The 109648-nt window shown below is 41.2% G+C and overlaps 1 protein-coding gene across 3 annotated transcripts; it reads left to right on the forward strand.

Annotated features, from left to right (window-relative positions):
- The first annotated feature begins 16647 nt into the window (after positions 1 to 16647).
- Positions 16648 to 102757, forward strand: ISM1 (isthmin 1). 3 transcript variants are annotated; one of them, XM_055131503.1, is made up of 6 exons: positions 16648 to 16900; positions 72004 to 72240; positions 80834 to 81098; positions 91288 to 91431; positions 95857 to 95946; positions 101081 to 102757. In XM_055131503.1, exons 1-6 carry the CDS (start codon positions 16763 to 16765, stop codon positions 101596 to 101598), a joined length of 1392 nt encoding a protein of 463 aa, XP_054987478.1. In that variant the 5' UTR covers positions 16648 to 16762; the 3' UTR covers positions 101599 to 102757. The 3 variants fall into 3 exon arrangements, with proteins under 3 accessions (XP_054987478.1, XP_054987477.1, XP_054987479.1); XM_055131502.1 differs by having other exon boundaries at positions 16649 to 16900; positions 72001 to 72240; XM_055131504.1 differs by lacking the exon at positions 72004 to 72240 and having other exon boundaries at positions 16649 to 16900.
- Positions 102758 to 109648: the final 6891 nt, after the last annotated feature.

The following is a 109648-nucleotide window of genomic DNA, read 5'->3' on the forward strand; positions in this document are numbered from 1 at the left end:
ATTAAACCTGTGCTGTTCAAAATTGAAACTTAGCTTGCTCTTCAAGCCCATATGTATTTTAACTTAAACCATCTCACTTGCTTGCCTCTATGTGTCTTTGCTTACATTTTCTACCCTAGAGAAGCCTGTGTTTTCTCTTGAACACATTTCTCTTTGTCTCCCCTTGAATCTTTCTAAATAGTTTAAATAAAAAGTCAGGGCTGGAGTGATAGAATAGCAGGTAGAGTGCTTGCCTTGCACACAGCTGAACCTGATTCAATCCTGGCATCCCATATGGCCCCCTCACCTACCTCATCATGAGTCATTCCTGAATGCAGAGCCAGGAGTAACCCTTGAGCACCACTGCTTTGTATCCCCTTCCCCCTCAAAAGACAAAAAAAAAATCTTGCTTCACACACACACAAATTGAACTATAGTTCTGCAATAATGCTACATAATGCAGTGACTTAAAACATTAACAATGCATGCCATATCTGCAGAGATGGTGCAGTTCGATGACTTCATGTGGGTTCTGCTGATCCTGACCCCAGTTTACATGTTGGGTTCAGGTCTGTTGCACATGGTCTCTCATCCTCTTTAGAACATTGGCTAGGGCCGGAGTGATAGCACAGTGGGTAGAGTATCTGCCTTGCACACAGCTGACCCAGGTTCGATCCCCCACATCCCATATGGTACCCCAAGCACCACCAGGAGTAATTCCTAAGTATAGAGCCAACCACCTGGCGTGACTGCCCCCCCCTTCAAAAAACACTGGATATCCCAGGACAAAAGCAGAAGAGAGGGAGAAGAAAACATATTTAGTCTCTAAAGGTCAAGCCTCAAAATAGAAACACCATTACTTTGATTCATAGGCCACCAACCATGAACAAGGAATGAGAAGGAGGAATGAGACCTATAAGAGAGGGGGAAAAAATGAGGGGAATAAAATAAAACACATTCTATGTATGCAATTTTATTTATTACCAAAATTTATTCTAGTATTAGTTCTTGCAGTTTTGTACCACAGTTACTTGAATGATGAATATTGAAAATAGAGAGACATTAGGAAAAAAATGTTACATGTAGACTTCCTCTGCTGTCATGCGTGCCTTAAAACAAATTCCTCCAGGTTTCAGTATAAGTTTAAGTTATTAAGTGGTCAAAGAATCATCCTTGGGTTATCAATTGCTGGTTCTGCATAGGAGGATTCTACACAGTAGGATCCTAAGGTAACATAGTAGGACCCTAAGGTAAGAAACCAGTTTAGTCCCCTCACAACACAACACACGCACAGAGAGAGAGAGAGAGAGAGAGAGAGAGAGAGAGAGAGAGAGAGAGAGAGAGAGAGAGTATCTCTGTCCTGGAAAATTGAAACTGAATTAACTAAGCTAAATATTGTTGCTACTTCTTAAAATCCAGATGTTCCTTTCCTCTCTCACACTTCCCAAACTCCACTGTGGTCATTATGGTGGATTATAAATCTGGCCACAATTCCCTGATCTTCCTTTTATCTGTGCCCTCTGTGATGTGGCTTTGTGGCTTCCTATTAGGCAATGAAGTCTATTTCCTCACACTTTGAAGCAGGGACAGTCTTTGTCATCTTAGACGACAGAATACAACAGAAGTGATACTGTACAGGTTCCAAGCCTACGCTCAAGTTCTTAGCAAATGTTCATGTTTTCTTGGGCCTTGTCACCATGACAAGAACAAGTCCAGCCCAGCCTGCTGAGAAGTAAGATCACACGTGGAGCAGAGCTATGCTCTCCCGGCTGGAGCAGCCATGTGTGAGCCAGCCCCCGGTCCACTGACCACCTGAAAAAGATACAGGAGGAAGACCAGTTCAGATTAGCAAGTCATTCCAAACAACCCACAGTCTTTCAAGAAATAATAAAATATCATTATTTTAAGACACGAAGTGCTTTGTCTTGCTTTATTTTTACAAAGGAAAACAAAACCTGAAGTATGTACAGATACAGAGGACATACACTTATCAAAGTTTTCTACCTCACTCTTGTTGGGTGTGGTTGTGGAACTTTGGCCAATGAATGTTAAGTGGATGTGACAGGAGCTGAAGCTTTAAGTGTGCTCATGTGGATGGGCCAGGTTTCTAGAAACTTCCATCCCCTTCTATCAGGAATCCCTAGACTGTTAAAATTTCTTTAGGCTGGGCTCTGGGATACAGACTTGGGAGAAAATTTGAAACTATCTTGCAACCTATAGACCATTCTAAAGGGAATAAGATCAGCCAAAGGACAGCTGAACCACTGATTTGTGAGTATGAGTTGAAATGTTAGGGGGTCCGCTGAAATTAGGTACTTTTGATAAATAGCATTATCAAAGCAAAGACATTTAAAGTTAGTGTATGATGTGATGCTTATTATATTAATAAACTAGTAGCATCCTTAAAAATAGAAAGCAAGTGATTTTGTCATAATTTAATTATACTAGGAAATGTTACTTTTGGTAAAATATAGTTTGTGCAACATAGTTTTATTCTACTGACTTTTTTTTTCTTTTTAGCTTTTTGGGTCACATCTGGCGATACACAGGGATTACTCCTGGCTCTACACACAGGAATTACTCCTGGCAGTGTTCAGGGGACCCTATGGGATGCTGGGAATTGAACCCAGGTCAGCCACGTGCAAGGCAAACGCCCTACCTGCTGTGCTACAGCTCCAGCCCCCCTACTGACTTTTGAGATCAGATTTTATATATTAAGTGTTGGATTCAATTAAAACTTAAATGAAGTGCAATAAAGAATACGATTTTTTTTAATTTTTATTTTATTGAATTACCGTGACAAAAGTTACAAAGCTTTCAGGTTTAAGTCTCAGTCATATAATGATCAAACCTTCACCAGTGCACCTGTTTCCCCACCAAGAACCCCAATATACTCCCCTTCCACAGCCCCCCCGCACCTGGGTGGCTAATGATCTTCACTTTATTCTCTCTATACTTTGGATACATTCAATTTTTCAACAGAGAACTGACTATTATTATTTGGAATTTTCCCCCAACAATCAAATCTGCTGAAAAGGCATAATTTGATAGTTTGTTTTCCATTGCTGAGAATGAAGATTACAGGAGCTTGCATGGCCACAACAGCGGTCTCGCAGTTTTGGATTTCTGTTGTTTTAGCTCACTTTACAGTCTAGATGAATTTCTATAAGTCTCTGGGTGCGAAAATGGGTTAGTAGATCTCCTGGATCATAGTCTTTAAGGAGCAGAGGGGCCATGTTGTGCACGGATGCTCCGGATCTCATCTGGGTGGAGAGCGTGCCGGTAACACCCCCATCCCATGATTCTTGTGCACCATGTCACTGCAAGCTTGTACCTCTGGGTTGCGAGTTCTAGAGAATGGCGGACGCCACGTGGGCACTGCTACTGCTGCCGCTGCCATCTTCCCTGTAGAAAGAAAGTGCTGGGAGAGAAAATCCTTCCCCCTCCCCGGGCGGCATGGGGTTGTAGCTCAGCTCACAGTCTAGATGCATTTCTATAAGTCTCTGGGTGCCAACATGGGTTAGTAGACCTCCAGGATAATAGTCTTCAAGGAGCAGAGGGGCCCTGTCGTGTGCGGCTGCTCCAGATCCAGATTCTTTTTTAATATTCACTGCCTAACTGATGCTATCCTTTTGGCCAGTCTAAATACTACTAGAAATATCTGGAAATTAACATCTATTTTTTATTGAACTTATAAAAACACTTTAACAGAAATGAGAACATAAACTTTTAGGGAAAATACGTTACTTATTTTACAGTAGCATAATTCTTAAAAGAACACAAAACATATAGGAGGTGTAGTAAAATGTGATAAAATCCTGTGTTCAAAGATTTATCACAGTTTTTAATTCCTATATCTGGTTTTTAACACATTTTACAGAAAGTGCAGAAATTTGAACATTTGAAACTTGAACAGAGGCTGTTTCCACTTGAGGCGTCCGGGGTGGGGTGGGGGGTGAGAGCCCTTTCGGCCCCAAGGGACCCAGATCCAGCAGCTGACCTCCACTACCCCACTATTTCCACTACCCCATACTCCAGGCCACTTTCCATATGCTCGAACGAGTGTCACGAATGAGCAAAGTCCCACGGGACCCAGGTAATGTGGAATTTTGTGATCTTGGACTCTGGGCTCAACCGGACCAGGAGCAGAGATCCTCTGTTTGCTCCCGGCAGTCTCCAGCCACCAGGGGGTCAAAGCCACCTCCTGCCAGCACCAGATAATCTCCTCGTTGGCCACCCTCCAGAACTCACAGCTGCTTCTCTTAGAAGGGAGTATAAATTGAGGCTCCCATAACCATGCCACCAAACCACCAGACTCCACGCAGATGCTGTTTCCACTTGGGGAGCCCCTGAGGGGGGTGGATGAGAGCCCTCCCTGCCCCAAGGGACCCAGCCAGGGCAGCTGACCTTCACTACCCAAGCCATGCTCTCCAGACTGCTTTCCACATGCTTTGGGCCAAGCCTCCGCATGAGTGAACATATTCCTGGACCACACGGACACTTTGCGACCGTGGACACATAGTAAGGCACTTGCTACCCATTTTCCATAAAATCATAGATGGAAATATATATATATATACATATATATATATATATGCCTCTCGGGGAGCCTGGCAAGTTACTGAGAGTATCCCGCCCTCACAGCAGAGCCTGGCAAGCTCCCCGTGGTGTATTTGATATGCCAAATACAGTAACAATAACATATCTCATTCTCCTGACCCTGAAAGAGCCTCCAGTTGTTGGGAACGACGAGTAAGGAGAGGCGGTTAAAATCTCAGGGCTGGGATGAATGCAGACGTTATTTGTGCCCGCTCAAGTAAATCCATGAACAACGGGATGACAGTGATACAGAGATTTCTGGTTTTTAACACATCTTACATAAAGTGCAGAAATTTGAACATTTCACCTCAGTTCATTTCTATGTGTTTTTATACAAGCACCCAGATTAAAATAGAGAATATTTCCAGTACTCAGGTTTTCTTAGACCCCATCACAGTACTTATCTCCTAAGACTTTACCCTATCTTTCATCACCTTAGATTCATTGTGCCTGATTTTGAACTCATATGCATGAGATGATAAATAATTGTTAAAACACCCCTTCCTGATGAATACTTATTAAACATTATATCTATGACAATCATCACAGAGAGCATATAGCAGTTTTTCAGCTATTTTCTATTAATTATTCAATTATATGTGGGATTATTATTCCATTATACATGGAATTAATACATGTCACTATCCATTCTATCAAGTATTCTATTATACAGAAATATTAAAATTTTAGTCATCCTAATATTGATATACATTTATTTAGATTACTTCCATCTGTAGACCATTAAGAGTAAGTCCATTATGACTATTCTTACACATGTCTTTTTGTTGATGTAAGCATTCATTTTGTTGGATATTTATCTTTTAATAGTATTTTAACTAAGGACGGTTTGTATAACATAAGGGTCCAAAAATAGAGGTTGGGCTTAGTAAATTATGATATATACATACAAGTTGGTATGCTGAAGCAATTAACGATTTTCTTTCAGAAGATTTTTAATGACCATATGCAATATGGTTTCAATTATAAACCCAAACTATTTAAAAATATCTAAAATAGTATGCAGACTCTGTATATTTATGTGTCGACATCTATGTGTGTATTTGGAGAGTGTGTATGGGTATGTGTGTGTGTAAACAGGATAGAAGTAGACCAGAACACTAATAATTGTCTTTAGGTAGTAAAAAATATGTATCAGTTTGATTTTCCTTTAATTTTTTAATTAAAATATTAATAAAATAATTCTAAATGCTTAAAAATAAAAGCAGAAATTTATAAATTTTTCCCCACAAAATTGACAATGGTTTACTAATTAGCCTTATATAAAACAATAAAAATAAGCTGACCAGCACTCAACCACCCAAGAAACAACAAATTTTTATTCACATAACTGTAAAAATAAATGCTATTTTGTCAGAAATAATTATTGTGGGCAACCTCTGTGAATTTAACAAACCTGCTTTGTCTTCCTCCTACACATATTGGAATTCTATTTCCTAGTTATCCTTGCAGATGGATAAGATTGTAACTGAGATCAAGCCAATAGCCTGTGGGCTAGTCCCTAAAACTTCCTGAGTTTGTCCTCCAGATCTTGTTCTCTCTTCCCTTGCCTAATAGATAATGCTCTAGAAAAGGCAGATTCTAAATAGAAAGAGGGTAAGCCTTTGATCAAAGGAAGTTGCCCTTTGAATACCAAATTATTTAAAATACTGAAGCATAAGCAAACAACAAGTTTTTATTGTTTTGTCATTGAACTTTGATGGTGGGGGGTGGGGGGATGTATTTGTTATAACAACAAATGCCACTTTCCCTAACAAAAATACTTAATTTTTTTTTCAATATTACTGTGCCTGTTATCATGGTCACATTTTACTTACTCACACATACACACATCAAAGTATGAACACAGTTTATCCTTTAATTTTTGTGAGTAACCAAAACATCCCTTTAAAGCATTACTTGGTTTTCAACAAATAAAATCTTCATTCCAAAACACTCCCTTTTTTAGTTTGTCGCTAATGGATAAAATTAAACTAAAATTTCAGAACCAAGTTAAACCAGGTAAATAAAGGAAAATCTCGACCTTTGTAAAATAACAACCACTCCCAATTGGAGCTCAAAAAATGTGTAAACAGCTCTTTCATGCTTATTCCTCCACGAGGCTATTTCTCATCTAACTTTCATCATTCTGTTTAGAGTTTTCCAAGTGAGAATCTTCAGATTTCAGTTGAGACACATCTGGCTCACAAATGAGGCTCCACAACCGCCTCCCCCAACCCAATCATTGTGAAATCCTTGCCACAAGCATTGGTGATGAGATCTTGTGTTTAGTAAAGATGTGAGAACCAGTCAATTGTGAAGCTATTTTGAGTGGAGACATCTCTGATGTGGCATCGTAGAGGTGTCAGTTTAATCTTTCTCCTTTTAGTAACCACTGTCATTAAATTCACTTCTAAGTGCAAATTTACCGCTTTTAGATTTTCTTCAGTTATAACTTCACCTGGAGCTGTCCAGATTATTTTAATTATTCTGAAGGTGCTTAAAAAGACTTAACATTTCCAATTTACTGTTTGATTTTTAACTTGCTGAGATTTTTAAACATCTTTTTAGGTATATTTAGGTATCTCGTACTTTTCTCAAAATGCATCATAAAGTTCATATATTTATTACTTTAAATTCACTAAGGCAATAGTAACTTTGTTAATTACCAATTTTTCCCCTTTGTCTTATATCAAGTTCAAATTGATATGAGAAAGAGAAGGATAGAAATTAAATTCTTAAGAAGGGACATAATTAGAACTAACAGAAACAGATAACTAATTTTTTTTTTTTTTTTTTTTTTTTTTTTTTTGCTTTTTGGGTCACACCTGGCGATGCACAGGGGTTACTCCTGGCTCTGCACTCAGGAATTACCCCTGGCCGTGCTCAGGGGACCATATGGGATGCTGGGATTTGAACCCGGGTCGGCCGCGTGCAAGGCAAACGCCCTACCCGCTGTGCTATCTCTCCAGCCCCAGATAACTAATTTATAGATGAAAGTCACTGGGAGGTCTTTGCCAAGGTTGACAACTTAGAACAAAATGCAGTAGGTGCCCAGAAGTTAGCTCAACACTTATTTCCATAATCACAAAATATATCTAACACACCAATATATTCTTATTCAAGAACATTTAGTCCCACAAATAAAACAACAAAAACCTCAGTATCTCTGCATCTTGAAAAAAATTCCATGACCCTATTACATGCTGCACTATGCTTTTACTATAGATATTTTAGTATACACAGTTTAGGTAGCATAATCCAACTTAATCCTAGAGATTAAGCACTGTTGTCCTGTTGTTCATCGATTTGTTTAAGCAGGCACCAGTAACATCTCCATTGTGAGACTTGTTACTGTTTTTGGCATTTTGGATATGCCATGGGTAGCTTGCCAGGCTCTGCCATGCAGGCAGCAAAATGTAGGGTGTTTGCCTTGCACATGGCCGAGCTGGGTTCGATTACTCCATCCCTCTCTGAGAGCCTGGCAAGCTACCGAGAGTATCCTGCCCGCACAGCAGAACCTGGCAAGCTACCCATGGCATATTCGATATGCCAAAAACAGTAAGAACAAGTCACAATGGAGACGTTACTGGTACCTAGAGAAGTAATACTGCAAAAATGAACTAAAGTCATTCTGCAAAATAAACTGTCCTATGCTTTAAAAAATACAAATGACAATGAAGGCCAAAAGAAAAGGGGAATGGAGATGGATGGGAATCCTTCAAGACAGAAGAGAAATTTCAATGACAATTAAATGCATAAAATGATTCTCACCTGAATCCCAGATTTAGGAGGGAGGCAGGGGGCAGGGGCAGGGAGGGGAGAGAGGGAATAGTGATAATGAACATTATAGAAACAATTAGAAATTTTTGAAAATTTATTGTTAATTATTAATGTTAATGTGTCAATGTTTAATGTCCTGGGCACAATTATATTGTAAAGACTAGGAGAATCTATTGTCTGTTGGTGATACTTGACAACTGAAGTATTTGAAGTTAAAGATTATATTGAGCGGCTTTAATATGTGACAAGTCCCTGCACAAGATGACCCTTTGTTTAGTTCTTTACTTATTTTTCGTGGTGGCTACATGATTGTGGCTCTATTCCCATACATTTGTATGATCAGCAACAGCTCAGCTGAGTGACTCTATTTCTGGAGATAGGTTGATTGTTGTCTGGTGGTTAGGACTCTATTCGTACATTAGGCTATCTTGACTTATTTGCACAGAAGCAGCCAAATTCCAAGGCAGACACAGGAAGAGAGCAAGGAAGCAGCACATGAGGCTTCTTGAAGCCAAACTGCAAGACTATCGTGGCATCATTTATTTTGCCTGTTGTGAAAGTCAGTCATTGAGCTAACAAAGTCAAAGTGTGGATGCTTTCATGTTGTGATGGGAAAAGTCCCAGAGTCATACTGCAAAGGGTCTTGGGTTCAACAGAGCAAAATCTGGGGATCATTTGTAGTCTGCCACAAACGTATGAGAGGGGTTATTCAGTCATACTTGCAACTTTGTATAGGTTTCAGTTTGTTTTGTCCCCCCTCACCCCACCCCACAGGGAGAGCGTCATCCAGGCAGTGCCAAGGAGGCTCAAGGTGACTCTTGGCCAACTATGTCATCAGTTGAATGCAAGGGCCTGAGGATGTGGTGGTACTGGGGCCCTGAAATGCGGGGAGCTATGGGGGACACCCAGTAGTACTCAGGGACCTCCAAGGCTGTGCTCTGTGATATTCATGGGACCATGCAGTAGTGGGAATGGAACCAGGGTTGATGGCTTGCAAGGCATGCACCTTGACTCCTGCGTTATATCTGAAGCTTTAAGGTTTTCTATATTTAAAAATAAAAACACATTACGGACACATAATGCGATTCAGGGACGACCACTGGACTAGAGCTGTTACTGACTGGATTCCACGGGAGGTCAAAAGACCACGTGACTGCCCACCAAACTTCTTCATCAAAACCCTGAATGAACAATTTGAGGCTCTTCCTGTTCCTGGAGCAAGCAGATATCATTGGGCCACATTTGCACGTGACAGGGACAAATGGAGACGTTACTATTGCCCGCTCGAGCAAATCAAAGATCAATGGGATGACAAGTGATACAAGTGAAAAATAAAAACTTGGGGTTTGGGGTAGGAAGATAGCTCAAAGTGGTGGGGCATATGCCTAGCAGATGCAAAGCCTGGCACTACATGGAGCTCAAGCATTTCTGGGTTTGGCTCTGATGTGCCTGAAATACTTCCCAGGCTGAGCACAGCTGGAGATGGTCCCTATAAAAAATATTAATAAACGAAAAGCTTGGGAAGGGGAAAGAAGATGGCCTAGGAGTCAGGTACTAAATTTACTGAACTGTAAATTTCTATTTATATTGATTTTGTAAAAGGCAAATCACAATGTGGTGACAGAAGTGTGTTATAACATTCAGGTAAGTTTTTCTTTTTTTAATCTCAGTTGTTTAAAAAAAACAACTTTGAGTTATCCTTATTGGATCTATTCTCTTTCCTATATGCATATTTAATTTTTTAAATTTTGTTTTGGAAAATGTCAAGTGTTTTGGTTTTGGAGCTGGGAAATTGGTGGGCGATGGCAAGTGGCCCTGTAAGTTTTAAGAATGTCTACTTAGCTCTCTCTGGCTTAGATTCCTGTGATAAAAGAAAACTAAATGGATTTGATGACCCCTTGGAACTGTTGAGATTCAATTCCTACTGAGTAGTTTGCTGTGGCCCTACCTGATAAGAGTTGCAGGAATTTATGCGATAAATAACACATAATGTTATGATAATGAAACACTTCCCTAATTCTGCTCTAACTTGTACTTGGGATTTTCATTCTATTTTTCTTTGCAGAATTGGTACAGAAATAAGTATAACAAAACAAAAACAGTAAAGAGGTCTTTTAAAAATTAAAGTTCCTTTTGCAAACGGCATTAGTCATATTTGGGGCAGACAGAGTGTTGGGCCACACAGGTGGTTTCCACGGGCTACTCCTCGCTCTGGACTCAAGAGCTGCCTTTGCAGTGCTCAGGGAAAACAAGTGTGGTGCCAAGTATTGGACCTGGATTGGACCTGGATTGGCCGCATACAAGGCAGGCATCTTAACTTCCGTATTCTTGCTCTGGTCTCAGTTACACTTTAATAGCATTCGGGAAGTGCAGTGAATAATCCTATCACAAAAGGAAGAACCATTGCAGACCCTTCAATCCCATTTCTTTCATATGCCAGTCTTTGCAAGGAAAGGCCAGTACCTCCTCAGGAAAAGTTTCTCATCCTCTGAAAGTCACACACTAAGCCCTCTCTCTTTGGACATTTAGGGGCTCTTAGGATGAACTGATGAGAGCTGCCAACGGCCCCTCTGTCTTCCCACGCTTTGTGTGTGCATTGCAGCATGGGGTCCAGGTGTCCCACAGGCCTTGCTGGTGCTTTAGGATGTGGATCCTCGGGGAGAGCCTCTGAGGTGGTGATTTTCTCACCTCTGAGCAGGACAACCCCCTCCTAGTTCAAAGTACTGGAATGAAGCAAAACTTTGAACTTTTGTTTGTTTGTATTTCCTCTCAAGGCTTTAGAGTTCACCTCTAAGGCTCCTTTCAGCTCTGCTTTTCAAAAGTTTCCTAAAAGTTGCTTTCCTCAAACAAGTATTCTTGGAACATCTACTATGAGAATTTTAAAGTGTGACAGACCAGTTTCCTGTTCTCATAGTCACAATATGAAGTTCTTCACCTATTAGATAAGAGACTGGAAGGAATCACCTATTCACTATTCCTACTGTAAGGAAGGGTAGGGGTGGGGCAGGGGGAGAGGGGGGCAGTAGTTGAACTTCACAATAGTTTGAGCATTTTGGCTCCAATTTCCAGATGAGAAAATTGAGACACAGAGAAGCAACATACTTGTCCAAGAGATTTCCTGCATGGCAAGTAGAATCCATCTGATGCCACTTTGTTATAATGCCTTATTCTATAGCACCTAAAATAATGTGGTGAGGTTTATCAGTTTCTAAGCAAAATGCCTGGCAAACTAAACTATGTGATTTAGCTATTTTTGTCTGCATGCACAAAGTGAAGTGAATAAATAAATTTATATTTGTGTATCACCAGATGTGAAAGGAGCCTTAGAGGTGAACTCTAAAGCCTTTTTTATTAAAGCTCTATCACTGTTATTTGAGCATATACTTTTTTATATGCTTTCCCACTGCAACACCAGAGGTGAGTTCAGACTTCATAGAACATAAGACAAATTAAAGTCTGACCCTCTAAAGAAAAGATCTGTCACTCTTTCTTCTTAGACTATTTCTGCCTATGTTTGTTGGGGGTAAGAATAAGCTTCTTTAACAAAAGCCAGCATTTTAGTAATATCACTGTATCACTGTTGTACTGTTGCTCATCAATTTGCTCAAGCGGGTGGCAGTAACATCTCCTTTCATTCCTGTTGCATTCAGGGTCAGGAGAATGAGGCCCATTATTGTTACTTTTTTGGCATATCAAATACACCATGAGTAGCTTGCTAGGCTCTACTGTGCGAGATTCTGCATCTCTATCTTCCAGGAGCTTTTTTATAGTCTCTGGATCTTGGTTGTTAAGATTACATGGCACCAGGGACAGTTTGTGGGTGTGACTGCCAAGCTACTGGAAAACTGGGGACCTGGGTGGAGGAGGCCCAGTCCTGATCTGAGCAGGCTTGGAGATTTCAGCCACAAGTCTCACATACCTGGGTTCCTCTATCAGTTCCTTCATGGGTGAAGCTTGTCCGAGCACGTGGAGAGTGGCCTTGAGCATGGCTGGAGGTTTTCAGCTGCTGGGGCTCTGCTTGGGACAGGGAGGGAAATTCAACCCACGCCACCTCCGAGGGGCCTGGTGAAGACAGCCTGGTGCGGGGTTTAGTAATACAGTAATTTTTAAAGTTTATTTCTGAATCACACCAGTCAATATTCTGTGCAATGGAAAAGGTAGGTTAAGGACTCTGATTTAAGGATTGAGGCTGATCACTGCTTTACGGTCACCCTGTGCAGAGACATGCAGATAAAGGAAAATACAAAAATATACAGGACATTTTTATGGACTAGATATGGAAGGGACGCACCTCCACCCAATTCTCAAGCACACTGCTATATCTAAATGCATAGAATATTGAAAAATGCAATCTACTAGTATGACCAAGTATAAAGGAAAACTTTTAGTGAATAGTTATAGCCTCCATCATCATTTGCAATTTTTCTGGATAATTTTTACACTAGAAAAAAGTTTCTAAATTAACTTCCCAGGCATTTTTTAAACAGAGTCCTTGTCTTTTTGAGATGCTGACTGAAATACATGTAAGTAAAATTGTGTCATGGATTTACTTCATAAACATGAGAGGATTAAAGTAAGTGAGGACATACATGAGACAAGAATGGCCTTGAGTTTAGATGAAGCTAGTTTCAGGGGGGAAAGAGGCATTACACTACTCTCTTTATATATCTGGATAAAAACACAAAATCAACATCCCTCCCCTTTTATCATCTCCCTACCCTTCAAAAAATTATGAAAGAAAAAAAGATATTGCATGTTCTGTATACAACTTATAATTTCATTTTAAAATTTATTAAAAAGATGCTGGATTTGAATAATGAAGTTCTTTCCAGTCCCAGAAAGAAAAGTAGATATAAGGGATGAAGGATATGGAAGAGGGGGATTGGAGATTTGCTCTGAAATTTTTTTAAATTTATTTTATAATGTCATTCACAATAATTTATTACATGCAATATTCCAACACCAATCCAACCACCATAACACCTTCCCACCACCATTATTTCAAATTTTCCCACCACTACTCCAGCCTGCCCCAAAAGCACATCTTAAATAATTTATTCTGTATGGCTTGTTATGAACAATGTGTTCAAAGTAATCCAAAAAAATTTCCCCAGAAGAAAATGTGTGAAGATTGTTGTATCTCACCTTAGGACCATTAAGCCCTTGTATAAGAGATGACCAACATGTAGTTACATGTTGAGCCTTGCATGCAAATATTTATTTATTTTTGAAATGTTTTACCACAAAGACCATCCACATCTGGTGATACACACATATAAACAGAAACATTCTACTAGGGTATAGTAAAAATGAATCACAAAGATGACTCTGCAAGACTGTTGAGGAAAGAGGCAGGATTCTTAAAACTTTTCGAGTTCCTGGTAGGGTTCATTAAGTGCTTACAACTTTGTTTAGGGTACGACATTTGTGATTTTTCTTTTAGGAAAAGATTCAGGCAGTTGTTTCCTAACTCTTCAAAACCATAATACCATTATCACCTTGTGTGACCATTTTAGTTGCAAAGCAAGAGCATTTGTCAGTATTAGCTGTGCGCACTCATGATTACATAAACTCACCTGGAATTTGGATCTCACAGCGTGAAAGGATTTTAATAGGATTCATTCATACATTTGTTCACCCTTTTATACAGACTTCAGTCCCAAAATTCAATTTACAATTTTACAACATTTTACCGAGACTTTGATCTTCAGATCAGCCTTTGCAAATTTACAAGAGTTTCACCCACTGCAAGAATTTCTGTCCAGTTTTTTTTTTCTTAGTAATTTTTCCTTAAGACTCCAAAATGTTCATTTTAGATTAGAGGAGAGGCAGTTGAGGTTCACATATGTAGACGCCTGCGAAGAAAACGCAGGGCTCAGCAGCCATTGAATTCTAATTTAGAACAGCTCGCCTGGGGCTAAAAGAAAGTCATTTGTCCCTGCGAGCCCACATCACAATCTGGCACTATTGGTGGTGGTGTGGGGGGCGGGGAGGGGAGAGGGGGGAGGGGTCGGGTCCTTTCTAAACTCTATAGTTCAAGTATTCTCGTTTGCCATCTTAGATTTTATATTTCATCCACGTGCTTCTTCTAAGCCTTTCCTTCTCTTTCTATTCTAATTAGAAAGCACACAAGAAGATCTCTCTGGGATTCCAAAGCTGCAGGGATCCTTCCCCCCACCCCTTTGATCTCCCATCTGAACATCTATTGTTTTAAACTCCCCCCCAGTGCTTCAGTTAACAATTATTAGCATGTAAGAGAGTGGAGATTGCTTTGAGATGTCAGAAAGGACCCAAACCAAGCACTCCTTCAGAATCTCTCCTCTTCCTTGTGTCCCCCACTAAAAGGAAAAAATGTATCATGCGTGCTCTATAAACAGCTGCCAATTGGTTAATAAGATGCTAGGACTGGATAGAATTTTAAAGATGCTCATGAAGTGTTCCGAGCTGCAACTAGCCCTTGCTTCTGACACAAAAAAATGCTCAACCGGCTCTACCTTGACCACTGTTATTCAATTATTCACGCTCTGCAAAATGCCTGGTGACTTGAGGAACTTTCGGAATGATGCAAGTGTTTCTGATACGCCAGGGCTGAGATGCCTTGCATCGAGATGTGAACTTTGAAAAGGAGCTGATTTCAGAATCTTCTGTTGGTGGGAAAGGAGGGCAGAAATGGGGCGGGAAGGGGGGTTTCCGACGGATTTATTTCTTTTTCAGTCACCAAGGGAGTATCTGAAGGATCGATCTCGATCTCGGGAGCCTTGGGGTCTGGGATGCAGAGAGCTTGGAAATTTGTGGAGTGGGAGCCTGCGCTCCTCTAGATGTCTACTAGGGAAGGCTCCGCAGAAGCGGAGGAAAGGGCTGGGCGGGTTCAGGGGAGGAGGGAAGGAGGGCAGCGGCGGGAGGCGGGGAAAGAGCAGTATAAAAGGTCCCCACCACTGCGCCTCCACCACTGCAAGCCCCTCGGGGGAAGACTGGAGTTGCAAGGACCTGAGGAAGAGGAAAACGCTTGGTGCCACCCCGCTGATCTAAGCCTACCATCGGAATCTAGCTCGCTTGGACTCCGAGCCCTGTGCTCACACCCCCTTAGCTGTTCCACTAGCCAGCAGCCCCCCGCAAAGCATGAGAGGCGTGCTGGAGCCCGGGACTGCAGCGCGGTGGTCATGAGGCGGTGGCCCTGGAGCGCCGGACGCGCAACCTCAACCCCGAGGTCCCCTCCGGGCGCCGCGCCCCCGGGATGAGCCCCCAGACCCGTGGTCGCGCCAGTTGAGATTTCCGTCCACGTCCTGCGCTCCCCAGCAGCCAGCCCCGGGCCCGCCGCTTCCCACCGCGACACCTGCGCCTGCGGACGGCACGGACGCCCCGCGAACCCCGAGAACCCCACTCGCCCGACGATGCCAACTAGAGGCTAGAGGGGCGCTGCGCGAGCACGATCCGCGGGGTGCGGGGGACCCCGGCAAGTGTCAGAGCCCATCGGGAGTGACGCTTCGCGGTCTCCCGCATGCACACTCACATCTGCTCCAGGCAGGGGCGCACAGTCGCGGGCTCCCGGCTGGCCCGACGCCCCCTTCGTTCTTCATCACCCCAATTCCAACTCCACTGGGTCAATAAAAGTTTCTAAACTCGCCCCGGCACCCCCTGCCACCCCCCGCCTCGGGGCGCCCCCCGGCAGCGGCGGGGCGCGCTTCGCACCTCCCGGACGACGGACGCGGACTCCCGAGGGGCGCCCGGGTCGCGTCCCGAGGCTGACAGCCCCCCGGATCGGCGGCGGGGCTGCGCGGGGAGGAGGGGAGGTGGCTCGGCGGGTGAGTGGCTCCGGGCGGCAAGGGCGGGGGAGCCGAGCGTGGAGGTAACTCCGGGCCGCCACTGAAGCCCTCCTCCTCCCTCTCCTCCTCCTCCTCCTCCTTCTCCTCCTCCTCCTCCTCCTCCCCGCGCTCCTCTGGCGGCCGCTCTCGCTCCAGCTGCGGCGCCGCGGCCACATCTGGGGCGCCCATGTGCGCTCGGGGGCTCGGCTGCGCCCGCCCCGCCGCCGTCCCCGCCGCCCCCCGCCCGCAGGGTGGTCCCCGGCCCGGCTCGGGGGCCCAGCCGCCCCCCGTCCCCGCCGCCGCCGTCGCCGGGGCGCGCCGGGGTGCGCTCCGCCGCCGGCTTGGACGTCCCGGGCCCCGCCGTGGCTCCGCCGTGGTGCGGCAGCGGCGGCGGCGGCGGCGGCGGCGGCGGCGGCTCCTGCTCCCCCGGCCCGGCGCGTGCGGCCGCGCACAGCGCCTGCCCCGCGGGCCCGGGGAGCGGGGCCCCGGCGGGGGCCGAGGCGGGAGCCGCGCCGCCGGGCTCGCGGGCTCCGACTCCTCCTCCCCCGCCGCCGCCGCCGCCGCCCGCCGCGCCGGGTCCTAAAGCCGCGCGCCTCAAGAGGATGGTGCGCCTGGCCGCCGAGCTGCTGCTGCTGCTGGGGCTGCTGCTGCTCACGCTGCACATCACCGTGCTGCGCGGCTCGGGAGCCGCCGACGGGCCCGGCGCGGCCGCCGCCAACGCCAGCCAGACGCCGCTGCAGGTGAGTGCGCAGGGGCCCCGGGGGCCCGGGGCCGAGCCTCGGGCACGTGGAGGGCTAGTCCCCGCCCCGCGACTGTGGGGGCTGCAGTTTGCAGGGTGACTGTAGTGGGAGGCTGGAGGGCGGGTTGCGGCTTCGAGATCTGCCGGACGCGAGCTCCTCCAGGTCTGACACCAGCCGCGCGCGCGCGCGTGCGTGCGTGCGTGTGTGTGTGTGTGTGTCGGAGCTCCTTCAGGTCTGTGTGTAGTGTCTGTCAATAGCCGTGTGTGTGTGTGGGGGGGGAGCTCCTCCAGGTCTCTGTGTATGTGTGGGACAAGAGCTCCTCCAGGTCTGTCACCAGACGTGTGTGTGTGTGTGTGTGTGTGTGTGTGGATCTGTCACCAGCGTGTGTGTGTCTCTGTGTGTGTGTCTGTGTGAGTGTGCGCGCGCGCCTTGAGGTGCCGCCCGTCTTTGGTTGGGGCCAGGAGGAGGCTAAGAGGACTTGAAACTGGAGAATAGCGGTAAACTGGAGTTTAGTCGGAAAAGAACTCTCTTAACTCTGCCTCTGCAGAAAACTGCCCAAGATCGGGAAAGAACAGCTGGAGGGGGGTCACAATCTCCCGCTTTCCAATCGGTGAACCCCCCCCCAGCGTCTCTTCAAAGGGAGGTGTCGGAGTCCAGGCACCTGTTCCCCTTTGGTGTGGGGCTACCTAGGCTCAGAAACTCACAGCACTCTTCTTCCTAGCGGCGTTCTCTATCTGTCGCCTTAAGAAATGCGATTCCGTGGACCTATTTCAGGTCTTAGGCAGGGAAGGGTGTAGCGGGTGTCACACACTTGGTGAGTTCTGGTTTGGGGAAGGGAGGTCTGTTCAGGTAAGGATTTCCTGCCTCTGTTCAGGAAAGCTTTTTTCCTTTCCTTGGTGTCTAGGGATTTGACAACTGTCAACCTGGAGCTTGGGTTGAATTCAGCAGGAGGTTTTCAGGAAGTAGCAGAATTATCTCCCTTCTAATAATCTCCTGCTCGAAGCAGTGCCTGTGTTGCATTGGGGAGAAAAGCGTGATTCATTGTGCCCCAATCTTGACAGTCTTTGCCCCCGCTTAATCATATTTCTAAGTCTTTATATAATAACTGGGCGAGGGGGGCGATGACTTTACTGTTAATGAAACCAATTCACTTAAACTTTTCCGTCGTGGTTACTTTGGCTGTTGTTTCAAGCATTTCACAGTATTTAACTGATTTAATGAATATACTATAGTGAACCTTCTTCTTTTACAGATGCAAAAAAAAAAAAAGTGATGTTCAACTGGGTTACGAACCTCAGTCTTGCTAGGGGCCATACATTTCAAAATCTTGATTAATTACACCAAATCTTCTTTCTGCCAGGGTATCTCTGGTCACAGACACCAGACCAGGCATGGAAAAGTACACTCGGAGGCAAACACTCTCTTGGGACATTTCAGTCATAGCCTACCTCGGTGTGGGCTTCTCATCTGCCATGCCATGGGCAGCAGATATAGTGAGTCTGACCCAGAATTCCTGTGGGCCAACTGAACATACTACTCTTCTACATACTGATACAACAGCCGGCCTGACATTGTAGGATTGATTCCTAATATCTTCAAAGTTCTGGAAGTCATGTTTTTTTTTTACATGATGTTCTCTTTCCTCATGGACTCATGAAAGACCATAAAAAAATGATGTTCTATGGAAAAGTAAATTTGGCAGATTTCTTTATGAGGTGTTTGCTGTCATTAGAATAACCTGGGGTTGGTCTTTTCTGCCTGAACAGTAAGGTAATGAGAGAAGCAGCTGGTACAAGTGGCAACAGCAAAAGAGGGAAGATTAAATTCTCAAAAGAGCCTTTGGCCGAAGAACTGCCCCAAGAGGGTAGAAGAAATAAAGGGTTTAGAAAGACTAAAGCTACTATGAATATCTTGGGTCTTGGGTCACAAATAGTTGCTAATCCACAAGCTTCGATTTATCTTATAATATTTGTTCTTCCCACTTCCTGTTCTTCTTTAAGGAGAATGATGAGTTAAACAGATTATTTCATAATTTTACTTTTAAAAAATAATTTGTTATTATAAAAGTTTTATATTCTTCCTGACTAAAGTTATTTCTTTGGCCTTCTGGCTTTACAGAAACATTATGATTCAAATGAAAAGAGTATGTCTTGCCAAGTACCGAGGTCTGCAAAAGACATTTAATTTGGTTTCTCTTAATTTTCAGACCCCAGAATGTGAATTTACCAGTAGCAGGTGTATTAAAAACAGAAGTGTAATACTGTATCCTTTCTATTTCCTGGACATTTATAAGCCCTCTTTAACTCCATTGGAAGTTATTGGCTGTGATATATTAAGTTGCTAAAATCATTCAGTGAATCCAGAAAGGTTACTTTTTATATCAAATTATTACATAAATGACTCTTCATGTTACATTTTTTGTTATTATCTCAGCTTAAAATGTTCAAAAATATGAGGTTAAAATTTGAAAAATTTTATTTCCCTTAGGTTTATTTCAACTTAGGTTTTCTAAGTTGATGAGAACTTAAAGGAGATACACCCTTATATACACTATTGTGATTTTGACATATTAAAGGCACCAAATAAAATAGCATGAATGACAACAATATTATAATAAAGATTTGTCAAATGCCTTTTCTGTTTCTGTAGTTCTGTAGCAGGCATTGTTGTTAACTCTTTATATACAAATTTAATTTCCATTTTATGCATATATAAATTTTTCAAATCTCCACAAAATCCCATTAATTAGATATTATTATTATAATTGCTTTAATTGAAGAACTGAAACTGGAAGCTGCTTGTATAAATTAAAGTGCTTACTTTATAGTATAAAAATCTTCAAAGACATATATTTTAAGTTCTTGGTAAAGGCATTGTGCTCACTACAAAATACAGAGATTGAACAATTCATATTTATAAGTCATAATGGTCTTAGGTCAAATAAGAATGTATGTATTTGCAGGCATGCATTCTTACAGACCTACACACATGAGCATGACCTAAATGACATTTTGGCAGTTTCAGCATACACAGAGATAGGTTTCATTGATTTTGTGTCTGTGGGCATGCTATTATGAGATCATTGTCACTGTCACTGTCACCCTGTTGCTCATCGATTTGCTCTAGTGGGCACCAGTAACGTCTCCATTTTTAGACTTGTTACTGTTTTTGGCATATTGGATACGCCACAGGTAGTTTGCCAGGCTCTGCCGTGCAGGTGAGATACTCTCAGTAGCTTGCCGGGCTCTCTGAGAGGGGCCGAGGAATCGAACCCAGGTCGGCTGCATGCAAGGCAAATGCCCTACCGCTGCGGAGAGACCCGAGAGACAATACAGTGACTAAGGAGTTTGCTTTGCACATAGCCAACCCAGGTTTGATCCCTGATACGCATATGGTCCCCTGAGCACCACCAGAAGTGATTCCTGGATACAGAACTTGGAGTAACTCCTGAGCATTGCTGGGTATGGCCCAAAAATAAATGAAGAATCACTGTATCACTGTCATCCCATTGCTCATAAATTTGCTTGAGTGGCCACCAGTAGTAACATCTCTAATACACTCAGCCCTGAGATTTTAGCAGCCTCTCCTTGCTTGTCTTTCCCAATGATTGGAGGCTCTTTCGGGGTCAGGAGAATAAGACCTAACGTTACTGTTTTTGGCATATAGAATACGCCACGGGTAGCTTGCCAGGCTCTGCCTTGCGGGCGGGATACTATAATATAATATAATATAATATAATATAATATAACATAATATATCATAATATAAAATATAATATAATATAAAATTTAATCTTCAAGTATAAAATTTGTTATCTGGCTCATGAAAATAGTTACATCAGTTTTTGCACTATTTCAATATTTTTTAAGTTGTACAGTTGTGTACAACTGCCACATAAAAATACCTAGAATCATCAACTGTTTTTTACTTTTGAATGAAATATCAGTAAAATGTTTTTCTTATGTGAAGCAAATACTCAGATTCTTTCTTATGACTTTTAACAATAACAAATGTATTTATAATTATTATTTTATATATTTAAGTGAAAGCAATTGGAATACACCATTCCCAAATATATAGTCCATAGACAATATTTTTTATTTTATTATTAATCTTTTATTTGAAATTCAAATGAATGCCTTTCTACTAAATTTCAATTTAATTTAAAACCATAAATTTCTGGGGCTGGAGTGATAGTACAGCAGGCAAGGCATTTGCCTTGCACGTGGCCAACCCCAGGTTTGATTCCCAGCATCCCATATGGTTCCCCAAGCACCGCCAGGAGTAATTCCTGAGTGCAGAGCCAGAAGTCAGCCCTGAGCATTGCTGGGTGTGACCCAAAAAGCTAAAAAAAAAAAGCACATAAATTTCTACAGATCAATAACAGAGCTAAAACTTATTATGGTAGTGAGAATGAGGCAAGCTTTCTAAAATTCCAAACTGATTGCTTTTATAATAACATTAAATCAAACCAAACTCTGAAATGAAATTAGATGTCTTTGTTCTGTCTTCTAATAGCCATCTCTATGAGTTCTTTTCAGCTTTTATCCCCTTATTTGCCCTCAGTAAAACAGCTTAGTTTCTTGTACTTACTGCTTCAAGCAACAAATTTGTTCATTAACAAAACAATTTTGTTCATTAGCAAGAGGTGTTAATCTTTATATTGTCAATAAATATTTTTTTAATTGTCAGTCTTTATACTAAGGTATATGACCCAATAGGATAATTAGCAAGTATACGCTTTTCATAGATGAGGAAACTGAGGTCTGAAAAGACTGGAGTAACTTACCTAAGACCATATTGCTGTGGTGTGGCAAAGCCAAGACCACAGTTGGTCTTGGAACCCAATTTCTTGTTCCTTTCCAGATTTTCTTCTGTTTGACACAAGTCAGTAGTTTTGATTCAGCAAGTTTCCAATTTGTGATTTGTCTGTCCCTTTGGGGTTTTGGTAACTGTTTTAGTTAGCTATTGCTACATACCTAAGCACTCTAAAGCATAGTGGCTTAAAACAACCACTTGGTCATTTGCTCTTAAATTTATGTGTCAGAAACTCACTGTAGTTCATCTGGGTGGTTCTTACACTGATTTTCCACAAGATTACCTTCTCTATTGATTTGCATAGACTAGAAGTTACCTAGGCCCTTTTTACATAATCTTTCACCATGAATGAGCATATTATGGCGGTCCACAACCTATACTCTAAGGATAGCAGAAGGAGAGTATAGCAAAGGGTAAGGCCTCTTGGTCAACTTGCATAGTCTAAACAAATCATTGAGTCAACTCAGATCCCAGGACACAGGAAATAGACTCCTCTTAACAGGAAGGCCCACCAAAGGAACATTGCCAAAAGCCACGTGGACAGGGATGGCAGGGGCTATCATGACTCTATCTTTGCAAAATTGCTACCATGTTGACCTGCTTTCTTCACTTTGTGCTTTGGAAATGTTTGGACCAATCTGCTCTGCTCTTGTCTTTCAACATGATTTCTGCTGCTTTTGGCCATGCAGAAACTTTCCATTTTAAGTGTAATCAACTTTGAATCTCTTCCCTTCCGACTTTTGGTTTCCTTTACTCAAGTAAAGTAAATCTTTATTTTGTTCTAAGAATTTTATTGTTTATTTTCTGTGTTGAACTACAATCTTTGTTTAAGTTATTTGTGGGTTTAAGGTTTTCAGATAAAATGTAACTTTGGTTTTGTTCAAGTGAATAGCCATTTGACCTATCATATTTATTTAGTTTTCCTTTCTACATTTACTGATGCAAAATGCCACTTTCATCACTTGCTAAAATTGTCATTTCTACCACACTATTTTGTCTAATATAGCTTCATAGTATTTTTAGTAGGGCAAAAGTCCTCTTATTAAAATAATTCAATTTAGAAATTCATTGAAAATGTGATTTTTCAAACAGAGGAATTATTAAGAATATTATCATTTTTAATTCTCCCATCTAAGATACTTATTTCTGAAGTAATATTTAAGTTATATTTTGTATTTTCCTTCACCCTTTTTCACATTTCTGTTTTACAAGCTATGTCCTAGGTTTCATTGCCATTGTAAATGGAATTTTATTTTTGATTATATCATCCAAATTGATAAGTCCTCAAATCAAGGAAAGCAATACCTCAGAATACTTGCTTACAGTTCTATTTTGTTTATCTGAGACTTGGCAGTATCCACTTTAATTATGATGTTATAGTTTTATGGCCGAGTTGAAAACTTTTTTATGTTTTCACAGTGGCACCTTAAATAATAAGAATTAACCATTTCTTTTTAAAATGTTATTTACTTATTTTTTAAAAATTTATTTATTTTTAATTAGTGAATCACCGTGAGGGTACAGTTACAGATTTATACACTTTTGTGCTTATGCTTCCCTCATACAATGTTCGGGAACCCATCCCTTCACCAGTGCCCATTCTCCACCACCAGTAAACCCAGCATCCCTCCCACCCTCCCCGATCCCATCTCCCCCTACCCCACCCTGCCACTGTGGCAGGGCATTCCCTTCTGTTCTCTCTCTCTAATTAGCTGTTGTGGTTTGCAATAAAGGTGTTGAGTGGCCACTGTGCTCAGTCTCTAGCCCTCATTCAGCCCGCAACACCCTTCCCCCACATGGCCTTCGACTACATTATAGTTGGTGATCCCTTCTCTGAGTTGCCCGTTCCCCAGAATGTGAGGCCAGCCTCCAAACCATGGAGTCAACCTCTTGGTACTTATTTCGTTATTTATTTATTTTTATTGATTCACCGTGACATACAGTTACAAAGCTCTCATGTTTGAGTTTCAGTGATACAATGATACAATGATAAATGATTCCTTTACCAGTGCACATCTTCCATCATCAGTGTCCCCGTATGCCTCCCCCTGCAACCAACTCCTCCCCCTCCCTCTATGGCAGACAATTTCCCTCTTATCTCTCTCTACTTTGGGGCATTATGGTTTGCAATACAGATACTGAGAGGCCATCATCTTTGGTCCTGTGTCTGCTTTCAGCACACATCTCTCATCCTGAGCGATCCCTTTTCTGATTTATGTAACTCTCTTGTTCATAACCAATTACTAATTTTTTATGAAATATACCAATGAATACAATTTATTTGTATTTATCGTGATGAGTTATATATTTAAAAATATTTTTCCATGTTTTACAAGTGGATCAACATGGAAAGTATCATGTTGAGTGAAATGAGTCAGAAAGAAAGAGACAGACATAGAAAGATTGCACTCATATGTGGAATATAATGTAACTGAGAAGTACAAGTTGGCAACGATGCAACTTCTGGCAGATATCTCTCTGGACTTAGTTACTAAAATACTAAATTACAGAAACCCAAAACTGAGAGGCCGCTAAGTGTGGTCACTCGACCTCATACTTCTTCATCCTCAGCAATGGAAAACAAATTATCTAATGCTTCCTTTTCAGCAGGTCTGACCTTAGGGGAGAGACTCTCCAAACAATAATAGTGAGTTTTGTTGAAATATTGTATGCAATCAAAGTGAAAGTAAAGTGAAATTTATTAGTTACACAGGCGGGGGGGGGGCTTAAGGTGGCAGGGCTAGGGGCGTGGGGGGGTTTGGGGTGTGAGGGGGCGGGTGGAGCTATACTGGGATTCTTGGTGGTGGAATATGAGCACTGGTGAAGGGATGGGTATTCAAGCATTGTATAACTGAGATTTAAACCTGAAAACTTTGTAACTTTGTAACTTTCCACAATAAAAAATTAAAAAATATATATATATATTTCCATGTTTTTATACTCTTAGTTTTCCAATTTTTTGTCCTTACATTTTATCTATGTAGCTAACAGAAATAGAAGTTACTTCTGATGTAAAATATTCTTATCTTGGGGTTGGAGAGGTAGTACAGCAGGGATGGCACTTGCCTTGCACATGGCTGACTGGGTTCTATATTTGGCTCCCCATACGGTCCCTAACCCCATCAAGAGTGATCACTGAGCACAGATCCAAGACTAGTCCCAAAGCACCACCAGATGTGACCCAACCTCTATCTTACCCTTCTACCAAATACTACTTTAACTAACCTGTTTCAACTTACATTTTTCTCTCCATGCTGGGAATCAATCAATAATTATAACAATCCCTCAAAGATGTCTGACATGCCTTTTTTTACATAGCTTTCAAATTTTAATCACATTATTTGAATATTTAACCCTAGATATTTTTCTTCTTTTTTCTATCATTCCAATCATAGAAGTAATTTCTTAGACTTCACACTATATGCCACTTGGTTGTTTCTTGGTTCTCATATTTTCATCTTTTATTCTGCCAAAATACACGCTCAAAATGTTCTTTTAGAAAGGTGATATCAGAGGGTAAACTCTCTGAGATAGTATGATTTTAATATAACTTTGTCTCGTATTCATATACTAATTTGACAGTTGATTATGTTCTACCTTGTTTCCTCTCAATTTGAAAATATAATCTGATTTTATTATACTATCTCATGTTTCAGTAAAAAGACTCATGCTATTTTTGTATGACTTTTGGACAGAGGCTTCTATTCATAATATTCTTTGTTCATAATATTCTGAGAATTCATCAGGCTGTGTTCAAGACATAGTTCTATGTTCTGCCTTAGTTGACTTCAAACAAACTTGAAGCCTCAAGTTTATCTTCCACGTGAGAAAATTTCTTTAGATATTTCTTTGATTCCAATATCCCTACCCTCTGGAAATCCAATTAGAGTATGAACCAGGAATGAAGTTTTAAAGTCGATCTTCCTTCCATATTTTAGGATTTGTCTCATGTTTTTATCTTTTTCTGTTTTTCTTACATGTATTTTGCCTTAGCTCAGCATTTTCTAAGTGTGGAACAGTTAGAATCAGTCCTGGATGCTACCTTATCCGATGTTCTGATTTTTGTGCCTTGGAGTCACACCCTGTGGTGCTTAGGGCCTGCTCCTTATTCTGTGCTCAGGGATCTCTCCTAGTGAAAATCTGGGGATATATACAGCACCTTGGATAGAATTGGAGTCAGCTGCATGCAAGGAAAGCTCCTGACCCCTGTACTATATCTCTGACCCCCTTCTCTACTCTTGTCTCATTTAATGTTTTTTTCTCAGTCACAGCTGGAGGGCTCTGTGCTCATGGACCATTCCTGGAGGTGGTCAAGGGACCAGATCGGGTGCCAGGAATTGAACTAGGGTCAGCTGCATGCAAGGCAAATGCCCTACCTGCTGTGATGTCTCTGCACTTTCTTCTCTACTCTTCCATCAGCTTTCTGTTCAGTTTCCTTTTCTTCCTCCCCTTTCTTCTCTTTGCCTTTGTAAAGTTTTAAAATTAGTAATTCAATATAATTAATGGCTATGAAAACTTCAGTTACCCTTTTTGTAATTTCATACCCATATAATTACACTAAAATTAGCTCCATCATCACCAACATGTACTTTCCTAGGCAACACACTACTCCCCGTTGCAAACAATGTCAGTCTCCTCAGAATCCTATAGATTAGTTTTACCTACTTAACATCTTTCTATAGAAGAAATCATGTCATATGTATTTTGGTAAGTGGCTGCTACTTCTATTCAACATGATTTTGAGATTCGTGTTGTGTGTCTGTTATTAAAAGGTTTCTCTTTTTTGAAGTCATTGTCTGATGTGCCATATATTATAATTTATTTATCCATTGTTTCTTCACTGATGGCATTTGGGTAGCTTCCAATACTCTGAGTATTATTAATAAGCCCATGTTAATATTCCTCTGTGAACCTTTTTGTGCACGTTTTCATTTCTAGTGAGAAATTACCCAGTAGTAAAATTGATGAGCCTCATTTTTTTAAATAATAGCGTGGGAATTCTAGGAAAACACTTTGTAAATTTTTTTATTTATTTATTTTAAATTTTTTATTTTATAAAGTAGTTCACAATATTTGATTCCATCCTGAACTCCAGTCCCTGCCCCAAAGCAGAACCGAAATAATATATTTTGTATTGTTAGTTATGAAAAAAACCACTGAAATTGCTACAAAAAAGTATCCTTAGAGGAAAGAGTGTGAATATTGTTGTATTTCACCCAGGGGCCATTAAGCCTTTCTATAAGAGATCACTAACATGTTGTTAAAGGTTGAGCCTTGTGTGCTTTTATATATATACATATACATGTATATGTATATATATATAAGCAGTGATATATATATATATATACAGTGCTATATATATATAGCACTGTAGCACTGTCATCTCATTGTTCATCGATTTGCTTGAACGGGCACCAGTAACGTCTCCATTGTGAGACTTGTTGGTACTGTTTTTTTGCATATCAAATATCGAATTCGCCACAGGTAGCTTTCCAGGCTCTGCCGTGCAGGCAGGATACTCTTGGTAGTTTGCCGGGCTCTCAGAGTCCTAGAGGGACGGAGGAATCGAACCCAGGTCAGCCGCATGCAAGGCAAATGCCCTACCCGCTGTGCTAAAAAATATATATTTTTCTCTAAGATTGACTGCCTCCTACTTTGAACCCCATCAAATATGGTGCAGTACTCTTGGAGTATGGGTAGGGTATGTAGTGTGAAGTGTCCAGAAATTGGTTCACTCATGGGTGAGGCTCGGCCCAAGCATGTGGAGAGCGGCCATGAGTGTGTCAGTGGTTGAGTTCTGGAGGTTTTCGGCTGCCGGGGTTGGGTCACTTGGAGCAGGGAGGGCTCTCACCCACACCCCACCAGGTTGCCTCAGAAAACACTTTTTAAGAAATTTTTGTTACATTTACTCAACTAAGCTTTATTTGTTTACTTTTTGTTCACATCTATCAGAAATCATTCCTTCTGTCAGTGATTCCCTGTCATCTTTCCATTCTATTGTGATTTGTTTTAATATTTTCTTCAACATTTCCTTGGCATTTGGAGAGGTGGGGGAAAGTGAGAATAATCAACCTATCACGTAGAACTAACTAGGTAACATTCTATTTCTTCTTTGTTTGGGGTCCATATCCGGCCGTGCTGGGAAGCTCCTCCTGGCTCTGTTGCTTGAAGGCCACTCAGCAGTGCTTGAGGGGACCATGTGCTGCTGGGAATCAAATCCACGAACCTACATGCAAAGCATGCACTCTCAGCCTATTATGGCACTAAAGTTTATTTAATTTTATTTTCCTTTTAAAAATCATAAGAATTTTTATTACATGTTAAATTCTTTCATTCATTCTCTTCCAGCCATGTTCTAAAAGGCACTGATTGATTCTTGAAATGGAAACTCAGATATTACAAGAACTACCTATTGACTAAAGAAGAATCTAGTTTGTTTTTCATAGCTTCTAATGTAAAGAAAGACTCTCACAGCTATCTTTTCTATGGCATACAAGGTGTTTTGTTTTTAGAAGCCTTCAATATCAGAGTGCTTTTACTCCGATGTTCTTTTAAATTTTTTCTACTACATCTTCATAACACTTTCCCTTTGTTCTTCCCAGACTATTGGGCAGGTGGCTGGCCTCTTTCCATAAAACATCTCATAAAAAACTTGAATATTCTTATTTAATAGTTTCTCTGTCTATCCTATATTCAATCATCTCTAGTCTTTTAGCTGGTCTTATTTCATAATGTTCTAATGATTTCACTGGTTCTGTTATTTCTCATCTTATGAGAACATCTTCTGTAGTCTCTGGCTCAAGATTATGTATGCTTCATCAAGAAAAGGATGACGGTAAAGACCCTCTTTCAGTGAAAGCTGAATAAAGATTTCAGTGAAAACTTTCCCCAGAAAATAAAAGATCGTTGAGGATATGCGATAGAGTGTCTGTTTAATACATAGGATTATATGAAACAAATTTAAAGGAACAGAGAGTATGTCACTGGAAGAAATAAAAAGCTTTTGTTTTCTTCTCAATTTCTTCTTTTGCAAATTAACTCATAAGATCATTCAAATCTTATCTGTTCCCTTCCCTTGGGAACTTCAGAAGAAGACCTGAGTGAACAGAAAATACAGCAGGATTTCTTTCCGTAGCCAATCAATCAACCCAAGATTTGATGGTGCTCAATCCTAATAAAGCCACGTGCTAGTATCCATGGCTTCTATTGGAGCCAAGCATTTACTGCCCATCATTCTCACTTTGTTATTCTATACCTTGCCTGCCTTCTCTCTCTTCCCCTACCAGAGCTGCCTGAACTCATATCCCTAAAATACTACTCCCTCTTTGTCTCAGATGTTGCCTCTGGGAAACCCTACCCAAAGCAACCTTAGTCCTGGAGCTGGCGACCTCTTCTCTTGAAAGTGAAGATATAGGAAGGCCCAAGAGCTTCCTAGAGGTGCCACTGCTTCCTGCTATCTTTGACACAACTGAAGTCTGCTAGTCTCTGAGAGGGATACTCCTGTGGACAGCAGTAGAATCAGGCTATTCTACTGTCTAGAGAGATAATTGGGTATTTTCTTCTGTGAGTCTGATCCCATGTTTTTTGTTTGTTTGTTTTTGAAGGGGGAGGTTGAGTGCAACAGGAAGTCCGGAAAGGTGTAGGGTTGTCCAAAATGACTGAAAAAGATGGGGGCCAAATTGATTTGATAACTAGAGCTTAGTATCAGTGCCTGAGCAATGACAGACCAGCCGTGTGTCACTAGAAAGTTGTTTTTGTAAATTGAATAGAAGTGAAAATAGAAAGTTAACTACCCCTTCTTCCTGTTGGCCTGACCCAGGCACATTTTAGTAAACTGAGTCATCTTGCATCTAGTGCTGTCTGAAAATGACACTAAGAAAGCAACAGTCTCCCCACCTTCTCCCTTCTCTCTAGAAGAGATATTGTTGCAGGGTTCATGTCATAGAATGTTCTGTCTTAAAATTTGGGGCCCTTAGTTGCCAGACTTGCATTTTCAGGCATGCTAATCCTCAGATGTTCCATAACAGTGACCTGGAAAATGGCAGGTAGACCGGAAATGGAATAGGCTGCTTCCTGCTGGCCACCACATCTCTATTTTCAAAAATAACAAAGAGTAAAGTATAAAGGATGCAGAAATGCTGAAAATGGTGCCATATGATACTCAATTTTTGACCTCAGTGTCCAATTAGCATACTTATTCCAATTCCAATGAACAATTTTTAACACTGCCTGAAATTCTAGTCACCTTTTGGAAATAATATGATTGAAAATGTGGGGGAAAGTGGAGTCTATATTTTTAAAATAGATTTTATTGAAGTATTATTGACAACAAATTGTACATATTTTAAGTGAACAGTCTGAAGTTTCAAACCTTTGAAGCCATCACTAACATCAAAATGGTGAGAAAAAAAAATACGGCCATCTCTAGTGTTTTTTACATCTCCTTGTTCCTATGCAATGTCTGACGAGAAATTAAGAAAACCAGAAATAGGTTTTATCTCTCCTGCCTGGGGACTCAATTACACTGTGACTTAAAATTCCAGTTTTGGTTATAAGCCTAAATGAGTTGTAAGCCAGGATTATGGAGGGGAAATTTCAAATTCCAGGAAATAAAAAGACTAAAAATATTTTTAAGTGGAGCTCTCAGTAGGTGTTTCTAATCCTTTGCCCAGGAAATGAGCTGACCTCCATGGCCATATGGGACGTTAGGAGAATGCAGATTACTAGAAACTCACACAGTTCTCAATGGGCTGCAAAGACTTTTCCCTTGTGCATAAGGTAGCTCATCACTGCCCTGGTATTCATTGGTTGCAGCAGTTGTCCAGAAATACTGGTGAGACACTTGGAGTACTTTATCAAGTCTTGGTACCCAGATTTTGGTCTGTGGAATAGCAGCAATGGCAGCAGAATCTCCTTGGAGCTTATTAGAAGATGAACATTATATATAAATATATACATATATTATATAGTTTTAGAGCTCTGGACTAGATGTATACTTTCTTATAAGAGTTAAGCCTCAGAAAGCACTGAGAATTTAATATTTAGCTATTTTTGCTATTACTTAGGTCTTATTTTGCTATTGCTCAATGTTTCTACATCACAATTTACCCCCAGATTTCAAAACCCGTAAAAATGTCATGTATTTTCATGCATCTGGGTCTAGGGATTATTACTTCTGGGCAGGCCTGGTGCCAAGCTCTAGCTGACTATGCTTTTAGTTCCATATGTCTCCCTATCTCCTGCAACCAGCAGACTATCTGTCATGCCTTTCTTCCATGCATATGGAAAAATGCAGGTAGGCAAAGGCAAACCCAAAGAGAAAAGCACACTGCAACTTTTACTTGGATTAAAGGCTTTTAATGTCCCATCAACCAAAAGAAATCACAGGGTAGAATGAGCAAAGTTAGGGGTCTAGATTTGTTATAACTCCAGTTTTGCTTTTAACTAATATGTAAAAACTTTTTCCTGAGGAAAAGTCTTACAATTCTCTATACTTCCATGCCCTGTTTAGTAAAATGAGGTAATAATAGCTAGATCATGTGAAGGTTATGGTATAAGGCCCATACTTGGTATACAAGCATGGTTTGGGTGATGGGTATTACAGAGAAGTACCACCGTGGGCAGGTCATATAAACTCTGTTCTTCATTTTTCTTGTTTATGAATAGTCATCTTAGTGGAACAATTTTAATTTTTGAGCTTCGTCTTCAAAACTGATGATGAAGATATAAAAGTGAACAATTGACCTTTGTTTTGTGACAGGCTCTGCTGTCAGGACTTTATATGATTTATTCCTTAAAATCTCATAATAGACCAGTGGGGTCATCTCCGATTTGCTACTGAAGAAACTTTGGCAGAACAATATCAAGAAATCAAGGCTGAACTTCTGATTTTTCTGAGTACTTCATGTAAAAGGAACTGCTTCAGGCCACGCTACATCTTTGTGACTGATACATTTTTGCCTCATGCATATCAAGAATGCTTATCAAGTGATTATTATTGGCATCTTCTCCCATGTTGGAAATGGCAAGGAAAGAGCAGAAATGAGTTCATAGAAGTGAGTGAAAGTAGCTGGCTTACTGGTTAAATTGAGCTGCTTCCCTTCACACTCATTATACAAAGTCATCTCAGGAAGCAGATGATCATGATGAACTTACCCAGTATTCTACAACCAACCACTTAGCACTGTGTCATGGAGCTGCTCATTCTACCTCTGGGCTGGGGTTGGGCTCCAGAGAAGGGTGAGGCCCAAATGAACCTGCCACTGCAAAATTAAGAGCTGGAAAAGGCTCTGGATTACTTTGCTGGCACAAGATTCCACCCACCAAAGGTTGTTTCTGAGTCAAGATACACACGTCCATCTCTTTCCATCTTCTTTTCTGAATGGTTTCCCTTGTGCAGTTTTACTGCTTGCAAAATTGTGTGCTGCATGGTAGGAATGGAACTGTGCCCGCAAATATGTTATTCATCACTCATAGAGCTTTAACAATTTAAGTCTGTAACCACTTTCCCTGATGAAGGGGCACCCTTTCTACCTTCCTCTCCCAGACATAACAAGAGAAACAGGACACGCCTGGGGACAGGAGTTCCACCAGCTCTATGAGTTGTATATTCTGCCTTTTAATTACAGTTGCTGGCCAGAAGAATTTCTTCATCGTGACTAATCAGATTTTCCTTTTCCTTAGTCTGTCACTAAAGCCATTTCCTCAAGGCCTTCTGAGGAACAAGTCAAGAGTTTTTAAATGTTTGCCATAATCGAGAGGAGAGTTATATATTTCTGTTTTTAGTACGGCACTGCATTGGTAATATCTACATCAACTTGTGGGTCACTCTGATTCTGGACCTTTCTCCATTAATCTTCCCAAGTCCTTGACTATTCTGTATCATTAGTGAATTCTATGTTTTGTGTTGTCTTTGATAGGCTGTGTCTCATACTCCAGGTATTTTCTAGAAACCTCTCTCTTCTCAATTTGTACTCTAACTATTAGTTTTAAACCTGTCCCATTTCAACTCAACTAGTAGTTTATACTCTGATTATTGTATCAGAATTGAGCACTGAGTAGGAGAAAGCTTTAAAAAAAACAATTTTTAAAATTGTTTTTTTAACTTTTTATTTATAACAATTTTTTAAATTATGACCATTTTTAATGTTGGACAAAATATTGTCCAACCAGAATTGTAAAATGGACACACACACATATACACACTGGGAAGACTTCCAAGTCTTGAAGAAGAAGATAGAATGCATATTGGCAATATAAGCAGATACTTTGGAAAGTTATTTTTCCGAAGTGACTACTGAAATAGAATATATACATACCTTCTCACCTTGTATCCTAATCTGAGTGTATAAAAAAACATATTTAGCAATGCACTAAAAGAAGTATAAAAGAAGGCTTACCATAGCTCCAATCTTGAAATGGTCTCAATCTTAAAATAACTCCAAACTTGAAAGGGCCAAAATGTCCATCAAAAGTAGAATGGAGAATAAGGCAATTAATGCTTTCAGTGGGAACTGGCCAACAATAATTGCACATAACAGTAGAACTTCACAAATGTAGTTGAATGGAAGAGGTACTTTTAAAGAATATATGCTACGGCACATGAAAAATACAAATCAGCAGTGCCTCAAGAAAATCCAAATTAAAATGGTAAATCTCACACCTCTGAGAAGGTCCTATGTCAAAAACAGCAGAAACAATTAGTGCTGCTGAGTGTGTAGAGGAAAAGAAAGCCTTACCACTTCTGGTGAAAATGTGAACTGGTTCAATCTCTGTGGAAAACATCATGTTTCTCTAAAACTTAAAAATAGATCAATGCTGGAATATGAATCCCAGCAATTTCATCTCTAGTTATCTATCCAAATGCACTAATTTGAAAATGCTAATTCAAAATGATATATGTATACCTGTGTTCATTGCAGCACTGTTTACATAGCCAAGATTTGGAAAAAACATAGGTGCTCAAAGATATATAAATGAGTTAAGAGGGTATAGTATATAAAGAAGCTGTGGTGTGTTTGTGTGATATATATTTTACAAATACATATATGTTTATAAATGCATGTTTACTAATATATGCACACAGAATAATCTTCAGTCATAAGAAAAAAAATCTTGCCTTTTGCAACAACGGATGGAACTGGAGGGTATTATGCTAGTAAAACAAACCAGAAGAGGAAAGGTAAATACCAGATCGTCTCATTTTATGCTGTGTATAAGGAGATAAGGAGGTGAACTAATGGACAGTGTCCAATAAAAACTAATAATTAGACTCTAACAACAGAACTAAGATTTTCTAGAGCATAGGGAGAGGGCTAAAACCATCTTTTAGACAATTAATGGTTATAGGTTGACACTCTGGTGGTGGGTGTGGTATAGTAACATTTTATGCATAAGCCTTCTAAATATTTACTCTCTTGTAAACCAATGTTATGTCTATGAAAGAGAGAAAGAGAAAAGAGTATATGCTGGATAATTCTGTTTATATGAAGTTCATCACTGTATCACTGTCATCACGTTGCTCTTTGATTTGCTTGAGCGGGCACCAGTAACGTCTCCATTGTGAGACTTGTTGTTACTGTTTTTGGCATATCGAATACGCCACTAATAGCTTACCACGCTCTTCTGTGTAGGCAAGATACTCTTGGTAGCTTGCCAGGCTCTCTGAGAGGGGCGGAGGAATCGAACCCCGGTATGCCGAGTACAAGGCGAACGCCCTACCCACTGCGCTATTGCTCCAGCCCAGTGAAGTTCATAACCAGAAAAAACTAATCTCTGTTGTTGGAAGGAAGGGTGAGTACTGGATTCCCTTTTCTGGGAATACAACTATCAGGGTACAAGCACGAGGGGGGAGTGTAAGGGGGCATCTGTGGCCATCTGTGGCACTGGTCAAGTTCTGTTTCCTAATCTGAGTATTGGTTGCACAGGGGTGTTCATTGGTGAAATTCCACAGAACTATCCAGTTATATATGTTCCACATTCTTTAATTTAAAATGCAATAATGAATACAGTAGGCAAGATAGATAGTGAGAGAAGAAAGTATCATTTTTCACTGGGAAAATCAGCTTTGAGCCAACCCTCTGTGCTCCCTGATGTGCGTTACCCTGCGGTCTGGTCTCTAAGTTGTAATAAATGTAGACTGGCTTCAGTGTTATGGTGATCCTCCTCTGCCTCCTGAGCCCAGGGTTATTGTTAGTACATCAAAGACCAACTGCTGGCTAAGATACAGTCCATATGAAAAGAGTGACCAGCAAATTTACTGCTTGACTTCATTCCCTTTAAATGGAACTGGCCCTGTGGTATTCTTTCAAAGCTCAATTGTGGACATATATCTTTTTTATAGGACACCATGTACAATACAGAGAAGCAATAACTTAACATTAAAAAAAATACTTTTGAGAGCAGTATGAGATGGACATTCCATCACTGTGGTTACATGTCTTCTATTGGTCCAGCCTTCTATTGGTCTAAGAGCCTTCTATTTGACATGGTGACTTTCTTGGACTACTCAGTTACATTTTTATGCTCCAACTCTTTCTCTAGATGCTACAAGGTCTTGGGAAAGTCATCAGTGAGAGCCAATCTACTTTAAACCAGAGGACAGCCTTGCAAAAATCAGACAAAATGGCAATATTCAGATCCCATTACTCATTAACTTATTTGGAGCTATATTTCAGTAGAGCAAACATTTACTAAGGACTGAGGCCAAACTAAACTTTTGAACCAATTGTATGCTGTTCCCCAATATCCGTGTGGGTACTATACCTTCCCATACCCTGGTGTGAAAATCTCGGTGGGCTGTGTAAAGAGACTAGAGCTGGGGGAGAAAGAAATAGAATTGTTTTTTATAAATATCAGAAAATTTAAATCATTATTGCTTCTTGAAGAGGAAAAAGTTCAGCAGCCTGTTAAGTTAGCAATAATATAAAGAATGTTTGACTTAATTGGAGTTGGAGCTATGTTGTGAATAAAGACACATATGCAATCAAAATCACCAGTATACTCAGAAATAAAATGATACAGACTGATTTTTTTAAAATGCATGATCACTTCTTACAGCAATATATCAGCCTAGAGGGGAAAAAATATTTTACAGACATTTCAAGGCATCCTGGTTCATAGCTTCCACTTTTCTTTTTTTTTATTTCTCCTGAAAAGGTACATACTTTACAATTGGCTGAAAAAAAGCTTGAGAGCTATTTAGTTTCTGTTCCTCTCACTGGAACATTACAAGAAGCTATACCTACTGTGTGAAATAACTGCAGTTTCTCTGCTGAGATTTTTATGGAAGCAAAACACTCCACTAGAACACCGATAAGATAAAGCTGGAGAATATACATCAATTGGAAAACACTGGAAATTTGGAGAGACCTTTGGAATTCCAAAAAGTGACTCTAAGTATCCAACAGCAGATGGTAGTAATAAGAGTCAGATTCTTTGAAGTTACCTATGGCAGACAGCTTTTTTTTCTTTTTGGGTCACACTCAGCGATGCACAGAGGTTACTCCTGGCTCTGTACTCCGGAATTACTCCTGGTGGTGCTCAGAGGATTATATGGGATGCTGGGAATCAAACCCGGGTCTGCCGTGTGCAAAGCAAATGCCCTACCCGCTCGCTGTACTGCTCCAGCAGACAGCTGTCCGGCAGACAGCTTTTTGATTCCACATTCTCCCAGTGACCTCAGTGCCCTGAAGCACACGGCCCAGTACAGACTCCTGTACCCATCATGGGTCTGCTCTGCTTTTCTTCAATCCTCAGCCAAGTGCTGAGCTCCCAGATAAACCGAAAATAAATGTTAATACCCAGGGTCTTAATTTTGCTCATAAATGGAGGAGGAAATGCAGGAAAGTAAATTCAAAGAGACCCAACAAACTCAATTATAAACTCAATGATATGCCCAAATAAGGAAAGAATTGTGTGCTGTGGGCCATGAAGAAGCATGGTTCTCACTTCGAATATGAACAAAGGACAGGGATGTGAAAAGGGGGGAAAACAGAAACGGAATCAGAACTTCAAAGAGTAACCCTCTCATTAATGAAGCGGCACCTTTTTTCTTGGCTCTGAATAGTTGCTCCAAGAGTGCTCAAACCCTTGACTCAATTTTACTTTAGTTGCAGAGCTCCTGTATGTGTCTGTTGTTCCTTTGCGTTGGAGTTTTTCATGGCACTTAGGAGGCGGTGTAAAATAGAAGTTCTGTGGGATCCTGCCAGTGACATGGAGCCAAACTGGATGGCAACAGCTACATATCAGCAACACCGATGCCCTTTAAAAGAAAAACTCAGCATCCATAAAACCCAAGTGCTCAGCCTGTGACTACATGAGGGACCATCTGTGGGCTCCTTTGAGAGCCAAGGAGAGCTTTTAACATGGCTACTTTATCTTAAGATAGGTGCTAGCAGGAGACTTGCTATAATTGTGTCCCAGGAAGGTTCTATGTCTTGATCTAGCAATCTAAGCGAGTACCTTTTGTATTACCGCTAAACATAGATATGTACTAAGTTCTTCTGTCCATAGGAGCCACTGCCCCTGGCTGCAAGCCTGGTCACAAATTGTACCCATGGTTGAACTTGAACTTAAGTTACACAGTCAAAACCCTAGAACTTATGTATGAGTCCAGCTTATATGAGACACTCTTCTTAGGAGGCAGATTTCAGACTCTCATCAAATCCTTGCATTTTGTTCTATTTCATCACTTCATTTCATGAAAGAGTAATTCAACATTTTGAAAATTATAAGGACTTACCCAGAATCATGCTAGTCATTCCAGGTTAACTGACTACCAGCCCAGTTTTATTTCATAAAGCTGCACAACCCTTCTTGTCTGAATATCTTTAAAACTTTTCATAGTTCTGTTTGGTTAACTAGCACTGTAAATTGAAGAAAATATGTGTCTATAAGACACAAAATCTGAAATGTTCAGTTGTTGTTAGGTTGTTACAGAAGTTAAAAGAATATTAAATGAAATGAAGGTGAATTTTTTTTAGATTTCAGAGATTAGTTTGGAGCCATACAAATGAAATACTGTTCACTAAAAAAAAAAATCACAATCTGCCCACATATAAGTATTCCACAAGTTCATTCATACATTCATTTAGCACTTACAAATTACATATGGGGATGTGCTAAGATGCTGGAGATTCACTAGAAAAGAACTTTTTTTTTTCTAGAGGGGTGGGGTTTTGGGATCACACCCAGTGGTGCTCAGGGCTTACTTTTGGTGGAGCTTGGGAGACTATGTGAGATACCAGGGGTCAAACTGGGTTGGTCACATGCAGCAGCATGCTGCCCAGTTATATCACTCCAAAACCTCAATAAAGGACAATTTCTAGGAGAGATGCAATAATTTATTACTAACATAATTATCATAGATTGTTATAAGTGCTTATCAGGATATAAAAAAGAACAAAGATAGGGTCTGTCTATAGGTAACTACCAAAAACTAGGAAAAACTTGGTGGAAAAGTGCCATTACTTCTGAGTTGAGGGATAAGAATTAGTTAACCATGCAAAGAATTGGAGGAGCAGCTCAGACATAAAATTGCAAACACCAACTCCTTAGAGGGTGAAGATTTGGGCCCAAATAAAGAGCAGAAAGGAAACCAGAGCAAAGTGTGTAAGATAAAGTGCTATATAGACTTGTGGAAGATGATATGATCATGAGAGAATCTGGCTGTTCTGAGATTAGCAGAAAAGGAGCCGTTAAAGAGATTTTGAATGGTGACTTTATTTTGTTTGTGGAGAACATACATATTTGGAAAGAACGATACATATTGGGAAGTTTTACAATAAAATAATCTAGACCAAAGATGAAGGAATGTATACAAGGGAGTGAACATATGGGTAGATGTAAGACACAGTGCTGAGACAGAGCCAACAGATATGCTCGTAAATCAGATTTCAGATTAAGAAGTGAAAAAATCAAATATAACTTTAAGTTGTAGGGGAAAAGATGGGGGGAGCAGTATATATACTATAGACCTGTAGTGGGTATAGAAAATTTGAGTTGTCCATGGGATACGTAAGTGAAGATGATGAACATCTAAGTTATCAAATGGACAGGGAACTAAGATTGAGTTGTCATGTGGATATCAAGGTAATAGGTGGAGACCATGAGTAGTGGTATTGTAAAAATGATGGAAGAAACTTCCTTAAGGAAAGAGTCTGTTGACATAAAAGTAAAGAACTTGAGGACAGATATATGTTCAGTTAACTGAGCAATAGGGTAGTTGTTGGAGATCTTGAAGAGAACAAATTCAGAGGTATTTGGGACATAGAAATGGGCAAACAGGAGGGAAATGGAGATAGAGCATTTACATAAGTCGTATCTAAATTTTACTATGAAAATACTATATTTAACATAGAACTGAGGAAAAGTTTTATATTACTCAATTAACTGAACATATATTTGTTCTCATCTTCTTTACTTTTCTATCAGTGGATAGACTTTTTCCTTAAGGAAGTTTCTTCTATTGCTTTTTATAAAACCAGAATTCTAGGTTTATTTTTTGTTTATATTTGATGGTTTTGTTTAGAGGTTCCAGGGATTGAACTCATATTTCTCATATGCATATTTCTCATATGATGAACTGCTTTCCTGCCCTGGTTCACTTGTTCTAAGATTAGGGATTTTAGGCTACCTTGGATGCCAAAGAGAAAGTAAGTTAAAAATGATGAACAATTGGCAGAAGACTAGTTAGAATTAGTTCCTCAGAGAGGCAAGAATAGGACTGGGCTGAATCATTCAGTAGTCAGGAGAGCCCATGCAAATGCTGGCACATGGTGGTACCTGAGTGAATCCCAGAACCACATGGCTTCTGAGCACTGCTAGCTAGAGCCCTGGTGGTCCCTGGCACCAAAGACCCAAGCAGCTCCACTTTTCAGGCCCAGCACTAAATTCTCTGGCCCAGTTGGTGAAATATGGCTATAAGTGGTTCCAGGACTCCCTGAGCATTGCTTGTAAAGCCCCCAAATAAATAAATAAATTCAAGAATCTTTGATAGAAGCTGAGATGATGGTCCTGGTTAACAAATGGAAAGGAGAGTGATGCGTCATGCAGACCTGAATATAGATAATACATAATAAAGATAATGAAGAAGAGTAGGAGATTTGGAGCAAGCGGATATAAAACTTTCGACACTGGAGAAGTCAATATCATGGAAAGGGTAAAAATAATGTTGAGTACCGTGGGGGCTGAGAATATGAATGTAAAAGGAGGCAAGTTTCCCAAGGTGTACAATGCTATTTTTGCAATGCTATCTATTGCTTCACTACTTAACTTGAAAAGTTGGATCATTGGGTTCAATCAGTATTTTCTCCCTATTTTATGGGAAGAAAAGGGCAAAAAGAGTTGAGGAGTGTTATAGGGGAAGCTATCATAAGGAAACATTACAGAATAAAAAAAGTAAAAGAAAAACTAGAGAAAACTGTGAAATACTGATGGTGGATTTCAGATTTTAGTGAGTATGAAAATTAGGGAAATGAACTAATAGAACAGAAAATATCTTTGTGAAGAAGCTTTGCCAACTAAGGTCTACAATAGAAGTTATCTGAGGTACAGTGGAGGAAAGGTTGATTTCAGAAAGTAGCGTTGAGTCTGGGACTGTCATCAATATGGTTCTAAAGTCACCAAACAAGATAACAGACTTGGGCTGGTGGAAAAGACTAAGATAGAAGCTTGAATATTTTATGAATGAGAGTGAACAGCTGGATTGCAGTTGTAGCATCTCATAATTCTGATGGAGTAGGATTTGTCTATTTTTTGTCTTGTTTTCAGGGTCAGGGGAATGAGACCCAGCTTGTTACTGGCTTTGGCATATGAATACACCATGGGATTCATATTCATACACCATGGGAAACATTTGGGAATTCCCCTGACCCTGAAAGAGCCTCCGATGTGACATCATTGGGAAAGCCGAGTAGAGAAAGGCTTCTAAAATCTCAGGGATAGGATGAACAGAGAGGTTGCTGAGACTGCTCAAGAAATTCGATGATCAATGGAATGATGATGATGATGATAATGTCTTGTTTTGTTTTTAGAAAAAAAGAGGGTAGTCAAGTAATATGCAATTGGAAATCCTGTTCAGGAAGGGAGATGCGTGCTGAAGGTAGACGAGAGACTGAACAGGATGACCACTCAATACCCCTATTTGGAACCACAACACCCAAAAGGAAAGAGAGATATCAAATTGGAATGCCCTGCTACAGAGGCGGGGTGGAGGGGAACGGGGCTAGGGGGGTAGGAGGGATACTGGGTTCATTGGTGGTGGAGAATGGACACTGGTGGAGGGATGGGCTCTTAAACATTGCATGAGGGAAAAACAAGCACAAAAATATGTGAATCTGTAACTGTACCCTCACTGTGGCTCACTAATTAAAAATAAATAAATTAAGAAAAAAGAGGGTAGAAATAGAAGCTGCTTGTGGGATTATGAAGACCAAGTAGGAGGTCAAAGGGACATTCACACAAGAGGTTGAAAATGACAAGAGGTTGCTAACCACAGAGTAAAAGAACAAAAGGTTTAATAGAAGGATTTTCAGAGGGTAGCAGAGACACAATGAACCTGATTGGGGTAGAGCAGTGTGGGTTGAGGTGCTATAGTCATAGATTTCTAGAAGTCATCTGTAGAATCTGTGCTGACGTGATCCTAATCTTTCCTAAAAATGGGAAGTGACACTCTTCCTCAATGAAACAGCAGCTCTGGACCCCTGGCTCTAAGATTATTTGTAATCTTGTGTTAGGTTAAACTGTGTCAGATGAAAGGTAGTTGTTTCTGAGGCCACAATTGAATGAGATTAGCATTGGCTAATCCAAAGCTATAAGGTAATTGGCACAATTATGATATAATGATACTGGAAAAGTGTATGGGATGATGGAAGTTGGTAGATTTGATTTAATTCACTTGCTTTTGTCAAACATTCCAATAGCATTTATTACTTGTCAGGCACTTCTCTGCACATTTGACTAACAGAAGCCTACTTAATGCTGGCAAAGGAATACGGTGGAGGGACACCACTGGGACAATGATAGAAGGAAATAGATATTGATAGACGGTGTGGTGCAGGAATGTTTTATGCTTGAAATACACATTCATAATTTTGTAAACCCTGGACTGGAGCGATAGCACAGCAGGTAGGGCATTTGCCTTGCACGCAGCTGACCCAGGTTTGATTCCTCCGTCCCTCTTGGAGAGCCCAGCAAGCTACCGAGAGTATCCCCCCTGCATGGCAGAGCCTGGCAAGCTCCCTGTGGCATTTCGATATGCCAAAAAACAGTAACAACAAGTCTCACAACAGAGATGTTACTGGTGCCCACTCGAGCAAATCAGTGAGCAACAGGATGACAGTGATAAAGTGATACAGTGCTGGTGCTTATAATAAAGTTTGAAAAACAACATAATTTAAAACTTTTAAATAAAAGTAACACCATAATTATCTCCATTTTATGAAATAAAATTAAGTAATTTGTGCAAGTCACATAGTAGAAGACAGAGGCAAGAGCTGACCCAGTTTCCTGAGACTAGGTCATGAATCACTATGGCCATAGTGGCTTGGGCAGAAGTTTCTTTCACATTGTCCAAATGAGATTTGCTTTTGAGAGTCAAAAGACATAATGTTGATATCCCCTCTGCCACTGACTGGCTGTGAACTTGGGAAGAACATTTAACTTGGACCACCTTGACCTTTTTTTAGTGATCAATTTCATGTGGTCATTCAGGAACTGATGGAAGTTCTAGTGTCATATTGGTCCCAGCTCAGAAGAGGCATATCACTTCGCTCATTTTGGTTAGACCTTGTTGCAGGCTATTAAATATATCATCTGGCTAGGGCAGACTCTAAAGTGAAGGTACATAATTTTAGTGGAGAGTCACTATCTGAGCTTATTGCTAAATGTGCTTATACTTTCATAAATCTGTGTCTGCCTTCTTGCAGTTGGCCATGTGCTCTTGGCTCCTTGTGTTTTGCTTCACTTTTAGGTATCTCTCATACATGACCAATAACTGACCTCATGAATGCCATTAACTGTCATGCAACCCATCACTTCTCAGAACATGAATCAAAAAACCTTAATCCTTTCCCAGTACCAACTCCCAAGGAATAAATTAAGAATGCCCCAAAGTTTCTAGTCATATTTTTCACCTGTTAGCATCTATTTGTACTGTGAGAACTTAGCACTAACTAGCGAACCCTAATTTGGGTGGAAGTCACTGTAACCCTTTTAAGGGAATATAAGACAAAGATTCACAGTATTTTTTCAATTAAAGTAACTGGTACATTCTCCTTGAAATCAGTATTTGAAGAAAAAATACAATTATTTCATCAATTAGTCTCATAAAGTTTTTGTTTTAGTAGAATGGAAAGAAGCCTCAATACTCTTTGTAATTGCAGAAAAGAATGTCCATCCACTCTTATAGATGCAATCCAAACAGTGTACTTGATTATGTTCTCTACTTCTAAAGCCAAATAATGAGTTCAAAAGCAGAGGACTTGAGCTGGAGAGATGACATTGCAGTTAGGGCACTTGCCTTGCTGGGTTCAATTCCCAGCATCCCAAGAGCCCCCCTTACCTACCCACACCCCCAGCCCACTGCACACTGCCAGAAGTAATTCCTCAGTACAGAGCCAGGAGTAACCCCTGAACATTGCCAGGTGTCACCCCAAACCAACCAATCAAACCAAAAATGAGCAGAAGACTTGATTGAGAACACCACAATCAGATAGATGACCATAAATCTCACTGAGGTGTCAAACTCGAGTTCAGAGGTTCTGTTTCCTGCAGCTCTGAAAGATATCCTATGAGAAACCCAACCTTAGTTAATAAAAACAGAGGAGTAGGGTTACTTACTGGGACATTATGTGCTCTTAAGTCTTACAAGTTATGTGGGAAGGCAGTTCTGTGCTTTGTTTTCCTCACAGCAAGAGTACTGGTGAAAAGAATTTAATTACAAGTAATCACATTTCCTATAAAAACATTTATAAGATTTAGGATGAAGGTTTAGACCATTATTCACAGACATGACAATAGCTTTGCTAGATACCTATACAAGTTCAAATATAAAAGAAGAGATAACACAGTTATTCTTTTTTTTCTTTCTTTTTGGGTCATACCCGGCGATGGTCAGGGGTTACTCTCCTGGCTCTTCACTCAGGAATTACCCCTGATGGTGCTCAGGGGACCATATGGGATGCTGGGAATTGAACCCGGGTCAGCTGCCTAGTGCAAGGCAAATGCCCTATTTACTGTGCTATCGCTCCAGCCCCAACACAGTTATTCTTGGTTTTTTTTTTTTGGCTTTTTGGGTCACACCCGGCAATGCATAGGGGTTACCTCCTGGCTTTACACTCAGGAATTACTCCTGGAAGTGCTCAGGGGACCATATGGGATTCAGGGAATCGAACCCGGGTCGGTCGCCTGCAAGGCAAACACCCTACCCGCTGTGCTATTGCTCCATCCCTGGCCAACACAATTATTCTTAAAAAATTCCCTGGTCAAGTTGTTTTGGTGAACTATCATTCAAGGATTTTGGTGGCCCTGATGCACTTGTGGAATGATTTGTTTTCTATGAGAAGTGATTTTCACCTCCCTAGACTCATTATAACAAAATACCAATGCAAAAGGTAAGAGGGAGCAAGATGAACAAAATGAAAAGGTGTGTTTCACCTACATATCAGATTCAGAGGCATCTGCCTGGCCTGGTGTGCATGGCTTTCATTTCCTGCCAGTTTTCTATTGGAATGCCCCCCTGAGTGGCTTGAAATTGAAAATCAAGTCATGTTTCTTTAATCAGCTCAAGGAAACAGTGAAAGAAAAGGGTAGTGGAAAGGCTTCATCTTATGAAACATTTCTAAAATCAACAAAGCCGTTGTGTTTGTTTTGAGTTTTTTTTTCTTTTTTTGAGGTGGGGAGGTGGGGTTGATATATGCACAGCTTTGTGCAAAGAGTCAGGGATTTTAATCTCATAGCGTGTTCATGTCCTGTCATCTCCATGTTACTTACAGATCTTCCTCTATGTATTAGTTATCTTTTGTTCCAAATTTAGAAGTTTGGAAAGCATACTGTTCTCAGAATTTCTCTGGGTCAGAAATTCAGGCCCAGAATAGCAAGGTACTGCTGGTCTGAGGTCTCGTAGAGGCTTTACTCAAGTTTTGTCAGACAGAGAAGACCAGCATCATTTCAGGGCATAACTGGTGCATAAAACTGGCTTCCAGGTTCACTTGCTTGAACACCGGTAGGATTTAGTGTCTCAGCACTTAACCAGTGGGTACCCCGAGCTTCTCATGCATCTCTCTCAATAGGGCAGATCAAATACAACTTCATCAGAGTAACAACATGAGTGAAGCTCATGAAAGAGTGAGCAAGGAAAATATTTGATGTCTTTGGAACCTAATCTCAGTGACATCTTATCACCTTTGTCACAGACACTTGTTAGAAACAACTTACTGCATCTAGCCCTAAGAGAGAGGGGATTACACAAAACTCTGAGTTTAAGGAGACTGGACCATTGAAGGTCATTTAGGAGATGCCTGCTGTGCTCCCTGCCATGTGTATGCAGGCCATCCTCTTCCCATTGGCAATTGCCCTTCACTCTCTGGTGTAATGACCTTGACCCATCCTCTCCAGGTTCTTCTTTATTTTTATCCCAGTTCCTCTTTTGTCACATTCATGCAAATGATATTGCTCATATTTGCCTTAAAAAAATCATTTTCCTCCCTACATAACTACTTCCAATAGTTTCTCTTTCTTTCTCCTCCCATTTCTCACCTCAAAAGAGTTATTGAACTGCATATCTGGAATTAATCAACTCTTTCTTGCCCTTTGCTTTATAGACTGTGTATGCAGCCAAATTGGACTCTTACAAGTCTTGTGCCCTTCCCATGCTCTTTTGCCTCCCTGCTCAGGCCATTCCCTTGGCTGATACCTTCCTCATTCTTTCTAGCTGCAGATGTTCTGTACAAGCCATAAAGGCTTTCCTGGGACCGATCAAGATGGAAATGGGCTCTTTACTGAAACCCCATAGTATTGTAGATCCATCCAGTGGTGATTACACTCTTCCTCATATATAATTATTTGGGAGTATGAAACATCCCTATACCCTATTCTGCATGTCAAAACAGACTAGAGTGTTAGAGCAAGAATTATAACTTGTTTTTCCCTTTTTCCTTACCATGCAGGATAGTCTATTGCATATAGCATATGCTCAGTAAAACCTTGCATATAAAATGTACTGTGCTTTTCAAAGTCTCTCGCCAGATTTGGAAATACATAGTGACTATTATTTCTATTTTACAGATGTGAAAAGAGAGACCTAGAAATTTTACCTGTGTGCTTCTAGCAGACAATAGCAGAACCCAGACTGTTTTCTCAGTCCCAAGGCAAGAAGAACCCCCAGTCTGTACTTTCTTGTTCCTTTTTGAATAGAGCTTTTCAACTTACCCAAAAGTGCAGTATGAGGGATTTTAAATATTGCATTTTGTATATCTCTTGCTTCTACAGACCATCCCACTCCCCCGACTCACTTCTGATCATGCATTGAAGTTATCATACAACTAGTATCACTGTATCACTGTCATCCCATTGTTCGTCGATTTATTCGAGCAGGCACCAGTAACGTCTCTATTACACTAAGCCCTGAGATTTTAGCAGCCTCTCTTTACTCATATTTCCCAACGATTGAAGGCTCTTTCAGGGTCAGGGGAATGAGACCTATCATTACTGTTTTTTGCATATTGAATATTCATTCATAGGGCTTGTAACCTACACAATTCAAGAGGGTTCTGGTGCCATGGGACACCTTACTTGAATCATAGTAATTTCTCCAGGAAGGAAATCTGTCTGTGGATGTCTTTGTGCTTGTGTGTGTGTGTATGTGTGTGTATGAGTGCATGTTTGTGAGAAAGAGAGAATGAATAGGACTATCTTAAAGGGAGACACAAATAAGGAAAAATATTTCACAGAACCCACCATCCAGAACTTGGTAGGCAAATTCTAAATTCAAAATGACTTTCAGAAGGCCAAAATGATAGTACAGCAGGTAAGGCATACTTGCATGCAAATGACCTGGATTTAATCCCTGGCATGTGGTTCCCCAATCCCGCCAGGAGTTATCTGTGAATGTAGAGCCAGGAGTAAGCCCTGAGCACAGCCAGGTGTGGTACACCCGCAAAAGAACCTTTCAGACCAAGTCATATTTTCCCTCAGGTTCTGTGAAAAATGTTGAAAGTTTCATAGAGGAGATTAAATTTGATCACAAAGAAAATAATTTGCAATCCAGTCCCAGAGGCTCAGATGCATTGACATAAAGCAGTAAAGTAGGAAATAATTATGGTTTTCAAATAGAAGTTGGAAGTTGGTTTCTCTTTTATCTCAGTATGTGTGTGTCCTAGAATAAAATACTCTAACCACAGTGCAAAAGTGACATTCATGCAACAGCATGGTCTGAATTTTTTGCTTTTTGGGGTCTAATCCAAGGAAAGTCAAAATTTCCTCTATGATTTATTCATCATGTGTCAAGATTGTGGTTTTCAAATACTGTGTAAACCTGATTTTCCAAGTTTCAGGTAGGCTATGGGTGATGGCAGCAACTAAGGTGCTGAGGGAATTAGAAAGATCCAGGAGTTACTAGGAGATTGAATCTTTACTATCCAGCTTATATTAGTATGGGTTTTTTTGCACATTTCTCCACTTGGTTCTCTTTTTAGAACTTTTATTGTTGCCCCATTTAAATTGGGGTAGTCTGATCTCTAACAGAAGATGAATATCCAAAAATGCCGAGGATGAACTGTATAGTGATTTGGTGAGACCACGTATACTGCAAAATTTTTGACAAGTCAGCTGACTCGTCATCTTAGCTGTGAGATGGTTCCATTCCATAGGAAGCCTTTTTTTAATGTAACATTTTACTCAACATACTGCTTCCAGGTCAAGCTCAAGAAGATCTGTTTAATGAAACCACAATTCATCATTTCCCAGCAGGTGACTTCATAGTAAATGAGACTATTGGACTACTCCTCTCTAGCCAAGTCCCATAACACTAATTGCTGCCAGTCTTATTCTTATGCCCCTGGGTGAGCTGCACTAAACTCCATTTCCCTTTTTGGCGACTTCTTTCCTCTCTTTCATTTCATTCCCAGTGTTGGAGTGACAACTCCAGATAGCTTGAAGGAATGTGACAGACTGTTTGATGCTATGGTTCCTTGTTTCTGCATTAGCAGCTATTTTGGAGGTAAAAACAGGAAATAAATATAGTTTTATGTATAAAGCACAGTGGTGCCTTGAATTTGATGTGGCGATTACAGATAAATGACAGGGTAACATACGTGATATAAGGAAGAAACTTGATAAACATGAAAATGGTGGAGAGGTTGCTATTTCTACAGCTTCTTGTAAAATAAAGTAAAAGAAGTTATACTTGGGTGAGATTGGCTAAACACGATGGGCCAAATTCTGGCCCCAAGTACATGTGGTCAGCCCATAAGCCTTGGAAAAAAGCTGGCTTTGCCTTTATCCAAATATTAGTCATTTCTGGGTGGATTTTTCTAGGATGAATTCTTTAAAAGATAAATAAAATAAGGACACACAGACCTGGAGGAAAAGCCAGGACTCGTGGGGAAGTACTCCTAAGGCTCTTCTGCTTGGCCCTATCACTTCAAGGAAGAAAAATGAACATGATTTGGGGGCCAGCTGTGAGCCTGCCCATTTCACAGATACACCAGAACTTGGACGTTGGTACAGCAAGTCTAATCTCACTATTTCTGCCTCCAACCTCTGCTTCTACCCACCAATGCTGCCAGATGTGAAGAAAGAGCAAGCCAACTTAAACCCCTCCATGCCCCGAGTGGAGGATGCAGCAGGACCACACGGGGTTCATTCTTCTCCAGCAAAGCAGTGATGTGTTCCAGGCAAAAACCCAATCTGGGATATTTTGGCCCAAAGGAAACATTTACAACCAAATTATACACCTCGGAAAATAAATGAGCTTTCATTTTGGGAGAAAACTCTGCCAGGCTCTTTATTATTTGCACCACAATCATAAAGTTGGTTTTAATCTCTGCAGTGGAATGCTGCTGGATTGGCCAACTGGCAGGCTCTGGTGGTTTGAGTGGGGACCACTTCACCCTTAAGAACACACAATGGAAGCAAGGGGAAGTGCTTCTTCGGAAACACTTTTCTCAGGATCCATTGATTTTTAGGAGCTGGGGTTTTTTATTTTGTTGTTGTTGTTGTTGTTGTTGTTTTTCATTGTTTTTCTTTTTCTTTCATTGGCATATTCATTGCAACTTCAAAGTGGAGTCTTTTTAGTTTAATGTAGTCCCATTTGTTGATCTCTGTTTTTACTAGATTGCTTAGTTCTGTGTCACCTTTGAAGATACCTTTATCTTCAATATCGTGGAGAGTTTTGCCGACCTTGTCTTCAATGTACCTTATGGTTTGTGGTCGAATGTTGAGGTCTTTAATCCATTTTGATCTGACTTTTGTGCATGGTGTCAGGTCAAGGTCTAAGCCCATTTTTTTGCATGTGGTTGTCCAGTTGTTCCAGCACCATTTGTTGAAGAGACTTTCCTTGTTCCACTTCACATCTCTTGCTCCCTTATCAAAGATTAGATGATCATACATTTGGGGTTGTGTGTAGGGATATTCCACCCTGTTCCATCGGTCTACGGCTCTGCCTTTGTTCCAGTACCATGCTGTTTTAATTGTTACTGCTTTGTAGTAGAGTTTGAGGTTGGGGAGGGTGATGCCTCCCATCATCTTTTTCCCAAGAATTGTTTTAGCTATCCGTGGGCGTTTGTTGTTCCATATGAATTTTAGGATTGCTTGATCCATTTCTTTGAAGAATGTCATGGGTATACTTATAGGGATCGCGTTGAATATGTATAATGCTTTGGGGAGTATTGTCATTTTGACAATATTGATTCTCCCTATCCATGAGCAAGGTATATGTTTCCATTTTCTCATGTCTTCTTTTATTTCATGGAGTAGCGTTTTATAGTTTTCTTTGTAGAGGTCTTTTACATCCTTGGTTAAGCTGATTCCGAGGTACTTGATTTTCTGGGGCACGATTGTGAATGGGATTGCTTTTTTCGTGTCCCTTTCCTCTGCCTCATTGTTTGTATATAGGAAAGCCATGGATTTTTGCGTATTGATTTTGTAGCCTGCAACTTTACTGTATAAGTCTATTGTTTCTAAGAGTTTCTTAGAGGCTTTGGGCTCCTCTAGATATAGTATCATATCATCTGCAAATAGTGAGAGTTTGATTTCTTCCTTTCCTATCTGGATGCCCTTGATCTCTTCTTCTTGTCTAACAGCTATCGCAAGTAATTCCAGTACTATATTGAAGAGAAGTGGTGAGAGTGGGCATCCTTGTCTTGTGCCTGATCTTAGAGGAAAGGCCCTTAGTTTTTCTCCATTGTGAATAATGCTTGCCATAGGCTTGTGGTAGATGGCTTCGACTATCTTGAGGAAAGTTCCTCCAAAACCCATTTTGGTGAGAGTTTTCATCATGAATGGATGTTGAATCTTGTCGAATGCTTTCTCTGCATCTATTGATATGATCATATGGTTTTTATCTTTACTTTTGTTGATATGATGGATTATGTTGATTGATTTCCGGATGTTAAACCATCCCTGCATCCCCGGGATGAATCCCACTTGGTCATGGTGTATGATCTTCTTGATGAGTTGTTTCTGCACTGCAAAAGATACAGTGACCAGAATCCAAAGACTATCCACAGAATGGGAAAGGATATTTACACAATACCCATCAGATAAGGGGTTGATATCAATGGTATATAAAGCATTGGTTGAACTCTACAAGAAGAAAACATCCAACCCCATCAAAAAATGGGGCAAAGAAATGAACAGAAACTTTACCAAGGAAGAAATACGAATGGCCAAAAGGCACATGAAAAAGTGCTCTACATCACTAATCATCAGAGAGATGCAGATCAAAACAACCACGAGATACCACCTCACACCACAGAGACTAGCACACATCCAAAAGAACAAAAGCAACCGCTGTTGGAGAGGATGTGGGGAGAAAGGGACCCTTCTACACTGCTGGTGGGAATGCCGACTGGTTCAGCCCTTCTGGAAAACAATATGGACGACTCTCAAAAAATTAGAGATTGAGCTCCCATTTGACCCAGCAGTACCACTGCTGGGAATATATCCCAGAGAGGCAAAAAAGTATAATCGAAACAACATCTGCACATGTATGTTCATCGCAGCACTATTTACAATAGCCAGAATCTGGAAAAAACCCGAATGCCCTAGAACGGATGACTGGTTAAGGAAACTTTGGTACATCTATACAATGGAATACTATGCAGCTGTCAGAAAAAAGGAGGTCATGAATTTTGTATTTAAGTGGATGGGCATGAAAAGATTCATGCTGAGTGAAATGAGTCAGAAATAGAGAGACAGACATACAAAGATTGCACTCATCTAGGGTATATAGAATAACAGAGTGGGAGACTAACACCCAAGAATTGTAGAAATAAGTACTAGGAGGTTGACTCCAGGCTTGGAGGCTGGCCTCACATTCTGGGGAAAGGGCAACTCAGAGAAGGGATCACCAACTATAATGTAGTCGAAGGCCATGTGGGGGAAGGGAGTTGCGGGCTGAATGAGGGCTAGAGACTGAGCACAGTGGCCACTCAACACCTTTATTGCAAACCACATCAGCTAATTAGAGAGAGAGAACAGAAGGGAATGCCCTGCCACAGTGGCAGGGCAGGGTGGGGGGAGATGGGATCGGGGAGGGTGGGAGGGATGCTGGGTTTACTGGTGGTTGAGAATGGGCACTGGTGAAGGGATGGGTTCCCGAACTTTGTATGAGGGAAGCATAAGCACAAAAGTGTATAAATCTGTAAATGTGCCCTCATGGTGATTCACGAATTAAAAATAAATAAATTAATTTTAAAAAAAAAGTGGAGTCTTTTTTTTTCTATTTTCTTCAATTCTCATTTTTTGAGATTTCCTGGGGCCTTCCAAAAAAAAAAAAACACTTAATGTAATGTTTCCTTTCTAAATAGATGAAAATCCAGGAGCAGGTCCAAGAAAGTCTATAATGGATTTCCATTGAATGCAGAAGGGGAATTGAATGTAAAAGCTGAGAGAGAATAGAGGCAAAGGGGCTTATCAAGCAAGTTCTCTTTTTTCCACTTTAACAAAGAAATCAGGTGATTGGAACCTATTGGAACCTATCCCAGCTTTCATTCTGGGACTCATGCCATGAAGTGACCTTGTAAATATGGCAGCCAGGAGGCTCAGTTAGGGTTTCTAGGATGACCTGCACTTAGAATATTTTAAAACATTATCAGATTAGATGCTGGGTAATGTGTCCTGATTTAATGTTTGAAATAAAGAGGTCATCTTAGCAACCTTTAAGCATATGACTGATACTTTTAATTGGGAAATTTCCTTGCAAGGACATGGAGAGGGTTAGGGAAATTTTGCACTTACACTGAAGACATTAGAATGAAGTTTTTGTGGGGACATGGAGTTTCAGAAATCAGAATAAGAGCTTCTAAAGTTAGAGATGTACCAGTCATCTTTGATCAAACCAAACATAGCAACACCAATCTAAGTAGTGTCGTTCTGCTAGTCCTAGTGGTCCACCTCCCGGAAACTAAGGAAGCGCAGCAGCACTGAGGGGTGGGCTGTCAGCGGGGGAGTGGGGACTCCCCCAGGTTTGCCCACCAGGTCCAAATTCCCCCTGCACATGAAGCACTCACTACGAGACTGCGCCTTTCTTCACTTCTCCATGACTCATATAATCATACAAAAACATCCTAGCTGTGACCACCTAGTCACACCAACACACACAAGAAATAAGAACTCTAAGTAGGGATCCAGGGAGATGTGTCAGTTGTCAAAGGCACGTGGCTTGCATGCACAGATCCTGAGTTTGATCCCAGCACCCATGATTCCCTAAGCTCTGCCAGGTGTGGCCCTGACAGCTACCAGGGCTGCTGGGTAAATCAATACAGCATTGCTGCATTCTAGCATTAAAACATGGAACTTTGTTGGCTAACTAGAACCAGGAATTATTCCTGAATCCCCCTTCCCCCACCCCTCAGCACTGCTTGGGAATCCCCTCTCACCAAAGAAGAGTCCTAAGTGCTTCCCAGAGTGTACTATGCATACCTGAAGATTTTTTCAAATTCCCGGCGCCTGTACCCTATCCCAGACACCATGTTTTCATTATTTGGGGTTATGACCTGAGAAGAAGGAGGAGCAGTGGCAAAGTCTGGGACATGCTACAGAAAACTATACACCCCTTAAAAGGAAGGACCATCTGTCTCCTCATGTATTCCCTATGCCTGGAGCCAAGATTAAACTCTCAATAATTGTATATGGGATAAGTACACAAATAAAGGTCCCAAAGCTTTTCTATCCACACACCATCAAAACAAATTTCAACTCCCTGGATGATTTAGCACTTAAACATTTTGGTTTAGGCTGTAGTGTGGCTTTAGTTGTTGGTCTCCTTGCCCTTAGTTCACCCTCTATGTCTACCCATGCAAAACCCCCTAGAGATGCTTTCATACACTTTTCATTGTCCATTTTTTGTTCTTCATGATCTGGTAACTTGTAGCCATTGATTGCTTTGTATTTCATAACTCAGGAATGAAGACCTGGGCCACTCTGCTACTTGGGGTTTTCCTGTCCCATCTACAACACCTTAATGATTTGAAGATAACTCAATCTGGTTCTTTGCCAACAATGCTGTTGGAAAAATCTGTCACCAGCAGATAAAGACACAGAACTTGTTCTCTTGTTCTAATGCTAGAGGTTTCTACTTTACACTCTTTATTGCACCTCTCCCCCATCTCCCAAAGACACAAAATTCTGTCACTGGATAAGTCAACTTTTGTTGTAAAAATGTTTATGGAGACTGTCCATTTTTAACCTTAAAACTGAACCATGCTGTTCGTATTTTTCCAAGTTATGGAGAGTGTGAAGGAGCAATGAAAAGGGAGTGTGAAGAGATCAAACATGCATTGTGGAATCTTTGTTCAAGACCTGGAACAGGAGAAATTCTACTTGGAGTAGTGGACAGGAATTCCAGAGAGGGGGATCCTCTATTCATCAGACTCAGGAACTGGTGTGGCAAGAGAGAACATGGGGACACAAAGGACTGAAGAAGCTGGCAGTGGCGTACTAAGGCAGAGAATAGGAATATATTTTGTATTTGAAAAGCTAGTTATTTTCTTTGGTAAAGAGTGAGGGAATGAAAGACAGGGAGAGAAAGAAAGAGAGTAAGAGAGGTGCAGTCCACTTGAAACAAGCTCAATCTTTTGAACTTCTTTAACCTGATTTCAAAAGTTAGAAACCTGAAAGAAACAATTCTAAGTTTACATTAACATGTCGAGTTGGAGAACTTTCAGCTGACTCTGTGCTTTTTCTGTAGATCATTGTGGAGCATGAGCAATTAGAGCTCTCACTGATTGAATACCTGGGGCTTTGTTTAAAAATGGTTTTGGTTTTGTTAAAAAAAAAAGGTATTTCTCTCTGCAGACTTTGGAAGTGAATGGGGTGTCCAAGATGAAAGAAATAAATGTCATTTTTTCAAAAAAGGGGTATAAATTTGCTGGAAGAAAAACTCTGCTTGCTGAGTCTTTCCAGTTAGGGCCTGTGTGGCTTGTTTGGAGAGAGCATTATCTTGGGTTGAATTCCTTCTAGCAATAAGCTCTGTCTCAGGTGCATAGGGATGAATGCAGTGATCAGGCTTCTGTGTTCCAGTTCTCTCAGGAAAATACGGTGCATGATGAGAGAGATCTTGATGAATGAAAGCTGCTCAGTCTTCGCCCAGTCGCTCTGGACTTGAGTCCATTTGGTCTTGATGGTGCCTGAAGTAGAACGCTGAGAAGCAAAAGATTTGGCTCTCTCTACTTTATACATTATTTTTATGCCCTGAAAAACATGCACCTGAGGTAGAGTCTGAGATTTATCCTTGCTAAAGAGTTTGCTGGTGGGCAGGGTAGCATTTAGGGCACCAGAGGAAGCATTTTCCAATTTTCTCCTGTAACTTCCACCTTCATTTCCCTAACTTCTCTCTGTATTTATTCTGATGGGCAATTTCTCCTCTCTCTGAGACCTGTCTGATAAGACCTTCTCAGGACTTTAATTCCCTACAATATTCTGAACTAGGAAAATTTTCCTGCTCATAACCAGTCATCTGCATTAGCATTTTGCAAGGTGTAAGAAATCCACTGGAGACACTTCTCCGCTTCATAAGGGGCACTTTCTACTTTTGCAAGCATGAAGAGAATAAGAGCTTCTTGAAGTTTGGGGCTGAGGGGAGTGAGCGGAAATCCAAGTCCTGTAGTTCAACCTTCATCTTCAGTGTTTTCGTTTTTCAACCTGAGTATTGGTGATGCCACTGAGCTCAGGTAGAGCTCCTTTCACCCAAGTAGGCTGAGGAACTGGTTCTTACCTCCTAATGTCAAATTGTGGGGGATTCCTAAAGAGTAGGTGACACTCACAGCACCTCCCCAGATTACACTGGAGGCCCGAGATAATTTACTGTTCACCTGATTACATTTTTCTAAGATCAATGATACCAACCATTTTCACCCCAAACTCATTCCCTTTCTTAACATGGCCTGAGAATTATACCTCCTCACCTACTACCCAACCACTGTGCCTCATCTTCTTGGAGATGGGCTGGGCAGAGTTTCTCAGATATTAGCCAACATCAGAGTCACTAGAAGGGCCAATTAACACACACAGACTGACGGATACCATCCCCAAAGACCCCAACTCTGCTGACAGTGAGGGGGCCTCAGAATCAACATTTTAGTGAACGTCCACATTATGCAGTTACTGCTCATCTGGAGACCATCTTTGAGCAAGGTCCAAGTGATAACAGCATTATGACTAGCTTTTCTGCTGCTAATATCAGGAACAAATAGCAAAGCTTTGATGTCTTAAAATTAAATAAAAAATGAAAACCAAAATTAAAGTACACACATCATGTATGCTCATAAATTCTCCAGTGTGTATTTGCCTACTGATAAATATGTACTGATAGATACAAATGTATTGACATTACTTATATATTTATACATTATTTATATATGTGAATATTATATATATATATGGGCTTAAAATATTTTCACTTGTATTTGACATTGAAGAAAACAAAGATGTTCAGAAAATGTTCAGAATCAAACAAGGATATTCAGAAACAAGAAAATAAGGATATTCAGAAAATGTTCAGAATCAAACACAAATTCAAGAGAGCCCAATCTCTGGGCCCCTCTTATTCGTCTCCTCCTGGGTCTTCTTTCTGTTCATTCCCCAGGCCCCTCTGCCCCTTGGTGCTCCAGAGCTTCTCCATACAGCACACTATGAGTACGGAATGCTAAGGGGTCCTGCACAGACACTGCTGCCATCCATACCTCCAATGCAGCCTCTGTATTTTCTCTCTGGGTAAAGGGAAGTGCCAGCACCACTTCTGATACCACTCAGAAGCAGCTGACTGTGACAACGTGTGTTTTTCCAAAACTTGAATTTATCAGACAAGAGGAGACCAAACCAGGACCTGAGCCAAGGAGACCATTCTCCCCTTCTTCCTCAACTCACCTTCATCCTCCCATCCCAGAACCCAAATGTGGATCCAGAAATGTGAGGAATTGGGATGGAGTGATAGTATAGCAATTATGGCACTTGCCTTATACATTGCTGCCCTGGGTTTGATCCCCAGAACCATATGTGGACCCTGATACCCACCAGGATTGGCCTCTGAGCTCAGAGACAGAAGTAGTAAGACTTGAGCAATACCAGGTGTGATGAAAAACAAAACCAAAGAGCAGAGATATGATTAACATTCTATATTAATGCCTTTGGGCATTGAAATCCTGACCATTTCTTCATTCATTTATCTATTCTCTATCCATTTATTCAGAGGGAATTTGACGACATGATATTATATGCCAAACTCTAAGGTTCAGAAGTGACAAAATAGACATAATCTCTGCTTCAAGTAGCTTACCCCATGGTTGGTCCAACAATTAAGAAAACCCATAAATAGAATCATTTCAGCCTTGTAATAACTATCATAAAAGAAATAAGTGAGTAATGGAGAAGAACTCCTGTTAGATAGAAGGGCCTGAGTCCTTCTCTGGATGTGATCTTTAAGCTGAGTTGATAAGATAAAAGAAAGAGTGATGACAGTAACTTGCAATAGGAGCATAGGGGATTTTTAGAAATGAGCAAAATATTTCTCTAGTTGTTAATAAGCATGAACCTGACGAATTTAGCTATGACTAAGTTGTCACTTGTATCACTTGTCATCCCTTTGATCTTCAATTTGCTCGAGTGGGCGCCAGTAAGATCTCCATTCGTCCCTGTTGCATGCTAGTGTAGCCCAATGATATCTACTCGATCCAGGAACAGAAAGAGACTCAAATTGTTCATTCAGGGTTTTGACAAAGAAGTCTGACCATCTCGTTGGTGGGCGGCTATGCGGTCTTTTGACGTCCCGTGGAATCCAGTAGATAACAGCTCTAGTCCAATGGTTGTCTCTGAATCGCATTACATGTCCGGCCCATCTGATTTTTGACGCCTTGGCAAATAAGACAGCATCCCTGATTCTTGACCATTGCATCGATGGAGGTCGGAACTCCGGATTCCTCCTCTCACTTGAGTGACACATGATACTCCAAGCATAGCTTTCTATTCCTCTTTGGGATACCCGAATGACTAAGCTAACCTCTGAAAATTGCAAAGCCTAAATATTTCTTCTTTATCTTTTTTTGTTTTAATCCTGCATGGGCAGAGCCTGGCAAGCTACCCATGGCGTATTCGATATGCCAAAAACAGTAACGATAGGTCTCATTACCCTTACCCTGAAAGAGCCTTCAATCATTGGGAAAAACATGTAAGGAGAGGCTGCTAAAATCTCAGGGCTGAGAAGAATAGAGACGTTACTGGTGCCCACTCGAGTAAATTGATGAACAACGGGATGATAGTGACAGTGATACAGTGAAAGTTGACCTAAATTTAATCTTTGTGAACTTGAACTTATGGCTCAGTCACTTTGCGTGTGTGTTCTTTATTAACTAGGAACTATATCATTATTAATCAAGTTTTAATACAGTGTGTAAATATAAAAAAGATGCATAAAATATGTAACTAATGCAGAGTAAGAAGAAATTAATTCTGCAACAGAATAGGTGTCACAGAGGAAAACAATCTAAGGATGCATAGAATTTTCTTTGCTGAAAAGAAAAGCTGTATAGAATTGTTTAGATTTTTAATTTTTTTAATTTTAGGCATAATGATTTACAACACTAGGGTCCAGAGCAATAGAACAGTGGGGAGGACATTTGCCTTGCATGAGACCAACCTGGGTTCGATCCTCAGCATCCCATGGAGTCCCCCAAGCACTACAAGGCATAATTCCTGAGTAGTGCAGAGCCAGAATACAAGTGAGCAAATGAAGTCACATACAAAAACCAAACACTATGTTCTAGTTATATCAAGTTCAAAGACAGCCAAATCTAAAAAATCTAAAGATCACACCCTGAGCATCGCCGGGTGTGACCCCAAAAGAAAATTGTTTAAAAAGAATTTACAGTACTATTAATGGCAGGGTTTCCTGCATAAAACATTCCAGTACTCACCCATCAAGAGATGTCTGTTTCCCTTCACTACTGTCGTGGTGCCCCCCATCCTCTTTCCACTGATCCCCTCTGCCATGGTAAGCTTCCTACTGGAGATCAGTTCTCAGTTTCCGTTGACTTTGCCATTTGTTATCTCCTTACTCCATCACTTTGAGGAAGAAATAAAAGAGGACTACAAGAAAATAGAGAAGCATTCTTTAGATTCGGCTGTCTTTGAACTTGATGTAACTAGAACATAGTGTCTTGGTTTTTTGTATGTGACTTTGTTTGCTCGCTTATATTTGTGAAACTCATTGATGTTGTTGGGTGTAGTTGTACTTTAGTATTTCTCCTTGCTCCATAGTTTTTCATTCTATGACTGCTTATCTTATGCAGACACTTTATCAATGGTCATTTGGGCTGGAGCCATAGTACAGCGGGTAGGGCGCTTGTCTTGCACATGGCCGACCCGGGTTCAATTCCCAGCATCCCATATGGACCTCCAAGCACTGCCAGGAATAATTCCTGAGTTCAGAGCCAGGAGTAACCCCTGAGCATCACTGGGTGTGACCCAAAAAGTAAAAAAAAAAAAAGAAAGAACTGCCCTTCTACAAAAGTCCTTTAGACTGTCAGTGGAAGAAGCATATAATATACAAACACATGTGCATTGTTTACGAAGTAAAATAAAATGGGTTATGGAACTACAATGTGCAATCTAAGTTCATGTGGGCTCATCATGTAGGTGGTCAAGAAAAGTGTCTCTGGGAGGCCAGAGCAATGAAAAGCAGGTAGGGTGTTGGCCATGCATGTGACAAACATGGGTTCAATCCCAGAGCCTGCCTGGAGTGACCTCACTGGGTGTGACCCAAAATAAACCAAAAGAAATAAAAAGGAAAAAAAAAACGCTCTGGAAAGTGACTTGAACTAAAACCTAACTAAGAAGAGACCAGTGATATGTGATCTATATCAGGAAAAGAATCACTATGAGTTTATAATAAGGCCCCAGCTTAATTGGAAAACCAGGAAAGGAACCAATGTAACTGCAATAGTAAACTTTGGAGAATTGTAGGGGATAAGAGACAGGCATAAGTATGAACTAACAAATGTGTAATTATTCTTTTGCTTTTTCTTCAAGTTTCAAATAGTTTGTCCTAATGATCCCCATGCTCTTCTGCTGTCTCACCCCAGCAGCACTAGCACAAAATAGATGCTCGCAGTGTTTGTTGAGTGAATCTATGAATAAAACAAACACCCCGACCATTTATAGAGAAAGGTGAGCCAAGCTAAGTCAAGGGCTTATGGTGGTATCTACTGCTTATTTTCTAAGTATGGATCAAAAGGTTTCCCTGGAGGAGAACAGAACCTGTTAGTGCAAATAAGAACAATCTGTACCGGCAGGTGAGAAAGGGAACAGACCCTGTTAGATTATGGCTTTCTCTTCACCTCAGGCTGTCATTGGTCTCTGATAGTGCTATAATTGTTTATAGTGTCAGTAGGGGTCCCCCTAATAAATGAGAATTACTTGTTTCTGGCAGCCCACCGAGCTATACAGGTGCATCATGAAAGTGAATGGAAGAACCATTAAGTCTCAGTTCCAAATCTTTCAAGAAGTGGCAATGGAGCAGTTACAAAGTGGTGTATGAAAATGATGAAGCAAGGGGTGGGGGAGATATTCTTTCCAGCAGTTTTGGCTGAGTTTTCAGTTAGTAAAAGCAAGCTAAGAGAATGAAGGTAGCATTTCTTTTATGTGCTTTATGCATTTTATTTATTTTATGCATTTAGAATCATTAGGGTTTGGTTTTATTTTTTTTAATCTTCCTAATCCTCAAGTTAATGTTTCTAGGATTTGGGCCAAGGTTTTCATTGCTGATGGAAAGTATTTTCTCCAGAAAAAGAAATAACTGAAGTCTGGTGTCAGTTAGCTTTTACTGTGTAACAAACATTCTGAATTCTTTATCTTTAAAGTCATTAATAGTCTTTTCTCCTGACTCTATGGCTTAGCTGGGGAGAAATGACCTAGAAGGATCCCCATTGTAGAGAGTGCTTGGACTGGTCATTGGGCAGCCACTCGATCTGAGAGACTGTCTTTGCTCTGTTAGATGACCTCCCTAGTCCTCTGACAGACTGTGTTAGACCTCGAAACACAGGTGTCACAGGACCGCAGAATTCCAAAGAGAAACAAAAATGGGTTTGGTGCACAAGCATTTAATTTTTTGGCTTACTATTCTACCATTGGGCAAAGCAAGTTGTGTGGCCAAATTCAAAGATTGGTTAGGGGAAAACATCAAGGCTGAATATTTAACAAAATGTGGATGTTAATTTAAACCAATATTATATTATTATAAACCGCAAGGGGCAGTGGTACAGTAAATTACCTAATCTTACAAAACTAATCAAAGACAATGGTGGGACCCAAACCTTGGACTTTGGACCTCATGGCCCAATTCTCTTCCATATTTCTATGAACAGTTTTCCAGAGTTCAAGATTTAGGTCCAGTTCCTGTGAAAACCTAGCTTAGTAGTTTATAATAGGTTTCCTTGAAGGACATTAACTTTGGATGCTGAGCAAAATAATCTCTTAATTAAAACAATAAGTGGAACGAGGATTCCTGGCTCCTGCCACCCCATACCAACCTCTGAAATGTGCTGTCTCATCCTTTCGTTGCCTAACAGGCTCTGCCTCCTCAGAGCATAGTGGGAGCCTTGACCTAGGATCTGGGCCTCACCCTTCCATGGGGAGAGGGACGCACAGAATCACTTCCTGGGTGTTCATTTTGCAGCTCTACTCATCCTATTCCACACTATTTTCCTCAGCTTGAGGGATGGCTTGGATATTTGGGCCCCTTAGTCACAGACTTAACAGTTAGGTGACTATTCAAATTGGGTCTTTTGAAATGGACCTGAATGTGTTTAGTTGTCACTGTTTGTTTGCCAGAAATTGCAAAGGCACAACATGAACAATACTTAACAATTCATACTTTTATTAAATATTTGCACACTTAGAGTCTGAGTTCCACAAGCTGAAGAGTGGGGACTGGCACCCCCTGGTGGCCATTTAGGGCCTGTTCTTTATAGCCTAAGCAAGTTGGCTCAGGCCTCAATTTCTTCCTATACCTTTTCAGGACAAAGTCTTACCTCACACCCTAAGAGATTTATCAGTGTCATTTCTAAGCAGACTCGCCACTTCTCTGGGGGAAAAAAAAGGTTCTGGAAAATAAAGTTTCTTCATCTTCAATTTGTGAAGATATTTTGATGACAGGCAAATGTTTCTTTGACCAAATTGGCTTTCTACCCCTTCCTCTACTTCTTACATGTCTTCTTAGACTTGAAAGCATAATTCATGTTGTATTTCTGTTCATTATTTACCCTAACAGGACATAAAGGAAATGGGTCGTGGATAGTTCCCACTCTGTTTTCTTTGCCAGCGGTAGAGAAGCACAACTTAAAAAATCATCAATGCTCCACACATTTTCAAGATCAAAGCTGTTTACAGAAGGATCTAAGACGGGCCAGTGGGGTGTTGACTTCCATTTTGTCTGTGGTCCCCAAGAGTCTTCAATTAAGAGAAGCTCAGAGGTGGGTGGCCCACACTAGTGGCCCTATCCCCTGCAGAGCCAGCTCTGGCCCAAATGCAGTAAATTGACCATCTTTATTTCTTCTAAAGTATCGCCTGAAGTCATAAGCAAGGTCACTCTCAAAACCTAAAGTAAACATCCTCATGGGACATTCTTCCACCATAGTGAAAGATTCCTTAGCTGCTATTCAGACTTTCAACAGAAGGCTCTAATCTCAAACAAGATGCAGCAACCCCTGCATTCTTGAAACATCCTGTGTCTATACTACTCACTCCTCTAGAATGGTGTTCCTCAGCAGAGATCCCAGGTGAAAGTTGCACAACTGGGAGAGCCACAGCACGAAACTAAGAGGCCAAATGGTAAGATGGGGACAGGGAGGCAGAGGAAAGAAATTAAGTTAGAAGGAGGTCATAGTCAAAAAAAGGTTGGGGGGGTGGAAATCCTCTGGTCTATAGACTCCTTCCTACCCCCTGCCCAATTGATATTAGTTAGGTAAGAGATATTCATGCAGTTTCTGTCCATTTCTCCCTGCTAGAAATGATTCTGAGGGAATATTGCATTTCTATGCTTGCTCCAAAATAGAAGCAATGGTACTCACTGTTTCTTCCATGTGAGTGCAATGTTGCTATCATATCCAGGTAAAGTGAGAATTGAAGGCAGCCAGTCTCGCCATCTCTATTCTACTGTGCAGCTTCCCCACACCTGCCCCCAGAGCCCCCGCCCTCCCCACCATGGATCCTGGATACATCCCTCCAGCACTTCACAGAATTCTCCACCACTTCCTACTGCCACTCTTGTTTGTTTGTTTGTTTGTTTTAGTTTGTGTGGGGGCCACACTGACAGTGTTCAGGGTGTACTCCTGGGTTTACTACTTCTAGGAGTGATCCTAGAGGGAACTATATGATGATTGGGGATCCAACAGGAGTTGACCCCATGAAGTGCCCTGCTCATGGTGCTACAGCCCCTCCCTGCTGCCTCTCTTATGATGATAGTCTTTGCGCTGTCTTCCTGAGTCAAAACCATAAGTACACGCCCCCTAGAGAGCCTTTTTTTTCCCCTAATAGTCTGTTTGTTAGACCATCAACCACACCCGGCTGTGCCAGAGATTATTCCTTGCTCTGTGCTCAGGAATCACTCCTGGTAATGCTTAGAGGATCATGTTCAGTGCAGGATCACGTTCATGATCATGTTCAGAGGATTCATGTTCAGAATTGAACTGGGGCTGGCCATGTGCAAGGCAAACACCTTACCCCTTGCACTATCTCTCTGAAGCTCATTTTATTCATGCCCCTGGCTCCTTTCTCTCCCAAGGAATTCTTACACAAGGAATTCATGTGGAAAGATAATCACGGTGCCCCTTTATTCTTTTATCTTCCCCAATGAGGAAGCTTTTGCTCTTGCTTTGAAATCCCACCAATAGCATTCTTGAACTTATTTTTAGCTGTGTGGAAGTGTTCCAGACAAAAGTCGATGCCCAGGACAGATAAAGTCCTGGGTGTGTTTGCCATGGGTCGGAGAAAATGGAGTGTTTAAATGTGGAAGAAGCAGGCCATGTGCCTGGGTGCAGCATGGCTTCCTTTAATCTGGAAAAAGGAAACAAGCATTGTCGATAATAATATGCAGATGTCCAGCTCCAAATGAGGACATATTGCTAATTAGCTATATTGTTAGTATGTTTTAAGGAGAGAGGCTGCAGTGACGTTAATTACAATCTCTGTTGTTTGTTGTTCAAAGTCTATGAGACCAAAAGCATTGCTAATAATATCTTCTTTAATATCTTCAATGGAGGATTCCTGATTTTTTTTTCTTTAGAATCCCACATAAAAGCAACATTAGGGGTAATGAGGCTTGTAGCCTGAGCCTAATTAAAACAAAATCTTACTAGGCCCGTAGCCATCATTATCATCAACTAGTACTTATTGGGTGCCCCCTGAGCTTGTGGAATTGGAGGGTGTGGGGTTTAGAGATTGCAGATATGGCCTGTTCTTTGCCCTCCAGAAATTTACCATCCTGTCTGCCTCCAAGAAGTCTGCCTGGTTGTGTTAATCTGGGAATAGTTACCACAGCCTTTCTTTTCTTAAAAAAAGCACTAAAACTGTCCTAGCCAGCTACAATTTGTTACTTATTTGGGCCTCTGCTGGGGCCTCTGGCAGTCATTGAACCAGCCCTGTTCTCATGGACTAACCATTTGTCGATATTTGTGGAATCGGGCGAGTGACTCTATGCAGATGGGAACTACAATGCTTACTACTCTTTTCCCAAAGATGGTCCCATCAGCCATTACTGTACCTTGTTCAACCTCCCCCTTGGGTTAATTGCCTGATTTGTGCTGGGGTTTAGTTCTCTGGAGAACCATTTCTTCTCCAACCCCGCCTGCCCGATGACTGCTGGGGAACTGAGCGCTGTCACCGCTTTGACCATGAGATGGCTGGCTGGTCCCTTTGGTCATGAGGATAACCAAAATTAGCAGTTCCCGTGATTGGGCATCCTTGGTCTTAGGCCTGTGATGTACTATTGAGAAAGGACACATGTAATAAAACATCAGAACTTGTCATCTTAGAAATAATTCCATGTCTACAGATGAAATATTCTCTTCTGGGTTCATTTTGGCAGTACTTTGTCAGAAATATCAAGGCCAGTAGATGAAAACAAAGAAGGAGGAGGAGACCCCAGCAGCACCATATAGCTTCAGCAATCCTCCAAATGACCCAGAAAACGCCACTAGGGACATGGTGGCCTAGTGGACAAGTTCACAGTATGATGAAAACTCTCAGGCCAAACTCGGCCCTAAGTAACGATGAAATCTTGCCACTGATTACAGTGTGAATGGAGCTAGAAGGTGTCATTTGCTAAGCATAATAAGTCAGAAAGAGAAAGACAAACACCAGATCATCTCAACTTATATGTGTGTCAAAAAGAAATAAAGCAAGAGAATAGGCACGACCAGCCGTTGAGCTGAGACACAAGGAGCAGAGTACCTTCTTGCAAGGGTGCAGTTTAGGGTTCTGTCCCGCCCTGAACAGTCTAAGCACCATAAGGCGAAGTACTAAATGACTAAGTACCAAATGACTAAAATCACTACCTCTAATACCAAAATGACTACCCCAACCCCACTTGAATTCAGATGTGTGAAAAAACACTCCTAAAGATTGTGTTTGTTTAAACACAATCATATAAATTAATGGCATTACAATGAAAAAGAAAAAGAAAGCTTTCAGACCGAAGGCGAGTGGGCCCAACATCTGAGTCTCAGCTTGTGTTCCTATTATGCAGCAAATGATCTCTTACTCAGCAGCAGAGTGGCTCCAGTCCTTGTCCCCATTCCGTCCCGACTCTGCGCCTTGGCGTATGTCAGCCCGCAGGCCTGCTTCACGGCCTCCTTTGCTGGGACTGCAGTGTCTACTGGCCCCCCTTTTCTCTGTTCTCTTCTTCTGCTTAACGTCTCACACAGTATGTCTTCTGGGAAATCTCTTTTTATCCTTAACATCGGTGTTCAAAGCAATTGTTTTCATAATAGCTTTACAATTGAGTTTTGTAATAGCTACTTCAAAGGGTAAGATGTTTTTTCTGGCTTTCTTTTGTATCATCAAGATCTCATGAATTTGCATAGATTCTGTCAACTACAAGCATTTTATTTTCTTGTTTAATACCCAACTCATCTTGTGTTTGTGTAGTGCAGACTCTCCAAGTTGGCTCCTGTTTTCTTTTCAGAAAGGTAGAGCCAAAGCAATAGTGCAGCAGGTAGGGTGTTTGCCTTGTACACAACTGACCTGGATTCGATCTCCGGCATCCTATATAACCTCCTGAGCACTTCTAGGAGTAATTCCTGAGTGCAGAGCCAGCAGTAATACCTGCGTATCACCAGAAGCAACCCAAAGAGCCAAAATAAATAAATAAATAAAAGGGGGGGCTACACCTAGCAGTGCTCAAATGTCCTGACTTGGTGCTCAGGAGTCACTCCTGGCAGTCCTCAAGTCTCTGCTGTGTCAAAGACTGAACTGAATCCCCTTCATGCAAAGCATCTGCCATATTCCTTTGAACTATGTCCCTTGCCCCCCCCATACTCTTGTGTACTCTTCTGAGAGGACAATGCCAATAGCTTTGTTTCTTTGCTTTCTGTTAAAGCAAAGTATCCCAAACTTTCATCTCCTGTCAAGCTCTAAAATTAGCTATTTGTCATTTCTTTTAGTAAACTTCTTAATGCAATGATAGGGGCCAAGTATATAACTCAAAGAACCCCAAGTTTGATCTCTGGCACTACATGGTTAGATGTGGGCAACCCCCATCCAAATGTTATGATAGAAATTTAGAGAAAATTAAACTAAATACTACATGATCTAGTGAGTAATATATTTGAGAAATGTGATAGTCACCAGGACACTGAGAAGATTTTGTGAATGTCTTGGGAAGGGTATAGATGGCATATTTGGAATGAAATATTAAAAATGGAGCTCTGTTAGATAGAGCATCATTGTCTGATTGCCATCATGATGCTCTGTTGGAACCTCCTACAGCTGGGGATTGTGCTCCATTGCTAAGAACAAGATACTTTGAATCACGTAACTTTTTATTAGAAGGTACAGTTCTAAATTGGCATCATCACAAGGAACACTGGTACTGATATTACAGCATTTCTGATATTAATATAAATGTTTATGATCATGACAAAAGAAGTTCTGAGGTTACAATTCCAGAGCTAGTGTATTGTCTGACCATGCAAAAAGGGGGCCCATATTTATAGGATAGGGGTTAAAGTGTTTGCCTTGCATGAAGCCAAACCCAATGCAACCCCCAGCAGCCCTCCCCACGATCCTCTGTATACTGCCAGGAATGAGCTCTGAGCACAGATTCAGGAGTAAGCCCTGAACACTACCAAGTATGGCTCCCAAACAAAATGAACAACAAAAAAATTCAATGCAAAAAGGGACGCAGGCCCCTCTGTGTTTCCATTCAACTTTATTTTTTCCAGTTTAGTCTTAATTACCATCCACTATCTTCCACCTAAGTCCATCGAATAGAATTGAGTCACATGGTTCCCTGATATAAATGGGTGCTGGAAATGTTTTTTGTTAGCCGCATTGCTTTCTAAAACTAACAGGAAAAGAAAAATAGGGAATGAATGTTGCATAGAAATTAGAATGCCACATAGTGATAAAGTAAAATATAGCATAATGTTGTATGCGTATGGAACATATTTTCAATTGTTAATATTCTAGTACTACTTTATTCCCTTTTATTGTTTTTGGGCCTCTCCCAATGATGTCCAGGGGTTACTTCTGGCTCGGTACTCCTGGCAGTTCTGGGGGGAACCATATGTGATGCTGGGAATCAAAGTTGGCTCAGCCATGTGCAAGGCAACTCTTACTCACTGTATTACAACTCCTTACTCTGGCCCTACTTCATTCCCATTTCAGAAGAGTAAATTGTATAATAATAGAGGGCAGGAATTTTGAGCAAAGATGAGGAAAATTAAGCAGTAGCTGGACAATTTGGCCTATACCTCACCTGCCTTAGCAATTGAACAAGGCATATGTGGTAAACCATAGTTTTAGTTCTTCTGTTTTTAATCCCTTGGATAGTCATCGCTTCCAGAAAGAGAACATTACTGCTAGAACTGCAGTGTTGTCACAGATTGGAGATCAGCTCAATACACTGTGGGTAAAAAGGTATTTTCCCAAACTAAACTGGCTTCCTTGTGTCACATGGGTTTAGGTCCAGTGAAACCTACTGCTCCTTGGTAAGAATGATAATGTTTCTTTTCAATTTCTGAAATTTTCCCAAACTAACCTCTTTAGAGTGAGTGTGTGCTTTTCTAAATAAAGCACAACTATTTATTTCTGAGTTTTTGAGCTCTCTTTTTAAATATCTGTACTCAGCTAAAATAATTTATATGGTACCTTCAAAAGAGAGGTTGATGTATGTGGAGTGAAATGCACCAAGACTCTGATTAGGCATTTGCAAGGCTGGTGTGCAATGTTGCCTTTTCACAAAGGATAAAGAAAAGACTTTTCGTTCTATGATTACCAGCTCTTACCTTTGATCTAGATCACCAAAATAATAACTACTTCCAAATTTGACTGTTGATAAAATGAAATATAATTTTCTCTGAACCACTTGAAAATACCCTCCCATTATTCAACAACTCAGTTTCTGGACAGTTTGGGCAATATTGTTTCAGGGATCCAGGGAGCCTAGGTAAGTGTATTTAGATAGAGATGCAAACATAATTCAGATATTCAGAGATCGTATTAGCATTTCTTTATTACTGCCCATCTTCAAATGCTATAAAAACATTGAACTTATGAGGGATGAGGAAAATATTGAGAAATACCACAATTCTGTGTGTAACTCAAGCCAAAACATACTTTAACCTCAGTCCATTCCCGGCAGAGACACTAGTGGCCTGAACTATCCAAGCTATTGACCTAACACTGACACATTCCAAACTCTTGATCATCTTCTTGAGAGGGTGCAGGCTCTTCTTATTATCGGTTTTTGGTTGTTGTTTGTTCTGTTTTGTTTCTTTTTTTCACGTGCAGAACCCCTGAACCACAGGAGTTTAAGGACTTTTCTTGGTGTGTGGCGAAACCAGGGTCACTCTGCGGTGGTGTATTGCCTACCAGGAAACATTCCAGAGACAAATCGAAAAATCAATCAGACTCAGTTCTTGTTTCTTTCAGCTATCTAAGCAAAATGCCAAATAGCATTAAAATTGCATGGCCTACTTCTTCGGAAAAATATTTTTAGGAGTAAAAAAGTACTTCATTGTAGAGAAAATGAAAGAGACTTCCACTCATCAATATGTCTCAATTGCTACAATGAAGTTAGGATTTGATTTGCAGAAAGGATCCCCTGAGAGATTGGCCAGCAAAACCTGGACTCATTCTGAGAAGTTAGTTAGTTGTTCAGGAAGTTTTAGGGCTGGGCATCAAGGGAAAACAACCAGAGAACAATAACATTACATTATCTACCATTGGGCCATGATAGGTTTTCTTTAGGTATGGTTTATGTGTGTGTTTTGCAGATTTGGTTTCATATCTCCAAGTATATATTGCCAATCCACAGCCACTACTAAAGTCCCACAATTCACCACAGTCCCTTCCCTCTTCTAACCTCCTTCCCCTTCCTTTCTGGTAAACACTTTTACATTCATAGTTCAAGGATGCCTTCTTTCACTTTGCCTTTTTAACCTTGTTTATGTTTCTTTATATCCCACAGAAGTCAGATATTCTGGTACAACTCCTCCAGTTTCATCCATATTTTTGCAGAAGGCAATAATTCATCTTATAACTGAGATAATTCATCTGCTCATCTGTTGTTGGACATCTGAGTTGTCCCCATACCTTGGCTATTGTGAATAGTACCACAGCGAACACACCCATACATAGATCTTCTCAAACTCATGTTTTTGTGTTCTTGAGATAGATTTCTAGAAATGAAATTTATGGTCATGTGGTAGATCTATTTTTAATATTTTAAGAAATAACCATAATTCTTTCCATAGAGGGAGGACCAGTTCATATCCCCACCAACTGTGTGCTGGGGTTCCCTTTTTTCCACACCCTCTTTTTTTTTTTTTTTTGCAGGCAATTCTGACACATTCTTAGGTATAAAGTTGATAGGTTTTGTGACCTTGTATTCTCCCCTCCTCTCTTTTCCTTTCCTGTACTCTCCTTCCTGTCCTCTCTTCCCCCCGCCCCATTTCCTATTGTTCTCTTCCTCTCTCCCTCCTCTCTTCTTCTCCTCTCTCTCTTTCTTTCTCCTCTCCCCACTCTTCCTCTCCCTCTCCCCCTACTTGCTCTTCCTCTCTCCCTTCTTGCCTTCCCTCTCTCTTTCCTTGCTCTCCTTCTCTCCTTTCTTACTTGTCTTTTTCTCTCTCTCTCCCTCACCCCTCCTACTCAATCTCAGCATAATACATTTGGCTTCCACTGCATTGAGGAATGCCTGAGAATGCCAGGGTAACACCCTCCACCCTCTATGAGGATGTGCCAGAAGCCAAAACCATGGCAGAGAAGTGTCTGGAAAGGTGAACAAAGACATTACCCCTGGCCACATCTCCTGAGAGGGCAAGTAAAAACATGATGAGGAATATCCTGCATACCCTCTCTCTGACTGCACATTATAAGGGAAGACAGCAAACTTGCTGTCTATCCCAGTTTTCCTCTAAGCCTCTTGGAACATTCACAAAGCTTGTCTCTGTACCAGCGAATGTCTTCAGCCTTCATTTCTGTTTAAGGAGATCTAGCAAAGTCATCCCCTTGGGTTAACTCTCTAAGAAGATATTTATCTCCTGCATGTGTTTCATCCTCCGGCTGTTCTTGACCTTGGGTATATAGAGTCAGAGTGTTTTGATACCAGATGTAACCTTTTGGCTGGGGAAAAGGCACTGTGGAGAGAAGCAGGGAGGGCATGTGGAGACAGTATGCTGGAATATACACTTACAACCCCCCCAAACATACCCAAGAATAACAAGAACATTAACCACTGACCCAAACACTGGTGAAATTCTATCTCCACATCTCCCTTAACCCGTAAACATGAAAATGCCATCTCTAAAGGGATGGATGATACTTCCAATAAGAAGTCCAGGGAGGTGGAGGGAAAGGAAGCTGGTTTGGGAAAGAAGTCCAGCAACTTCTACACTCTGCAATCACTAGAAAATTTTCCCCAAGTGACAACTAAATAGAGACTTGTTTTTACTAGCTGAATTTTCCTTTTTGAATAAAAAGCATTAACTTTAAGAATGGTGTAGACACTTCTTCTTTAGCCAATCTTATCTCTTCATCCTTGCCTCATATCATTCTTCCTGCCTTTGCTCCATACCAGCCTCACTGTTTGTCTGTCTGTTCCATAAATAAAACAAGTTCATATTTACCATTTTATTTGCTGCTGCTCTTTCTAGAATGTTCTTCCCCAGATCATCGTTGTAGACTAACATTTTCTTATTCAGATCTATTATCAAAAGTGACTTTCTCAGAGAGGTTTTCCCTGTCTATTGTTGTTTCTTGCTGATCTCTATCATTTCCTTCTTTATTTTCTTCTTAGTAACATGACTTTCTGATCCTATTTTATTTATATATGTAATAAATTTTTAAAAATTTGTGTTGCCCCCCAACTTGATGTACACTGTGAGAGTATAGAGTCTATGTCTGTTTCATTCACTTCCTTGTCTCCTATTCCTGGCATATTCCTGGCATTTGTTGATTGGATGGATGGATGGATGGATGGATGGATGGATGGATGGATGGATGGATGGACGGATGGATGGATGGACGGATGGACAGAGTAATGGATGAATGAATGGGTGTATCAGTAGATGCATGGATTAATTAACATAATCAGTACTTTGGCTCAAGTTGGCCCGATATTTGACCTGTTACCTAAAACAGAAATTTCAGGGCCCCCGAGATATTACAGTAGTAGGACATTTGAGTAGCTCTCATCTAGCTCAGGTTCAATTTTAGGCACCATAAGATCCCCTGAGCATTGCCAGGTGCAGCTCTGGAAGCCCCAAGCACCTCCAGGTATGATCATTGAGGCCCCCAGCATCGCCAGGGTGGCCTGGGTATCCCCAGTGCCACAGAACCCAGCAGTATTGAATCCTCAGGCCTTTGCACTGAACTGTGTGCTGAGAATTGCCTGTGGGACCCCCAGATCTCCTGAGATAGCTTTCCTAGTGTCCTTACCCCATCAGAGACAAACTCTGAACAGTAGGGGCATATCAAAAGTGAGAGCCATTAGTCAGATGAAGCTGTGAGACTGATGTCATCACTTCATTGTACTTTTCAATGAGCTTTATACTCCTTTAGGATAACATTTTTGGGTTGGTTATGCTTTAGTGTTTCTGCAACAGTCCCTAATTCTTTAACCCCCAGATGTGTCTCAGTCAGCCGGCTAAGGAAAGTTTGCTGATGATTTGACCTTTAGAAGATGAGCAAACTAAGCCATAGAGAATTCACATAAGTTAGGATTACAATCCTGGCTCAAGGTCAACCACTGCAGTTGTTCTTGCTCTTGAGTTGAAAGTATTGTTTTGGAGAACATTCCTTAATCTTGTATCCCCTATTTATTTGTTTCCTTCCTTTTCTGTTTGTTTTAGAAGAATCTTAACGTGGAAAGTGACTCTTCATCAGAAACCAGCTTTCCTCTCCCTAGAGAAGTGCCAGGGGAGCCTCTGGATCGCCGGGCTCCACACCAGCCCTTCCCCAGAGACGGATTCCGACAGGAGGCTGGCCACCCTTCCTTGCAAAGAGACGGCCCCAGGTCCTTTCTTCTTGATCTTCCCAACTTTCCAGATCTTTCAAAAGCTGATATCAATGGGCAGAATCCAAATATCCAGGTAATGCATGTTAGCAGGAAGCTATTGTGGGTACCAAATCCTCATTTAGAATTTGGTGTCTCTCTTCTCTTTTTCTTCCCGAAGGAGATCTCTCTCCATGGTGGCTAGGACTCTCTCCCTCTTGGGCAACTTAAGCTTCTTGGCAGCCACTGTTCTCATTTGGCTGCTTCCATACTCTTCAGTTTTGTTCTCCATTCTTTTCATTTGTGGAAAGTCAACTTTTCCTATTCTTGCTCTCTGCAGCAACTTAGCTTACATGGCAAAAGTTCCTCAACCGGAGCTCCTGGCCCTTAATCAACAGTATCTGGAGATGAATGCTCTCTACATGCCACTGTTTGGGGTCAGATATCCATGACCTCTATTATTTTGCTTATAATGCTAGTGTCCTGGTGGCTGACAAACATCGCTACTAACACACCTCAACTAGAAAACATTGACCAGCCCTTACCTCATGTAAATGCCATGTTTGAAACTTTAGAAACCTGTGACCTCTGCCTTCCCCCAAAATGACCTAGGTATTTAGATCCCAGACACCTCTTGACAGTGAGTGCCAAAGGCTCCTAGAGATCTGTAAGAGGAGAAAAAACACTGAATTCCACAAAGGGCAGATCTACATGGACAAGCAGATAGGGCAGCACAGAAGTGCAAAGTGCTTTGGGGGTCTCTCCTTGACAACTCAGTGCAGAAATCACTGCATGCCCCAATTATTATATCTGATGAGTCTTATATTATTCCAACTGATTAATTAGAAAAATAGACTTGCTGCTTCGCTGCCCTCATGCCACGAACAGGCCACATGGATCTCTGATATAGTACAGAAGACCGCTTGGAGAGGTGCAGGTTGGGGGAGAAATTAACTGTTGCTTAGTATTGCTTCTTTATCCTCAGGAAGTGACTTGTCCCTGCTTATACATTTTATAGTTTCAGAATCAGCCTGCCCATACCCAAAAGGTGCTTAGAACATGCCCAGAGCAATTTAAGGCTTGTTGTGGCTCATGTTTTTCCCAGAAAAAGAAAAAAATGGTAGTGAGAATCAGTGTGGAGCTTAATGCTGAGGATTAAGCTATTAGCTGCTAGATTTTTAAGAATTACTCAGGTAGAGGGACATAGCGCTAGTTCAGTAGCTGGGGCCATGTACCTTAAATATCCAAGCACCTAAGTTTTATCCCCAGCACTGCATGCCTCATGCCACCACCCCAGGGTGGACTCTAGCTCTCAGGGTCCCCCTTTACTTCCCAGATATAACCATTCATTAGAAAATACCCAGACCCTATTAAGGCTACACTTGAACCTTTTTATTAAAATTTAATTTTATTTATTATAGTTTAGGAAGTTATAGTAGTATGAAATTTATGCTACACAACCTTACTATATTTTCAAAGCACTAAAGTATCCACAACCCTCCACCACTGTCTTTCTTTCTCTTCTAGTCTGATTTTTTCTCTCTCTACTCCCTCCTCTGTTTGGTAATTGATTCTGTGCTCCTATGTCAAGGCTTGGTCATTGCTCAGTGCTACCTATATTAATATTTTGCCACTCTGTCTTCTGTAGACAAGTGAGATCATCACTTGGGACTTTTTAAACTATTACTTAAATGTCAGAGAACAGTGGTGGTTATAAAGATAGTTGTTGTGCACAGAACTGGGAAACCCAGATCACCTTGTCAAAGAGAACCAGGAGCCCTAAATCCTCCCCAGCCCACGCAGTGCAAAGTTTGTGTCTAATGAAATCAGTAAAGCAGCCAGGGTTGCAATTCATTTTTCATCATAAGAAGCTGTGTTGTTTAGCTGGGTGGGTAGTAAAGAATGCTTTGGAGCAGTTCCACCTGACTTCCTGAGGGGTAAAGGGGCTGTTGGAGTTTGTGGGAGTGGAGGGCAAGTTGTGAGAAGGCTACACATGAGCTTCTCTTGGGCAGAGCCTCTGGGGGGTTATAAAATGCAGCTTTCCTATGTGCAGATTACAGCAGCAGAGATGGGGCTAATGGAAATTGTTTACCCATGTCCCCTTCTGAGACTACAAACCACCTGTTCATATAGACCTATAGAGTTGATAAGTAAAAACCAACACTGTTTTGCCTTTGTCCTGCATTTGTCCCGGCATAGGACTAAGCATAGCTCTAGGAGTTTCTTCCAAAAGGAACGCTTAGTATACAAGGTGGGAAGAGGAACAGGGGAAATGCCTATCATGTCCCCATATTCAAGGTAAACACCCTACCCATTGTGCTATTGCTCCAGCACCCCACCCCCCCATATTTTTCTTGAGTCACACTTTGGTTAGTGATCCTCGCAAAAGCCACCATAATTTCAATTACCAGGGCTAGTAGCAGAACAAATTAGAGATGAATGAACCTCCAATTCTGGATATTGTTTATGTCAGGTAACCCCCAAAGACAGTCAAGCCCATCTTTTCACCCACTGCCTAGTCAGGTTCTTTCATTTGGTTTTGTGTAGTTCCTCTGTATGAAATTTGTATGTGGGTTGTTGGGGGAGAGAGGGAGCCATCACATTCTATTGATCTGATGACATGTTGGCTCTAAAGGAAAAAAATAAATAAAGGCCTGTGTTTCTAGTCTTCTCTCTCTGGAAGACCACAAAAGGTTCATGCTGGTCATGCAGAAAGATGTTCAAATAAAGAGGAAGCAGCTGCTCCCCTCAAAGGCCTAGTGCTCCATCTGCATATAAATGTGTATGTGAGTGCATGTGGGTGCTTGAGTATGTGCTCACGCATGCACACACACACACACACACACACACACACACACACACACAGAGCTGTCCTCATGTAGTCCCATGCACCACTGCACTTGAGTAGACCAACTCCCCGGTGGTGCTTTTAAAGATGAGGTGCTTTCTAAAAAGGGGTGATGGTTTCCGTGTTGGCAGCCTTTACTCCTTCTGCTCCTTTGTTGAAACCCACTGGTTTGACACAGGCCGATTCAGCCTAGCAGACATCCCTGCTGCTAACTCGGGGCCCCATCAAAGCGTTTTCTCTCCCTGGGGGAAGTCGAGTGTGGACAGGTGAAGAGCACATCCGTGGCTTGGCTTCCGCTGCCAGGGGCCTTGGCCTAGTTTCCGCCACCCTCCTACCCTCCCTTGGCAACCTGCCCTTCGTCCCCTTCTAGTTATCTGGAGCCACGGAGTTGAACAGGAATTTGATACCCCTTCCTCTAAGCCGACCCCCCTCCCCAATCTCCACAGTGTCTGGAAGTGTTTCCCACGCCCCCAGGCTGGGTTCCGTGTTCCCTGTTCCTGCTGCCAAATAGCCCAGACCTTTCCATCATAGTAAGTGCCACTGCTGACCCCAGGCACAGACGGGGCCCCATCCCTCCAGGGCCTCTTGACTTTTTAGAAGGGAAATCCTTCAAAAAGTTCTGCTTTACAGAGCATTTTATATAACTCCCCCTCACGACCCCCAAGGTAGGTGGCTTCTGTCCCAAGTGGATCAGACTGCTTCAAGCTGCAGAAATAAGGGAGGGGGTGGGGAACAATGTGCAAAGTAGAAAGAAATAGCCTCCAACTCCTGAACCAAATCTCCATATTAAATTTAAAACAATACTTGAAGTTGGGTCTGGCTGTTTAAAAGAGTCATTCAGGAAAGAAAGAAAGAAAGAAAGAAAGAAAGAAAGAAAGAAAGAAAGAAAGAAAGAAAGAAAGAAAGAAAGAAAGAAAGAAAGAAAGAAAGAAAGAAAGAAAGAAAAGAAAGAAATCCCTCAGGACAAGTAAAACTTGAACTTTGGTATCTCTCCTTGGCTGGGTTTTTGGTTCGCAGCTGATGGCCAGATAGCAAAGACAAAAATCTCTAAAATAAACTCATTATTAGGCTTACTGCATCAATTCATTACCACAGTAGCTATTCACAACCAAATATTTCTCTTTTCTGGAGCAAAGTTAGATTAGTATTCATTTCAACCTTATTTCTTTTCTTCCATTGAGGAAGAATTTTAAATAGTCATCTGAAGACCTTTTTCCCCCCTTGCATACTTATTTACATGGCCCTAGGCCTCTGGAGTGCCACAAGATACAATCAGATGAGTTGGCCAGTGTTGCAAATGCTGTACGTGCTTCTACTTCTAATTTTCCCTCCTCCTGTTTCTCTAAAGTACTCTTGGAATGGCAGGTCTGTCTGAACAAGAACCAAGAAATGTCTGTGCCCAAAGCATAGACACACACACCGTTAGGACAGACATGTATTATTCAGCTACTCATGGGGCTCAGTTGTCTGAAGCATGAAGTGCAGAGTCCACTTCACCTGAACTTTCCCAAATGGCACCCCCGTTCAGTCGTGTAGCCTTGGCTTCTTATTTCATGCGAGTTAGTCAACCTTTCTAGACCACAGTTTTCTTGTCTGTGAGTACCAGTAGATACTTATGTAATATAATAATAAGTAAGTCAGGTTGTGAAGACTAACCAAGACCATTCTGGAAAGCCCAGGGCAGATAGCCAGTAAGCTTTCCCAAAGTGCATATGCTGTTTGCTCTCATATGGGAATAAACATGAAAGACGACGTTGGGTATAAAGTAGTTGGAGATCAGAAGGCCTCATTTTGAGGGTGACTCTGTCTTCTTTGCTGTTTACCTAGAGAAACTGAATTTTCTAGACATTTCTGGGCCTGAAATTTGAGACTGATTTGCATAGAATGAGCAATAACGCTTGGGCAAGTATCCCACATCAGAAATATTTTTCAAAGTTAACCCCCAGTTAACTGAGCTTGCCAGAGCTGTTATTAAAGTATGGGTGAGTTCAAAAGGAGATTGCATATCTTTTCAGTCTGTTTTGTGGCAATAGTTAAAGAAGAAAAATAAGCATAATCTTGGAAAACTGTCTTCCTGTCCCTTGTTCCTGAAGAAATTGCCATACCTCTCAGAGCTGTTTTCCTCTCTGAGAAATAATTGATCTGTGTCTGTGTAAACCCTGAAACTCACTAGACTTAGGGGACCAACAAGCAATAAGATTCTAGAAAATTTGGGTCTGCAGTGGGTAGGACACTTGCCCTGCACACAGTCGACCAGGACTCAAAACTCAGTACCACATACAGTCCCAAATCCCACTAGATCCCTAAGTATAAATCCAGGAGTAATCACTGAGCACCACTGAGAATGATGCAAAAACAAAACCTGTATATATATATATATGTATATATATACATATATATAGAATAGATATATATGTATTCTAGAAGATTCTCCTGAGTTCAGAATATTAAGGTTTCCAGGGCAGAGAGATAATACAGATGGTAATGTGTTTGCATCACATGCTCACATGTAGCTCTCCTAGGTAAGCTCTCTGAGCCCTGCTAGTTATGACACAAAAACAAACAAAAAATTAAAACATTAAGAGTTCGATAGTGTCACTCTTAAGAGTTTATTGTAAGTTAGCTGAAAATTGTGTTTCCTCTGAAAAGTGCTTTTTTCATAGCAATAGTAAAGAAATTTTCTCCTAATAAACATTTTCTAACTTCGAAAAGAGAAAAGAAAATGGCACCATTCCATAGGGTCATTTCTTGTCTTTGGTCAGAAATCCCCACTTGGCACCTATTTTATACTGTTAAGAACTGATGACATTCTACCAGAACTTGAAACTGAGTTTTTTTCAATGAGTTCTTTTCATTTTTCTGTCTTGATTTATGGTGTCAAAAAGTGCATAAAAAACTCTAAGATATTTTAAGAAAAAAAAATAAGACATTTTTAATTATGTGTACTAAAGCAGAGAAGTTTACAATCTTTATAAGCTTGGAAATATTCTGGGCTCACTTCCACACCTTCATTCTATCCCTTTGATTATTATCATTCAAGACATCTTTATAAACAGATTCTTTGATGCTAGAAAACATGTAAAATTGTAAAACTAATCCTCACAATTCAAGAAGTCACTTATATGCTCATCAGGACTTTTAAATTTGTATCTATTAAAATTTTAGTTTTAAGATTTCTTTTTTTGATATAAAAAGAAGCATGAGTTTTCCACATTATTAACTATAGGTGAGGGTGGATCCTAAGGTTTGTGTGGTTTTTTGCTTTAAGATTTTAATTCATTCGGGCCAATGGCTAGCAATTTAAAGAGGGAAAAAAAATATCTAAGCTGTTGAGATTTAGTCCTTGATACAGTTTTTGGAGTAAATTTTGTATTTTGTTACTCATTGCCTGGCCAGGCAATAAATCTATTTTGCTTGGATCTGAGTAGCAGTTTTATAAATAAAAAAAGAAGAAGAAGAAAAAAATTTTAAAGCCATATTGATGGTAATAGCTTAAAACATAAAATTGTTTTTATTCCCAACTTAGAAAAATTGCAGGCATGTTTTGTTTAGGCAATCCTTTTGACTCCAGTCTGAATACAAATGGAATACCAAAATGGTTGAGCATGTTCCCCCTTATCTCCTACTCAGTGACTGATTTCATTACCATAATTGCAGGCTTGCCTGGCTCTTGGCAGTCCCTCCCCTCTGAGACCCTTAATAGCCTTGCAGATGATTGTTGCGGCTAAGTTCTTCTGTCTGCAGAGGTGGGGCCAGGACCAAAGAGGAGAAAGACTCCTCCTTGTCACCATCCAGCTGTGCTGTACCACTTAGCTGTACTCTCCTTCTACCTTTGTCCTTTCAGGGTTGAGAATGCGTCTCACTCCTTGTGTATCTCTAGTGACCATCTTTGTTAACATCAATGGTACAGAATGCATGGTTTATTTTCTCTTTTCTTTTCCCTTCTTTCTTTATGGCCTTAACTGAAAGCTCCATAATGACTTCTGCAAGGATGCTACAAAATGGGAGTATTGGCAGTAACATGAGCTCAAGCCAATGAAGTCCTCCTAAGTATTGCATTCCAGTGGGAAAGATGCACTTAGTCTACATCTAATCTGGGCTTAGAGGTCACACACTTGACCTTGAGATGACTACCGAAGTCCCCAGGCCCACTTTATATTGGAGAGCTTCATTTGAATGTCTAAACAGTGAATAGAATACAAACTTCTCCTTCACTAACACAGAAGGAAGGGGCTGTTTGTCTCAGGGATGGGCACACCCTGGTGTCTTTTGGCAGAGCTTCTCAGCAACGCTCTCAGATGTCGGGTTAGGGCAAAACTGGAAATGCATCTGCCCAGTACATCTTGCGCTGATTACTTGGAGTGCATGTTTCTGATTCATTTGCACATAACTCATCCAGAGGGTGTTGCAAGAGCTATGTGATGGCCAAAGAACCCAATGAGTCTTTTATTATATATTTTTAAACAAGTTTCTCTACGTTGAGTGTCTGCTAGAGCCAAGGAGCTACATTCTTCCAACCCTGTGACTTCCAAACTGGGCTCTCAAAGTCCAAGAGCAAGTTCTAACCTTGGCTCAGTGACTGTCTGCTCTGACCTGGAGGATCGCTTGAGTGCTTACACTGGGTCTGAACTATGGGATGAGTGAAAATTCACAGCAGTGGAAGCTTAGATCCTGGGAGATCGTGTCCATATTGCCACAAAGCCTCTAGCATCCAGCCCCTAAAAACATTCTTGACCTCTTTGCATCCTGGACCATGTGAAGGTACCTCTCTTTCCCTACATTTTTTGAGAGGCAGTGAAGTGAAGTGGGTCAGAGAATTTTGGATCCAGACCACCCACACCTACCAGTTACTGGTTTTGTGACCTTAGGCAAACTGTTAGCCTTCAGGTGTGCCGGTTTTTCTGTTTGTAGAAAGCAATCTGTTACTGTGTAGTAACCACCCAAGAATGGATTGAAGCAACAACCATTGAATTGTTCATGGTTCTGTGGGTCAGAAATTTGAGCAGAGCTTAGCTGGGAGAACTTGTCTTTGTTCCACGTGGTTCATGGTCACTATCAAAGGCACCTTGGTTCTCTTCTACATGGGTTCTCTCTTCACATGACCGCAGTCTGTGCAGTATCCTTGGCTGGATTTCCCTTATTTTCCTTATTTTCCTTAGGAACATCCCAAGAGAATGAAAAAGGATAACGAACAGGCTCATAAGGTTGTTACTGTCACTCCTAAAGCACATGACTCTTAAAGTAGGTCACAAGGCCAGCACAGTTAGAAAGAGAAAGAGGATAAGTTCACCTTTTATGTGGGAGATAAATCTTATTTAATAGACGATGGAAAGGAGTTAGCTGTAGCCAATTTTTCAAATTATAGGGGCCTATATATAAGGTCCAGCAATTACAGGGACCTATCAATAATAAAATTATAAGAATTAAACAGGAATAGATGAAAAAATGAGATTAGTGACTAGAACAAAATTAGAACCATCAACAAGAATTCAGCATTATTGCATACAAGTTTTGTAATTTTGGAACTCTAAAAAAATATGTTGTACCTGCTGAGTCTTTTAATTAAAGATTTCCTGGCAATGTGATTGCCGGAAAATCAGAGGCTTCATGATGAAATGACTCTTCTCAATCTGAGGCCCTCACGCACCAGTTCTGCATGGTTGCAGAGCTCATGTGGACCACTCCTGGATGTTTGTCATCCTTTGTCACCATGCAGTGCCCACTTTCCTTCCAGAGGGATGCATCTATCATAATCTCTGTTCTCTCAAACTGTCTTCCAAGGGTCACTCTACTTGGAGATTGGTGCCTCCCTATTGACCCTGGACTGTTCTGAATTCTTCAGGTCACAATAGAGGTGGTGGATGGCCCTGACTCTGAAGCAGATAAAGATCAGCATCCAGAGAATAAGCCCAGCTGGTCAGTCCCATCCCCCGACTGGCGGGCCTGGTGGCAGAGGTCCTTGTCCTTGGCCAGGGCCAACAGCGGGGACCAGGACTACAAATACGACAGTACCTCCGACGACAGCAACTTCCTGAACCCCCCCAGAGGGTGGGACCGTCCGGCCCCAGGCCACCGGACTTTTGAATCCAAAGAGCAGCCAGAATATGGTGAGTTTACCACCCAGTAATATAAAATTGGTGGGGAGAATAAATAAAGATGATAAGGCCTAATGGATATGGAGCCAAGAAAAACCCAATTTATAGTATGTGGCTTTGGGACTTCTAGAAGGCATAACTCATAAAGACTATTCCACAGAAGCCCCAAGGAGGTACCAACAGCCATGTTTTTCTGGAAAGACTATAATTTTAAAACCATTACCAATTATTGTAGGAGAGAATTGTTCTTTTTTGTAGCTAGGGGTCTTTGGGATTCTGCCTTTTTATTCCCACACAAAAATTTTCTTTTCTAAACATGAAGAAATAAAATTAAATTACTTTAATTTGCCTATATAAGTTCATATTGAATATTAGTCTTATAAAAAGAGATATCCAGAGAGATGTCCAATGGCTCTATTTGACAAGGCAGCCATGTTATCTTTGACCAAAGAGTGGAGTGGCCCCTAGGGAATCTGCATCAGTCATATCTTTATGCTTTATCAAATGACTCAATGACTGTCCACCATCAAAGTTCAAGACCCCAACTTCTATCTTCTAACCATAAATGTTTTTAGAGTAGGATAGGTAAGATAACTTATAAATGCAGTTGCTTAAGATAATTAAAGTTGGGGATCAGAGAGATACAGTTATCAAGGAGATTCTCTGCATACCACCAACCCTGGTTCAAATCCCCAGCACCACATATGGTACCTGAGCACCTCCAGGAGTCACTTCTGAGCACGGGAATAACTCCTGAGATTTGCCGAGTGTGGTCTAAAAATATCATCATAAGTACAATAATAAAGTTTGTTTTTCACTTGAGCTGGGATAGGAGACAGTATAGGGGGAACTAACCTCCATTTAGTGAGAGACCCAGACTCCTTCCATCTTGAATCCTCACTAGTTGTTATGGTCTAGATGTATCTACTACAGTGTTTCTCAACGATTTTCCAACTGGGACCCCTTTGGACTGTTTTAACTTCCTCTGGCTCCCTCTAAGTCCTCTGGTCTCATGATGCAATACTCCCCCATTTATATGATTTCCCCTGTGGCCCTTTTGTAATATTTTGAGGGTCCACAGGATATTCTATGGTCCCCAATTGTACCTGATGTACCTGAAGCTCTATATCTCAGTAACAGCCAAGCTGTAAAAGGTACACCACCACCACCTCTTAACTCCCTCAATCTGAAGATTATATATATTCTATCTGCTTAAATGCTATTGTCTAAGAATTATTCATATGGCTTTATGCATTTACAACTATGGCTGAAAATCATATTTAAGAATAGGAAGTCTATTTGACAAGCTGCTGGCCAGCCTTCATGGACAATTAGAGTGTGTTATGTGAACATTTGAGGGGTTGGAGAGATAATGAATTGGAAGTTAATGCACTTGTGTTGATTCAGCTGATCCCTTGTATATCCTTAGTACCATATAGTACTTTGAGCACCACTAAGTGAAGTCTTGGTAGCCCTCAATTATCAACCGGGTGGTTCAGATCACCCCTAGCTCCACAGGACTCACTTGCATTGAACCATGACCAGATTGCCTGAGAATCACCAGGAGGGGCCACTCTCCTGAGCGCGGCTTGAGAGACCCTCCCCTCTAAAGTTAGAACATTTAAGGAATGGGAGGTAGCTCAAGTGGGAGAGCACATATTTAATATAGACAAAGTCATGAATTTGATCCCCTATGACACATGGCTTCTTGAGCACTGCCAAGTATGACTCTGCTAGCTCCCAAACACTCTCCCTTCTCATCAGACCCGAGCGCCACGTTGCCACGTATGAATCTAAAGGTTAAAATTATCAAACCAAGCATAATTGAGAGTATGGGAAAATTTGTAAAAAAAAAAAATGTAGTGCCAGGAGATAGTAGAGCAACAGTTAGGATGATTGCTATCACGTGCCAAAACCAGGTTTGATGTCCATGTGGCTGCCCTAGGGCTGCCTTGGATGCCCTTGAATAGTGCCAGAGGCCCCTGAGTACTGTCTGGGTGTCCCTGTTGATCCTCAGCATCACAGCACACAGCAACACTGTATCCTTGGATGCCAGCATTGGGCCACCAGCCTGGGTAACAGAATCACAGGGAGAGTCCCCAAAGCTCCCCTAGAGCTACTTGGGAATCTTCCTCCCAAAGTAAAATAAAAAATAACACTGCTTGTGGTGTTAGGCATGAATCTACCATTAGGCTGTTCGGCTGTTCTTGTAACTTCATCATTTTTCCATTTAGAAGCCAACTGTAGATGATGAGAAAGACTGTCCGGCGCCATTTGCCTTCACGCTTTTACCTAGTTTTTTTGTGCAGAAAGGCTTGTTGTGTATTGGAAGGTCTGCTAGTTGATGATCCTAAGCAGCTCCAAAGAGCAGGACAGTGTTTGGGTAATTTTCCAACTACATCACTCAGTTGCTTAACATTAGAAAGAGCACGTCTTGTGTCTGGCACTGTGAGATGCTAGGAGTTCAAAAATGATGAAGACACAGTCCTTTCCAAAAGGGAATCTCAGCTATCTGTGGACAAAGCGGGGAAAATTAACTGAGAGACACAAAGTGTGCCCTGATAGAGATACACATCAAATATTAAGGAGCCAAATATTATAAGAGCTCTGCTGCTTCCAGTCCAGCCAAGGGGCTGGTGAAATCTTTTCCTTTCCTGGCGGAAGTCTAACTTACCTGTTTTTTAAGGTAAAGTCACATTTAGACAGCACTTTCCATGCACTGTCCCTCTTCCTGATCTCTGAAGCAGGTACTCCATTTGACAGATGGGAAAACTGAATTCTGCCATACTAGGCAAGTTGACCTTGAGCTTCAAATTGTCTGTCAATCTGAGTCCATGGTCTTAACTCTTTATGTTCTTGTCCTCTCTGGGTGGGTAGAGGCTGGAGGGATCGTAGATCCTCAAGGAGATAAGAGTGAATCAATAGACTGTTTAGATGGAAAGATATAAGTAGAAGAACAAGTCCATTGAACTACTTTGTAGTTTAACCAGTTTGCCCACCCTACACAGAACATAGTTTCTAAGAATGGAGCTCAAACTCTTGCCATCAGACTCGCTGGTTCATGTTTTAAAGATGCCAGTTCTAGGCTCAAACCCTTTTCCTATGCCAGCCCAAGCCTGCTGCATCAGCATAGGCTGAGATCCTGAGAGGAGTTCAGAGTTCCAGTCCTTGCCCCAGTGCCCCTAGATCAGATACATTGGAGTGATCCTCAAAACCTGTGCTTAAGCAAACCCTCCAGGGGCTCTGGTGCATTGAGCATCACTATTTAAGATCAGTTTCTCAGCCTGGGTTGCTCACTGCTGTCATCCAGTGGATTTGTTTTTTGTTTGTTTGTTTTTGTGGGTTTTGTTTTAAATTTTTTTATTTTATTGAATCACTGTGAGATATAGTTATAAGCTTTCATGTTTGAGTTAAAATCACATAATGATCAAACACCCATCCCTCCACCAGTGCACATTCCCCACCACCAATATCCCCAGTATAACCCCCTTTTCCCACCCTCCCATGGCCTCCATGGCAGACAATATTCCTCATACTCTCTCTCTACTTTTGGACATTCTGGTTTGCAATACAGATACTGAGAAGCTATCATGTTTGATCCTTTATCTACTTTCAGCACACATCTCCCATCCTCCAACCATCATTTCCTTAATGATCTCTTCACTTTTCCAGCTGCCTTCTCCCCCAGCTCATGAGGCAGGCTTCCAACTATGGAGCAATCTTCCTGGCCCTTGTATCTAATGTCCTTGGGTGTCAGTCTCATGTTATGTTATTTTGTACTTCACAAATGAGTGCAGTCCTTCTATGTCCGCCCCTCTTTTTCTAACTCATTTCGCTTAGCATGATACTCTCCATGTCTATCCAGTGGATTTGTTTTAAAAATACCTCTGCCCAGACTTCTCTTTGACTCAGTAAAAAATTACCTTCTCTGTGGAGTGAGGTCTGGGCTTTACTGTTCCCAAAGCTTCTACGGTGGAGCCAATATGCAGCCCAGGTTGAGGCCTGCAGCCTTCTGTGTCCTGAAGCAGGATGGCCATGCCCAAGGTCCAGAATACCTCTTAATTTTGCTTGTTCATTTTGACAACTGAGGTCACCAGGTGATTCTCAAGCTCACTAAAATTTGAAAAGCACCTTGAGAAAAACTTTTTTGTTTGAAGATTTTACAGAGTAAGCTTTGCCAAACTCATGACTGTTACAGAAGCATCCCGCTGAGGCCAGAGAGTTAGTCCAAGGGGTAAAGCATACAGCGACTCTAGTTTGATCCCTGGCACACTACTTATGGTCCCCTAAGTGCAACTGGGAGAGATTCCTGAGCACCACTGGTTATCAGCCCCATCCCCCCATAAACAAAAAACATTTTAACCTTAAAGACAGATTTTGTTCTTATTGAGTTAGTGTTGTTTCTGTGCTTCCATCACCCCCAGAATGCCTGAATCTGGACCTTATAGCCATTCTGAGCCATGGAGAAATCCTTCATCTTTCATGATTTTGAGACTCTTGGGAACTTCCCCATCAATCGACCAAATAACAGAGTTGCCACTTAAGAAAAGAAAAAATCATGTGTCTTGTATGCCCTGTAGAACACTCCTTCTCAGATCTCCTGGGCACATAATTGGGGAAAGGAGAGATACTCCAAATTCAACTTTGGATGCAGTCAAAGTAGGAAAATGGCAGGGTCCCAGATACAGTGTACTCCATTGGCTCTGAGTATGAGACTCTAAACATGTTGTTGGTGTTGGGGTACATTTGAAAACTCCAGAAAGACTGAGTTCCAGGGAGCCTCTGCTTTCCAGAATTCCATACATCATCAGATGAGTGGCATCCTCTGTAGTTTCAATCAAGGAGAAGGTCCAGTGCAGTTTCTTCAGTATCCATTCCTGTGTTTGGGTGCTGTGGAGGATAAGGAGAGAGAATATAAAGCCCAGGAAGGCGATATTCATGTAGAGCAAAGCAAAGCAAGCCACTGTAAGTGTTAGTTGCTTTGTTGAAGAGAGGCATAGCTCATCTTTGTGGATGATCTCTGATTTGTGAATGTAGGCGGTTTTCTCCTTTCTTTTTCTTCTTTTTTTTTAATTATTGTTTAGGTAACATGCTTATAATAGTGATGGCATTTATGGTTTTGATACACAAAGTTACTGAGAAGGCAAGATATGTAATAAGAATTTCAATGTTCGAGGTAAGAAAGATAGTACAGAGCATAGGTTGCTTGCTTTGCATAAGGCTGCCTTGGACTTGACCCCCAACACCCCATATAGTCCCCCAGTCATGATTAGGAGGATCCATGAGGGCAGAGCCAGGAGTAAGACTAATGTGCCCTCCCCCCCCAAAAAAAAAAGAATTTCAATGCCCATTTGTGCCGAGGGATATCGAAGTGGGTAGCCTGCTTGTCTTCCACACAACCAACCCAGATTTGTTCCCAGGCAGCCCATATGGTCTCTCAAGTGATGCCAGGATTGATTCCTGAGCACAGAGCCAAGAGTAAGCCCTGAGCAGCTGAGCAGTGTGGGGTGTGCCTCCCCGTTCCCACAGAAAACAAAGCTCAGTACCTATGGCCAAAGAGTCCTAGGTAAAATAAAAACAACATAATGACATCCTTAGAACAAATTACACAATACGCAAAAGAAGATAGGCCTAATAAAACACATTATGTGCACCATTAATTGATTCAAATACATGTGTTAGAGACTGCATTTTAATTATATGTGAACCATTAATTGATTCAAATACGTGTGTTAGAGACTGCATTTTAATTATCTATTGTGTCAATACCTAAATTAATACCCAGAGCAGAGTTCAAATATGTTTCTATTGAACAGTAATATACTATTCCCCAAATTGTTCGGAGACACTCACAGAGTGAATTCATATGGATCCTGCTTATTTGTAACATGGATTAGGACAAAGTTCTTTACCATTTTCTAGGTCTCAGTCAGGATCCTATCTTAATAGGAGATTTCACGGTGATTCTTTTGTCAAGGGTGTTTCTTTTTCATGTCAAATTAGGACCACATAAGTGGGTGTTTTCAGGAAGGGAAATAAACATGGGTCAGGATCAAAAGTGCTGAGATATCAGAATATGAACTCAGAGACAACTGGGGATGGCGAGGGGGTAGAATCTTAGATCTAATATTTGAGCTGTGTGACATTAAGTACTTCTCTGAGCCTCAGTTTCCTCATCATAAAAAGAGAATGTTTCTAGCTATCTCATGGAATTGTAGAGGACTTAAAGCAGTGCATTTCGGCCAAGCAGCTGGTGAAAACAAGCTCCCAATAATTGGCAGTCTCTCTCATCTTAGATTAGTGGAGTCTTGCCAGTGACCGAGTCAAGACCCAAGTCACTTCAGTGACCCAAACATTGGAACTGCCTCTAGGCCTGCAACTATATAATGACTACTTTAAAATTTCAAATGACATCCTTGAAACCCACCTCTGATCCCACTGGCCTGTGAATTGTTCTCTTTCCTCGCAGAACTCTTTGATGTCACTGATAGGCTCTCCCCAACACCATATAAATGTTCACGGGTTCTGTCTTCCACTGTCTCTATTGTTATCTTTACAATTACTGACATTCACATTCATTTTCTGCCCTGAGCCTCACTCCCTGATAGGGTGAGAAAATGAGAACAGGCTTGTTTTTTTTTCTTTTATAGCAGAAAGGAATGGAGTCCTAACAGTTTTGTCCCATAGTCAACTCCCCTTTGTGGCCTTTGAAGCAAAGAGAAAATCCTCAACCAAAGGTCATTCCTGGGATATTTATCTGAGACCATGCACTCTAGAACTTTAGGGGGAAGAGCTAACTTACACACTTTGCCCGAAGAGGTTTTTTGGTTTCAGGAAGCCCAGAAGTGCCTTCCCACATGGCTGTCTAACTGTGCTCTGACTAACTTTGTGAAATCATATAGAAAAAATGTTTGCAAAGGAAATAGCTTTTTGTCACCACTTTATAAAACAAAGAGATCAAGAAAGCTACTGACTGGAATAGTAAGCCTTTTGATTCCTGAGTCTACTAGTCATTGAAACAGCTTATTTGGGGGAGAATTTTATAAGGTATTTGTAACCCTTCATTTGTGCAGGTTAAGAAATCACCCCTGAGGTTCAGTGGCTTAAAAGAACAAATGCAGCTCTCTCTTGAATCTGCAGGTTTTCTGGGTTCAGCTTGGCTGTGGCTGGGTGGTCTTTACTTCCTTCACTCTCTTTGATCTAATGGGGTCCCAGCTGGACAGCTGTGCGTGCTGAGGTATCAAGTCCCTGGCCCTCCCAGAGACTAATTGGGTTCTTCACATGGTTGCAGAAATGTCCCCTGCAGCATCCTACAAAGTCCTCAAAGTACAAGCACTTTCCCAACCTGTGCTTGACTCATATTTGCAGTTTTCTTATTGGTCAAAGCAAGTCACTTAGCCCTCACTAGGCTCAGTGTAAGGACGGAGTCACCAAGGAGACAGATATGGAGAGGGATTAGGAAGTCATTTTCCACATCATCTGATACCATATTGACATTCAAATAACTTACAGCCAAGAAGCCAAATGAGAAATTAAATCATGCAGTTATTCCAATATAAGCCCTGTGGTGAATTTAACACTGGAACTAAAAGTTCCAGAAAGATATTCCCAGAAATCAGGTCCCTGAATAATAATAGCCCAACAGCAAGGAAAGATTGCAGGAGATTTCTAGATGGTTCTTGTCCCACTAATTCTGTGGAGCCAAGCAGCACATGAATTCTACCTTTGTGGTTAAACAAATGTTTGTCTGACTCAATGTCCCCCTTCCCTTTTAAGTTTAAAGACATTATCACTTCTGCTTGTGACTTGTGGCCTTTACCAGTCTGTCTCAGTGGCTCAGACCTTCTGTGATTTGTTCATGGGTGCCTAACATCAACCCCACCTGAATGGTTCCACCAACAAAAAGGGACCTTAGGATTGTTCCAAGTGCATCAGAACTGCCCTCTGGCAATGGCCAAGAGATATCAGACCACAAGGGACTGGAGGGGCAGCAGTTGCCGCTAACTCGATGATTTATCCCTTTGGAAATCATGTCTCTCCCCTTCTGAGCCTAGATACCCAGAGAGATGGGAGAGATGAAGCAAGCAAATAATGCCAGGAAGCTCATCCAACTCCCTCATACAAAATAGTAGTTTCAAATATCTGCTTACATGTGATGGGAAAATTGTTTCTTAGAAGAAAGTCAAAGTTTGGAGGCATGGTTCTGGAGGCAGGGAGGGGAGTGAATGGGAGTCTTGGAGGCCAGTGAAGTATCAGCGAACTCTTTGCTCTGGGTTAGGACACAGTCTGGACTCCCCCCAACTCTGGTGAGTGGATTGAGTAGACTCAGAATCTCGAATTAGCCCGTGGCTATTCAGAATGAATGCCATATAAACACAGCCCAAGAGGCTGGCACAAGACCCACAGCTCAGGTAGAAACATGTGTGGATGACATTCTTGCTGGGCCTATGTAATACCAATCGCCACAACCTCTTATGAAAAGAGAGGACCCCCTTCCCTGCAAAACAGATGCCTGTAGCTGAGCACTTGGCACCAGCATAGGTCCCACAGCTATAGGGATATTTGGTTGAACCAGAAAGAATTCTTGCAGAGTAGAGATGTTGCAGAGAGAATCACACTTCAGAGATCTGGGACTAAGTGCAAGATTACACTTTTCCTTCTGTTTCCTTTGTGACTTTGGCAAAGTCACCTAACCACTCCAAGATTTAGTCCTTAAAAACTGTATTTGTGTGTTAGTGTATATTTATTTATTTACTTACTTATTTTGGATTTCTTCCCACATGCAAGGCATGTGCTCGCCTGTTGAGCTATCTTCCTGAATATCTTTTAAAGAGAAAAGGAAAAATCTAAATAATGTAGTACATGCTTAGACCCTCTTAGCCTAACAATACTATATAATTTATGCTATATATGTACTATATAATTTAGTTATCTTTTTGTGTTTATTGATTACTTTTAGACTCTTCTCACTAACTTACTAGTTCCATCAGGATAAAAGTCTTTAGAAACTTTGTTTGATTTTTGGCTTATTGCTACTTGGGCCATACCAATGTGGTACTTGGGCACTCCCAGTGATACTTGGGAGACCAGATGGTGCCAGGGATTGGTCCCAGGTCTCCTGCATACAGAACAGGAGCTTCAGCCCTTGAAGCTTTCTCCTCAGCCATACATGAAATAATATAATCCATATTTCTCAAATTGTGTTTTGTATATGAGTCTGCTGGATGCATATTGGAAGAAAGTTGGGTGATGACCTAAAGGACCATTTTGAGCTTCATCATTAAGAAATAGTTTTTCTCCAAGCAATGATAGTGAGTTTTCTGTCAAAAATTGAATGTAATCAAAGTAAGGAAAGAGTAAAATGAAAATCATCTGCCACACAGGCAAAGGAGGAATGGGAGGGGGGGTATTCTGGGGTTTTTGGTGGTGGAACATGTGCATTGGTGAAGGGATGGGTGTTTGAGCATAGTATGACTGAGACTTCATCCTAAAAGCCCTGTAACTGTTCTCACGGCGACTCAACTAAAAAATAAATTTTAAAAAATTAGGCTTTTGTCTGCTGAATCAAGCAAACCTTCAACAAGACACCAATTTGTTCTTTTTCCTGATTCTGTATCTCAGAAGTTCAGGTGAGGTCCCAGTATATAGTTGCTCTACTCGTGCTGCCATCAGCTTCATTCTGCTGTGCTCTGGGAAGGACTGGAAGGTTCCAGAAGGTTTCACTTACATATTTGGTGTCTGAATCGTCCACCATGTAGTCTCCTGACTCATAGGTTCAACCTCTGCTTCTTCCACAGAGACTAGACTCCCCAGAGCAAAAGGTCTAAGCTGGGTAGCCTCTGAAGGCCAAAGTCTGGCCAGGTCTTGCATGTATGCAAGGGGAGGAACTAATGGAAGTCATCTTTGGAAATTAACATATTATTCCATGTCCCCATGTCTGCAAGTGTATTTATTCTCAACAAACACTTCCTCGGCAACCCTCTGGTGCTTGGGATCCTGACACTGAATTGATCATTAATGTGCCCAAAATCTCAGTCAGAGTCTCTCACTACATGAATCTAATGCCCAAAATGAACCAGGTGACCAGATATTTTTAGCATAGATCCTCTCCAGCAATATAAGACAGCGGGCCGGCTGTGTGCCAGAGGGAACATGGAGCTGGCGAATGAAATTTGTGACCACCTCCCTGACTCCCTTTCAGATTCCACAGATGGTGAGGGGGACTGGAGTCTCTGGTCTGTCTGCAGTGTCACCTGTGGGAACGGCAACCAGAAACGAACCAGGTCCTGTGGCTACGCCTGCACTGCTACAGAATCCAGAACCTGTGACCGTCCAAACTGCCCAGGTGGGTTTATGAAGAATTGTGAGTCTGATTCTCAGGAAAGTTTTGTATTTATTATCATTTTTTATTTATATTTTTTAAAAAATATACAGAAATTGACATCATAAAAAACAGTTATTTTCCCAAGAAGAATCCTGACCAGACTGAGAAAGGAGTTGAGTAATGGACTTAATGAGTGAAAAATGGATTTTCTGACTCTTATGCACAGTGCAGTCTTCTTAGCTGTGACCTAGAAGACAATGTCACCACACACTAACTTAATTTAAAAGAAGAACTCTAATTCACTTGGGCCTTTGATGTGGGATTTGAGTGGGATTTGTGTAGGCCTTGAGGAGACACACGAAGACAGACATTCACAATCTGATAAGGAATTGGGGACAAGCGGCTTCACTGTCTTCTCCAGAAAAGCCAACAACAAGACCTGTCTATAATGTCTGAGAGTTGCCAAAGGCTCCCAGGGAAACAAATCAGGGCAACTTGGCAGTTCATTATCGCTATAAACTGCATTGTCAGTGTTTTAAAAAACTGCTAATTGCAAACTTGGTGAGAGGCCATATTGGCAGTGAAAAATAATTGTTACTGTCTCTAGCAGTGGTTGTTAAACCACAGCCTGGTTTTGTATGACCCACACAGTTTTAAAGGGTTGTTAAAACAAAGAGAGGGGAGAGAGAGAGAGAGAGAGAGAGAGAGAGAGAGGAGAAGGAAGAATATGCAACCAAGATTACATATGACCCACAAAACCTAGAATAGATGGTCTCTGACTACCAAAAAACCTCCCCAACTCCTGGTTTTGCATTTGCTATGTGTTCCCCATTGCCAGGTAGAACACCAGCCTAAAATAATACTTCAACCTCTCCCAAGAAACCACACATTCCTCATATGAAAGAAAATTTATAGACAGAGAATTTGATCTCCACATCCCAAACTTTTTTTACTATTTCTCGAAACTCTGTTTTCAAATTATAAGGCTCAGATTTTGAACAGCAACAACAACAGCAAAGAATCAGAATATAAAGGAGGTTTCTGAAAAGAGAGAGGACAGATCAGATTGAACCTGTGTAAGCTAGCAAGGAGGCATGTGTAGAAAATGGGACTAAGGGAGATAGAGCAAAGGGCTAGACACATGCTTTGCAGACCTAAGGCCCCACATTTGATTGATCTATGACACTGCATGACCTACAACCCAACACTGTTGGGGATAGTCCTAATGGTCCCCAAACACTCTTGCTATTGAGATGGTCCTGGTAGACTCCCCAGCACCACAACATCTGAGCAACATTGCATCACCAGACCCTACATTGAACTGCTCAGCCTTGTTGGATGAAGTATCACACTTAGAACCTGTGAGCATTGCTTGGGAGCACCTCCCCCCAAAACACACACACACACACACACACACACACACACACACACACACACACACACACACACATACACATACTCACATACAATGTAGGAAGTGGTGATTCTGCAGCATTATTCACAATAGCCAAAAGTTGAAAACAGTCTATGCTCTCCAACATATGATTAACTAAAGAAGCATATACACAATAAAATGCTATTAAAAAGAAGAGGAAATCCTGCCACCTTGAAACAACATAGATGAAACTAAAAGGTGTTAAGCTTAATGAGATAAATCACTAAGGTAGAGAATAGCCATATGATTTCACTCATGTGTTGTAAATAAAGGAATAAAACAAAAGGACAGAACAAAAACAAGCTTTTAGATAATAAGAACAAAATAGTGGTTACTATAAGGGGGTATATGTTGGTAAACCAGGTAGCACTGTAGCACTGTCGTCCCATTGTTCATTGATTTGCTCAAGCAGATACCAGTAATGTCTCCACTGTGAGATATGTTACTGTTTTTGGCATATCAAATATGCCATGGGTAGCTTGCCAGGCTCTGCTGTAAGGGCGGGATACTCTTGGTAGCTTGCCGGCCTCTTCTAGAGGGATGGAGGAACCAAACCCGGGTCAGCCATGTGCAAGGCAAGCACCCTACCTGCTGTGCTATCTCTCCAGTCCGGTAAACCAGGTAAAAGAGGTCAATTGTATAATGATGGCTAGAAACTGGAATTCAGATGATAAATACATGTGTTATATCAAAATGTTGACTGAAAAGCTATACACCTTTGGGCTGGAGCAATAGCATAGTAGGTAAGGCATTTGCCTTGCATGTAGCTGGCCCGGGTTGCCCGGGTTTCGATTCCCAGCATCCCATATAGTCCCCTGAGCACCGTCAGGAGTAATTCTTGAGTGCATGAGCCAGGAGTAACCCTGTGCAATGCCAGGTGTGACCCAAAAAGAAAAAAAAAATTAAAAAGCTATACACCTGAAACTATTAATCTTATAAACCAAAGATTCCCAAACTTGTTTGATGTACTGTCCCCTTTCAGGGGTGAAAAAAAGTCACTCAGAGCCACCTCCTAGAAATCTAGCTTTCATTTTATTAGTTTTGGGACCATACATGGCTGTGTACTCAGGGATCACTCCTGGGGAACATATGAGGTGCCAGATAAGCCACATGCAAGGAAAGCACTGTATTATCTCTCAGGCCCCAAATCAATCTTCTTCAGCGAACAAATGAAAAGTGTCTCAAATTGTGCCTGAGGCTACTACTGTTCCTCTGCATTTTTCCAGCACTCACAGGAACTTGGTATTGTCCACTTTCTGAGAGACACTGTCATAACCATTATCACTTCAATCTAAAAATTCAGATATTTCAGTATCCCTACAATTATGTTGTTTCAACTTGAAGATAAATGCCAACTTAAGTTATAGAAGAAGAGCAGTGCTTGATTTATATTTGTTCTCTGTGCATATAGTATTTTGTTTCTTTTCTCTTTTCTGCAGCCATGCTGGATATATCCCAAGACCACTATATCCCAAGACCTCTTTGAAATAATTTCTGTCTTTCTATAAATTGCTAGATTAAACTTAGCCATATGAAACATTTTTTTCTCGGTAGAGGTAAAATTTCAGGTAGAAATGTATCCATTCTTTGTGTCCTGCTTAGCAGTAATTAACAAAATTCCAAGTAAGAAAAAAGTGGTAGTTCTGGGGCTGGAGTGATAGCACAGTGGGTAGGGCATTTGCCTTGCACGCGACTGAGCCGGGTTCGAATCCCAGAATCCCATATGGTCCCCTGAGCACCACCAGGGGTGATTCCTGAGTGCAGAGCCAGGAGTAACCCCTGTGCATCGCCAGGTGTGACCCAAAAAGCAAAAAAAAAAAAAAAAAAAAAAGTGGTAGTTCTGACTTCTCATCAGCCATGATAGATTTCAAAATTAGTATTATATTAGGTAATTTGAGTATTACAGTTTTTTACTATAGGTAATTTGAGTATTACAGTTTTTTACTATAGCATTTTTTTATTGAATCGCCATGAATAGTTGCAAACTTTCATGATTACATTTTAGTCTTACAATGATTGAACACCCATTCCTCCACCAGTGTGCATTTTCCACCACCAATATTCCCAGTATCCCCACTGCCACCCTATCCTACCCCATGCCTCTGTGGCAGGTACATTCCTTCTTATTCTCTCTTTTGGCATTATGGTTTGCAATACAGATACTGAGAGGCCATCATGTTTGGTCCTTAGTCTACTTTCAGCACATATCTCCCATCCCAAGCGATCCCTCTAACCATCATTTATTTACTGGTCTCTTCTCCATCCCAACTGCCTTTTTCCCCAGCACATGAGGCAGGCTTCCAAACTGGGGAGCAATCCTCCTGCCCCTTATCTCTACTGTCCTTAGGTATTAGTCTCATATTGTTATTTTATATTCCACAAATGGGTGCAGTTATTCTATGTTGTCCCTCTCTTTCTAACTAATTTCACTTAGCAGTGCTCAGGGAGTCATATGTAGTGAATCAGGGTTAACCATATGTAAAGCAAGCACTTTACCTTCTGGCCCACAAATATTTTATTAACATACAATCCATTTAATCCATACAACTCCATCTGGTGGGTTGTTTGGTTCTCTCCCATTATACTGAGATAAAAACTGAGTCACACAGAGTATAAGCAGCTCACCCAAGATCACATGGCTATAAATGCTTTGGGCCAGTCAGTCAAACAATTAGACAAGCCACTCTTCCCTGTCTCCAGATAATGTGCCACCCTGTCACCAGACTTTATTCTAGTCCATGTCTCCATGCGCTGTCCTTGTGCTACAGTGAATAGGGTCCATTTCACACATTTGGATCTGATTTCATGCTGCAAATGCTATCTGGGCTTTCAGTATAGTTTATGCTCGACGACCTGCTTTTTACTCTTTCCTCTGTTGGCCAATTGCTGCCCTTGAGTAGGAATGAATACAAAAAAAGCTTTGTTGAGATGTATTTGTTTTTTAACTTGGTGAGGGGAAGGGTTACTTTTTCCATATTACCAGAGAAAAGTAGACTCCTGTCTGTGTTTAGGAATTGAAGACACCTTCAGGACAGCTGCCACCGAAGTGAGTCTGCTTGCGGGAAGCGAGGAATTCAATGCCACCAAACTGTTTGAAGTTGGTAAGAAGATTTTTTTCTTTTCTATCCAAAAATTGATTTAGTGGTTTGGGTGTTTTGTTTTTGTTTTTTTTTTAAGATTTCTATTGCTTTTGCGATATCATCCTTGGATTCATTTAAATGTTTGAATCTGAGCATCAAATGTTCATCTTCCTGTTATGAGGTCTAATTCTCTCAGCATAGTTCTTGCTCACTTGTACCTATTCCATGTAAGAGACAAATTCCCTGTTCATGCACCAAAGCTGTATTAGTCCTGCTAGCAACACAGCCTTCACAGCCACAAGCAAGCCCTAGCACAGAATTGTTGCACAAGAGGTATGAAGCCACATGAAATCTCTTCTTATAGTCCTCACTGAGTATCTGCACTGAAACCCAAAAATGGTAGTCTCAGTTTTATAGTATGGAGGGACGAGGCTTTCTCAACATTATATCTGCCACCCACTACCACATGAATTGTTTAGTAAACTTTCAGTGCATCCTGCTACTCATCTGCTGGTAAGTGCTGTGAAAATAAAGATGCAATAAACAATACAAATAAAATACAGAAGAATAGGGGCCAGAGCAATATAGTACAGCAGATTAGCACTTGCCTTGCATGCAGCCAACCTTGGCTTGATCCCTGAGATCCCAAATGGTCCCCCAAGCCCCAGGTGTTATCCGTGAACATAGATACAGGAGTAAGTCCTGAGCATGATTGGTTGTAATCCAAAAAGAAAACATATATATATATATATATATATATGTATATATATATATGTGTGTGTGTGTATGTGTATATACATATATTTGCATATATGTGCATATATATACACACACACACACAAGAATATAAAGTCATTCTGATTCCCATGTAAAATGATAGTTTACTATTTAAAAATACTTTCCTGGGGTTTTGGTTTAAGGATTTTTTTGTTTGCTTGTCTGTTTGGGAGCCACACTCAGTGATACTCAAGGGCAACTCCTGGCTCTTCATGCAAGAATTATTTCTGGCAGTGGTCAGGGGACCATATGTGGTGTCAAGAATCTAATCCAGGTCGGCTACATGCAAGGCAAGTGCTCTACCTAATGTACTGTTGCTCCAGCCTCTTGGATATGATTCTGTTGTGTTATTTGTTCCAGAAAAGTATAAATTCTTCTCCCCCATTTCTTTGTGCGACCCAGTAATTCTTTCTTAGCCTCTATGCTTCTGCCCTGCCCTACCAACAAACTGAACACAGTTGGAAATGTTGGACATCTTTTGTTATTTAAGGCTTTCCACTTAGTCTTTTACACACACACACACACACACACACACACACACAGAGAGAGAGAGAGAGAAAGAGAAAGAGAGAGAGCATTCACTAGAAGCCCTGTGTAAACAAAATGTAATTGATACAGTGCAAATTTGAAAAGATGAAATTGTAACATTATACATAAGATGGTATAACAGTAATGTTGGTCTTTTTAAGCACAGAATTTCCCAGACCTTTGAATATTACACCCCACAGGTGGAAACTACTTTCCTCCTGACTGAGATCCCAGGTGCACAGACACCCCTGATGTGTGACTTAAGAACACACAAGGAAGAGGAGGGATGTGTGTGTCACTTGGGTTCTGGATGGAAACAAATACAACACAGTCAGACGGATCATTGAAGAGCAGTCAATGAGGGTCTGATGGCAAAGAATTGAGCAGAGCAAATAGGAGCCAAGAAGGATTTTTCAGAATTCTAAAGCCAGGGTAAGGAGTAATTACCAGAATCCAGCAAGTCTCTGTTTGGGGAGAGAGCTACCTGACTCTCAGAAATAAATATAGCCTACCTCTCAGAAATAAATGTGCTCCTACCTCTCAGGAATAAATATAGTACTCTGATAACTGTTGGAGATGAATTATAGCAGCAAATAACCTGATCTCAGTCTTCTTTTCTGTAGTCTGGCCAGACCTTCCCTTTGGTTTAACCCAACAAACAATCAAGACTCAAAAGACACATAAGATAATCTTCAAAGTCAAGGGAAAACGCAGAATGATGATGTAAAAGCACAAACAGAAGATGCCCAGCAGAGGGGGAAAATTTGACTGCTATACAAGATCAAATTCCTTAACTTTATAGTGCCACACTTTCCTGATGTGTAATATGGTATGAAGTAGGAATACTACTGTATAGAGCTATTGTAGAATTAAATGTGCTGATATTTGTAAAACAAGTAGTGCACGCCCATCACACTAAGTATGATGAAAAAAGTCAATGGATGTCTCGTGGGTACATGATTTAAGATGGCCCTCCATCCAGAAAGAAACTACAAAACCATTTGGGAGGGGGCTATTACTGAATATTGTATTTGAACACCCTTTTCTCTGATGGAGATCCCCAATCTCCTTTGCTGTGACACATTTCCCAGGATGGAATTTCCATACTATCAGTGACTGCTCAGACAGACTCATAGCTGTAGAACCATAGCACTCCCAACTGAGAGGTTCCTCAGCTTACTCCTGTCTACAGCTCTGTCTGCATTCGCTCTGCTTAATCTTGATCACATATTCTGTGTGCTGTTTTTTCTTTTTTGTTTTATTGTGAGGGCCTCACCCATAGATAATCAAATCAAAGGTATTTGGTTTTTTGTTTGTTTGGTTTATTGATTTGGTTTTGGTTTGAGGACCATACCCAGAAATGCTCAGGGTTACTCCTGGCACTACACGCAGGAATCACTCCCCGACAGGTTCATGGGACCAGTTGGGTGGTGGGGGATTGAACTTGGGTTAGCTGCCAGCAAGGTAGCTGTGCTATCTCTCCAGCCCTAAGTCAGAGGTGCTTAAGGTAACATCAATGTCAGGGAACCAACTCAGGACCACACACACAAGTCTGTCACTGTCACTCTCATCCTGTTGCTCATCTATTTGCTCGAGGGGCACCAGTAACGTCTCCATTGTGAGACTTGTTGTTAATGTTTTTGGCATATCGAATACACCACGGGTAGCTTGCCAGGCTCTGCCGTGCAGGCAAGATACTCTCGGTAGCTTGCCGGGCTCTCTGAGTGGGATGGAGGAATCGAACCTGGGTCGGCCATGTGCAAGGCAAGTGCCCTACTTTTATAAGGTTGTTCACAATAATTCATTACATTTAATATTCAAACACCAATCCCACCACCATTATACCTTCCGACAATCATAAGAGGAAAGTATGTGAAGATTGTTGTATTTCATCCTAGAGCCATATTAAGCCCTTATAAAAGAGATAACAAACATGTTTGTTAAACCAAATCAAATGTCGTGTGCAACTCTTGATACATCAGTGGTGTAGAGTATGAGAGGTCGAGGAATTCTAAAATCTAGAATATGATTATAGAGCAGATTCACTTATAGGTGAGGCCTATGGTGCTCTCTTCTGGGAGCTTTATTTCTGAGTCTCTGGAACATGCCCGTTGATGAGATTATATGGCACCAGAGCAGATTGTGGATGTGACTGCCAAGCTACTGGTAGGCTTGGGAGATGTGGGGAGGTTTTTGGCAGCCAGGGCTCTGTTGGAGCAGGTAGGGAAACTCAACCTGCCCCCCTCCGAGTTCCCCTGGTGAAAACAGCCTGGCTTGTGCTCTGGACGTTCTATCAAGTTATGTGTTCTTGAGATTTATCCTAACCCCAGACAGGCTCTTTCTATACTCATATAAAAATAAATAAGCAAATTGAAGCACTTTGAGGTCAAATACCTTGCCCAAGGTCAAAGAACTACAAATAGCTGAGTTGAGATTCCATCCTAAGTAGTTTGGCAGCAAGACCCCACATTTTTAACCTTCCGGCCAAGTCTTTTTGAGCTCCTGGGAGATATTGTTTTGTTTTGCTTTATTTTTGAGCCACATTCAACTGTATTCAGGACTTACTTTGGTTCAGCCACATGCAAGGCAAGGGCCTTGCCCCTGTGTTATCTCTCTTGCCCACCCCTGAGAGTCTTGTCTCTTACATATTTCACTGTCAGAAAGCCAGAACTCTCCTCTACACAACCCCTTATCCTATTCTGGCAGTTGATTTTCACTCAAATCCCTACCAACCTCCATGCATCTGGGTCAAAGCTAGGAGTCACTTTTTCCCTTTTGCCCAGAGTTTGGGCAAACTCTGGCTCTTTTGTCTACTCTTGATTTTACCTACTGTTACCTCCCGGAGTATCTCCCTAGGTGTCTTACAATTGATGCTAGTGCTTAATTTATTTTGTTATTGCTCAGCTCACTGGTTCCCCTGAGAAAAATCTAAATTGAATTGACATCTTATCCCCTAGATCATCTGCTCAAGTAAAATGTGTTCTCCATGCCCCTGACCACACAGGACAACCCCACCACATTTGCTCTGGCCAACTTTGGTTTCTGCAGTTAGTGATTACCAAGAATGTCATCCTATTTCTCTTCCTGCCTTGACTGCTGCAGTCTGTGTCAGTTAGGATCATCTGAGAAACAGATAGCATCATGGGATTAGAGAGTCAAGAAAGCTGTTGGAGAAAATTCCTGAGAAGTGAAAAAATTTTAAAAATGAATCAATGAAGCAGAAGAGCGTTTAGACTGAGGTGCAGGTCTGACCCCTACAAGGAGAGAAAGAAAAGGGCAGGGGGCTGGAAAGGAAAAGCCTCAGGAGTTAAGATGCTTGCTTTGGGTGACCCTGGTTTGATCCTAAGCACTGAGTATGGTCCCTGAGTACATGTTCAAAGAAGCCCCGAATACCACCAGGTATGACCAAGAACAAAAATTAAAATAAACTCTTTGTTCCCACTGATCAACAGGAGCAAAATGTATCTTGACTTGGTTCTAATCCTATACTTCCTTTCAACCCTGAACTTTGGCCCGTCAGCTAGCACACCTTCTCCTAAGATTCCCTTCCAGAAAATAAACTCTATTCAATGGAAAATATTCTCTGATCCACTAGTTCTCACTACCCTTTTATGCCACTTACTCATCCTTAGCAGGTTCTAGTTCTACTTATTTGATAGGGAAAAAAATGCTGTTGTCTAATCATTTGTCTTGAACTAATTTTCCATATTCAAGGGAGTTGGGCATGGTCACCAATGGGCTGGTATTAGCAGGACACTGACAGGTTGACTCTGGGAATGATGCAGATGCCTTAAGTCATCCCAATGCCCCTTGTGTATGTGGCTTGAAAATTTCTCTGTAACTCTTTTAGACACAGACAGCTGTGAGAGATGGATGAGCTGCAAAAGTGAATTCTTAAAGAAGTACATGCACAAGGTAATCAATGACCTGCCCAGCTGCCCCTGCTCCTACCCTACTGAGGTGGCCTACAGTACGGCAGACATCTTTGACCGCATCAAGCGCAAGGACTTTCGATGGAAGGATGCCAGTGGGCCCAAGGAGAAGTTGGAGATCTATAAGCCCACAGCCAGGTACTGCATTCGCTCCATGCTGTCTCTGGAGAGCACCACTCTGGCTGCCCAGCACTGTTGCTATGGTGATGACATGCAGCTCATCACTAGGGGCAAAGGAGCAGGCACACCCAACCTTATCAGCACTGAATTCTCAGCCGAACTCCACTATAAAGTGGATGTCCTCCCCTGGATTCTCTGCAAGGGCGACTGGAGCAGGTACAACGAGGCCCGCCCGCCCAACAATGGACAGAAGTGCACAGAGAGCCCCTCGGACGAAGATTATATCAAGCAGTTCCAAGAGGCCAGGGAATATTAGAGAGTCGCTAACTCTGGTACTTGTGACACAGATGCACTGCACCCATCTGCTTCCTGGGGCAGAAACCCTCTTATCCGCCGATGTGTATATTTGTATATAGCACAATAGTATTTTTCATAAATTACACTAGGGGTGTGCACCAGATTGCCCTTTGAAGTTGCCCTTGCCCTCTACAGTGCCTACGGACCTTCTTAGAAGTTCTCTGAGGTATGATGTTGGCAGGCGGATGAGGACAAAGAAATCCAAAGAGACTGGGGCCATGGCGGGATGGCTGGTGGATTTAGTTCCCACCCAGACTGTGTTTCCTAGAGAAGCAAAGGAGGAAAGAGACTGAAATTGTAAACATTATAAGCAGTTTTTATATATAACTTATTTAATATGAATGTGACTTAAGCATAAACTTTTCTCTGGAGTTGTCACAATGACAGTAATCACTTCTTTGAGAGTTCAAAAAGGGTGTTGGGTAAATTGAAGAGAAAGGGACTTTGTAACAACTCAATACAAATGAATCAAAGCAAGAAAGCCCCCACCTTAAATAAGATACTATTTCCGTAGTGAATGCTGCTGAAATCTCAGCTTCTGAAATGTCCTTGCCTTAAACAGAGAAGGGGGTAGGAGAAAAAAGGATATTGTAGGCCAAATTTGAGGCCTTGTTTGAAATAAGCTTTCAAATTTCAAAACATAATGCTATGCTTCTACTAAAATGGCCTGGGACAGCAGGATTTTTGTTCCTGTCTTAGTAGATTTACAGTATTATAGAGAGACCAAATAAAAATAAGGCATAACACTTTTCCAAAGGGGGGGAACAGAAAAAGAAAACCAAGAAAGAAATATGGATCACATATCATCTATTTAATGTTAATACCAATTTAACAATCATTTTCTCTATCAGTATATTACCAGAAAATAAGTATAAAAGAGTGAGAGTGCCTCAAATCTAAGAAATCCTAATTTTTCTATGTTGTAAGAATCAAAGAAAACTGCATTATTTTTGTAAAGTATTTATTGAGTCGTTGAGTCTTATGCATCAATCAATTATAATGTGACTTGTTTTCTGGAGGGTGGAACTTAGGACAAATAAAGAGTTGGTTCTTATTCAGTCTACTTGCAAAACTCCAGGAAAAGAGAATACACAATAAAATCATAATAAAATCTGTTTACCTGCAGAAAATGTGTTACTGGCAAATATTTTTGATACAAATACCATAAATAGTTCTAGTGAAGCAAGAGCAGGAGAAAAATTCTAATCCTGTGTGAGGAAAAAGGGTTCTTGATTAATGTGATGGTGAGTGGTGTAAGTACTCATATCTTTGATACCAGAAGTGTTCCCAAGAGAGGAGCCAAAGCGATAGTACAGCAGGTAGCATATTTGTCTTGCATGTGGTCAACCCAGATTTGATCCCAGGAGTCCCATTTGGTCTTCCGAGCAGTGCCAAGAATAATTCCCAAATGTAGAGCCAGGAATAAGCCCTGAGCATTGCTGGTTGTGAACCAAAAACAAAATCAAAGAAAAAGTGTCCCCAAGAAGCATTTGGTCCCCAAGTCACTGAAGCTCGCTGAAACACACATGAACTTTTGCCCATGCAGAGATAACTAAGTGTTAAGAAGCCAAGCCAAGGGCCCAGAGCGATAGTACAGCAAATGGGGCACATGCCTTGCATGCACCAAACCCAAGTTTGATTCCCAGCACCCCATTTAGTCCCCCAAGCCTGTCAGGACTGATCCCTGAGCCAGAGCCAGGAGTAAAGTCCTAAGCACAGCCAGGTTTGGCCCAGAAACCAAAAAATAAAAAAGGAAGAAGAAAGCCAAGCCAGAGCAAAGGCTTAAGACAGCCCAGGTAAGGAGGCTTCCAGATAAAATTCTGTAATTATGATTCATCATGCAACTATTTCTTTTCTAGATGAGGGAAAACTAAATCATTCTGGGCACATCTTTTATTTATTAGCCTGTTGTTCTTTCTACTGTAGCAAATTTTTGCTGTCCTTACACCATATCTTTTGTTTCTGGCATTCCTTTGCTGTCCATGCACCATACCTTTTGGTTTTGGTACTTTTGACCTAACCTGAAGTTCTCCAGATAGGATCTTGAGTATTACTCATTTACTCTTGAGAATGCATTGTTTGTGGATTTCTCATTTTGTTTATTTATAGTTAAAATCTATTCCCAATTATAGAATGAAAGATTTATTCACATCAGAAGGAATTTTAGGCAACTGAATTGGAAGAGAATTCCTAAGTCAAAAATATCAGGAAGCACATTTAATTTCTTATAGTAGAAAAACTAATTTTGTAAAGATAATTGGTCATACTGGAATACATTGCTTTTGAGGTGTTAAGTATGGAGATAAATCACATAAGAAATTCAGTAGAATAATTAGAAGTGACAAAAATATACAATAAAATGTCACTTGATAAATGTTCTTTTCAAGATACATACAAATCACTATGAGAGAAAAAGAGACATAAATCAGAGAAATACCTTTTAGTTCTCTTGAGGAGATATATTCCATCAAGCAATGAAGAGGAAGTTTGGAGTAAGAAAACATAGATGGACAAGGGCAAGAAACTAGAAAGGAGCTTGTTATGTTCTGAAAACAGATGTTAAGATGGTGAGCAAAGGTACAAAAATGGCAAGTTCGAGCCATATCTAAGTCGTTGTTACTAAAAAGTTAGCTGGGAAGATAAAAAGAACAGAGTTCTTCTTTCCTACTACAGTGAGAATGAGTGATATAGACAATGTTTTCAATGGACTCTTTGGCTCTTCACACATACCTCAGAGACCTGGGGCTGGAGTGATGATCATATAGCCACTGCGTTGCTTTCCGTGCATGCAGTCAAAACTGGTTCAACCCTTGCCACCACATATGGTCCAGGGAACCCATCAGGAGTTTCTCACACATAGAGCCAGGAGTAAGCCCTGAGCATTACTAGGTATGCATCCAATCCTCCAAAACACTTAAAATGTACCTATAGACCTAATAAGCCAAGAACTGGAAGAGCTGACGATAACTTCTGGAAGCATTGCCTAAGAGGAACACTTAATCTTCCAAATATTCAGGACAAAGCCACAGCCCTGAAATTAGATGGCGGGGGTGGAGAGGGGGGGCGGGGGGAACTGATGTTCCGGTCCACAGTTACAGGGGAACAATGAGTGATTCTTTTAAAACAAATGAGACGGCTTTGTTCCGATAACAACCAAGACAAGGAGTCCTTACCTCCTCTACTCAGGGCGCAAAAACAACTCCAGGCCAAGTAGAAACTGCTCCGGGAATGGCATTGCTTATGACCAGGGAGTCTGGACCTCACCTGTCACACTAGTAAATACAGTCCCTTAGCCTCTCTCCCCGACAAATGCCTCTCTTGGATACTTAGCTCCTCTACTTCTTCCTGGAAAAGGATGTTTTCCTAGCAATCCGCTGGGTCTCAGTGGCACCACAGTCCTGCAAGCCAACAGTGACAGGCAGAGAGAGCCACAGCCACAGCCCTCTAGTGGCTATGCATAGGAAGGGGAGTAAGAGGCCAGAAAAGCACCTCGCTCTCTCTTCAGCTCTTTCCGGACAAGCACCATGATGATTCTTTTAAAAGTACTTCTGTTGTTGTGCTCAGTGGCCAAGGAGGTAGATTTCTCCTCCTAAGACCGTGGATTTGGGATTGAAGGATGGGCACTATTCCAGCTGCTCTTTGCTGAATATATACTACGCCTAGAGCTAGCTAATCACTGTATCATGGGACACTGCCATTCATTTCACAGATGAGGGAAAAAATAGCCCATCAAGATTATCTAACTTGACCAAGGTTATAACACTATTCCAATAATGATAAAGGTAGGGCCGGAGCGATAGTACAGCAGGTAGGGCATTTGCCTTGCACACGACTGACCGGGTTCAAGCCTTGGTGTCCCACATGGTCTCCCAAACACCACCAGGAGTAATTCCTGAGTTCAGAGTCAGGAATAACCCCCGAGCATCACCAGGCCACCCCAAAATGCCAAAGAGAAAAAAGTTACAAAACTTATTGGAACCAGTTGTCTCCCATGTCCATGCTCTTAACTTTAACCTTTTTCTTTATTCTCTTCTTAATTCTTCTCATCACTCACCATATCATGATTTTTCAACTCACTCTGTTTTTGTTCCAATTGCCCAAAGCTGCCAAAAGTGTCTGACATCTCTACTCTTTACTATGCTCAGGTCTCTCATATTCTGCAAGATTTTGAGCCCATAACTAAGCACTTGCTTGGATTGGGTGAGTTCTGCATCTTTCTAGAAGACAGTCTGCTCCACAACACAAAAAGACACTGGTCTGTTTTCCCCATCACACCCCAACCCAGTTAGGTAGATGATTGCCACAAAAGCCATGCCTCTTACTTTACTGCACCACAGCTTCCAGCACTGCAGGCAACAACTCCTGGAAGACAATACCAGGCAACATGCAGAGGGCTTAGGAGTTTGAGACTTGAGTGAAACTGCCTGAATCCTGATGCTGGCTCACTCACTTGCCTTCTGGGTATTAGTGGATAAGTTAATCAGCTTGATACATTCCAATTTCCTCATAAAGCTGTTGTGCAAGTCAAGAGAGGAAATATTAAGTTCTTAGCATACAGAGTGTCATGCACCATGTACAATAAAGTGGAGTATGGATATTTAGTCATGGGACAAATATTTCTTGAACATATACCACTTGCCAGACATTGCTTCAGAAACCAGTTGTGCCATAGTATATAGATCTTCCTATTGGAGGTAGTTGATGAATAAAGGAGTATATGAATAATCTGATATTGGTAGCACTGTAGCACTGTCTGTCTGTCCGTAGCACTGCCTTCCTGTTGTTCATCGATTTGCTCGAGCAGGCACCAGTAACGTCTCCATTGTGAGACTTGTTGTTACTGTTTTTGGCATATCCAATATGCCACGGGTAGTCCAGGCTCTGCCGTGCGCGTTCCCCTGGAGATCTCTCCGGCCCGCGGAGAGACAACAGTGGAAAGCGCTCCTAATTAGGTGGATTCTGTGAGGGTCCCGATCTGAAATAAGACTAGTGAGGTTAGTAAACAGGGGGCCCAAGACGACACATGCCGATCAAGGGCAACTTTATTAACTGCCACGCTGGTTTTATACTTTTCTTAGCAGGGGGTTGGTACATAAGTTGTCAATCATCAGGGAAGTATCTTCTCAGACCAAATAAGGAAAGGTTCGGGGTGTATTAGGTGGGCTTACAACATTCTTCAAGAGTAGATTGAGAAATAGTGGGGAGGGGAAGGCAAGGGTCTATCTGGCAGGAGCATCTGGCAGGAGGAATGCACAAGGTAGAGGAAGGTATTCTACTTAATGGGGGGCTTAATGGCATCTCTTAGTTAACTGCCCTGGGCTACTTTTACCTCTTGAGTTTGGCTAGTTCCTTTGTCACAAGGGCACCTGTGCCTCAGGTCAAGCAAAGCTGGTAATGGAATTTTCCGGTTTGTCCAGGGTAAAGGTTTCGGGGTCCTCTTTCGTTCAGGGTCCTAAGCAGTCCCCAACACTGCCGTGCAGGCGGGATACTCTTGGTAGCTTGCCGGGCTCTCCAAGAGGAACAGAGGAATCGAACCCGGGTCGGCTGTGTGCAAGGCAAATGCCCTACCTGCTGTGCTATCACTCCAGCCCCATGATATCGGTAAGTGGTGAAAATAAATTATTTAGTCACATACATGTTTTAAGTTGCTATAATAACACCAAATCATAGTGGGTTAACACAGTTAAAGTGTGGAGTACGTTTCTGGCTAATTAGTCAAGTGGTGACCAAGGAACATAGACTGTAGATCTGATGTCTTCAAGACATGAGTTGTTAGGATGCCCCAAGGATTGTTTCTATTCTAACTCATAGTAAAGAGCAGAGAAAATGAGAAAATATTGATAAATATTTTTGTAGTAAGATAGGCATTAGGTGATATGCACCATGTCCACTCAATCTCCACGGCTTTAAGGGAGACTGGGAAAACAGAATCCATGTTGGGCCTGTGAGCTCACAGGCAGTCTCTGCCACAAACATAGACACAAACTGCCAGCTGATGTTGATTATGCAAACTAGTAGAAGGGGCTATGGATAGGCCCAAAGGAAAGATCCTTTTCACCCCAAAGCCATCTACATTTTAGCATAGTGCTATGCTGTACCTCAGTTTACTGTACATAATTGGGATAAGGCCGCTTGTCATGAGGCATCTTCTCTAAGACACTTTTGATGTTCTTCACAGAGCTTGGCACTGTCCAGATCTTTTCAGAACAATTCAGTTTTTAACTGGCAGCTCTTGCAAGTCTTTTCCTGGCAACTGTCTTTATCCACTGGGATCCACTCAGCTTGCTCAGAAGCAGAATGAAGTGGCAGGGAGTTAAGAGTGCTCCCAGGAGTACTTAACAGTTAATTGAAATATTTTATATTATTCCTGCAGTATCTGGTGAGCAAACTTTAGTCACCTAGGGTGACAACGTACTTGGTAATAGTTATCAGCTTCTTTCCCATCCCTGTTTTTTTTTCCCTACTTACCTATTGCTCACTAGAATCCTCTCCCAAATATGCTGCTTTCTCAGATCCTGTTTTAGTATTTGCTTCTGTAGGGGATCCAAAACCAAGGTGAGGTAGACCCATATCAGTTTTACAAGTGCTCTTCAAATGGAAGTTTATTATTGTGACACCATGTTCATGTGACATCATGGGTCTTTATTTGTTGTAGATCAAAAAAGGAAATTGAATCTCACCTGGCAGTGATAAGAATCCTACCAGATTACAATACCATTGAGTTTTTAGAAAATAAAAATAACTCCCCCAGGTCTTACGATTAGATTAAACAAACAGAAAATGATTCTGCCAAATACATCTAAACAGTTCTTAACTTTTGAATTGATCTTTTTGCTGCTATACTCAGTCCTGCTCTGAGGACCACACTTCGAGTAATTGTTCCAACACTTTCCTAACAGCAGTACTATTCTAATTTCACATACAAAGAGTCATGAAAAGCCTTCCCAGGAAATGTGTGTGGGGAAGGAATGGGACAGTGTTCTCTCTTTGTCGTCCATTTACAATTTCCAATGGAAAACTGTGTGGGTCGTCACCATTACTCCTGCATGATTTCAGATAAATTAAAGGCTTGCTTCAGTAATTACGGGGTGGGTATATACAGAAACATATATCCATGAGTACAGATCCCAAATACAGTAGTATAAACTAAGAAAGGCAGAAATCTTACATCCAGTTGCTTTTCTGAGGTTTTGTATTGATTTACCATATGGAATTAGAAGAAATTGGATGTTTCCTGAAATTAGAAGGAAGATTTTTTAAAAATAAATTTATGGGACTAACAAGTCTTTGTAGAATCCTTCAAAAGAACAAAGATTTGATGCATTTTTTAAAATGTATATGTAGAGATTTGCAAAACCCACATACAAAGACCAGTTCCTTGTCTATAATGGCAAAAATAACATCATCCCTAACCATTTTAGTGGCAAGGGAATTGGCGTGGGACTATGAAGAGGCACAGCTGAAATAGCAAACCTGGGTAAGAATTTTATGACTTTGCTAATTTTCTATCTGTTCAGGGAGTAATAAATGTGCCCTTACAGATATTCATGATTGCCCTCCAAATAAAAAGGGAAAAAAAAACATATTAAATGGCCACAGAAAAGCCTTTTATTCTTGAGGCATGTAATTCATGGATGATTTTCAAAATGTCATGTTTGAATTGGGAAAGTAACATTTCTTGAATTAATCAGCCAATTGCTTCAAGAATATGACTCAAAGGATATAAAAATTTCAAGCCTGACTTTTATAAAAGAAAAAGGAATTTTTTTCTATGAGCTAAGTTTATTTTTCACAAAGTTCGTAACTAAATCTTTGGTTTGTTTGCTATGAACAGGAATGATCTAAAAGAATCTGCCTTTTATTCCTTAGTGGAAGGAAATGGTGACAGACCTGAACGAGCATCACTTTAAAAATTTATACCACTAGGCATGGAGGTTCACTTCTTTTGTTGTAACTCACTGCCCCTGTTGTTAACAAAACTTATCCCTGATGTACTTAGCCCCTTTCAA

The sequence above is a fragment of the Sorex araneus genome, chromosome 3, assembly GCF_027595985.1.
Source record: "Sorex araneus isolate mSorAra2 chromosome 3, mSorAra2.pri, whole genome shotgun sequence".
Lineage (NCBI taxonomy): Eukaryota > Metazoa > Chordata > Mammalia > Eulipotyphla > Soricidae > Sorex > Sorex araneus.

Bases quoted from the DNA above. Each gene is read 5' to 3' on its own strand.
- ISM1 (XM_055131502.1), top strand. From the start codon at position 16,763: ATGGTGCGCCTGGCCGCCGAGCTGCTGCTGCTGCTGGGGCTGCTGCTG. The intron at 72,241-80,833 runs GTAATGCATGTT...TGAATTCTTCAG, and splicing joins GGCAGAATCCAAATATCCAG to GTCACAATAGAGGTGGTGGA. The intron at 91,432-95,856 runs GTGGGTTTATGA...GTCTGTGTTTAG, and splicing joins TGACCGTCCAAACTGCCCAG to GAATTGAAGACACCTTCAGG.